The sequence below is a fragment of the Phodopus roborovskii genome, unplaced genomic scaffold (assembly GCF_943737965.1).
Source record: "Phodopus roborovskii unplaced genomic scaffold, PHOROB, whole genome shotgun sequence".
NCBI lineage: Eukaryota > Metazoa > Chordata > Mammalia > Rodentia > Cricetidae > Phodopus > Phodopus roborovskii.
The window spans coordinates 57,004,815-57,137,928 of record NW_026126480.1 but is presented as its reverse complement, the minus strand read 5'-3'; the positions used below and the strand labels follow the sequence as shown (position 1 = coordinate 57,137,928).

General features: G+C 47.5%; 4 protein-coding genes and 1 long non-coding RNA gene across 6 annotated transcripts; 2 read left to right on the top strand and 3 right to left on the bottom strand.

The window, feature by feature from the left end:
- The first annotated feature begins 5,099 nt into the window (after positions 1-5,099).
- On the top strand, positions 5,100-8,677 carry Scgb1a1 (secretoglobin family 1A member 1). The gene is made up of 3 exons (XM_051193912.1): positions 5,100-5,229; positions 7,502-7,689; positions 8,513-8,677. Exons 1-3 carry the CDS (start codon positions 5,175-5,177, stop codon positions 8,558-8,560), a joined length of 291 nt encoding a protein of 96 aa, XP_051049869.1. The 5' UTR covers positions 5,100-5,174; the 3' UTR covers positions 8,561-8,677.
- A 60,696-nt stretch (positions 8,678-69,373) lies between these two features.
- Positions 69,374-99,093, bottom strand: Ahnak (AHNAK nucleoprotein). Its single transcript, XM_051192152.1, has 10 exons — positions 98,932-99,093; positions 88,852-88,948; positions 88,364-88,520; positions 87,739-87,926; positions 82,980-86,843; positions 80,970-82,601; positions 79,730-80,786; positions 78,252-79,567; positions 74,778-78,089; positions 69,374-74,615 (listed from the first exon to the last, which is right to left on the bottom strand). The coding sequence occupies exons 3-10, from the start codon at positions 88,518-88,520 to the stop codon at positions 70,212-70,214; spliced, it is 15,930 nt and encodes a 5,309-aa protein (XP_051048109.1). The 5' UTR covers positions 88,852-88,948; positions 98,932-99,093; the 3' UTR covers positions 69,374-70,211.
- Positions 99,094-109,976: 10,883 nt separating this feature from the next.
- Positions 109,977-120,122, bottom strand: Eef1g (eukaryotic translation elongation factor 1 gamma). Its single transcript, XM_051193910.1, has 10 exons — positions 119,962-120,122; positions 118,801-118,959; positions 117,934-117,997; positions 117,661-117,803; positions 117,180-117,323; positions 114,489-114,618; positions 114,026-114,230; positions 110,675-110,847; positions 110,461-110,585; positions 109,977-110,219 (listed from the first exon to the last, which is right to left on the bottom strand). Exons 1-10 carry the CDS (start codon positions 119,971-119,973, stop codon positions 110,061-110,063), a joined length of 1,314 nt encoding a protein of 437 aa, XP_051049867.1. The 5' UTR covers positions 119,974-120,122; the 3' UTR covers positions 109,977-110,060.
- Positions 120,123-120,360: 238 nt separating this feature from the next.
- Positions 120,361-127,391, top strand: LOC127228831 (uncharacterized). Its single transcript, XR_007835057.1, has 4 exons — positions 120,361-120,456; positions 122,550-122,678; positions 124,412-124,545; positions 127,256-127,391. It is a non-coding gene; the product is annotated as an uncharacterized LOC127228831 (long non-coding RNA).
- Tut1 (terminal uridylyl transferase 1, U6 snRNA-specific) lies at positions 120,893-132,585 on the bottom strand. Of its 2 annotated transcripts, none has more exons than XM_051193907.1 (9): positions 132,424-132,585; positions 131,130-131,320; positions 127,694-128,009; positions 127,226-127,326; positions 124,182-124,663; positions 123,043-123,152; positions 122,791-122,901; positions 122,565-122,657; positions 120,893-122,060 (listed from the first exon to the last, which is right to left on the bottom strand). In XM_051193907.1, exons 1-9 carry the CDS (start codon positions 132,503-132,505, stop codon positions 120,940-120,942), a joined length of 2,607 nt encoding a protein of 868 aa, XP_051049864.1. In that variant the 5' UTR covers positions 132,506-132,585; the 3' UTR covers positions 120,893-120,939. The 2 variants fall into 2 exon arrangements, with proteins under 2 accessions (XP_051049864.1, XP_051049865.1); XM_051193908.1 differs by having other exon boundaries at positions 124,182-124,633.
- Positions 132,586-133,114: the final 529 nt, after the last annotated feature.

The following is a 133,114-nucleotide window of genomic DNA, read 5'->3' as shown; positions in this document are numbered from 1 at the left end:
CCTAGCAGATGTTAGGGGCAGAGGGAGAAGTTATAAAAGTGGCCAAGACCTTCTGACGGTCAGAACAGTTGACACCACACACCTTTCTTACCTTCCCAGCCTCCCAGCCTTGACCGTCACCTCCAACACCCATTTTGCTGTTGGAATAGATGGGCTTCCAGGCTTGAGAGAGCGGACACCAACAAGGGCCTGTCTAAACCCAGGCATGTCCTCTACAGGCAGAGTCTATGGGGCAGAAGGTGAACACAGTGTGGCTTGTACTGGCAAATGTAATCATAGCAGAACCACAAAACCTGACATTCTACAGAATGAAAGAAGATCAAATGTGTTTACAAATAGCAAGATTCCAGTGGGTAAAATGCTTGGTGTGCAATCGGTCGCAAAGAATTGAGTTCAGTTCCGAAGCACTAAAGCCAGGCACAGCAGCACCCATCAGGAACCCAAGCATTTGGCAGGAGGAGGCAAGGGAACCCATGGAACTCATGATCCAGCCTGTATAGACAAAATGATGATCTCCAGTGTCAATGAGACACCCTGTCTCAAAACATAAAGTATAGCCTGGTATGGTACTACACACTTTTAATCAGAGCACTAGGTAGGTTGATCTCTCTGAGTTCAAGAACAGCCTGGTCTGCATATTGAGTTCCAGGCCACCCAAAGCTCCACAGAGACCCTGTCTCAAAAACCAAGGTGGAGAGAGACAGTGGAAGGCAGCAGATGTCAATCTCTGACCTCTAAACATGCCCACACAGGCTAGTGCACCTACACACACACACACACACACACACACACACACACACACACATTTCAGAAGACACACATTAAATGGGAAAAGCAACTTCAGAATTTCAAGGCTAGCCTCAGTTATACAGCAAGTTCCAGGCCAACTTGGGCTGCATGAGACCTTGTCTTTAAAAACAGATGAAGAGTGAGGCAAGCAAGGGCTCAGCAGATAAAGGTACTTGCTATACACGCCTGATGGCCCAAGTTCAATCCCTGGAACCATGTAAAGATAGAAGGAGGGAACCAAACTCCTCAAAGCCATCCTCTGGCCTCTGCACGTGAGACCCTGTAGCACATGCACACACAATACAGATAAGTAAAGAGTCAGAAAAATTAAACAAGCAAAAAAGAAATGCTCAGTCCTCACAATACACATAAGGGGATTGGAATCTCTCTGAAGGAGGTTGCATTGGGTTCACTCTGATTGCAGGTAGAGACTGCACTTTCATCTAAACTTTAAATAGCACTGCATCTCCACGCAACTGTGTCATAATTGGACTGAACTATGGCTAACTACTTGAATTCTGTCATCTAGACAAATATTCACCAATGATAACTAAGATCTCCTTTCAGCATTTAGAGTCAGTGAAATGGCCACGTGACCATTATTTTAGGTCCTCTAAAAAACTCAAGGATATAGACATCATCATTACTTGTTTTGCTAAGCAAAACAAGTAAATACGCAGGTGTCGAGCCCTTCCTAGGAGGGTTCTAGATCAATGCAGGAGTTAGCTTTGGGGCAGAAGAAAATGAACCAAACTCATGAGGGAAAATCTGCTCTGTTTGACCACTATTTCCTGAGCAATCACAGAGCTAGCCACTAGGAGAGGAGCCAGAGACTGGTCTCTATAGCTTGCCACCCCTGTCCCAGTTGACCTCATGAGCTGACCCTAGCCTGTTGTCTGACCAGTCTTTCGGTGGCCCAGCCAGATCAGTAGGCTCAGAATGGCCCACCCAGGGCCTCCAACCTGCTTTCTGGGCCATGCTGGGACTTGTTCTGCAGCTTCTGCTTTTGGGGAGGCTAAGCACTGAAGCCAGGGATAAGCATCTGGTCTTAGGCAATATCTCCTGGCAGTACCTGGTTGACTTTACCCCTCCCTCCTGCCATTGCCATTGCCACTAAATTCTTTTTTCTTTTTCTTTTTTCTTATTTTACATATCGATCCCAGTTCCCTCTCTGTCCCTCCCTCCCTCTCATCTACCCTTCCATGCCCCCCCCACCCTCCCATCCCATTCCTCCCCCACTCCACATGTAGGGTGATGCCTTCCTGGAGGGGTCATCGAAATCTGTCAAGTCACTTGGAGTAGGGACTAGGGCCTTCCCCCCACCACCATTCCCCAATGTGCTCCCAAAGTCCTTTCGTGCACCAAGGATACATCCTGGTTCCACTGTCAGAGATCCCTTGGACTGCTCAGGCGTTCTAACTGAGAGCCACTAAATTCTTAAGTGAGAACAAGGAAAGGGCTCACTAGAAGACACTGAACATGACCCAACAACTTGGCACCCACATGCATACTCACACATTATCCACAGGCACACTGCATGGTGACCTAGGTAACCTAGGGTTACGAACCCAAACACTGGATCAAGTGTCCAAGCCCACCAGTCCTCTCAGGCTGTGGATGAGGCTCCTTCTGACCTTTTCTGAAATCAGGCCCAAAGTATTTGTATTGCTCCAGAGGACTCGTAGCCCAGATCTCAATGCTCTCCATCAATCTAGGGACCAGAACTCTCCAAAGCCAGTCACAGCTGACGCAGGAAATAAGGAGGCGAGAGGGACCAGTGGAAGATGTACCAATGCAATAGCACCTTCACGGTGCTAGTAACCAAGTGGCTTCTCTTTCCCTAGGAGTTTACCTGCCCCCAGTGCAGCCACAGGTGGCAGCCCCTAGCCCTCCCCCAGGTGCTAAGCAGGCTTAGGACTCTAGCCTGGAAGTCAAGGGGGCGTGTAGGTCTTTGAGATATGAGAAGCTGGTACTGGAATGTAAGAAGCTCAGCTTTCAGAACCTTGAATGACACACCCCTGTGGAGGCTCAGAGAAGCGGGAGCTTCACAGATCCCAGAGCAGGAGAAAGGCCCACTACCAACAAGCAGGGCTCTCCCTTGGGCCTGTCTGGTACTCTTGGTGGTAGCAATATGGGGACCACAGCCTCAAGGCCAACCTGTAGCCTGAGCCCTCTGAGTCTGAACAAAGCCATCACCCAGTAACAGCCTGTCCTTTCATGACCTGAGCCAGAGACCCAGTCAGAGTGAAGTGGGGTGGGGGGGGCCATAAATGAACTTGGAAGAAGAGAGTTGGAGAAGGGGACAGATGGAAACAAGTGGCAGAAACTAATGCAGGATCCAGACCATCTTGAAGGCTCTATAACTTAAGCCCTGTTGAAGGTTCTGCATGCAGATGTCCACAGTGGGTGTAAACTACAGTCTTGCGTGAATGTGTGTGTGTGAGTGTGCGTGTGTGTGTTATGGATATGACTTGTGTGTGTGTGGTGGAGGCCACAGGTGGCATCTGGTGTCCTCCTCTGTCACTCCCCTCTCATGTTTGAGACTGGGCCTCTCACAGAGTCTGAATCTGGCCCGTTTGGCTAGATGGGCTCATCAGTAAGCTTGTAGGTGCAGCTTGTCTCTGCCTCCCCGGGGCTGGGATTCCAGGCACACCCAGCTTTGCATGGATGCCAAACTCAGTACCTCACACACACACAGAAGACTGTACCCAGTGAGCCATCCACCCAGCTCAGTACGTTCATTTTAGAGACTCTTGTCTTGATGACACCTAAACCGTTCTGTGACAGCCACTGGGCTGATCATTAAGTGACCATGTCGCAGGTCCAGGAAGGCTTCCCAGTTTAACAGCTGGTTTGGGATTTGGAGGTGGAAAATATGTAGAGACAACCTTACCCTAGGACCCAAAGAGCTGGAAATGTTCTTTACAAGGCTACTTTGTGGAGGAACAGTTTAAAAACTCTTTCTACAGTGATGGCTACATCCGTCTCTCTGCCGGAGTCAGACCAGAGACACAGAAGTGAGCCAAGCCTACAGTTAGAACTGAGCTAATAGACAGGACAGTTCAAGAACAACAGAAAAGTGCATCCTAATGGCCCAGAGCCATTGGGAAATAGGCAAACCAAAATGCTCACAACTTTAAATCCCCTTCCTATTGTATCATTAGATGCAAACAGCTCTGGGGAAGGTGGGACAAGGCAGCCTGTAGGAGGGGCAGACCCTGCAGTTACTGGAAGCTGAAGGCTCTCTGCTGTCCATACTCCTTACAGCCACTAGGCAGGAAGATCATGAGGGGACCCTTTAAACTCTTCTCCAAGTCTTCCCCAATTCCCAGTCCCACCACACCATAGTAGGTACTGGGCATCTATTGGGATGTTTGAGACAGGCTGGAAGTCTGAATAGGATTTGTGGAAATGGGAACTGGCTGGGGAGGGCAAGCTGGGAAGCAGAGACAGAAGGGTTGATTTCATCAAGCAAGGTTACATGCTAAGACACAAGGGCACTGGCGAAGTAAAAGGGTAAGCACGGAGCATGGGAAGCAAGGAGGCTAAGGTTAAAGCCTGGGAACTGCTAACACTTGAGAACTGTCAACATAAGAAAGAATAGCCAAGGAAGGAAAACAGGAAAATGCAGAGTGTGGGAGAGCCTGGGAAAGAATGGAGCAAGAGCGAGGAGGGTTAGGGTAAAGGCCAGGAAGAGGTCAAGCCAGATAAAGGCTGGAGGTACCCCCTCAGCTGGCCATCAGCAGGACAGGACTCCAGGACTGCTCTGGGTAGGAGCAGACCAAGCCTGACCTGGGCCTGGGTCTCTGATATATACCGTGGAGAAGTCTTCATTGTCCTCATCTGCTGTATGCAGAATCTAACCTGACCAATGACAGAGTCAAGTGACCTTTGTGGCTTGAAGTCTAGCCACTTTCCTTGGAGGGAGGCAGAGCTCAATGACATTTTAGAGTCCTGGGTCTTCGTTCTACCTTGTGACTCCTGAGAGGCCTCCAGCCTCTGGTTCGCCAAGGTTGGCAAGTCTACAGTTGCTTCCTGGAACCTGGAGAGCCCAGTGCTTGACTTCATAAAGAGGACACAGGTGTCCAGATTCCCACGACCTCTGACTTGGGCTCCCCCTCCCACTGCCTGGACACCCCAAAAGTGGCCTGTTTTGTGAGCTCAGTTTCAATGGGAACAGAAACGGGGCTTAAGAAAAGAGATTATTTACTCACTCCACAGAGAAGATAACCAAGTAAATAATGCAATATCCTAAGTGGCACCCACGCCCTGCCCCCTTCCTCTTGTGGGCTTCCTGGATCATATAAAAAGCCACCTGATGCCCCCATACACACACTACAATACCACCCCGCATCCAGAGACAGCCAAGCCTCCTAGACTCCACCATGAAGATCGCCATCATAATCACTGTTGCCATGCTGTCCATCTGCTGCAGCTCGGGTGAGTGCCCAGGGTCCCTTCCCCAAAGACAGAAGGAAGTGGCCGGTCCCTCTGTGGCTGCCTGGCAGGCCTCCATATGCTGATTCTCAGAGACACTGAGTCTGATGACCAACACTGTTCTGTGATCTTGGGGGAAGCATTGAGCTGTTAGAAAGTTTAGAATCACACCTTACAAATCCTGAACCCCTGCACTCCGGGGACCAGGGAGGCCTGGACAGGAGATGGGGAGGGCCCATCTAAACCAGTACATCTGCCCCAAAATGGAGTAGGGATAAGGAACCTTTTGAAGCCCAGTTGCTCAAGATGCCAAGAGCTCTTAAAACAGCCTCCAGGTTAGGGGGCATCCCCACCCAACTCTGGCAGTCAGTCCGAAGGTGAAGCAGAGACTCTTGCCCTCTAACCCAAGCCCAAGTCTCTTGCTCTGGGAGGAAAGGAATATTCCAGAAAGAGATCTTCCCTTTGGGAAACTGCCAATCCTGGGTGGAGTTTTCTAAACATTCTGTCCTCTGGATAAAGAATCAGAGGCCTCTGGATAGTTGCTGCTATCACTGTGAAGAAAGGAATGAGAAATGAGAGGGAGGAAAGAACAGAAAGGAGGGAGGGAGGGAGAGAGGGAGGGAGGGAGAGAGGGAGGAAAAGAGGGAGGGAGAGAGGGAGGGAGGGAGAGAGGGAGGAAAAGAGGGAGGGAGAGATGGAGGGAGAGAGGGAGGGAGAGAGGGAGGGAGGGAGACAGGGGGAGAGGGAGGGAAGGAGGGAGACAGGGGGAGAGGGAAGGAGGGAGAGAGGGAGGGAGGGAGACAGGGGGAGAGGGAGGGAAGGAGGGAGGGAGGGAGACAGGGGGAGAGGGAGGGAAGGAGGGAGACAGGGGGAGAGGGAGGGAAGGAGGGAGGGAGGGAGACAGGAAGAGAGGGAAGGAGGGAGAGAGGGAGGGAGGGAGGTTAGTTCAATCTCTCTCTCTCCAGGCACTTTGTGCTTCCAGAATAGGGTTAGGAGAACTCCTTCCATCAGTTTTCCCCCCTCCTCTCAGACAATGCTGTACTATTTTTCTAAAAACAAACCCTAAGTAATGTACTTGAAAAGGTTCATGGTGCCCATGCATACAGGTTTTATGACCAAGGAGATTTAGACCAAAGCAAAGCAAAGTGGGAGTGGCTGTTTTTATGGAACACTTTTGTTTTCAGAGGAAATGACATTATTTTTGGATTAAAATGTTTATTAATTAGGTATCAATGCTGTGCACAGAGGTGGGTGGCTCAGCAAGACAGGGCTAAAATTCGTGAAGGGGTGGACTGGCAGGATATATGCATATCAATGTGTTCACATATTAAAACTAGTAAAACTAGTCACTGTCCTCAGCCATTTTACACACTATCCCTTTCATTTTCATAACAACCCAGTGAAGTAGAGAGTTTGTTCCCATTTTTCAGATTAGAAAACTGAGCCCCTGGAAAATGAAATACCCTGCCTGGCGACATTATAGAGAGAGTTTAAGTTGAAGTGACTATTGTTTTGGTTTTGAGACAGAGTCTCATTTTGGTCTGAATTCACAGCCATCCTGCCTTAGTCTCCGCAGTGCTATGAGTTATATAAAATATGTGAGCTATCTTTCCCAGCTGGGGTGGCCATCGCAACAGGAGTAAGGCCCTGAGTCAAAGCAGTGAGGCCAAGTTTGCACACAATGCAGAGAATTCCAGGGCAGGAAATTTGAGGCCAGGCTAGAAGATGGAGGCAAACAGGGTAGGAAACCATGTTCCCAGGAGACAGCCATTGCAGGAAACATGGTGAGATGGCTTGTCTGCAAACTGACTATTGCCATCAGACTAGAACGCATATATGCAGTCAACTTCCAGGCCAGGTTTAGGGACCATGGTGGGCTCGCATAAGGGCTGTGTCACATGCCTCGGTAACATGTGGCACAGACCACCACTAGCTGTGGGTGAGGAGCATTCTGATAGAAAGCAAGGTTCCCAGAAGCCTCCTCCCAGTCCCCACACTGCAGCAAACAGCCAGACTGGCAGTTGTTCCTACCCACTGTGTCTAGAACGATGACAGAAAAAATGGCCAACCCAAGCCAGGAATCCAAAGGCGGCTCAGGAAAGCCAAACGCTGGTTGTAACCTAGAAGGTGCTCACTTGGAGCCTCACCAATCTTACATTCCACTCCATCACCCAAAGGCTGCTATCTCTTGCTGACCAGACTGACTGGCCCAGCAGGGTGCTGGCCAGCTTTTAGAGAAGCTGGGTCCATGTACTTTCTCTTGCCTGAACTCCAGCCTCTTCAGACGCCTGCCCAGGATTTTTTCAAGTCCTTGAGTTCCTCTTCATGGGCTCAGAGTCCAGTTATGAGGCAGCCCTGAAGTTTTACAACCCTGGCTCAGACCTGCAAAATTCAGGGATCCAGCTGAAGAAGTTGGTGGACACCCTCCCCCAGAAGACCAGAATGAACATCATGAAACTCTCGGTATGTAACGTCCGTCACTCACATTGTTTCTAAGTGGTTCCCCAACTACAGTTTCATACCATCTGGGGAGTTACAAGGCTAATGGATAGCCTTGTCATGTCCCTTGTGTGTGTGGGGGGGGTCCATACATGTGTGTGCGTACTTGTTTTTTCTTTTGTTTTTGTTTGTTTTGTTTTGGGGGGGAGTTCTCTCTGAGCTAACCTCACTGTCCTCAAGCTCCTAGGATCATGTGTTCTTCATAGCTCAGCCTCCTGAGTAGCCAGGACTACAAGCTTGTACCAGCTCACCCACCTCTGCTGATTTTTTCCCCCAAGAATTTTATTTATTTATTGTGTCTATGTATGCATCGCACATGTGAAGATCAGAGGACAATCTTTAAGGAATTGGTTCTCTTCCTTCCAGCATGGGGCTCCTGTGGATCAAACTCAGGTGGTCAGCTTTGATGGCAGGAGCATTTATAGCTAAGCCATTTTGCCTGTCTTTTTTTTTTTTTTAATTATCACTAGGCTTTTAAAAAAGTCATCCAAAGCCAGGCATTGGTGGTGCACACCTTTAATCCCAGCACTGGGGAGACAGAGGCAGGCGGATCTCTGTGAGTACGAGGCCAGCCTGGACTACAGAGCTAGTTCCAGGACAGGCTCTAAATCAATACAGAGAAACCCTGTCTGGAAAAAAAAAAAAGAAAGAAAGAAAAGAAAACCATCTAAGGCCTGCCCTGAGCTCCTCTCAGAACTCACTGTTTTGTCTCTGTTAAGTCTGTGTACTTCGTCCACTTCTGAGGGTCACTCACCATTACATTGGGGGGGCTGTTTCTTTATTCTAGGAGATAATCCTAACAAGCCCTCTGTGTAATCAAGACCTAAGCATCTAAAGCTCACCAGACTTCAAAGATACTCCCCTGATAACAGCTCCTGTCCTTGCCCTGGGCCTCTGTGACCTCCCTGCACCAGCCCTGCCTTCCTCTATGCAATAAACTTCAAGCATCTCATTTGCCTGTGTTCACAGATGCTTTTATCCACCTGTTGGAGCCAGAAGGTTGGTCCTGGAATGAGTGGAGTGAACCAGAACTGGGGAGGGAGGGTCCTGCCCTGGGTCCACACAAGGAATCCCAGAAGGCCTCTTCCCTCTAGGCTCCTGCTATGTCCCATCAGGAGAATGTAAAGTAGTCTAGTTAGGTCCCACCATTTGTTCAAGGCTCAGCTTATCCCTCAGACCTGTGATACCACCCCTCCCTTCCCAAGTCTGGTCCAAAATGTTATTGGATTCTAACTCCATCCTCTGGGCTATACTGTTCCAGCCAGGAGCCTGATGGGTGTCCCTTAGCCCTTCTTTGTCCACTCAACTGAGGAGACCTCTGGAGTCATTCACTCTGTCCATATCCACAGGCTACACCATCGTCACTGGCTGCTACAAACCCAGAGGCCCCTTGCCAGGTTCCCAGCTGACTTACTGCTAAGCAGTTCAATGAGTGCAACCTACCACAGGGAGTTTAATCACATGGAAGGACTTAGCAGCACCCACATGCACCCCATCCTTCAAAGCATACAGCACACTGACCGTAAACGTTCAAGGTCAGCACAGGGCCCACGCCAACCCTCGTCTCCCTCTGCTCACCCATACCTTCTCCCCTGCCCTTAGTTTCTAAAAAGCCAAGTCCCGCCTCAAGACCTTTGTACAGGCCACACATGCTATCAGCTGCCCAAAAAGATGTTGCGTGGTTCAGAATCTGCCCTAATATCAGTGAGCCCTCACTGGAGCCAGGCTACACCATCCGAAGAAGTTAAACAAGAGTAGATGGAGGAGGTCTGTGCAGAAGAGCTGCGGAAAGAGGGAGGGCCGAGGCAGAGGGCACCTGAACAAGGAGGCTGTGGCAGAGAGGCCTGCCAAACAGCCCAGCCAGCGCCTAGAAGCTACGTGGGAGGGCGCGGGCCATGCGTGCCTCGAGGATCACAACCACGAGGGGGCAGTGTAGTCCACTCTGGAACTCTGACCGGGCCCCAGCCCCTTGGCTTTTGGGAGGAGCAGATGATAAATCGTTCTCTAGCATCGATCTTGAATCGTTTCGTCTCACTTCTAAAATTTGATTTGGGGGAGGTTTTTAAAATCAGAATTCTGAGAAAAAGCGTGGGGGAAGCACACGAACGGTGTTAGTGGTAAATTCTACTTCTAGAAGACCCTAAAGGCCATCCTGACAGATCTAGACTCTGAGATGGCTCCGAAAACAGAGGACCAAGAATCAGAACTAACCTTCTACCTCCACCTGCATGGTTTTAAAGTTCCATAGCAGAAGCTGCAACCTTAAAACCTGTACCGCTTGCCTATGCTTGGCAGGCATTAACAGTATCTCTTTTATCTCTCCACAACCCAGAGCCCAGGCCCAACTCCTGTCCTACTGATGGTAGAACCTCCCACATAGGAACCCAGAGAGACAGCAAACTAGAGGCAGTGATGAGAAGAGCCTGCCTTAAACACCCCTGTGTGTACACACTGTGAAGGCTACCACGCCCGCTCCTTCATTGTCTGCCACACAGGAGGGGCTGGGATTGTAAAAATTCCAGGGCAGGTCGGGGGACTGGCCAGTCCAAAAGAAATGACTTGTGACAGGCAGGGCCCTGGTGGGAACCTGCCCCATTCCCACCCTCGCAAGGGCCCAGATTCTTCTGCACCCATGTCACCCTGTCTAAGGGGCCCACCTTTGCCTCATTTGAACCATCCACCCAGTGGGTATTATTCAGATGGATAAGATCCAAGGCCATAAAAGTTCTGAATTTTAACTACCTATTCACTGCTAGGGAAACATTTACCTTGCACAAGCACAATGCAGATGACTGGGAATAAAAGAAAGTACAATTATATTGCAGTGGGTGTCTGCCTTAAGAGGACTTTGACAATGCATGAGAATGTGCAAAAGAAATGTACAGTGCCTTAGGTTCTTCAAGCACAGAATTCACAGTAGGGAACCTAGCTCATCTGAGAAAGTGTTTGCTGTGCAAACTCAAGTTCCCAAGTACCATCCCCAACACCAGCACCCATGTAAACAGCTTGCGTGCAGCAAACCCCACACCCCCCAATGAAAAGGGACATCTGGGATTGACCTTTGACAAATGTAAATGTGCGCACGCGCACACACACACACACACACACACACACACACACAGCAGAATGCAAGAATGAACTGACTATAACCACAGAAAGGATGAATTATCTGGGGAGTACATAAGAAATCAGAGGAAAATAAGGAACTGCCATTTTTATTTGTTTGTTTTCTCCTGGATGGCTAAGCAAAGATCTTGGTCCATAAACTACAGCTGGGAGGCAAGATTGTGCCAAGGCCAGTTTGCTTTGATGTTGTTGATGACGATGTTGTCTTAAAGAGCCTCAAACTAAGAATAGTTTTTACATTTCAGAATGAAGAAAGGTTGGGTATATATAGTGAGTGATACCTGCCTTTAATCCAGAGGCAGAGACCATCTGAGTTGTAGGCCAGCCTAAACAGTGAATTCCAGGCCAGCCAGAGCTACAGAATGAGATCTCAGGGAAGAAATAAGGTGGGGAGGAAGAGAAAATCTACACTACTAACGTGTGCGTGTGCGTGTGTGTGTGTTTCTATAATCAGTCATCTTCACTATGAATATGCCAAACTAAACACAAGAGGATGGGCACCTTTAATCCCAGCACTCAGGAGACAGAGGCAGGTGGATCTCTGTGAGTTCGAGGTCAGCCTGGTCTACAAAGGGAGTTCCAGGATAGCTAGGGGCAATATAGAGAAACCCTGTCTCAACAAAAACCACAGAAGAGTGGTGTGCAAATATGTACTTCCTGCATTTGAGAAGTATTAAGCATAAACTACAAATACAAAATTTTAAATGTTTGAGTATACATTGTATAGTGGTGCACATTTGGGAGGCAAAAGCAGACAAGACTAGCCTTGTCTAGAAAAATAAATAAACAGGCACAGTTATTATTCACAGGGTAGGCAGACCTCTGTGAATTCAAGGCCAGCTTGGTCTATGTAGCAAGTTCCAGGCCAGCCCAGAACTACGTGGTGAAACTCTTCTGAAAGAATGAAGGGGGCAGGGAGGAAGAAAGGAAGGCAGAAAGAAAAGGAAGGGAAAGGGGAAAAAGGAAATGTTAGCACTCTATTAATTTTAACATTCATGATTCTGAGAAACTCGGGGAAGAGAAAGACCATAATTCTTGGTGGCTTTGTGAGGAAAACTATGAATCTGGGTGAGGTCGAAATCTTGAAAACCATGCTACCCCCATCATCTGCAACCACAGGAATTTTAGCCTGGAAGGTCTCTACAGACAGACTGCGAGTGCAAACTCGAAAGATCCATTGATTATCAGGAAAGCTGCTGCCTGACACAGGAGACAGTCAGGGTGAGCCTGGCAGAAAAAAAATCTGTAAGTGACTCACAAGGCAGGAAGAGGAAAGCAAAACCAGCCCGTGTCAGCCTTATCAAGATGAAGGGGATAAAATGCAGGCCAGTTTGCAGCTGACACCAGGCATGCTGTTTGCAAATACCAAGGCAGCTGTGGGTAGTAATTCACCAGTACGTGATCAGTTTCTCCAAAGGGCTTCAAATAGATAAAAGAAGCCTTGATTGATGATGATAGGGCCCAGCAAACAATGTACTCTGAAACCTGTAATTAGTAGATGGTCCTCCCAAGCACTTACTGAATATATCAACAGGCATATGAGAATATGAAATGAGTCATCAGTAGCTACTAGTCACCCAGCATACTTTCATGAACTAAAATTATGGTATATGCAAAAAAACCCCAAACAAACAAAAAAAAACCTGAAAATAGATTCAGCTAAGCAAGCTTGATCGCCAGCTTCAGAACTGATAAACTGAGGCTAGGAGCTTGGATTTGCTTCCCTGGCAGTAACCAGGTACCCAGCCCAGCACACAAGCCTTGTTAAGACAGTGACCGTAGCAGGCAACCACCCTGTACACTAAGGCCTCCCACTGCAGAACTGCCTAGGGTTCCCTCCTCCGGCTCCCATCACAGGAGAATGTACTCCGTCTTCCCTAGGACAGGATAGAAATGTTGTCAGAGGCTTTCTGAAAGAAACAGGGGTGATGAGCCGATCTGGGGAGGGGGCAACTGTGGAGAGCTGGGGTTCCTGACCCTCTGCCCTTAGGTGTCCATTCCAGTCTGAGTCCCTCTCTACCGCTGGAATCCAATGCCTTCTCTCTGCTCCACTTGTCTATGCTAGGCCTTCAGCATTGTTGCAAGTGACCTGTGAATCTGTTTCCTGTGGTTGTCTAACAAATTACCACCAAGTTAGCTTAAAACGCACACACCCAGCTCAGGAGGCCAGGTGTCCACAATGGATCTCACTGGGGTTTAGATCAAGGTAAGAACAGGTAGACTTTGTGGCTCACACCTATAACCTCAGCACTTAGGAGGTTGAGGCAGAAGGATTGCTATGACTTTGAGGCCTGACTCAGAAAGGCAAAATCAGCAGGGACTGAGTAGAAGGCTCAGTGGGTAAAGTGCTTGCTTCCCCAGTTTAGGGACTCAAGTTCAGATCCTCAGCACCCACATAAGGAAAAAAAGTCAAAGTGAAGCAGCTAGAACCCAATGCTGAGAGGTGGATTAAGGGGGTCCTTAGGACCCTTCCCTGCTCCCAGTCTCCTGTGGGAGGGAGCACCCCTTCCGATGAGGGGTCTCCTCATCGGAAGAGAAGAGCTCTCCCAAACAACCCTGCTTCCTGCTCTGCTGCTCTCCATGCTTTTTGGTTTGTCCCAGCCCCACGTCCCTACCTTCACCCCACCCCACCCCCTCACTCCCTGCCCCCAGTTAGGCTGGGCAATGAAACTTATACATTAATATCTGAAGCCCGGAACAAAATCCATGCCGATCACACCTCCATCCTGTGCATGAGCAGTTCCTGGTGATGATCTACCTTTCCCAGCATCCCCCAGGTGAACCAACTTTCATCCTTCACGATCCACACACTATTCAAGCCTCACTGACGACTCAGGGCTCACCAAAAATTCTCATTCAATCAGGAATCTAAAGTATGATTTGCTAAATGCGACCAGTTTAAGATTCTTTCAAGTGTCGATAACTATGGTACCCGGATGCAGCTAGTGGTAAAGCACTCTCTTAGCAGGCACCCTGTGATTCCAGCACCTGCTTGTTGGAGGCAGAAGGATCAGAAGCCCAAGGGCGTCTTCTTTTACATAGGAAACACCAGGTCACCCTGAGAAATATGAGTCTGCCTTGAAATTTTAGAAATACAGAGGAGCACAAAAGGAAAGCAACGCCCCCACACGTGAGTCTGCATCCAAGACTTTTGAGCCTCTGATGTGGTGGATCTCCACCTTCCTAATGCTGCAGCCCTTTAGCACAGCTCCTCATGTTGTGCTGACCCCCAGCCATAAAATTATTTCCGTTATTACTTTATAACTAATCTTGTCACTGTTGTGAATAATAACGTAAATAACTGAGATGCAGGATCTCTGATATATGACCCCCAAAGGGGTCAAGATCCATGGGTTGAGAACCACTGCTTTAGTGGATAAGCTGCTAGCAATGTGAAAACTAAGATAGGAAATTCTATTAGAGGGCTCAGGACTCTGTGTTCCATCTCTCTGTTTCTAGACAGAACCAATCAGTCCCAGAGAGAATGCTGGACCCCCCCCCCACCAAAGATGACCCAAAACATAAGACATTACGCTTAGAATCATACACAGCATAGGTAACTGGCTATAAGCAAAATCCCACAGAGCTTGAATCGTATCAAGTCCTGTGGTCCTGCATCCTTGTTCCTAATGAAGATGAAATCACAAAACTAGAGTCCTCCTCAACCACAAATCATTCTGAAATGTAACCATTTCATGCCTGATAATTTTGAAAGCCTGATTATTTTGTACTTTGTGGATAAAGGTTAAGTGTTAACCAGATAATCCTAAAAAGATCTTTGAATGCCTGCCACCAGAGAACAAGAAGAAAGTCCCGGGTCTAGAGCAGTGTAATGATTGACACACTACAGTTCTATTTCTACTGCTTCAGATTGATCAAGGGAAAGAGAAAGGAGTGAGGGAGAGAAGAAAGAGGAAGCAAGAAGAGAGGGATGTGTGGAGATTCGGCCTGGCTCCTCCGTCATGTGGACAGGCTGTCATGTGCTGGCTCTGAAAACTGAAGAATATGTGACAAGAAAGCTGCCTGCCAAGGGTCAACCATCCCTGGAATTTGAACAAGCCATGGAAGGAAACAGAACAGACCACACTCAGCTAGCAGGGCATGGTGGTGCATACCTGTAGTCCCAGCACGCTCTAGGCTAAGGCAGGATGATTGTAAGTTTGAAATCAACTTGGGTTACATTTTGAGACCATCTCAAAATACCAACAAATAAGCAAAACCCATCAAGGTGGTCACAGAACGGGTGGTGCTTGACAAATATTTATTGGGTGCATAAGTAGACAGTCACCTATACCCATAGCTGCCACAGCCTGCCCTAGTTGCAAAGATGAGCCCACAACCCACCCCTTGCAAGGAAAGAAAGCACCTTCTGCCACAGCCTCCATCCAGAAGTGGCTACAGCTACAATTGTGCATGATTCAAAGGTCCACTTCAGGGAAGGTGTCCCTTTAACTGCAGGTGTTTGTTTCCTTTGGCAAGGCAAGATGTAATTTCCCATTTTTAGAACAATGCTCCAAAGAACAGCCGCAAAAACAACCTCCAGCGGAGGCAGTTTTCTTCCTGGCCACTGCTACAGCCCTGCAAAGCAACAACAGAGGGTTTGTTTGTTTGTTTGTCTTATTCCAAACACTATTTGCATCTGTCCATCCTGTTCATTCTGCACAGACTGGGAAAGCCCTCTCCTCCCACCAGCAGAACCTCAAAACAAACCTGTGCCTAGTAGGAAGCTTTGGAAACTACTATTGTTGTTTATGTTTGGGTCTGGGTGTACCTCTTTGTGTGGTTTCCATGCAGCAAAGACTTAGCGGAAGCTGTGAAAAAGCCGGTATGTATCCTTTGGGTGCCCTGCAAGAGCCCAAGATCAGAAGAGGACAAAGCCTTCTAGAGAACATCCAAATAGCAGACGAAGGTGAGGAGCCAGGAAGAGAGTAGCCACCTCTAGGCTTAGCCCTTAAGAAATCACTTCAGAGCTGGAGAGATGGCTCTGAGCCTTCTAGAGGCTCTGAGCTGGGCACCTAGCACCCAAGTCAGACCATTCACAACTGCTTGCAACTCCATTTTAGGGAGCTCCAACACCTTCTGGCCTCTGCAGGTACCCACACCCACTGGGTACTGGGGATGGAAGCCAGGGCATTGCACATGCTCTCAAGTACTCTACCGTTGAGCTACCTCCTCACCCCTTTTTAGACAGGGTCTCAGGCCTCCTGAATAGCTGGGGTTACAGGTCCATGATACAATTCTTATTTCTGTTCATGACTCTAGGAATAACAACTGAACTGTTATTTTTGTAACAGCAAGAGAAACTGTGACTGCCTTCATGGGACAGCTCATAGGGAAGCCAAGGCCTGAATCACAGGAGTCACAGGACCACCCAGTCTCTTATGGTCAGATTGTCAAGTGGCATCAACAGTCACCCCTGCTGACTCAGGAGGAAGGGTTCCGCACAGGGTGGGGCTCTTCCATAGTAAACCAGGAAGGGGATGGGACGCCATCAATCTCCTTGTGTGGCCAGCTTTCTGTTACTATAATGAAATAACCAGGATAATTTCTTTATTTATAAGAAATACTTATCCAAAACCACATGTTTTGGAGAACACAGTCCAAGATCTGATACACCCCTTGCTTTGGTCCTTTGATGAAACCTGGTGGCTGTTCTAGAACTTAGGGTTCACAGCCTGTGTGCATGAGAGGCCCAGACACCCATCCCCAGTTAACCAATTGAAATAGCCAAACTGAAAGTGGAAAGCAACGAGAGGATTTTATTCAGTGTGACCACACTGGGAAGGACAGAGAGACCCAGCCTACCCCAAGGCCATCTTCAGGGTGCTGAAGTGAGCTCAGAGTTTAGATAGAGGACCAAGGGTGTGCACATCTAAGCAGGCCCTGCCAAGTGTGACCTCCCGCACCAGGGACCCATCTTTATCTGGGTTTTTAGTCTCCTCCTGTAAAGTGGTCTGACAAGCTGTTAGAATTGTGTGAAATCTCTTTCCAGGAGACAAGTTCTGCCTCTGGCTGGTGCCTTTTCCTCCTCCTAGCATGACAATTCCCAGAAAATTCCCCCTTTCTTTGGAGTTCACTGTTTCAGTAGCCTGACAGTCAGCTGGAGAAACACCTTCATTTCTGCCAGGCCAGTTACAGGACAGGAGAGGGAAGTGAACAGCTCACCTTGTGGCAAGGAAGCAGAGAGAAAGAGGTGGTGGCTAAGGTCACACAGTCCCCATTAAAGGCACACCCCTAATGACCTAAATCTCTCCTACCAGGAAGGTGCCACCTTCCAACGGCACCCTGGGGACCAAGCCTTTAACCCATGAACCTTACTTCAGGGAACATTAAATATGCAAACTGTAGGACCTCTCAGCACTGGTTTGCTCTGAGTCCAGTGGCTTAAAACATACTCACCCAAACTGTGAGCATGTTGCTAATGCATCCGCCCCATCCCAGCAACTGCTGTCCTCTCTTTACAAACCTTGACCATGCATCTGTCTTCTTCCTCTGTCATCCTTTTCCGTTCACTGTCATTTGTCTATATCTGTAGAGCATTTACACACTTGCCTTTCAAATATTTCCCCGTCCTGCCTCTGCTTCTCTAAATAGGGTTTTTTCAACCTCAGTACGGTTGATCTGTTGGACTAGCTCATGCTGTGTTGGGAGCTGGAGCTACAAAACACGCATTCTTCATCATCTTCTCACTGTCAATTAAAAGACGGAGGTGGGGGGTGAGTGAGGGGGTGGCTGAGAGGCAGAATCATCACTTTTTCGAACTTAAAGGGGCCTGAGATATGATCTAATACAACCCCCTCATTTTGCAGATGAGGAAACATCCTGAGGGGGGAGGAAGAGGATGTGTCAGGGCCAAAAATGTGGGGGAACAAGTGCCAGGCCAAACAGGAAGTCAAAATTCCAGGCCTTGCAGCAGGATTTCCAGTCCCACTGGAACACAAGGGTTACTTCCCAGAGCATCTTTCTCCCTCCAAAACTTTCTCCCATTCAGGAAACCAGAGCAAGCATGATATGACAGGCCCCCAGCCCAGGAGTGCCAATATCCATGCCTGGGACTCAGTGCCTAAGCTTCTAGTGAACAAAAATGACCACTTATCGCATCTACAATATCTCATGATGACTCGTCTGTGGTCACATCTCAGTGCAGTCCTGTAATCATGACTGAAAGGATGTCATGCCATCTGACCACACCTGTCCCCACTGAAGACAATAAAGAACAAGAGAGATCTGCAGAGCATGGGAGGGAGCTTGGGGACAACATCTGCCCTGGCCCTTTCTAGGCAAGCACTCTACCAACTGAGTTACATGTCCAGCTGAAAGCATTTCTGATTAAACTAAAGGTTTTGAAAATTAATCAGGAAAGCTAGGAATTAGAGGTGCACACCTGAAACCACAGCAGTTGGGAGACCAAAGCAGGGAGACCACAAGTTCAATGCCAGTCTGGGATAAGTACCTACACCTTGTCTCAAAACCCAAATAAATAGGGGCACTGGCCCAGCAGATAAGGCTACTTGCTACTAAGCTTGACAACCTATGTTTAATATTCAGAACCAACATAAGTGTAGAGGGAGAGAACTGAGTCCTATGAGCTCTCCAAAGTCCACTTGAACACCTACACGTGTGCATACACACACACACACACACACACACACACACACACATGCTAAACAAACAAATGCAAAACCATTTAAATAAATAAATCTTTGATGTAAACACTAGAAAAAATATTAAGCAGATAACACAGAAACGGTGAGGATATCACACTCAGGTGTCATACATGTGAAAATCCTGCTCACCTTCCCACAGTTTTTATTTGTTTTATTTTATTTTTGAGACAAGGTCTCACTCTGTAGCCTAGGATATCCTTGGAATTCACTGTGTAATCCTCACTGACAATGAATTCACCATTGACCCTCCTACCTCAGTGTGTGTGTGTGTGTGTGTGTGTGTGTGTGTGTGTGTGTAGGCCAGATGAGTGTGTTGGTCCCCTGAAGCTAGAGTTAAAAGCAGTTGTGATCCATCTGACATGGGTACTGAGACCTGAACTCAGGGTCCTCTGGAAAAGCAACAAGGGTTAGTAACCACTGAGCAATCTGTCTAGTTCCCTCTTCTGAATATTATCACATCTTATGTTTACTTTTAAATTTATCTTTATTTATTATGTATAGTGTTCTGTCTGATTGTTTGCATATAGGCCAGAAGAAGGCACCAGATCTCATTGTAGATGGTTGTAAACCACCATGTGGTTGTTAGGAATTGAACTCAGGACTTCTGGAAGAGCAGCCAGTGCTCTTAACCTCTGAGCCATCTCTCCAGCCCATATTATCATATCTAAAAGATGACTGTCTTGTGTCCCACCATGGGCTGAGTCACTCCTCACTCTGTCTTCCCGATTACCAACCTTAAATCGCCATCTTTCCAGATAGACTCCTACAGACTACAGGCCACACCCACACACCCTCTAGCTCTTCTTTTCTCTGTATACACATGGATCCATCATTTTTGAGACCATTCTATTATTTGGTAATGAAAAGTAACCCTGAAAAGATTGATAAATGTTCTAAAATCTACAAATAAAAGGCCAGGTGTGAAGACAGCAAGGAAAGAGGAAACCCCACCCCATTCCTTGGACCCAGCCCTGAGCCTTCTGCCCCCAGTTGGCCTTAAAGCCCTGGGCTGTGGAAATGGCAGCTTAGGACCCTCCCATGCTCTGGTCCTTGAGCTGAGCCTACCAGGTAGATGGTCTCAGTACCCACTGCTACTGCCAACTTCCAGGGCCATGGTGGCATGGAATGGCCCCTTAATTCCTGGTCTAAGTCCTGCAGGGCGTCCTGTGACTCTGTGGCCTCCTCCAAGACACCTAAGTCATCATCAGAACGCTAGTGGTTTGGGGAAAGTTTAAAATAGCAATTTTTTCCATGGAATGGGGTGGAGACTTGCTTTATCAGCCCCTCCCCACCCCGCTGTCCCCAGCGAGCTCTCAAAGGATGTCAGAGCCATCTGCTGCCAGGGCTCTCCATTGTATGCTTTTGGGTGCCTGGCCCTCCCCGTGGCTGGGCAGGTGCCAGGAAAGCCAAGCCTCCATGTTCGGGGCATTGTTCTCCCTCAGAAGAGGATCTTGAAAGCAGAAAGAAGTTAGAAACAACCACACAATGAATACCAGATTCTCCTTTCTCCCTGCTTTGGTTGCCAGGAGGCTGAGCATGGATAGCTGTCAGCACACCCCGCCCAGCATTTCTTGCCTTCCAGGATGTCTGCACAGCAAGACGGGCTGGCCCCAATCGCCTTGAGTGATCTCCATTTATCTCCATAGTATCCCTTTCTTTCCTTTCTTTCCTTCCTTCCTTCCTTCCTTCCTTCCTTCCTTCCTTCCTTCCTTCCTTCCTTATTTCCTTTCTCTCTCCAGCTAGATGCTGATTCCTTGAAGGCAGAAACACATCACCGGGCTTCTCCTCCATTCAATATAAAGTTCCAATTACCCCATGTTTGGTGATTGACTAACTGTTTCCATTTGGACAGATGTGATGGTATAAGAGCAATGAATGGCACTGGCACATTCCTAAATATCCAGTTTAGGGCCCCATGTCATTGTACCTGTTACTGTAAACTTAGTGATAGACCGCAGAGGAAACCTACTACTTCTGCCTTGCTAAGTGGGCATGCTGTTAAACTGCCTTCTAACTAAATACTTATGGTTTTACTTATAGATTAGTGCTGTCCTCAAACCTGCCCAGAGAAGCTTCTCTACGCAGTGAGAAGCAGCCAATGCGGACTCATAACCAGTCAAAATGCTGAGAATAAGGTAAGTATGGACTGCTCTGCCCTAAATGAGACATCTCTGCTAACTGCTCCCCACAAGTCTCAGGGAACGTATTGGAAGAGGGGACGAAAGAATGTAGGAACCAGAAGATGGGGAGGAGTGCTATACAATGATGCCTTCTAGATGTGACATGGCGGCTACACCCATGAACTCACTGCAGCTGTTGTTACCGGGACAAGACCTGCATAGGACCAAGCCAACAAGATCGGTCAGCATCCAACCTGCAGCACAACTGGACTCAGTGGGCCACAAAGAAGAGCGAGGACTCCAAGTGGGGAGGGTAATGTTTCCTGATGCTTGGGGGGGAGCAAAAGAGGGAAGCTAGAATGGAAACAAGCAAGATACACATTATTTACACATAGGAAATTGTCCAAGAACACATGAAAGGTATTCATTCTATTGAAATAATAAGAACAACAAATAGACTCCTATGCCAGAGGTAATAAACAGAGCCCATGTGGACCAAGCCAGAGTCAGACACGTTGACTTGAACGGTTTCTCGGGGCCCAAGTGCTCCTCCCTTATTCATTCCCATCCTCAAGCTTTCCTGGCAGCACGACACACATCCACAGAGCCTCCCTCATTCCAAGCCCTCCCCCAGGTGCCGGATGAAGAGGGTGACCTGGGAGAAAATGTCCCTTCTGGACTCACACCTAGACAGCACAGAGGAATCACCGAGAAGACACTTCCCAGAGCAGTGAGGTACTTGCACATTCCTTCCTGCTGAGGACTTTTTCTTTAAAACACATTTTTTTCCCCTGCTGGGGCCATTATTCATTTTAACATAATGTTATGTCTTTAGCCACCTACGTAAGTAGACACCAGTTTTAAATGTTGCAGGATATCAAGCGTGTATATCTAGTCAAACTTCTGTTTGCTTTTTCGACACATCCATAGAAACCATGTGAATAAACAGAGGAGAAAGATTTGGCTCCCGGTCCTACCAGCTGGCCTCATGCCATCATTCCCAAAACAGGAGGACAGATGCCAAAAGGGAAGAGCCCACAGTAATGGTGACAAAAGGCTCTGTCTTCTGCTGGGGCACACTGAACGGTCAGGCTCCCTGCGGGTAGGATGCCCTGTGATCAGCCAGCACACTTTATGACTGTAGCAGGGGAGGAAGGAGGAGAGCTGTCCCTACCCAGACCCGGTCCTTTATAGATGGATGCCCAGCTCTTCAGGACTTAGACTTTTTATACCATTTAAGTGATCCAGACTCTCATGATAGCCACTCCCATGCCTCTCTACATGGCAACTCCATCCATCGGAACAAGAAAACTCAAGGATGGACCTATGCTTGGACTTCCCGTTGTATAGCCACGCTGTGGTAGTTTGATTGTAATTGGCCCCCATAAGCTCATAGGGAGTGGCACTATTAGGAGGTGTGGCTTTGTTGGAGTAGCTGTAATCTTGTTGGAGGAGGTGTATCACTGTGGGGGACTGGGCTTTTTGAGGTCTCCTTTGCTCAAGCTTTGCTACGTGTGTCAGTCAGTTTACTTCCTGTCACCTTCTGATCAAGATGTAGCCAGCACCATGTCTGCCTGCACGAGACCATGCCCCCCTCCATGATGATAATGGACTAAACCTCTGAAACTGTAAGCCGCCACCCAATTACATGTTTTCTTCATAAGCATTGCTGTGGTCATAGTATGTCTTCACAGCAATAGAAACCTAAGACACACACAGGATTTTTTTTTTATTTGTTTGTTTTGGATTGGGTTTCTCTGTGTAACCTCCCTGGTTGCCCTGGAACTTAGTGTGTAGGCCAGGCTGGCCTTGTACTCACAGAGATCTGCCTGTCTGCCTCCTGAGTGCTGGGATTAAAGGCATGTACCACCATTGCCTGGCCAGACAGGATATTTTTTAAAGAGTCTGCTGTGTCAGAATGTTAAAGATAAAGAAAAAGCCAAGGATAAGAATACAATTTCAAAGCAAGTCATTCCATTTTCACACCAAAGAAAAACAAATCTGAAGCCCAGCTGGGCATCTTCCCTGTGTCACCAGCTTCCCAGTCCTGTCTTGCTGCTGTGAAAAGCATCTGCCTTCTCTCAGAAAAGTGTCCCCACTCATCCCAGTGACAGTCACCATGCCTGCATTGATTGCATCCCTGTCTCTTACAAAGCATGGAGATCAACTATCCCATCTTGGTTCAAACCTTTACCCTCAAGCTAAGGAGAAGGCTCAGTAGCGGTGAAATGAAACTGTGAGGACATATAATCCCAGCATTGATTGGCAAGGCAGAAACAAGCACATTCTGGGGCTCACCAACCAGCCAGCCCAACTTAGCCTATGCTCTCCAGGCCAGGGAGAGACCCTGTCTCAAAAAATACAAAGGTGGACACTTCCTGAGGAACATCCCTATGTCCCCACTCAGCTGCAGCAAAAACACAGAGAGGGAAGAAAGGGGTCATCTCAGAGAAACCACTGTCGAACAACAGAAGTACCAGCTGCAGAGAGAACCAGGTGTCCAGAGCTGGTAGCCAAAGCACCCAAAGAGGGTGCGAGCAGATGCAGAAGGCACACCTTCTGCTTCACCCTACACTGACAGGAGTGGCTTTATGAGCCCAGTTTACTGGTTTCAACCCATGGGATTTCACTGGTACCTGGCATAGCAGGGGACACTCTAAAATGGCAAATTGCCACAAAAGTCGCAATGACTGAGCCTTATTGGGTTGTTACAGTGTTCCAGGCACCAGGCCAAGTGTTTTACATGCATTTTTAAGAAAAACCTATAAAGTTAATATCAGAGGTGAAAACACCAAGGTTTAGGGAGACTGAGGAACAGTTACCAGCACTAACTTCCTGTTTGGACAGCTGGCTTGCTCAGCCCTTCTGCTATGTGAATGGGCTTTGTGAACTCTCCCAGTCATCTCTAAGGTAGGATTAAATAAGATGAGTCATGTTGAAGCATTTTAGCTAATGCCTAGCACGAAAACTGTGGTTTCTATTGATCACTATAATTGCTGTTATGATGTTGATCAAAACAAAAGCAAACTCGTGTCTCTTCCTCATGTAAAACCTCCAGTGGTAAATAAAGGAAAGCAAAGCTAATCTCAAGGATAGGTGGCCTCTGACGGATAACTAGCAAATTTTTCCATGAAACATGCTTGGTGTGTCACAAGCCCAATGTCAAGAGAACAGTAAGCTCACAATTTCTGAGTACTTCCTTCATGCAGAACACTTCCCTCTGCAATCTTGGATGTCACCTTTATGTGATATTATGATGCTCATAGCTGTTGCCCTATTTTCCGTAGGGGGAGACTGAGGCAAGACACCTAACAAGCAAGTGAAGCTGCAGCTGGGTAACCTGGACCCTGAAATCCCTCCCACTCCGCTGCACAGCCGGTTCATTCCACGGCTCTGACTGCAGAGGGGGCTCTGTGATGACCAACCTTCAGGAAGGCAGATTTGTGCTACTCTGTGGCATCCTTACTATCTATTATTGGGGAGACAGTCAGAAATCAACTGTTCGGAGCCAGCTCTCTGCTCTCACCTTTCTCTCTACTCCCCAGGGATTGAACCCAGGTCACCAGGCTTGCTCAGCAATTTCACTGTCCCCCATCTTATTAGTCTCTCTGTGTGTGTGTGTGTGTGTTTCTGTGTGTCTGTGACTGATGGCTTTGGTTCAACTTGTCATTAGCTTACCTGAAGACTATTTGACCATGGTGGCACCAGAGTCATTTCTCCCAGTTCACCCTCACTCTAAGGGACAATAGTACTTTCGGAACCACTTGGAATGTGGAGGGGGGCAGTAATGACAAGAAGAATAAAATTAGCCATAGTTGGACATGACAGGGCACACCTGTAATCCCAGCATGAGAGGCGAAGCAGGCCCAAACATTGATTATTAGGCTGACCAAAGCTATATAAGACCCTGAGTCAAATAAAAACAAAACATTTAGCCATAATTACCAAGCACATGAGAACTCAGGCATGAAGAAAAAGAAGCATAAACTCCAGTAGACTCAGAGTCAACAGCAAAGACAGCACTTGAACCCAGAGGGCACCACTGCCTTCCCAGAAGCCTGTTCCTGAGAAGTGAGTTGGCTTCCCAAGGTGTTTCAGTCTCCCGAGGGATGGGTGGAAGGAGGCTGGAGAAGCCAAGAGTAGAGTTCAAATTCTAGGTCTGGACATGGTCTGTGCTCTAGGGACGAATCAACAAGAGGACTAACATCAGTGGTGAGAAACTCCAAGTTAATTCTGAAGCTGCCAAGGAGTCTGAAAAGGGCTGGAAGAGGAGTGCAAGCCCATAATCACCTCCACTCAGGAGGTAGAGGCAGGAGGACCACAAGTTTGAGGCCAATCAGAGAAAGACCTGTCTAAAGAACTGAAAAGAATCCCAACTTCCGCATCAAATCCATCCAGCTCAGAGTAACCATGAACAATATGGTCAATAACTCAGCAATCACCAGGCTGGGTGGCACGTGCATTTAATCCCAGCGCTTGTAGGGCAAGAGCAAGCAGGTCTCTGTGAGTTCCCGGCTAACCAGGGCTACGGAGTAAGACCCTGACTCAAGACGAAGAGGAGTCAATAATCCCAGCAGCTGGGAGGCTGTGGCAGGGGTCTCTGTGAGGTTGAGAATTGAACCTGGGCTACATGGTAAGACCCATAGAGAGACACAAGGGTAGAAGAAGAGGGAAAAGGAGCAGGAGAAGGAGCAACCCATAGCAGCACATGCCTGCAATCTCCAGCACTCGCCGGCGTCAAGAGGATCAAGAGTTCTATCTAATGAAGCTGGGTGGTGGCACACACCTTTAATCCCAGCACTCAGGAGGCAGAGGCAGAGGCAGGCAGATCTCTGTGAGTTTGAGGCCAACCTGGTCTACAGAGTGAGTTCCAGGTCATCCAGGGCTACACAGAGAAACCCTGTCTCAAAAAAACAAAAAACAAAAAACAACAACAACAACAAAAAAAAAAAAACCATACACACACCACACACACACAATAAATAAATAGGTCAGTAGAAGTCTTGGCTACAAGGAAAGTTTTAGGCCAGCATGGGCTACTTGAAACCCTATCTCAAAAAAACTAAAGAGAAGGGGTAAGGCAGAAGGGGAGTAGGGGATGATCAAGGATGTCAAGCACAGAGGAAAGACCAGAGGAGAGGCCTCGCTGCTGTCACTTCATCTTGAACTTCCAGTTTCCACACCATCATGAAAACACATGTCTGCAGAGTTCCCATCCATCTATGGGACTTCACCATGGCAGCCCTAACCCACCAACACCACCTGCATTGCTGGCTCCTGTTGCTTCCTGTCACTGACAATAACAACCCAGCCTACCCTTCACTTGCCTCATTGAGTCTCCCAACCTAGAGAACACTATTATCCCCATTTTAACATCAGGAAAACTGAGGCTCAGAGAGGTCAATTACTTCCACCTGATAAATGGCATAGACATTATCTCAATCCAGGGAAGCAGGCTCCCAAGCCCGTGCTCCTGGCCATCGTGCTACACTGTTTGGGACACTCACAAAAGCAGTCTGTAGGAAATCACACTCTACCCAAGCTCTGAGAATAGGTGGATGAGTCTTTCAAATACTCCCTGGCCAGTGGTGAGGGTTAGCCCAATCATCCCAAGGTGTCCTCCTGGAACTTCAGTGATGGTATATATGTCCCTCCAAGAGTCCATCAACCTGTTGTCTGGCAGCACACTGCCCCTGCCTACAGGTCTGTCACATGTTAGCTCTGGAGCAAGAACAAGGAATGTAAGTATAATAAACCCTAGGAAGGAGGGACAGAGAGGTGGAGAGGGAGAGAGAGAGAGAGAGAGGAGAGATCTGCTACTTATGATTCAGGGAGCCATCAAAGCATCCACCTCTGCTCTTTGTCATGGGGATGCAGGGATGGAACCCTCTGCTATCAACTCACTAGTCATCCAGGAGCCTCTCCTCCTCAGAGTGCCCCTGAGGAAGGTAGTTCAATGGCTCAGTTAGGAAGAGGTGTTGTCACTCAGCAGAGCAACTGAGTGAGAGCTGCCTACAAAGCAGAAGAATGTGGCTGCTGCCTCCTCACATACCAGGGATCAGGGCTACAACAGAGGTGGTCCCTCCTGATCCCCTCACCAAAGGGACTGCAGGGCATGGGAAACAGCCATTGGTTCTGCAACAAGGTGGTCTGGTAGAAGCTGGAGTGGACACTCACTTCTTGGAATTGGCACACCCTCTTATGGGCCTCCAGCCAGAAAACACTGAGTCACCCTCTGTAATGAACAAAGCCAAGCTTTGTCAGCACACAGTTACTCTGGAGGGTGGGAAACTTGACTGGCACTCCTGATGTTCTCTGCCCAGTCCTTCTGCCTAGCTTGCAAATCACTCCAGGCAGGCGCTGCCTCTCTTCCCTCCCTAGCTCCTTGCAGTAGGGTCTCCCGAGGTGTAGTACCCAAACCTGCACAACTCTCCCCAGGTTCTGCTTGACCAAACACACTAGGATACACTTATGAAGTACCCCAGGTGGTCCTGGGGCCTACGCCCTGCGGATCCTTTGCTTACCTGCAGCCTGTGTGAGGAAGCTGGATATACCCTGATGTAGTCTGAGGAAGGAAGACCACCTGTCCTGGACCACTTGACTTGTAATACTAAAACCTGGACAATCCAGGAAAAAAATAAGATGGCTAGTGTGTGCTACTTTTTCTGCTGCTGTGACAAAATACATGGCAACTACAGTTTCAGGAAAGAAAAGCTTATCTTGGGTTTGAGGGTATAAGTCCATCATGGCAGAAGTCATGGCAACATGAGCTTGATGCAGCTGGTCCCCTTACAACCACAGGCAGAGCAAGAAATGCATGCTCGGCTCACCTCCTCATCTGTATGTAGTCAGGGCCTTAACCTATGGAATGATTCCTCACTTTCAGGGTAGGTCTTCCTACTTCATCCCTCACAGATGTGCCCAGAGGCTGGTCAGATCAGTGATTCTAGGCCCTGTCAAGGTGACGGTCCTTATTAGCCACTGCAGCTAGCCACCCAAGCACATCTTAAAACATGGCCCCGCAAAGGCCAGAAGAAGGGGTGCTGGCAGGTGAAGCCTTCTCCATAGCCCTCAGGGTTAGAGTTGGAATGTACCACAAAAATACTCAGAATGTACGTGGGTGTGGCTGAAGTCTGGGATTTCACAACATTTCAGATGAAAAAATGAAAACAGACCACAAAGAACTGACTCAGGACACTGGAAATGTGCCCAGCTTCCGCTGCCTGTCCTCTGCCCAGAACCTAAACTCACCCACCCTTCACAAGAGCAGCAAATGCCTGCCTGGAGCTGACTGCTCCCTGGAGAGGAGGGACTTGTGAGAGTCATCATCCCTTTCCCTCCTCTCCCGAGACATGGCTGCTTTCTGTCCTCTGTCAGCAGGGATGAACCCAGCAAGCTCACATACTCTAAGGTCAAGTCATAGACCACCAGGAGTTCTTCAGCCCACCCCTGTGATCCCCAAAATCTCTCAGAGTACAGCTGTCCTGGGCCTTCATTTGAAACTCAGGACCCAGAAGGTAGCACAGAGAGCCAGCTGAAAGGTGAGCCCTTCTCCTGACCTCCATGTGAGTGAATCCTTCTGCAAAGCAAGGCGCAGAAAAGGAAATCAGAACTAGCCATTGAGGAGGTTAGATGTATAGGCTGGTCAGAAAGCAAGCGTGTGAAGGAGGGCCTGTGAGATGGCTCAGGGGATAAAGGTAAGTTCCACCAAACCTGATGACCTGAGTTTAATCCTCGGAACCTACCTGGCGGCAGAAGAAAACCAACTCCTAACTACACACAGAGAAAACATACACACACGCAAATAAATAAATGTCATTTTAAAAAGATTATGTCAGTGATTAAGAACATGTCCTGCTTTTCTAGAAGACCCAAATTCAGTTCTCAGCACCCACATGTCCGGTGGCTCACAACTGCCTGTATTCCAGCTCCAGATCCAACACCCTCTTCTGGCCTCCAAGAGAACTGAACCCCTCCCCCACCCTTTTCTCACACACAACTAAAAATAAAACTTCTTTTTGAGACAGGGTCTTAGCATGTATCTGTGGTTGGCCTAGAACTCTCTATGTAAACCAAGCTGGCTTTGAACTCAGAGAGATGCAACTGACTCTGCTTGGATTAAAGGAATGTGCCACCACCCCCAGTCAAAATAAATCTTTTTTAAGCACATGTGTGGGTTCATCAGGTCCTAACACCCACATCTTACTGATGGAGAAACAGTCAAATATCCTTCCCAGAGCTAAAGACAAGAACTCCTTTCCTGGTCTACTTAAGGTCTGTCCAATGGCCATGGCCATGGATACTGCAGACAGAGCTGAGGTGTGCTGTGGCCAAAGTGGCAAAGGCCATCCAAAAGGTACAACTAAAGTCCCTGGGGGGCTGGAGTTGTAGCTCAGTGGTAGAGAACATCCCTAGCAAATGTGAGGCCCTGGGCTCCATCCCCTACACCACAAAAAAAAAAAAAAAAAAAAAAAAAAAAAGGTTATCCTAAAAATGAGGACCAGCAAGACAGCTCAGCCAGTAAAGCCACTTAAAACCAAGCCTGACCTCCAGGACCCAGGTGGTGGAACTGACTCCTCTAAGTTAGACCCTGACCACACACACACTGTGGTACTAATGGACACAGACAATGGATGGATGAATAGACAGATAGACTGATAGACAGATAGAAAGACAGATGATACATACATACATACATATAATTTTTAAAAAAGCAAGTTTTTAATTAAGCTAGGGCTCATGAAACATTTTTACTCTTCATATTCAGTAGAAGAAAAATTAACAGCTAAGAGTTTTAAAGCAAATTCTTCAAAAGCATTTTGAGTTCTCCATAACTGAGTACTTTTCACAAGTTCTCTTCATAAATAAAAAGAGGCCATGGATTTGAGTGAGAGCAAGCTGAGAGGAACATGGGAGGGATTGGAAGGAGCAAAGGGAAAGGGGGTGTGATGTAATTGTGTTTTCATTTTAAATATTAAAAAAAAAAGTAAGTCACCCTCAAGTTATAAGCCATGACAAAATGGGAGCAATTGTTCAACAGTTGATGTGTCTGTAGCTGGCTCAATAAAGCTCTGGTTACGCAGAAGGCTCCAGGGAGTAGATGAGTCATTTTATGAGGCAGAGTAACCGAAGGCAAAGCTTTTACACGAAGGACATTTCAGCTTTTAAACAGATGCTTTCTAAAATGGCCTCCTGTCCCTGCCTTCTGAAACAGAACCCAAGTCAACCACGGAGACTGCTTATGCTTATAGTCCTGGTCCTGGGGAGGCTGAGGCAGGAGGATTGACAGGAGTGTCAGACCAGCCTGAGGTACACAGTGAACCCATGTCTCAAACAATAATACCAATAATAATAACTAATAAATTAAGTAAGACAGAGCACATGAGCTTAGTTTGAAGATAGGAGAGACTTGTTCACCCAGATTATGCAAAGCCCTGAATTTGATCCCAGGCCCCACAAAAATGGAAATAAAGCAGTACTTTAGCAGTCTCCTAAGGCCTGGGAACCCCTGCATCTGTCCCATCCATCAGGATCTCATATAGAGAACTCCCTATCTCCACCCCAGGCTCTCATCTCAGCCCTCTAGTCAGCCGCCTAAGCCCTGTAAAAACTGCAGTTACTCAGGGCTCAGCTGCCACACCCCACGGGTCAGCAGTTTCCTCCGTCCATATTTATTAAAGTTACAGGGCTGGAAACTTCTGAGCGCGATCCCAGAACCACACTGCAAACATGCATTTTGGCAGTCAGCACTCTTGACACAGGACGATTAGTGTGCCTGCTTCGAAGTCATTACACCCTGCTCAATGGCCAGCACCGGTCACTGTGACCACGGGGGGGGGGGAGGGGGGGGAAACTAAGCTTTACAGTTAGGTGAGTGTCACAGGCAGCTGGCCAGTAAATGGCAGGTGTATAATATGAACTCTTACAGCTCCAAACCCACAGGCTTTGCAATTCTTGAGACACCCACTCTGCTTAAGGATGCATTATCCAAAGTCCACCAAGAGGGGCTGGGGAGATGATTTCATGGGAAAGGGCTTGCATGCAAGTGTGAGAACTTAAATATGGATCCCCAGAGCCCACATAAAGCCAGACACAGTGTTATGTCTTGGGTTTTTTGTTTGTTTGTTTGTTTGTTTTTTGGGTTTTTTGGGGGGTTTTTGTTCTTGTTTTTGTTTTGTTGTTGTTGTTTCATTTTGTTTTTTCCAGCCATTTTTTTTAACCTGTGTGTTACTTGCGCCATGTTATCTGCACATGTGTGTACACAGTCCTCACAGAGGCCAGAAGATATTAGAGTTACAGTTGGCTATTAGCCATCATGTGGTTACTAGGAACCGAACCTGGATCCCCTGAGAGAGCAGCCGGTGCCCTTAATCACTGGGTCATCCATCTTTACAGCCCAGTACTGTGGCTTTGAAATCCCAGTGCTTTTCCAAAGAAATGAGAGGTGAAGACAGGTGAATCTCAGAGAGTTCTCAGCCTAGCTAGCCTGGTATACATCAGGGTGTGAGGGGTAGAGAGGAAGACTGTCTCAAACAAGGTAAGGACCAACACCAGAAGCTGACCTGTGTAACACACACACACACACACACACACACACACACACACACACAGTGAAGATGAGTTTCCTCCCCAGTTCTACAGACCCAGAATGTGTTGCCAATAATGTATCCGTTTTAATTATATTCTAACAGTTGCTCTTTGCAATGAGTTGATTATAACAGGATGTCAGCTCTTTGGCTCACTGTAGAGAGTATACACCCCACATTCAGGCTGACTGGTATCCCTTTAGATTTCTGTCTACCAGTGTCAAGCTGCCACCCAACACTGCCTGGAAACATCCTTACCTTTGCTAGAAATTCCCTTTCTCTTTTTGCATTATGATGAGCCCTCACCCTGTCTGTTCCCCTCAGCCTGCCTCCTTCCCCCATCTTCATTTTCAGATTACAATCTCACTGGTTAAGTCACCAAGAAAATAGAAGCCAGGATCAAAGGCTACCTCATCTTCCTTCTGTCCGGCCTTCTGCTCGCCTGCCTGCCTGCCTGCCTTCATCCAACTGTGCGCTCACTCGCTCTCACAGCAGGCCTGTCCTTTGATGGAATGAACAACCGCCCTGCTTTGCCTGGGACTGAGGGTGTTCCTGAGATCTGGAACTTTTCATCTGAAACTGGACTTTTAGCTAAACCTGGGCAGATAACTCTAATATTTCTCATCAGGAGCAGTAAAACACAGCAAAGTGGGTATCTTCGGTGGGCCCTGCCAAGGTATGCCCCTAAGAGAACACGCCACATGAAACAGAGTTAGCGCACGGGGGTGGGGGGGGGAGTATTGGGAGAGGGAGGACTGGGGAAGTATGAAAGTGCAAGTGCAAATGGCTGTCTAGGGGCAGGCACATAGGAGAGGCAGGTAGACTGACAGACAAGCAAGGGGAGCAAGAGGGGACTGTGACAGATGGGCGCATTTTTCCCTCTCCCCTATCACCCTCCCCCTTGACACCCCCCCACACACACACACACGATCCCAATTTACTCAGATCTTCAGGTGGACACTGTTAAGAGGTGCATGTGCTGCACAGTGACGGTTGAGGCAGGCTGGCTGCCGTAGCAGTAAGTACCACAGGGTACAAAAGAACCCCCTTCCTTCCCTCTCCTATCCTGCATCTTCCTGCCTGCTGCCTCTTCCATCCCTCTATCTCTACTGAATCATTGCCCCTAACAGGCCACAAGTTTTAATATCTGCCAGCTTAGAGAGTTAAAGAATAGTATTTCCCAGGGGCTGCCAAGATGGCTTAATCGTTAACAGCACTTGCAGCTCTTCCGATGGACACAAGCTTGGTTCCCACATCAAATGGTTCACAACTGCCTGTACCTACAGGTCCAGGAGCCCTGATTCTCCCCCCTATGGCCTCCACAGGTACTCACACATAGACATAGAGATAGGCACATACATATGGATAAAAGTACAAATAACCAGGTAAAAAACATTTCCCTAGCCCCAGCTTTCTCTTTCCCACCAGCCCATTCTCTGGCCTTTTCAGCTGATTTATCTGTCCTTGATGAATCTCAGATGCTCCTCCCGCCTCCATTCTCTTCTCCCCAAGAAAAACTTTGTCATCACTGGATCCAAATACAATGCAACCAAGGAGAGATTTATTTGGGCTACAGGTTTCAGAGAAGTCAGTCCAAGGGTACTTAGCTCCATGTCCTTGGACAGAACATCATGGCACCTGGACCATGTGGTGGAGGACAGAAGAAAGCAGAGTAAGGGAAATATAGGACGAGGTCAGAGAAAGAGACAGACAGACAGGAAGGCCGGCAGGCAGGCTGAGTAAGATGGCTTAATTCTCAACACCTAGTCTCTACCACAGATTCCAAACATATCTTGAGGTGGTTGAGTCTGCCAGCACTGAGAAAATCACACTAGAAGCCATGATTTGCATGGAAAGGAAAGATGAATACTTGCCAGCATCCCCTACTACAACCTTTTGGGCTACCAACCAGCTCCCAAATCAAGACATGGAGACTTTTTCTTTATTATAAATGCTTGGTGTGACTTATGCTTGTCCTACTAGCTTTTTAAACTTAATTTAACCTGATTCTATTCCTCTATGTTTTGCTTCAGGGTTTTTACCTTTCTTTCATTCTGTATGTCCTACTTTCCTGCTTCCTCTCTGTCTAGCCGGCTGGCCTCTGGCTTCTCCTTGGCTCTCCTCAAGCCTAAATTCCTCCTTCTATCTACTCTCTCTTCTTGGAAATTCCAGCTATATTTCCTCCTCACTTTGGCCATTCAGTTTTTTATTAGACCAATCAAGTGCCTTAGGCAAGGTAAAACAGCAATGCATCTTTACATAGTTAAACAAATGCAGCACATTTTTACATAGTTTAACAAATATTCAGAAACACAACTCCAACTCCCTAGCAGTACCTTTCCTCAGAGTGTATTCAGTGACTTGGGTTTGCCATTTTGCTTCTTTGTACTTCAATTTAGTTCAAAAAGCACTTCCTGCAGTCTTATCTCCCATCAGGCTCATTTACTACTTGAAAGGTTTCAGAGCAAGGACTTTAAAGATGAGTCATGAAGACTGGTCCCTGTCCCTTAGAAGCACGGGAGACAATTATGTTAGTTGTAGTGATTATATCAGTATTAATTATATTCATGGAACCATGCTACAGTAAGAGCTATAGTTGAGGGTGTACACACACTGTACTTGAAGGTTCGAAGGTAAAGGAAGGTGACAATTGTTATTGTTCACATGGAAAAGTCGGAGTGAGCAGCAAGCACAGTCTTCCCAAGCCTGTGTGTTCTAACATAAACCAAAGCGCAAGCCAAGCCTGATGGCTCACACCTAAAATACCAGCACTCAGTAGCCCTAGGTGGAGTGAGATCCTTCTCAAAAAACAAGAAAGAGAGAACAATTGAAAAAAAATAAAGAAAAACACCCCAGGGGTCCTTGCTAGCAAAACCACCAGAGGTAGAGCCTCACATCTCATGCTCCTGACGCTTAGCCATGCCACAGAGTGAGGCTTGTTTGCCAGGTCCCAGATGCTCACTCAGTGATGCAGGAGCAGAGTTTGTGAAAGATGCTTTCTTTACCTTAGGTTATTCTTCATCCCTCTCCCCTTGTTTTCTTGCAGAGAAAAAAGAGCAAACACTTCTAAACGGATGAATTGTTCAGTTATTCACAATAACCCAGTGCTTACCCAGCTAGTAAACTCCACGGGAATATTAAGTAGTAGAGATGTGGGGCCTGCTGGAGTTCCTCTCAACACAACCTTCCTTGCAGGACAACCCAGATGTTTTCACCACAGCAGCCAACCCTGCAAACTGAAAGAATGTCAGAGAAGGATCTGGAGAGGGACTCCTGCAGGGGGAGCCTCAGCTTGCTTAGCTACAGGGATGAAAACAGAGTGATAGCACTGGCCCCATGGGAGGCTGGCAGTGCTCAGAGGAACCCTTCTGGCTGAAACAAAATACAGAGGACTCTAAACCCAGTATCTCCCAGGTGTCTTAGCAGAGAGTGAGTGTGCCGCAGTTCATACGTGGGGTCAGTTCTGTCTTCCAACCATGGGGGTTCTGGGCAGTAAACTGATCAGTAGATTTAGCAGCAAGCACCTTTACCCACTGAGCCGGTTTACCACCCCAACCAACAGCAGTTCTAGCACTGTAGATGGGACAGTTCTTTCTTGTCTTGTGTCTGCTTTGCACTGTAGGCTATTAGTAGCAATCCTGCCACCGCATACTAGATGGCAGTAGAAGTCCCCCAAGTTGTGACAAGTGTATTGAGACATTATCAGGATAGCACCCCTGGCCTAGAACCACTGACCGAGGAAAGAAGGCAAAAACAATGGGAAAAAGGAACCCTAGTGTGAGTGAGTGCATGTTGGGGAACACAGAGGCAGGGTACATTGGAGACAAGGGAGAAGGACATCATGTCTGCAGTAACAGAGGAGTCTGAAAGCCTATAGTAGTCCCATCTGGCTACTCCAAGGCTCCCCTTTGGGCAAGGGAAAACATTAAGCAAATCTAGATCTATCTCTATACCCACAAGACCTCATAGAGTTAAGAAAGCATCTTCCATCTAACCTCTTAACAAAGAAACAATCACCATTTTTCACTGACAGGCAATACCATTTTTACTGACAAAAATGTAACTTATATTTGCCTGGACACTCTCAGACTGAGTCTGAGGCCATTTTGACAGTAACTTGGATGTTGCTAGCTCTAACCCGTGACAGCTGCAGTTGGATCCCAGCCTTCTACAGTTCCCTCCCATATGCACACATACATGAATGTGATCTACACACATGTATATGCAAATAAACACACATTTCTAAACCTATGTGTACATGAATGTTAACACGTGTGTGCATGTGTGTGTGTGTGTGTGTGTGTGTGTGTGTGTGTGTGTGTGTGTAAGCACAGGTGCCTGCACAGTTACATATAAACAGACGTGCATTCACACAGACACCATTCGGGGGTTAAGGTACAAGGATCACATATTTGAGAATAGACTGGACTTACACATTGGGACCTTGTCTCAAGAAAAATAAATAAAAATAAAAAACAAGATCTGACTAACCCACTGAAACTGGTCCACATTTTTTGTTATTATTTTATTATTTTGAAACAAGGTCTCGTGTAAACTGGGCTAGCCTAAAGCTCACTATACACACAAAGATGACTTCAAATTCTTGGTTCTCCTACTTCCAACCCCCCAATTCTGATTACAGGCATGTGCTGCCATGCCTGGACTATGTATGTATGTATGTATGTATGTATGTATGTATGTATATAATCTGTCTGTCTGTCTATCTATCTATCTGAGTCTTACCCTATAGCCCTTGGCTGGCCTGGGTCTCATGCTAGCCCCATTTCAACCCCTCAAATGCTGGAATTACAGACATGAGCTCATACTAGCTGATCGATGTGACCGGCTGTTTCAATTTCATGAGTTCTCCGTCATTGTACCCTAGAACTGTGAGTCAAAAACAAACAAAAAAACAAAAACCCCTCTTTCCTCATGTGCTTTTGTCAGGAGCACAGCGGTGAAGAGAGAAGTGCAGCCAGCCCCTTTCAAATACTTCCCCTGTAGGACTTCCCCTGCACATGCTAACCCCGTTCACCTGGGCCAGCATGCACTGTCACTCTATTGCCCCTAGGCCCAGAGTGGAGCCAGCCGCCACTTCTCCAGGCACCTCCATTTTGATTGTTCCAAGTAGCTCTCACCCACTGCCCTCGCTGGGTACCACAAACCCCATTCCACCTCTAGATTCTTCATCACTCAGCTTGTGAGCCACCATTCATGAGATCTCTCCACCTGGAATTCTTAGGCCTCTGTCAACCCCACCACCACTAAGTAATAACTACCAGAAACCAGCCAGCTGCCTTCCCCCGACACCCAACCAGGCCACTGTGGCTGTTGGCCATCCTCCTGACCACTCTGACTCACACCAGCCCTCACCAACCACGCAAATTCAGCCCTCCCTTGATGCCTACACCAGGACCACACTTCCCCTCCCTCTCTTGCCACCCGCTACCATAATTTCTCAAAGAATGATTCAGACCCTGGCATGAGAATGGCCAGAAGCCCTTGTTTAAAATACTCTGACAGTGATATAAACCAGACACAATGGCAAACTGTGAGTGCACCTTCTGAGGTTACTCAAACAGTTAGCTATGTAGGGAGAGAAGGGTGGTTACAGGGGCTCAAGCAGGGAGATGGGGAAGGCAGTGTTCAATGGGGACCAGGTTTTAGCTGGAAAAGGGGAAAAGGTTGCAGAGGTGGATGGTAGTGACAGCTAATGTGAGTATATTTAAACCAAAGCATTGTACACTTAATGGTTAAAACAGGGTGTGTGTGCTCAGGTGGCAGATAGCCCCCGTAGCATGCTGCGTGAGTCCCTGGCTTTGATCCCCAGTGTGAAACAGGCTTGAAGGTACATACACCCAGCACTCAGTGGGAGGTGGAACAGGATATTCTAAAGTTCAAGGTCATCCTTGCATAGCAAGCTGGAGACCAGCCAAGACTATATGAGACCATGTCTCACACACACACACACACACACACACACACACACACACACACACAAACACACAGCACTAAAATTGGCAGATTTTGATGGCTACATTCAACCTCAATTCTTTTTTGTTTGTTTGTTTGGTTGGTTTTTTGTTTGTTTGTCTGTTTGTTTTTGTTTTTGGAGACAGGGTTTCTCTGTGGTTTTGGAGGCTCTCCTGGAATTAGCTCTTATAGACCAGGTTGGTCTCAAACTCACAGAGATCCACCTGCCTCTGCCTCCTGAGTGCTGGGATTAAAGACGTGCACCACCACACCCGGCTTCAACCTCAATTCTTTAAAACTATAAGAAAATCAGAACCTTGGGAGTAGGGTCCCAGCCCTCCATTTTTCACAGGCTCCTTGATGATTCACAGAGCTAGTTCCAGGACAGCCAGGGTTATACAGAGAAACCCTGTATCAAAAAAATAAAAGCAGGCCAGGTGTTGGTGGCGCACACCTTTAATCCCAGCACTGGGGAGGTAGAGTCAGGTGGATCTCTGTGAGCTTGAGGCCAGCCTGGTCTACATAGACAGTTCCAGCACAGAGAGAGACCTTGTCACTTACACACACACACACACACACACACACACACACACACACACACACTAAATAAGTGGGCTTGAGGAACTGAAATAGCTCAGCAAATAAAAAATGCCGATGACCTAAGTTTGATTTCCAGAACCCACGATGGAAGGAATTGACTCCTACAAGTTGTCTTTTGAACTTTAGATGCATGCTGTGGTATGCATGCACCCTTAGTCACACACACTCTTCACACATATACATACATATTCTACACACACACACACACACACACACCAGTATTAATAATAAATAATTTTTCAAAAGATAACTCTTTCAAAGAAAAAGGTGGGTTTGTCACCCAGTCAGCCCGTGACACTTACTGAACACTTGCCAGGGACTTGCAGACTGGAAGTGAGGGTGCTCACAGACAGCATGAGTGTCCTGTCTCCTGTCCTCAAGTGTCTGAAAAGCCAGAAGAAACACCTGGCCACAGGTAAGAGGGTCCTGACCTTAGAGGCTGGGGAGAGTCTGACAAAGTGGGGTGAGGGGGGGGCACTGTCACACATGACAGAGGAGATGCATGGGCTGGCGAAGGGAGTCTGTGAGAGCTTTCACCTAATCAAAGCCAGGGTTTGGTTATCTGCGCTGCCATGGTGATTCTGAGACCTGAGGCATTCCTAGCCAATGATTAACTCAAAAAAAAAAGGCCCAGAGACTTTGATGTATTTGAGGAAGAAAAAAGAAGGCTCCGCTTGGTATGTGATGGGAATGTACACTGGGAAACCTGACTTTTTACTGGGGGTGAGGCTGGGGTGCTCTGAATCCAGGAGGCCTTCAGATATCAGCAGCCCATGTGGGAAGGCCGGTCTCACAGAAGTCCTCCCCAGAGATACTGTCATCTTAAGAGAGGATAGAGGTCTCCTTATTTCTTCATTTCTCCTCCTTTCCCCATGGATTTGGGAGGCTGCCTTCTAGCACCCGATTCTTGTCAGCCAAGCCCGAAGGCCTCCAAGGGTGGGCTGAGCCCCTGAGCTCTGCTCACATAAGACCAGACCCTCCTTTCCCTGGTAGCTAGCTACCTGTGCTTGGGCTATAGTGTAGCCTAGTGTTGAAGTGCTTGCTTAGTACATGCCAGGCCTTAAGTTCCACCTCTATGGGGGGGGGGGGAGGTAGGGGACGGGGGGGGGGGACTAAAGGGGGGAAGGAAGAAGGAATGAATGAGGATGGAGAGAGGGAAAGTAAAACAAGACAAATGGCTTTTTATTTAATGCTTATGTGTTTGTCTGTCAAACGTGTATGAATGGTTTGTTTAGATAAATGAATGTATGTATGCCATAGGCTTGACGTGCCTGTGGAGGCCAGAAGAGGGTGTTGGATCTCAGGAACTAAAGTTGCAAACAGTTTAGGAGCTGTGTGGGTGCTGAAAACTGAATCTCAGTCCTCTATAAGAATAGTGCTCTTAACCACTGGGCTATCTTTGTAGTCCCAAAACTGAGACTTATCAATTAATTTTTGTACTTTTTTTTTTTTTTTTGGAAGTACTGAGTATTGAACCCAAGGCCTCAGGCATGCTAGACAGGAACACCCCCCAGGCCTTCCCTTGCTGTGGGAAAATGCTCTTGCACACTGTAAAAGTATGTCACTCCTATTGGTTTAATAAAATACAACCAGACTAGGAGGATTCTGGGAAGGGGAAAATAGAGACACAGTCACCAGCCAGACACAAAGGATGAGACTGCCTTACTGAGCAAAGGTGCCAGGTATGTGGCTAAGCACAGATAAGAGTTATGGGTTAATTTAAGTTGTAAGAGTTTGTCAGTAATATGCCTGAGCAATAGGCCAAACAGTTTATAATAAATGCAAGCCTCTGTGTGTTTATTTGAGGTTAAATGGCTGCAGGACTGAACAGGACAGAAAGCTCCATCTACATTCCCCACTTTTAAATTTAATTTTAGTTTTCTTTTTCTTTCTTTTTTGTCTTTTTCTTCTTCTTCTTTTTTTTTTTTTTTTTTTTTTTCCCCCCAGTCACACTATACAAGTCCTGGCTGGCAGGCCTGGAACTTTCTACAGAGACCAGACTGGTCAGAGCTCTCAGAGATTAATCTGCCTCCACCTCCTGAATGCTAGGATTAAAGGTATACAGCACGCTCAACTTAGAAAATGGCTTTTGCTGGGACTGAATAGTGCAGCATTTGTCTAATATGCACAAAACACCAGTACAACAAGGGCGAGGAGGCTTGGGATGAGGCTAGGGAGATGGCACAATGGGTAAAGTGCTGGCTGGGTGTGGTGGTTTGAGAATGGCCCCACAGGCTCATAGATTTGAATGCTGAGCTGTCGGGAGTGGCACTACTTGAGAAGGATTAGAAGGTGTGGCCTTGATGGATTAGGCGTGGCCTTGTTGGAGGAAGTGTCAGAAGGGGTGGGCTTTGAGGTTTCAAAAACCCAAGCCAGGCTCAGCATCTCTCTTCATGCTGCCTGCAAGTCTGGATATTGAATTCTCAGCTGCTGTTCTAGCAGTGTATCTGCCTGAGTGCTGCCATGATCCCTGCCATGAGGATAATGGACTAAGCTTCTGTAACCGTAAGCAAGCCCCAATTAGATGTTTTCTCTTATAGAAGTGGCCTTGGTCATGGTGTTTCTTCACGACAATACAGTGACCAAGACACTGAAGACCTTAATGTGTGATGTCCTACATTCATAATCCCAGAGCTGGGAAGGCAGAGATAGCTTAATCACAAACTCCAGGCCAATTAGAGACTATCTCTAAGATTGAAAAAGTGGATGGCCCCTAAGGAACAACACCCAAGGTTGACTGTCACCTCCAGCTACACGCATGTGCACACACACACAAAAAAAAATAGATAATTTTAATGCCACACACACACACAAAATAACTTTTTAAACTTGTTTTCCTCCTTTTAATTTTAGACTGGGCTTCTTGGCTCATTCCTGTAATCCTAGCACTCAGGAGACTGAAGCAGGAGGATCTGGAGTTCAAAGACAGCCTTGATTATGTAATGGGACTTTGATATACAAAATAATAAAAGGAAAAGAAAAAATGCACATTAAAATGATCCCTCCTGGGACTCTCGGCCCACAAACAATACTCTCATGTTGACACAGAAAGATCACAGAGTGCCTACTCCAGCCCTCACTTCAGCACTCACTGGAATAAGTTCATTGCACAACTTTCTAAGGGCTTTATTTTTTTTTTTTTTCTCAAGAGTTCCACAGCTTGTGTAGCTTGAGGTCTACACGTGCTGAATGTACTGGGAGATTACCTAAACATTTTTGTCAGGCCAACATTTTTGTCTCTGGTACAAGAAAGGTTGGAAGGTTGCCAGGCTGCTTAGAACACTTTTATAAGATGTTTCTCTAAGAGCCTGTCACCATGCACAGGGGAACCGCCTGGATAAGGAGCAGGCCTCTACTCAGAGGCCTAGTGCCTTCGCTCCCTTCTTCTACTGTGTGGGAGCCAAGTAAGGCACGAAACCAAAATCGTCTTTCCAGAACCAGCTGGGAAACGGTGATGGAGTTTGGGTACAGCCCTGCCCCTTGCCTGCTAGAAGCAGTCCAATACGGTTTCGGGGAATATGGGTGTCTCGCCCTCTTTGGGCTTAAGTGAAAAGGTTGGCTGGTCCCAAGGAGCTAGAATGCAGGATATAGGCGGATAAGGTGCCCCGTGTTCCTGCTGGCTTGATTCTGCGCGTTTGTAGGAGGCTCTCCCAGCCTCCCTCAACCACCAGCTCCTAGCAGGAGTTGAGGCTCAGAAGCCTCAGGAGTTCCTGTTCCCTGATAGGGAGGGCAGTCTCTGAAGCCCGAAGGGCTTGCTGGGAAAAGCAAGACCCAGAGCCAGCAGTCCTGCGGGGTGAGGGTATCTGTCAATCTTACCTCTCCTGTCAAGGCCCCTCTGTGCCTGATAGTTACAAGGTGTGAGAAAACAGACCTTCGGGATTAGATTAAATCACTGGTCAGGACAGAGTTTACTCCACATACATCAACTCTGAGGCTTGTCAGGCAAACCTGGGATTAGCACCGGAGAGCCTGGCTCTTTCCACATGGGCCCTGAACCCTGAAGCCCTGACCTTTGTCCTCAAATCAGGCAGTCTTTCCTCAGCTCTCTGCTATGCAAGGAATTCTGTTGCAATGTAAAAACCAAAAACTCTCCTCGGATCTGCTGCTTTCGGATCTGACCAAGTCAGAGTACACACGTGGAAGAAGGCTCCTTGCCTGACCCAGCACACTGGTCCACTGAAAAGAGACCCCAGAAACGGAAAGTCCTCCCTTCCCCCGCCCAAAGCCCCGTGGGTGCCTTGGTGCGTAAGGAGGTGTGACCCACTCAGGAAACTAGCAGCTGGGATAGCCGCCAGGCTGACCTTCCACCAGGAGCTAAGTGGAATGGGAAGAAAGGTGACGCGGGCTTCCTTTCATTCCTTCTGCACCATCCTATAACAATCCCCCCGTGCTACCTTCCTACCCCACGTTTCCAGCCCTCTGCCCTACACTGCACCTCCAAACGTTCAGGGATTCACTTCAAGACCCTTCAAAGACTGTGTGCTTACTCGTCAAATCGAACCCTCTGCCTACATGTTAAAGCTTTTCCCTTTTGTCTATTTTTTTAATTTAGAGAGAGAGAGAGAGTGACCACTCCTGTGGAGGCCAGATGACATCTTTGTAGTTGGTTCCCTCCTTCCTACCTGTACCTATATTCAGGGCTCCGACTCAGGTTGCCAGGCCTATGTGGCAAGTGCTTTCACCTGCAGAGCCATCTTGTTAAACATGGTTTGGTTTTTCATTATGAGACAGGGTTTCACAGTGTAGTCCAGGATGGCCTGGCACTCACTGCATAGCTGCTACATTTATGTCAACTTGACACAAGCTAGCTCACCAGTGAGAGGCAGCCTCGAGTGAGAAAATGCCTTGATGACATTGGGTTATAGGCAAGTTTGTAAAGCATTTTCTTAGTGATCAATGGGGGCAGACTCAGCCCATTATGGGTAGTGCCATCCCTGGGCCGCTGGTCCTGGGTTCTATGAGGAAGGCAGAGCAGGCCATGGGGAGCAGGCCAGTAAGCAGCACTCCATGGCCTCTGCATCCAGGTTCTTGTCCTGTCAGGTCCTGTCCTGACCTCCTTCCATGATGAACAGTGATGTGGAAATGTAAGCTAAATAAACCCTTTCCTCCCTGAGTTGTTTTTGGTCATGCTGTTTCATCACAGCAATGTAAGTCCCAAATAAGTCAAATAGCCCAAACTGACCTCATACTTACCGCAATCCTCCTGCCTTAACCCCTCAAGTGCTTGGATTACAGATGTGAGCTACCACATTGGGTATGATTTTTTTTCCCCAGACAGGGTCTCTCTACACAGCCCTCACTGACCTGGAACTCACTATGTAGACCAGGCCAGCCTTGAATCCATAGCAATCAGCCTTTCAAGCCTGGGAATACAGAAGTGCTTCACCATGCCCAGTAGACAAGATCTACTTCCTTTTCCCCAATGCCACTTGCCCACCACTCGCCACACACCCTTTTCCCAGTGAGCTCACTTTCCCATTCCTTACTGCGTCTGCCTGTGTCAGGTTGTCCCTGTGATGCGAAACCTGGAACCCTCTTTAAGGCCCAGCTCCAGTCTTGCCTTCTTTATGAACGTTTATCAAGGCCACACAGCATAATAAATAAGACTTTGGGGCTGTCCAGTCTGGATTCTAATCCTGGCTCCCTGTGACTTCATGGAGTTATTAGGTTTTTGAGACAATACTTTATTAAGCCATAGCTTCTTTGTGACAGAAAGTATTCCTCTACATATGTGGGCTATGCAGAATGCTCCCTCCTGATTGCATTTCATCCCTAAGAGACTGTAGCAAAGGAGGGACAACCTGTTCAGAATATGAAGACGCTGGGTTGGTTCTATGTCCTAAACTCATCCTTCTATGCAGGTGAATACCTCAACGACATTTACACCAAGAAATACTATCTGGAGAGTAGCTCTACTGGAGCTGGTGACCTTAGCTAGTATGTGCCCCTCCTAAAAGTGATCTGCATCCAAATTACAGGAGACCCCAAAGTCCCAGAGTCATGGGGTCACTAGCTGACAAGAGCAACCATTCAGATTGCTCTTGAAAAAGGCTATCAGAACTTCTGGCTTGCCAAAAGAATGCTGCAGGCTCATGAATCAATCCATTCACAGCTCAGGACCACCTAGGAGTCAGGGGTGGCTCAACCTCACCAGGCCTCTGTTACTGCAGCTTCAAATCAAGAGGGACCGGTAACCAACAGACAGCTATGGAATCAGCCAGCTCTGAAAGTCTGCTCTCTGTCAAAGGGATCTGAGTGGTACATTCTCTATAGCACCAGGTCAAGAAAACACAGCTCAGAAAAATGGGACCTAAAAACAGCTGCCAGGCTTCACAACCTTCTATAACTCCAGCCTTAGGCAGATCCAACTCCCTCTTCAGATCTCTACAGGATATTAGGCACACACATGTCACCCAGACTTGCATGCAGGCAAAACATTCATACACATAAAATTTAAAAATAAAAAAAATAAGAGCAGTTGTTGGGTGGGGTACACAAAGTGTTCTTCCCTAGCTTGTGTGAAGCCCTGGGCCCCACCCTCAGCACCAAGGGGCCAGAGGAGGCGGGGGGGGGGAATCAGGGGCAGGAGGGGGGAGCTGCAATAGCTATCTACAGCATGATGAATACTTTACGTAGACCCCATCTGGCTGGAAAGAGTGAGCTCAGTTCATTTGTGTTCAGGTCCCAACTCTGATCTGACACTTAGGGGCAAGTTGAACAGTTCTGTGAGGCCATGGTTTGCTCATCCTTTACCTAGCTAAGGCTGATAATACCTCCTGCATTCATTTTTGATGAAAGCGTTTTCCACGGCGCCTGAAGCAGGGGAAGCACTCAGATCATTTCTCCACCCTGCAAATGTTGACTGGATGCCCAGTAAATGACAGGGACCGTTCTCAGAGGGCCGGGAGCACACTTTTCAACAACAAACTCTCTATGGAGCTTGTTCTCAAAGGAGACATAGGGAAATGTATGATCAAAATGAAATACGTTAAAAGGAAAATGTGAAGGGGGAAAAACTCAAGTGAGTAATTGTCCTCCTTAGAAAAGACCACTGAGGAAAGCCTGGGGTACAGACATCAGGGTATGTATGCAGTGTGGTCGTTCTTTTTATGTTTGGTTTCGTGTTTTTCCAAGACAGGGCTTCTCTGTGTAGCCTTGGCTGTCCTGGAACTCACTTTGTAGACCCAGCTGGCCTCAAACTTACATCGATCCACCTGCCTCTGCCTCCCCAGTGCTAGGATTAAAGGCGTGCACCACCCCACCCCCACCACCCCCAAGGTCATTCTTGATACTCAAAGTCAGTACTCCGGGTTTGGCAGTAACAAAATATTTTCTCAGTGTTTGAATGGGCTATTAAAAAGGTTATGACATTTATTAATTTGTGTAGGGGAATGGTACAAAGGTGTCACGGCATGGAGGTAGAAGTTGGAGGATACCTGACAGGTCCATTTTCTCTTTCCAGGTCATCAAACGTGGCAACAAGCACCTTTGCCCTCTGAACCATCTCACTAGCCACCTCCACCCCTTTTTTGAGGCAAGATCTTACGATGTAGCCCTGGCTTCCCTGAACTCAATATTTAAACCAGGCTAGCCTGTTACTCTAGAGACCCACCCGCCTCTGCCTCCTAAGTGCTAGAATTAAAGGCTTGGGCCACCACTGACAACCCCTTTTATAAACAGTGTCTCCCACTGTTGTTTAGGCTGGTGTGGAATTTACTAAGCCGCCTTCACTGGCCTCAAACTTGCAATGAACCATCTGCTTCAGCATCCATGGGCATTTATATCCAATACAGATCACCAAATGGAATAACAGAGGTAGAAGTCTCTATCTGTGTTATTTACAGATTAAGAAAGGAGATCAAGAAAGCTACAATAGGAAATTAAAAAATAAAACACCATGAAGGTCACATTCTAGTGAAGGGGAAGGAAGTCAACAAATTCAGGTATTAATATGTGTCTGAGAACACTGAGTAAATGAGACTATGAAAGCAGAAAAAGAAAAAAAAAACCTGCTGGTAGCCATTGTGGTGGCTCATGCCTGTATTCCCAGCACTCAGGAGGCTGAAGTGAGTTCAAGGCCAGGTTGGGTTACATAGTAAGACACATAGTAAAAAAGGAAGAAAGAAGGGAGGGAGGGAGGAAAGCAGGAGGAAGGGAAGGAGGGAGGGAGAAAGGGAAGGAGGAAGGGAGGAAGGGAAGGAGGATATGTTATACTTGAAGGCAGGGGAGGTGGAGCTAGGCTACATAAGGTATGTTAGAGATCTCTCTAGTGAGGTTTACCAAGAAAAGAACTTACCAAACAGAAGGACATTCCAGGCATAGTTCATAGCAAGGAGTCTGATGGCCAGATCAAAGGCAAAGGATCATGGGATGGAGAGGAGGAGCCAGATGCTGTGCAACCCTAGATCATAGTTAGCTAGCCCTTGAGCTATGTGTGCTTCACAGTGAGATGGAGAGCTACAGAGTTATAAGTGGTAAATGACATGGGCTTTGTTTTGTTTCGTTTTTGAGATATGTAGCCTAGGCTGGCTTGATTTATCTGATGTTTTGAAAGAATCAATCTTGTTGCTGTGATATAAAAAGACCAGAGGGTCTAGACACAGAGAGGGAGATGTTAGGAAACAGCCACCACAATGCAGGTGAGATCTGTGACTCAAATCAGGGACATTGTGATAGCCACAGAAAAGTGACTGACTACAGATGTGGGAGATGGGACGGCGGGAATTGCTGATGGCAGGCCAAATGCAAAGATGAACTCAGGACCTGTTTATCTGATATTTATGAAGGTAAAGTGTGAGCCCCAGCAGTAGAGAGAGTGGGGGCGGTAAAAAGAACTTGCCCAGAAAGTGTTCAAATGTCTCCTGACTTAACAGTGTTCATTCATAAAGTACAAGCTAGGGACCACATCGGTAAGTTCAAGTTCTATACTGGCTATATACCAGAGAGGAGTGGGAACAGGGCTGACTAGATGGCTTAGCCCTAAAGGAGGTTGCTGCTGGGCGGAATTCAGTCCTCCGGACCCCCGTGGTAGAAGGCGAGAGCCAACTCACTAAAGTTGTCCTTCATTCTCCACTGACACATTTCCACACATTCAAAAACATTATTTTGAGACAGGAACTCACTATGTAGTCCTGGATAGCCTGGGACTCACAGAGATCCACCTGCCTCTGTCTTCTGAGCACTGGGATTAGAGGTGTGTGCCATCATACCCAGTAGTAAATGTAATTTTTGACTGGAAAAGATAAGTGTTCATGGAAGAACTATTCATAGCTTGGCATTAGTGGCACGTGCCTTTAATCCCAGCACTCAGGAGGCAGAGGCAGGCAGATCTCTGTGAGTTCAAGACCAGCCTGATCTACAGAGCTGGTTCCAGGACAGGCTCCAAAGCCACACAGAGAAACCCTGTCTCAAAAGAAAAAAAAAACAAAAAAACAAATACAAACCAAAAAAAAAAAAACAAAATAAAAACCAAAAAACTATTCATTAAAGGTAAATAACATCCCAAATGTCCATCAACAGAGAAACAGATAAACACATGTAGTATATACATGAAATAAACTACTATTAATATTAAACAGCGATTAGATTCTGATACATGCTGTAACACTGAGGACATTACTGCAAGTGACCAAGCCAGACCCCAAAGAACATATGTTTCAGAGTCCCCTTATATGAGGTGCTTGGAGTCATGAGATTCACTTGAGAGTCACACCAAGGAAGGTGATTCCCAGGAATTAGGTAAAGGGAGTGGGCAGTTGGTGTTTAATGTCTATAGAATCTGAACCGTGGAAGGTGAGAAAATTCTGGAGTTCACACAAGCACGGGAAGGCACTTAATGCCACTGAAGTGAACATCACAAAAATCATAAAACCAGGGGCTCAAAGGGTGGCTCAGAGGTTAAGATCACTGACTCCTCTTCTCGAAGACCCAGGTTCAATTCCCAGCATCTCACTACTGTCTGTAACTCTTCTGGCCTCCAAGGGCACCAGGCACACAGATTGTATACATAGAAGCAGGCACACATGGGATCTCTCTCTCTCTCTCTCTCTCTCTCGCTCTCTCTCTCTCTCTCTCTCTCTTTCTCTCTCTCAAACACACCACACAGAGAGAGAGAGAGATAAAATTTAAAAGTCTTTTAAAAAGAATACGAAATGGTTAAGCCAGCCCTAGTGTCACAGGCCTTCAACCCAAGCTACTTGAGATGCTAAAACAGAAGGATTCATAGTCTGTCTGGGCTACAAACTAGTTTGAACACAGCTCAAACTAGTGAACTGTGTCTCAAAATAAAAAGTTAAAGACAGGACTTGAGAGCTGGTCATCCTTGCCAATACAGCAAATTTGAGACCAGCCTCAGGTCATCACCAACTACAAATTGAGATAAAGGCCAACCTGAATTCCAAGAGAGAAGAAGAAAGAAAAGAGAGGCTAGGTATGTAGCTCAATGGTAGAGTGCTTGCCTAACTGCAAGGCCCAAGGTTCAGTCACTTGCAGTGAAAACAATTGGGTTAAAATGATTTTGTTGCTTTAAAACTTTACCAAGATCACAGTGTATGACTCAGTAAATATAAAGTGAACTGGGTGTGGTAGAGGCAGGAGGATAACAACTTCCAAGACAACCTGAGCTACACAGGAAACCCCCCACCCCTGTTTAAAAATAAATAAATAGAAAGAAAAAGCAAACAAACTATAGCATGCCCGGGGTTACAGCAACTGAAACAGGCCTGGAGCCCAGGCAGCTTCCGGGCTGCCCCCCTGCACTGCAGACAGGGCAGTCAGGTCTGCAGCGACACAGACAGGGCTGCATTTGGAGCTTCCACACTCCAGCATCTCACCCTCAAAATGTCTGTTAGCCTTGAAGCCACAGACTGACCAGCAGAGGATTGGAAGCAGCTACTGACTTGCTACTCTTTCACCAAATAACTGACCACAGCTGTCCAACAAACAAACTCTGTTGTGTGCAAACTGGTTTTTAGATCTCAGAGAAATGCCCAAATCTGCTTATTATCTAGAGGTGAATGGCAGGGCAGGTAAGGCTGATTTCTGGAATCCAAAGGAAGCCATGTTTACACAGAAATCTCTAGCTTCCAAGACCAAAAGAAAGGGGATCCATAAGCTATTTTCTTCTTTTGTTTGAGGGTCGTGTGCGTGCGTGTGTGTGTGTGTGTGTGTGTGTGTGTGTGTGTGTGTGTGTGTTTCAGATAGTCCAGATAGATAGATAGATAGATAGATAGATAGATAGATAGATAGATAGATAGATAAATCTCCAAGACTTGCCTTTGAACTTGTTTTGTAACCCACATTGGCCTTTTGCCTAATGAGTATCACCAAGCCCAAACCCAGCTCCTGGAAACTATTTTCTTTATTTGGTTGTTCTTTATCTGAACTTTGTTTTTGAGATAGGCTCTTGATAGAAAGGCTAGGCTGTCACATAGGGACTTGCTATATAAACTAGGATAACTTAGAACCTGCAGCAATCCTCCTGCCTCTGCCTTCCCAGGCCTAGGATTCTAATAAACCGCCAGGCCCAGTGCAAGTTAGTGTCTAAGGAAGCATCCATGATCGAGAGAGGCATCCCTGTGAAGGTAAGTGCAGCCCTCTTCCTGAAGTTTACCAAGGCACATGGAACTGACAGACCAGAGGATAGAGCTGATAGTCTCTGACTTTGATCTCTGAGTGCCACATGGTGGGAGGAAAGAACTGGGTCATGCTTGTCCAGTATTCGGGCCCTTTGAGGAAAGGGATCCAATCCTAGTCCCCTTTAAATTCCAAGACAAGCGCTTAATCAGTGATGAAATAAATTGGAGAAGAGACCAGCGCTTTGTTAGGAAGGCAAATACCACAAGAAGAGCCAATCAGTAGCTCTTGCCATCCTTTGCCATTTTGTTTACCAGGCATTCTTTGCTGACACTCACTGAAGCAGTATGGGAGCTGGTTCAACCTTGGGAAACACAGTCTTGGAGACTCAGATGGGCCAGGATTGTGGGAGGGATCATAAAAAACTCCATCAGAGCATAGGTTGGTGGGAAAGCCTGAATTCCTAACTACTAAGGAGGCTGAGGCAGGAGGATTAAAAGTTCCAGGCCAGCCATGACAACTCAATGAGATCCTGTCTCAAAAGAAGGAGGAGGAGAGTTCTGAGGATTGTGTTTCGGGGCTTCTTTCATGTGCAGGAGACCCTACCAGTACCAATAAAAATCAAGAATAAACAAAATAACAATAAGGCAAAGTATTAGGAGGATGACATAAAGACCAGATGTGTGGCCCCAGCATCATGACTTGGGGACCTGTGAGCACTCCAGCATGACTGGAACGAAGGATGTTCTGTGGAAATAAAGGGACAGAAACTGGATCACAAGCCACCTTGTGAAAGTCATGGGGGGGGGCACTTGAGAACTTCAAGAAAGAGAACAACATGATCTGAGTGTGTATGTGTGTATGTGTTTGTTTTAGACAGACGCTTTGAGCTCTCACACTGTCACAGAAGAATAATATCTAAGACAGGAAGACAGGCGGTGACTGCAGCCGGCAGCAAAAACCTCAGCCATCAGAGATGTCAAGGATGTGGGCAACCTGTGTGGTGCCCAGAAGTCAGCACACAAATCAGGATGGTGGGGTGGGAGCAGGAAGAGACGGCGTTCAGTGCTGGGCAGCCCAGAGGTGCAAGCTTGGAGCTTGGAGCAGTAGGATGGCTTGGGATTCAGCAAGCCCCCAATGACATCCAGAGAGTCGGGAGAGGGGGAGAGGACCTCAAGATAAATCCACAAATCCATGGGGTAGTTCTGCCACTTGTGAGCTTATAGGGAAAGAGTGGCCATCATGGAACCTGTCCTCTATACATCTATACATGATATGGCCATTTTGGTTGTTTTTGTTTTGTTTTTGAGACAGGGTCTCTCTATCCCTGGCTGGCCCAGCACTTCATATGTAGACCAGGCTGACCTTGAGCCACAGAGATCTGTTTGCCTCTGCCTCTAAGTGCTGGAACTAAAGGTGTGTGTCACCTTGCTTGGGCCCCAGTGTGGTCTTGAAAACAAAGCAGCTTTAATTATTCACAGGAGATAGGGCCTATCAACAACATTCCCTTGAAATAGGAGCAGCTGAGAACCGCTCTCCCCATGCAGCCCCAACCCAAGCTGAACCAGGTCTTGAGAGGTGCTAGAACATGTAAGAAGTGGAAGGGTAACTAAAGACACTCCAGGTACGGAATGGTGGTCCATGCCTGTGGACCCAGTGCTTGGGAAGATGAGACAGAAGGATCTCAAGTTTGAGACCAGCCTGGGTTACATTATGAGTTTGGGGACAGTTTGAACTACAGAGTAAGACCTTGTATCAAAAATAACAAAAACAAAACCATGGGACCTAGAGAGATGGCTCAGTTAAAAGAACTTGCTGCTCTTGCTGAGGACCTGGGTTCAGTTCCCAGCACCCTCAGTGGGTCACTTACAGCCATCTATAACTCCAGCTACCTAATGCCTCTGTCCACCTGCACCTGCACTCAAATACACAATACACACACACACACACACACACACACACACACACACACACACACAACACATGCACAACATAATTAAAAACAATGAATATTTTTAGAGGAGGAAGGAGACAAGGTTGTGAATTTCTAGGCCCTGGAGTGGCAGGGGCAGGAGCGGGCTCTGGCATCCTGAGCCAGGTCCTCCCAGGCTGGACATCGCAGGGCATGGAAGTCAGGGCATTTTCTGGTGGGGTCCCGAGCCTCACTGCTGCAGACACTGTGCCACTTCTATAACGAAGGCTGTCCGTCTCAGTCCCCACCACTTCTCTCACGGGCGTCTGGGATGGAGACTGAAGCTGCCCCAGCTGTGTTGACGGCTTCCCTGGGTTCATTCTGGTCACTGCAATCCAGGGCTGCAGACTGGGCTGGGCTCTAATGATAAGGATAAAGATGATTATAGAGTCACTCAACAGTCATCCCATAGATTAACATTTCTCAAATACAGACTGTAGATATGTACAAACCATGAGAGAAGCCACCTTCCCCAAACTACTCCCAACATCTCCCAGGCCAGCCATACCCTTGCCTGGAAGCTTTGGCTACAGAAAGGACAGCAGAGGACTCTGGGTTCAGAGTCATCCTTCTGTGAAAGTCACAAAATTTTCATACAAAGGGGAAACTGTCTCTGGTTCATCAATCACCAGATCTAGTCTGTGTGCTCAAGGACTTCGCAGGGGCAGAAGGAGAGAAACAAGACACATGTTCACCACTGTGAACGATGAGTAAGGAAGAAGGAGTTTTGTTGGGCTAGCAATGGTCAGTTACTGTCCATGGAACCTTTTCTCTCTGTCATGGGACAGGACATACAACCAATAAGCTGTTCTCCACAAAGAGTTCCTGAAGATTTATGACGTCTATCTTCAATTCAGGAGTCATCTCCATCTTGGACAGAGGCATCCCGTCACAAAGGAGAGCCCACAATGCCTTGGGAGTTCCTGGCCACAGCCAGAGTCCATCTGACAGCAACATGGAAATCAGCTCATGAAGAACTTAGTTGCCAGCAGTAGCCTTGATAGGCTACTCTTTCCCTGTCGTACTAGGAAATGATCTTTGAGATTTATTCATTTATTTATTTGTGTCTGGTCTGTGTAAGTACATGCACACAGGTAGGAATGCAAGCCTGTGCACGCTCAAGGAGGCCTGGAGGGGGTGTTGGGCGTCCTTTTCTATCGTCCTCTGCCTTCTACTCTTGAGGCTGGAAGCCACATGAAGTGTGGTTTGGTTATTCTGCTGCCCTTCAGTTGCTTTTGCTTTTACTAATTAGAGGGAGAAAAAAAGAAACCAGTGCTGGGTTACATGAGTGCTGAGATTAGAACTCTGGTCCTCACGATTGGGGAGCAAGTACTTTTAACTCCCAAGGCATCCCCACAGTCCTGCATCTCATGAAATTTCTCTTGCCAGGCACACTGGTCATCTCAGCACACAGGTTGCAGAGGCAGGAGGATCAGGAGTTCAAGGCCATCTTTGTCTACATATCCAGTTTGAGGACAGCCTAGGTCATACGTCTCTTAACTGCTAAGCCATCCCTCCAGTCCATAAAAACATGTATTAGAAAAAAGAGGGCTTGGAGACAGCTCAGTGGTTGAGAACCCTTGCTTTCTCTGAGGTGCCAGGCTGTGTTTAGCACCCGCATGTGACTTCACAACATCTGTGACTTTGGTCTCAGAGGATCCAACCACTCTCTGGCTTCCTTGGGCCTGGCTCATGCATGCAGTGCACACGCACACATTCCGGCAAACACTTGAACACACAAGATTAAGTAAACACATCTTTAAAAATTTTAAAAACGGGCTGGAGAGATGGCTCAGCAGTTAAGAACACTGATGATGGGAGATGTCATTCTGTATATGTTTCTCATACTGGTTAATAAATAAAGCACTGTTGGCCAATAGGAAAGGAAGATAGGAGGGACTAGGAGACAAGGAGGAAAGAGGAAGGAGGGAGTAAGAGTCAACATGGAGAGTCTGGAGAGAATAGAACCGCCAGCCGCCTCTCGCTGGTAAGACCACGTGGAAATACATAGAAATGGGTTAATACTTAAGACAGAGCTAGCCGATAAAAAGTAGTATCTGGCCAACAGTATAATATCAAATACAGAGTCTCTGTGTGTTACTTGGGGCTGGCGCGGCAGCGGGCCAAGACCGGGCGTCAGGCGGAAAAAACCCATACTCGCTACACACTGACTTCTCTTCTAGAGGACCTGGGTTCAATTTCCAGCGCCCACATGGCAGCTCACAACTATCTGAAACCCCACTTCCAGGGCATCTGATACTTTCACCCAATGCACATAAAATACAATTAAATAATTAATTTTTTAATTTTAAACACAAAAGTTAAAAAGAGAAAGAAAAAAAAGCAAAAGAAAAAATAAATTGCTCTCCCTCCAAAGAAAACTAAAAGGCTAATGGATGGAATGAGTTGAGGCCTTTCCATTTCAAATTTGTGGGTTATCTGACTCACAATTCCTCCTTACAGGGGGGCTTTCTTCCCAGTCCCAGTTGGTAATGTCATAACCATAAATAATGAGAAAATTCTTCACTACACTTTCTCTCTGACCTAGAGCAATGCTGCTTGTTTCTGCATCCCAGAGCCTAACACAGGGTCCTAGGCATTGTGGAAATATTTGTGACCTATATGAATGATGAATGAATGAATGAATGAATGAATGAATGAATGAATGAATGAATGGTCTTTCCACTAGATGTTTACATCTCTCTTTCACAGCTTAGGTCATCAGAGTTTGAGAGATGGCTTAATGGGCTGGAGATGGTTAGGAGAACTTGTCGTTCTTGCAGAGGACCGGGGTTTGGTCCCTAGCACCCACAGCTGGCAGCTCATAGATAGCCATTTGTATCTCCAGTTTCAGATATCCGACACCCTCTTCTGGGCTCCATGAGCACATACAGACATGCAGGCTCTTATGCATATACAGAAAATAGAAATAAATAAATATTGTTTTTAAATGGCATGAAACTTGTTAAGGCTCTTAAAAACTGTACATAGATTAGTCCCATCTCACTGACTCTCTTATCTCACATTTCCAAAATTCCTGATAGATTACTCAGACATGAAATCATTTTCAAAAAACAATCATGGCTTTCCCAGAAAGAGTTTGGTTGAATATTTGATAACTGTTTCTTTTCTTTCAATTTGCTCAGTTTTCAGCATTAAATGCATCTCAGAGTAAGTCCAAATAACCACAGAAGAGAGGAATGTTTTTCCCTTTCAGCAACAAGAATGAAATGATAAGGGCAAACACATCAGCACTGACCATGTGCCAAACAAGGTCACATAGTTTTCATTCACATTGTAACTCCTTGCGGCTCTGGGGGCAAGCTACGCAATCATGAAATTCCAGGTCAAGGGTCCAACAGCCTCTTCTGACCTCGCCAGACTCTTGCATACATACGTACACAGACATACACTCAGGCACATACACACACATAAAATAAATAATGTTTTAAATGTATGAAGTGGTAGAGAGATGGTTCAGTGGTTAGAACTCTTGCTGTATAAGAGCAAGAACCTGAGTTCAGATCCCTAGAAACCAACCAACATAAATGCTGGATAGACATGACAGCCTGCCTGTGATTCTAGTCTCAGAAAGCAACAACAAGGAAACTCCAAGCAAGCTGGCTAACAAGACTAACCATGTTGTCAAGCTCTGGACTTGCTTTAGAGACCCTGACTTAATAAGGTTGAAGGACAATCAAAAACAATCAGGCCTACACACACCACACACATGCATGCACACCCACATACACATGTTCCCACACATACAAAAGCATGCATTCATGCAATTCACATCACACACACACACAGAAAAATGAAAAAAAAAAATTGCATGGAGTTCCCAGCCAGTCAGGGGTGTTTTAGTACACACTTGTGATCTCAGTACTCAGGAGGTGGGAGAAGATCAGAAGTTTAAACAAACCAGCTCATAAGATCTCATGTCAAGAAGAAAAATAACAGAACTTATGGTGTCATAACCTTGGAGTAAGGGAGATGTCTAGAAGAGCTACCTCGGGAGAGGAAGCATGCCTGAAGGCAAGCTAATGCAAAAGTGGGCTCTGGGCATCTCTTGGTGGCCAATGAAAGAGGCAGAGATGGGAGGGGTTTAAGGCTTTAGTGCAGATGTGTAGCATCTGGCTGGCCTCTCATTAAATGGTCTCCAGGTCTGCTCCAAGCAGTTGTACAAGCTAAGGAATCTTCAGCTCCACTACTCAGGAGGGTCTGAGAACGGGTGGCCAAGCTCTGGTCTGGTTTAGGAATAACTTATAAGAATGTCCTGCTTTCATGAGACCACTAGAATGAGGATGGCCAAGGGAGTAGAGAGGAAAGAGAGAAGTAGTCCATGCAGTTGCCAACTGTGTCACTTTAGCCAAGCAACGGTCCCAAACCAAGGTCCACCCAAGTCCTCACAGTGCTGAATATCCATGTAGCAAAGCCTGCAGGTACCCAGGCCTTTGCTCCCACTAGGCCACCTAGCTTCAAGCCTTACTTCCTACCTAGACAAACAGAGCAGGGAGGGGTAGGCAAAATGAACTGCACAGGGCCTGATATGAAAAAAGTGGAACCGAGTTTGTGGCTTACCCAAAACAATCAAACATGGTTTAACTGAACCCATATTATTTAAAAGGAGAAGATTAGGGGCATCATGTATCCCAGACCAACTGCCCTCTGAGAAGGATGGCAAAGGGACAGTCATGGAAACAAAAGATGAAAGACTCCGTGATGGTGAAATTGCAGACATCCTTGACAAGCCGGTAGAGGAGATATTTCTGGCTAGGGCAGCCTGTCCTGAGGCTCTCAAATCACACACTTCACAGGATTTAGTTGCCCCACCTAAGCCTGGCCTAGCCAGCTTCCTTGAGTGTGGGTTCACACGGGTACTACAAGGCTGGCATAATCTGATTGGCCTGGAGATCCATGGTTGCTAGGGAAGACAGTTTCATTAATGTCCTGAATCAGGTTTGAACCTGTTCCTTTCATTCCTACGTGCAGGTCCTTGTATAGCCCTGGGGTGAGACACAGGGTCTGATCAGCCGGTCTGATTGCTCCAGTAATTTGCAAAATCCAGGGGGTTTTAAATTGCTAAGCCTGGCTGGCCATACTGGGTATCAAATTAAAGAATTACCTTAAAGTCATTTTGTTTCCCCTTGAAGATAAAAGAACCAATGGTAAGATCCCTGACTTCCCTTTACCCTAGTGGATAATCTTTATATTTCATTTTAGCCAGAAGAAAGCTTGATCTCTGTGAAAGAGGAACCCACAGGAGAAATCTGATGAGGCCAAACTAGTTGGCAAGGAACTGGAAATGCTAGCCCAGCACAAACCCACGAACCAGGCATTTCTTAAAGAGAAGGTTTCTTGTTTCACAGGTTGGTGTTGAACTCTCTATGCAGCTGAGAATGGCTTGAAGTGTTGAGTCTCTTGCTTCTATCTCTCAAATGCTAAGATTACAGGCATGCATGTGCCACCATGCCCAGTTTATATAGTATAGTGCTATGGAGCTACATCCCTAGCTCCTACAATTCCTTTTAGAAGGACTTTGTCCCAACCTGAGAAACATAAACATATGTTCAGGAGAACACAAATATTTTTCTGCACTCACATACCAGTATGTCATAGCCAAATGCCTCCTAGCAAAAGGCACAGGGCGTTGTCTCATTCTGCACTGGCAACCTGGACACTTTCATGTATCTGACAGATTCAAAGAGAACTGGAGGGCAGGCAGTGGGGACAATCAGTTGTAATAAAGACATGGCCAGCCATCATGTCCTCAGAGGAAAGCATGAGTCTCCACATTCTGGCTGAGTTCCTCTTGGGAGTCAAAAAACTCAGGAGGGAGGGAGGAGTAGAGGAAGAAAGGGAGGGAATGAAGGGGAGGGGAAACAAACGAAAGTGTTTTATTTTAATGTCTTAATAAAACAAAATCTGAGGCTGGGGAGATGGCTCAGTGGGCAACAGAGCCTGCAGCATGAGCATGGGGAGTTACGCTGAAATCCTGCAGCACTTGTATACAAATCTGGGTGTTGACATTCGCCTGTAACCCCAGGAGCAGAGACAGGATTGTTGAGGCTTTACTGGCTGCAGTGGAGCTCCAGGTTCAGGGAGAAACTCTGTCTCAAGGGCATACAACAAGGAGTAATAGAGCAAGGCATTGGATGTTCACATCTGGCCTCCACACATATATGTTGCATACATGACACACTCATATCCTACACACACTCACACATGCATACATGCATGCATACATACATGTATACACACAGTGGGAAAAAATAAAATAAAAAATATAAACATTTGGAGTACCACTCAGAATTTCATCTCATTGAAAGATGTGTGTGCTTCTGGGCGGTGGTGGCTCACACCTTTGATTTCAGCACTTTGGAGGCAGAGGCAGGAGGATCTCTGAGTTCGAGGCCACAGAGTAGTCTACAGAGTGAGTTCCAGGACAGCCAGAGCTGTTACCCAGAGTAACCCTATCTCAGAAGAAGAAGAGGAAGAAGGAGAAATGTGTTTTTGTGTGCATTTGTAATAAGGTCTTGCTATGTGGAACAGAATGGGCTTGAATTCATGATCCTCCTACCTCAATCTCCCAAGTAGTGGGTTTACAAGCCTTTGGCACCATACCCAGCTATTATTTATGTAGGGAATGAGAGACACTCAATAGTTAGAAACACTTATGGCACTTTCAGGCAGCTCACAACTACCTGTAATTCCTGCTCCTCCTACAAAGGAATTCCAGTGCAAGTAAGCACCCACCATACACACACACACACACACACACACACACACACACACACACACACACACACGCTTTAATTATTTTGGAGGGATTGCTTTGCTTTAAATATTTATTTATTTTAATGTATATGGGTATTTTACCTGCATGTATGTCTGCTTACCATGTGTATAACTAATGCCCTCAGAAGCCAAAAGAGGACATCAGATTCCCTGGCATTACAAATGGCTATGAGTCATGATGTGGGTTCTGGGAACTGAACTTGGATCCTTCCAATATCTCCAGCTCCTATTGGATTTGGAGACAGGGTCTTGCTTTGTTGCCCAGGCTAGTCTCAAACTCCTGGGCTCAACTAATCCTCCTGCTTCAACCTTCAGGTAGCTGGAGCTACCAGTGCATAACACCATTATAGTTTGCTTTGTGTGTGTGTGTGTGTTTGTTTGTGTGTGTGTGTGTGTGTGTGTGTGTGTGTGTGTATGTTTTGAGGGGGTGGCATTGTCAGGGTCTCAGTATGTAGCTCTAGATGTCCTGGAGCTTTTGATGTATACAAGGATGACCTCGAACTCACTGAGATCTGCCTGCCTCTAACTCAACAGAGCTAGGATTAAAGGTATGTGCCACCATTCCTGGCTCTATTTGTTTTCTTTTAATAAATTCCTGCCTCTATTTTTGTTTGATAATTGATCAAACAAATAAATAAAACTGAAGGGCAACATAAAAACCAAACCACACTTCATTGACTGAAGCCATGAGTGCCGTGTCAGATGCCTACCTGTAATTTGGGACCAGTGATAACTGCCTTCCACTCACACCTCTCCCGTGGCAGCTGCCACCAGCCCACCATTCTCAGACCTCAGGTCCTCACTTTCTGTGTCTCAGAGCATCTAGCTGGCCTCCTTTCTACCTGTACACCATTCCGGAAGCTAGAATGGTGCAGATCTGAGGAGTGACACCAAGCAGACTGCAGACCTTGAATTCCTCACCACAGCTGAATTCACACTCTAACAGCTTGAGGAAGGCAGCTGGCCTACAAAAACCTCAATAACTCCTAGAAGAAGAATATAAAAACAGTGCTGGTGTTTGGGTTTTTTTTTTTTTTTTTTTTTTTTTTTGGCTTATGTTTATTTGTATTTGTCCTCATCCTGAATCTAGGAAAATACATCCAAGACTACACTGCAAGAGACAGAAGGAAAACAGGTGTACATACTGCTGAGGGGAAGTGTATGTAGTGATAAGATAGTGACCAGGTGGCTTTTAGAGTTTCTGCTCTGTGCTGGGAGCCACAAGTCATGTATCTGGCACTATGCCAAAGATTTAAAAAAAAAAAAAAAAAGTAAAATAAACAAGAATACAACATCACCCCAATGGTGGTGGTGCATGCCTTTAATCACAGCACTCTGGAGGCAGAAGCAGGTGATCTCTGAGTTCAAGGCCAGCCTGGTCTACAGAGCAAGTTTCAGAACAGCCAAGATTACACTGAGAAACTCTGTCTCAAAAAACAAAACAACAAAAAATAACTCAGCATCCCTCCCTCACAAAACTGACAGTCTGATGGAGGAGGCAGACTGACGAACATCCAGTCACTAATAACTGAATGTAAGTAGCACTGAGCAGGAAACCAGACTAACAAGAGCACACAGAATAGTTGGGAAAGTTAGAGGAGTTAGGACTGGCTTTGCATGGCATCAGGAGGGTGCCCCTTAAGCTGAAACCCAAAGGATAAGAGGAAAAGCCTGCATCAAAGCCAGGGGCTGGAGAGTACAGGTTAAGAATGGAACAGCCAGGCGGTGATGGCACACACCCATCCCAGCACTCAGAAGGCAGAGGCGGGGAGATCTCTGTGAGTTTGAGGCCAGCCTGGTCTACAAAGCTATACCAAGAAACCCTGACTAGAAAAAACAAAACAAAAACAAAAACAAAAAAAAAGAATGCCAGAACAAGCTGAGTGTGGCTGGCAAGGCTATCAGGAGGTTGCAGAAATTAGAAATTGACAAACATCACAGTAAAAGCAGAGGGTTCCCTGGGGTCAAGGGTCTTGATTAGGTATGGATAGGCTGAGACACTTCTCTAACACTTGCTTCTCTGTCAAGCTGTCCCACTACAGCGTACTCATCCAACTCTATTGTTTTTGTTTTTCGAGACAGAGTCTCACTATATAGCTGTGGCTGTCCTGGAACTTGCTGTGTAGATCAGGCTGGCCTCAAACTCTCAGAGCACACCTCCCTCTGCCTTCAGAGTACTATGATTAAAAGTGCATGCTACTGTATCCCCAGTTTTTTTAATGGGTATGTATGAATTTGTGTGAGTATTTGCCACATGAGTTCAGGTACTCAAGGAGGCCAGAAGAAGGGGATAAGGTCCCATGGAGCTGGAGTTGCAAATAAATGTTAGCCATCCAATACTGGTGCTGGGAACCAAACTTTGGTCCTCTGAAAGAGCAGCAGTCACTCTTAACCACTGAGCCATCTCTCCAGCCACCCGACTTATAACTTATAAATCTTCCTAGTGAGTATTAAGCAAATGCTAGGAAATGCACCACAGCCTACAAGTTCAACCCACTGTCAGTGCACAGAGAATAGGAGACAAACTGCAACTCCCATGTTTTTTCCTGTACTCGCTCCTGTGACCAAGAAAGCCTATCAAAGGTTCTCCGTGGTTATGTAACAAGAACATGGCAAGTGACACACAGGATCCAACCATTTCCCCTCTGGAAACAAGGAAAGGGAGTGTTTGCAGAACATGCAGTACAGGCTTTGTACCTGGGCGATTGGCAAGGTCTGGAACGGCCATCCAGGGGCCAGAGTCTGGCTAATCCAAAGTACTTACTTCCTTCTGATAGTCAGTAATTTGTAATTTCCCACTTTTAGAAGTAGTAATTACTCCAAACAAAGAGCAGTAACCAAAAACAGTACTTAAAAGGGGTGGTTTCTTTTTCCTCCAGAAGAGCTCTGCAGCTCAGTTAAGCAAAACTAGATAAGTAAATTAAAAACTTAGTTTAAAGCTTTAATTTGTCTATTAGATATGATTCAATCTGCAAAATAATTGGAGGGAGAATGGTATGCAAACAGAAGAAAAGTAAAAGCTTCGCCATGGCCAGGCCCCCACCCCCTGTAGCAAATTTGCCTGAAGCTTCATCTGCCTGAGCCACCCTCCTCCAACTGCCAAAATCCCTAGAATTTATTTTCTAGGAATTCAAACAATTCAAATCGGCTGCCCCCGCTCTCTCACCTGACTTCCCTATCTGCCTGAAGGGCCCACTTGAAATTCAAGTGGTGAGCCAAACTCACGGGCTTACAAATAGAAAATGCCCCGTCATTCTTCTCCCCTGGCTTTTCACATTCCAGCCCTCCCCGCTGCCTGGCTGCCTGAGCGAGGGCATCGAGCACCAGCTGCCTGGCAGCGACGTACCCTGGAAGAGACCACACACCCGGGGAAAACATACAGAGCACCTTACTCTGCACTGGCTGAGCAAGCTCAAAGCTTTCCGTTTTGGGTCTAAGGTCCTTCCCTGGTAGAGGACCAAGGGCCCATGCTGCAACCCAGTGTGACTGCAGCTCAGTGAGGAGGGTTGTCAGACTTCAGGAGATGGGCCTTAAATAGTCACCAAGGGTGCCCCACCCCTTCTTGTGCAGCCCATGCTGACCTGGAACAAAGCTACCAGTAGGAGGATGACCTTGACGTTAAGATTCCCCTGCCTCCATTTCCTGAGTGCTGGGTTTCCAGATGTGTGTCACCACACCAGGCTTTTGATATGGTGAGCCAGGACTTCCTGCATGCTACATCCCCAGCCCACACACAAGCCCTTTTTTATTATTGTTTGTCTGTATTTGCATGTGTGTACATGTTTATTCAGGTATGTATGTGCGTGTGGGCACAAGTCTATGCACGTGCAGGTGTGTGTCAAAGTCATGTGTCTTTCTCTTATCTGACCCTGCTCACCGTCTGGTTACTGTCAGGCCAGAGAGCTCTGGGGAGTCCTGGTCTCCAACCCCGCCCTCACTGGGTTGCAGACTGGAAGGCCATGCCTATCTTTTACCAGTATTCTGGACAACCGAACTCCATGCCTGGCAGCAGGCACTTAGGTTTCCCTGTGTAGCTTTGGAGGCTGTCCTGGAACTAGCTCTTGTAAATCAGGCTGGCCTTGAACTCACAGAGATCCACCTGCCTCTGCCTCCCAAGTGCTGGGATTAAAGGCATGTGCCACCACTGCCCAGTCACAAGCCCTCTTTTTATAAACAGCAACCTTCAAAAGTGTAAGCCTAAGAGGCTACCATATGCAGTCACCTTTTGGGCAAAGTCTAGATAGAGGAAAAGGACTGGGTTGGTGTTCCATTTTAGAGTTTAAGATGCCACCAGGTAAGGGGTGAATCCCAGAGGCAACGCCTGACCTGTAAACCATCTTCAGCAGCTTTGACTGGTCTCTGCTAGTCTTTTTCTGATTGCTCAGTGCCCTATGTCCAGTCTTGTTTGGCCCTCAGCCTGGCCCATTGCTCCACTGTGGGTCTAAATAGACTTAAAAAAAGATCTGCCTAGGAAGGGTGACAAAACTCAGATGAATTCGAGAACTGGATTGGCCGTCAGGCTGGAAGTAGCTGCAATTACTCCCAGACTACTGGCCTCCCTTATTCCCTGGACACTAGCAGCCAGGATTGCAGAATTGGGGTGGGGTATCAGATAATTTGGTTTGGGGTTAGAGCAAAAAATTTGCATCGATGTCACAAGTGCTCTGAATTACTTACAGCACATTTATTTAGGGCTCCCGGAAAGGCGGGGCTCAAACCCTCTGAAGACACCCCTTGGGGCTGTCCCCTTGGTTTGGTAAGGAATAAAACCAACGTTTTGCACGTACTAGACCGCTGAGTCACACCTCTAGCCCCTCTTCTTCCTTTTTCTTGTCCTCCTTCTCCACACCCTTTATTTTTCTCAGGTTCATCCCAATCCTCCTGGCTCTGACTAATCCACTCTTGTCCTGGTTTCCCCTTGGATTTTTGACTTGTTTCCTTGTGTCCTGAGTCTTTGCCCTTGGGGTGTGGAACCCATGGTGGGTGGGACTGCCCCATCCCACTGGGGAAGCATGAAAGCCCTGCTCATACTATAGTCTGTTGGCTAGAGTCCATCAGGCACAGCAGGTGCAGACAAACAGGGGAAATGCCATGCTTGGAGGCAACTCTCTCCTACTCCCAATCCTGGTGTGGAAGCCCCTCCCCTCCCCAGACCCTCCCCCAGACCTGGAGCTCAGCATCCCAGGACCCCAGATAGGCCAAAGGATCTGTCCACTCTCAAGGGTAGGTGCAGGGGTCCCAGGGACCAGAGGGCGGAGCTGGCTAACACTTGCAGTCTCTCTCTTATTTATTAGTAGCAATGAAGAGTGGCAACTGGGTAGGACGAAAGACTAGGGATAGCACTGGGTAGAAGGCCAAGGAGGAGACTGACAGCTATGCCAAAGGCCAAGAGCTCATTGCCTCAATCTTTGCCTTCCAGGGCTGATCCTGAAACCCCCGGGCTGAGGCCTGGGGTTTCTGAGTTTCCACCCTTCCTGTTGCTCCTCCTAGCCCCTCCCAGCTGAGCCTCCCTCCTTTACTTCTCTTCAGCCTATACTTCCTGCTGCCTCCCTGCTTGGAAAACCTCCCCCAGCTCCTGTACAAGCCTTGAAACACCTTTTACTAACACAACCTTCCTGGTAGTAGAAGGAACAAGACGCTGATAAAAGCATGAGGCTTCTCGAATATCCTCCAGTGAGAATGTGGACCCTGTACACAGTGCTCACCCTGTCTGAACTTATCTATTAAATGCAAAATTAGTGGCCACCTCATGGAGTTGTGTGCAACATACAGAATGCTTAACACAGAGTTAGCAAGCAGTTCATAAGAATAGCTCATGAAATATTTACTATACACCGAGCACACTGAATGTTACTTTTTCATGAAACAGAAGCTGGAGTTTTAGGAAGAAAATATATATGTTAATTTAGGTCATTCTCACAATACTGTAAGAGAAATACCACACCAGCCCCGTCTTTTCAACTTACATATAAGAAAATTGAGACACAACCATCTCCTAACCTGGGTTCTGAGGAATAACCCCAAGGCCCGAGTATGCCAGGCAAGAACTCTACCAAGTTATATCCCCAGCCTCATGACATAGAATTTCAATGATTTATCCCAGGTCCCAGAGACAGGGTTTCTCTATGTAGCCCTGGCTGTCCTTAAACTTGCTTTATAGACCAGACTGGCCTGGAATTCAGAGATCCATCTGCCTCTACCTTCCAAATGTTAGAATTATAAGTGTGTGTCACCACTGCCTGCCATTTGATAGCTATTTAAAAAAAAAATGTATTCATTTATTATATACACAGTTTTCTGCCTGCATGTATGCATCTCATTATTGTGAGCCACCATGTGGTTGCTGGGAATTGAACTTGGGCCCTTGGAAGAGCAACCAATGCTCTTAACCTCTGAACCATCTCTCTAGCCCTTGATAACTATTTTGTAATTATTTTTAAATTTTTCTTTAATGTGCATGTGTTGGTTGAATATATGTATGTATACCACATGTGTGTCCAGTGCTCCAAGAGGTCAGAAACTGTTTCAGCTCCTCTGGAACTAGAATTTTGGATCTTGTGAGCTGGTTTGTGTGATCCCAGATCCTCCAGAAGAGTAGCAAGTGCTCTTAACCCCTGAGCCATCTCTCTAGCCCCAGGATTTAGCTTTTTGATCTTTGTGTATGTGTGTGAACCTTCATGAGTGTAAGCGTATCGTGTGCATACGTGAGTCCCTGGAGGTCTGAAGATGGTGTCAGATCCCCAGGAACTGGAATTACAGATGGTCATAGATGGTTGTGTGGGTGCCTCTACAAGAGCCATCTTTCCTGTCCCAGTTACTCGGTTTTTGTTATTCTGTTATTTATTTTGTTTTGAGACAAGGTCTCATCATGTAGCCTTGGCTTGCCTGGAGCTCACCATGTAGACCAAACTGGCCTTGAACTCACAGAGCTCAACCTGTTTCTGCCTTCCTGGTGCTGGGATTAAAGGCATGCATTACCATTCTTGGCTCTAGTTTTTATTATTATCCCCTTAATACTTTCAGAGATAAGAAAATGGTTAAGATCCCACAGACTTCAAGAGACATTTCCTGTTTCTTCATGACCCCCTCCCCACAAATAAATCTCCCCTTCCTTTAGGGAACTATCATAGGAAAGGAAAACAATTTTGCTTCTAAAATCTAAAAGCTTTGATTTCCCTAGGCAGGATCACTCCTTCCAGTCTCTTAGTTGAGACCACTCTGCTGTGTTACAATTGAAAGCCTCACCTCTCTAGACAGTGAGATGGAGTGGGCAGTGCCTGCTCTCCTGGGCAGAGGCGAGACCACAGGGTGAGACATCCTGAGATGCACATTGTGCACTAGAAGGATCTGTCTGTCCAGAGACAGAGAGAGAGAGAAAGGAGGGCTCTTCAGCTCTTCATCTGTAACCCTTTCCAACAACCAGCGGTCCTACTGGGAAGTCTTTCTGTGCCCGCCAGACCTCAAACTTGTTGTGGAAAAAAACAGAGGCACTTATGGGGAAGTGAAACCACCCTCCTCAGCAGAACATTCCCCCACACATTTGCTGTGGCACAAGGCTGCTACTCTGCAGGGAGCATTCAGCCCTAGGAGGCCCTTGAAGCCCGCTGACGCCACAGGGCCATTCAGAGGCTGGTAAACAGCACATGGTATTCCAGCTCTGTGGCAAGCATTCATGCACAGAATTCTTTGTCCTCATGAGGAAAGACAGAAAGCTGCTGTGTGCTGCAAAGCCCTAGGCCAGAGCCCCATTTTCAAAATCCCCAACCAGAGACCATGCCAAGGGCAAGCACGCCACCAGCCTTTAAAGCACACTTGTGAAAAAAGCTTGCCCAAACTTGGACTTCTGGCTTGAAAACTCAGATTTACTTGTTAATTCTGGAGGGAAGTATGGCACAATTACAAGGGAGAAGTCTGGCAAGCGCCTACATAAGTGGAGGTAGCACACTTAGGTGCCTTCTGAAGGATGAGCTACCATGCACCCGGCATTACTTCTGTGAGTGTTCTCTTCCCAAATGCATCCATCACCTGATGTGAGCATGAGGGACATCATCAGACACACCAGACTGAGGGACATGGCTACAAAACAACTTGCTCCATACCCTTCAAAAGGATAGATGCCCGTGCCAGCCTGAGAACCTGAGATATACCCCTAAGAATACTTTGTCCCTTTGTCCCAAGGCATGTCCTCTGACTTCCACACCTGACACACACGCACTTAATTTTTTAAAATGAAAAAGATTACAGCTGCTGCGTGTGATTGTATATACTTTGGGAGGCAAAGGCAGAAGAATTGTGAGTTTGAGGCCAGCCTGAACTGGGACTTTCCAGGCCAACCTGAGTTATGTAGTGAGCCTGAGATTGAATCAATAGGAGCTCACAACTGTAATCACAGAATCTGAGAGGCTGAGACAGTAGGATCACTATTAGTTGAGAGGCCAGTCTTACATAGATAGTTTCAGGGCAGCCTAGGCAACAAGGGTAAGACTGTGTCAAACAGCATTAAAAACAAAACAAAATAGATTGCATTAATAGAGAAGAAGCCAAATTCCCAGGGGAAAAGATGGTTGAAGCCTAACTGGAAGAAAAGTTCAGCTCTGTTAAGGAAACTATAGGGGTAATCAAGAAACTTATGAATGGATGATAAATTGAGAAATAGATCCATGTGAGGCTTACTGAGTGTAACTTTATGTGAGGGTTACACAAGGGAATGTCCACACATACTGAAACACCTGGGGGCTAACGTGCTATGACATCTGCAGTCAGCTATAGAACAATTCAGCAGAAAATAAGGATTGTTACAATGTCTACACAGAGAGATAGTAAAGTAAATAAGGAAACCATTTAAGAATTGGAGAACAAGTTCTGGGCATGGTGGTGCATGCCTTTAATCCCAGCACTCAGGAAGCAGTCAGATGGAGCTCTGCGAGTTTGAGGCCAGCCTAGTCTACAAACTGAATTCCAGGACAGTTGGGACTGTTATCCAGAGAAACCCTGGCTCAAAAGCCAAAGTGTAAAACAAAACCAAAAAAATTAGAGAACACACCCAGAGGTGGTACACGACTTTGATACCAGCACTTGGAATGCAGAGGCAGTCAGATTTCTGAGTTTGAGGCCAGCCTGAGCTACATAATGAGTTCCAGGCCAGTCAGGGCTTCATAGTGAGACCTTGGGGAGTGGCGGGGAGTGATGATGAAAGGAAGGATGGAGGAGGAACCAACACCTTCAGATGCATGCTTAGCTGAGTCACTGGGGTTGCATTTCCTAACTTCACAGCTCAGATGGCACTCTGAGATAGGCTATGTGCATTAGCCTCATGCAACCCTGGTGGGGGCTGCCCGTTTTGGTCTAGGAGGCTGGAGACTTAGCTGTACTTCAGCACTGACATTACTGCTCAAAACATTTTGAATAATTCCCTCCACACAGGAAAATAACTACTCAGTGTTGCAATCAAACCTTGCTTTCCTTCCACCCAAAAACGACCCATCCACCTAACTCTCCAGCATGCTTCCAAAGAGATCATGGGCTGTGGAAAGTGGCTCGGACTCCTCCAATGCCTTATCCACATTGCCAGGAAGTAACAAGGGGCTCACAAGGGACCCTGATGTGCCCAACATGGGAGATTAATCCCAGTGACTCCAAGACCAGTGCTCTTTTAAGGGCCTAGGAACTCTGCAACATCTTCCAGTCCCTTTGACACTTTGCAAAAATGAGAAAATTCTGCTTCCCCAAGGAAAGTGTCTTTTCCCCCTTTTAAAATTTAACCCCCTCTTATATTTTGTGTGTGTTTGCCTGGAGGTCAAAGGACAACCTGAAGCAGTCAGTTCTCTTTTTCTACCTTGTGGGTCCCAGGGATCAAACTCAGGTCATCGAGTTTTTGCAGCAATCGCTTACCCATTGCGCCATTCATTAGTCCAAATTATTTTTTTTTAATGCATAGTTAACTCTGAATGCAGAGAAAGAACAAAATATTATTTCTGGGGATGTAGCACATTGAGTAGTGCCAGCCTAGCATACTAGAGGTTCATTGGGGGTTCAATCCCCAGCACTGCCTAAACCAGAGTGATAGCATACAGGACCATGATACCAGCAGTCCAGAGGAAAATGCAGGGTCAAAGTTACCCTCCAGCCCTTTATGCCTCCCTCCATGCTGCTCCTTCTGTGGTGATGCCCCTGTAAGATGAAGACCTCCTGTTCTGTAGTCACTGCATCCAGCCTGATGTGAGAACACCTGAGAGGCTCCTTAAAGGGGTTTAATGCCCAGGCATTCTACCCAGGACTCCCAACCGTCCCAGCCAGTGAGTTATCACCTGGTGGACTTGGAAGCCTCATCATCTCCACTCCATGTGTTATTTCCCTCCAACACCACCCCTTTTTCAGAGTTCAAAACATTCTGGATTTTTACATGCATTATATCATTTGGTCACCAGAAGAGAGTTTTGAAAACACTGGAGCTTGGACAGCATCTAGCCACGGTGCTCAAAAAGTATTTACTGAATGAGTGGACATTCCAGGCCATACAAGTCTATACCTCCCCTTCTTCAAGCTAAAAATAAATGAATTGATGTACAATTGGACAGTTTGGGTAGTTCTTACCAGGGCATCTTTCCCATATTCCAGTGGTTATCTTCCCAACACCACACATGGGTAGACCCCATCACTAAATGGGATGGCTCACACTTGTAACCCCAACACTCAAGATGCTGAGACAAGAAGATTGTCTCAAATTCAAGGCCAGCTGAGACTATGAGTTCCAGGATAGCCTAAGATACTTGGCTACAGTGTGTCTCAAAATACAAAATGCATGTCTCAAAAATACAAAGGAAGGAAGGAAGGAAGGAAGGAAGGAAGGAAGGAAGGAAGGAAGGAAGGAAGAATCCTACCTCCACCCCATGTGCTGGGATTGTAGCTGGAACCCAGCTCCCATGCATACCAGAATTACATCCTCAGCCCTGCACCCACCCCTTTTAATGCCTTGCTCATGCTAAGGTAGGCATTCTATAGTGAGTTATGGCCTCTAGCCACTCTTGATTGCTCAGCTGTGATGCAGCTAGTCTCCCGTAAGAATCAAGAAGCAAAGACTTACTCCTAGTACCTATGCAGAGGTCATGCCTTAAAGTCAGTAGCGAAACTAACAATGCCACTGGGTGGATCAAGTCCGAATAGTGAGGGCTGTGTGTGCAGCCTCCCTTAGCTTCATCCCCTCCACACAGAATGCAAGAGCAGAATACATCATCAGGGTTAATAAATGGCTTTATTTGCCTTGTACAGCATCAACTTTCTTACATTCTGAATTAATTTGCCATTAAAGTGCCAGACATTTCCTTAATCACGATGACATTTGTTAAAAAGGAATCAGAACTTTTCTCAGAACATGGCAGTCATGAATGAATACTTTTCTTACCAAACCCAGAAGGGAAGCCCCTCACCTTGACCTGATGGGCTGGACAATTTGCAAACAGATTCAAATCCCCGTCTCACCTTGAGCACCAACCTAGGCTAGGACTAACACACCTGGGGATAAAACAAATCATGCTACAGGGAATTGTGAAACATCCACTGCTAGCTGCCACCTCCTCTGAGCCATGCCAGGGTGTTTGTACATTTCCAACCTTCAGAGCAACTAAGCCTGGCCCCCTCTGCTACTTTTTATACCACCCTCCCTTACTCAAAGTCCCCAAAGTCATTACAATGAAAAAAAAAAGTGGGTTTCCATTACCCAGGTACTAACAATATTCAGTAAAAATAAGGATGATAAACACAAAGCTTGCTTAGTAAACACGAGCTCTCAGCGTTCAATGCAAAAAAAGAAGAAGAAAGAAAGAAACCAAAAAACTGAAATATTAAGGCAAATACTGATGACTTTGCACATGGGCTGGATGAACTTAGAACCCTTTACCTAGCTGCAGAGTCCCAGGGGCCTAGAGGCACTTGGTTTGTCAACGCTTGCCACTGGTAGAGGCAAGATCTTTGTATTATTGCTGAGGCTGTTGGGGTGTTTCTCTTTGGAGTTTATATACAAACACACCCAAGGCTGATGTATTTATATATATGTACACACATTCAAGGGCCACTACTCTTTCTTTGTGGAAATTGATAGTTCTACTTCAGGAAGCTGGATGCCAACCTTAGGCCCACTGTCATTGCTAGAGGAGGAAGACAGTCGGGACTTCTTTGAGGCCAAAGACACTCCACTCCCCTGTAACTTGGCTCCCTCATCATCACTCCCTGTCACCTCATAATGACCTTTGCTCTTTGAACCCAGCCCACCAAAGGTACCAAATTTCAGCTTTCCGTGTTTGCCTTTAACTTCTCCACCTGCAAACTCCAAAGTCCCAGTTGGGGTGGAAGGAGCAGAGAACTCCCTCTCGTCGCTGAAGGAGTTGGAGCGGTGTCTTGGTTTCTTGCTTTTAAACAGGGAAAATTTGCCTTTTGGTGAAGATGCTTCAGCCTCTGCTTCTCCTTCCAGAGAGCCCAAGCTGGCCTTTGAGCTCTTCAGGTCCCCTTTGGACCCCGAAATCGATGCTTCTGGTGAGCCAGTGACACCACCTTTCCCTTTAGGCTTGGAAAAATTAAATTTTGGCATTTTGATTTTGGATTTTTTAAGTTTTACTTCAGACTCTTCCCAGTCACCTTCTGCACCTGCCTGCACATTGGCCTCTACTTTAGGGAAGTTGACATCCACCCCCACCTCTCTGCCAATGAGCTCACGGCCAGAGAAGGTAAATTTGGGGATCTTCATCTTGGGGAATGTTACTGTTCCAGATCCACTTTCCAAGTGACCCTGAGGCCCAGACACACTCAGCCCGGGACCGTGGAGTCCAATCTGGCCTCCTTTCACACCTCCTTCTATCTTTGGTCCTGAGAAATGAAAGTTCCCAGCAAGTTTAGATGTATCCAAGTTTAGAGAGGAGGAGACCTGGGGTTCCTTCCACTCAACCCCAGAGCCTTTGACACTCAGATGCCCTTCACCCAAGCTGATGTCTGGGACACTGACACCCCCTGAAACATCTACACCTCCTTTGACTTTAGGGCCCTTCAAGCTGACACCAAAATCTGACTCGGGAGACGCTGTGTTAAAGGAAGGCCCCTTGACATTGATATCATGGAGACCTATTCCTGCACCTTTCAGATCTCCTTTAATTTCAGGACCAGAAAGCTGCCCCGTTGGGAGTTTCACATCACACCCAGAAGCCTTAATTCCAGGCATTTGGAGATTTCCTTCTAGGCCATGAACACTGATACCCGGAAGACTTCCCCCAACTGCTGGGCCTTTCAATTCACCAGTGGCCCCAAGGCCCCCCTTCACTTTTGGTCCTTCCAAGTTAAAGCCCATGCTTGGTGCTGAGATCTGGGGCCCTTTCAGATTCACATCCATCCCTGGCCCCTTTAGTTCTCCACAAACTTGTGGCCCCTTGATGTTAATGTCCAAGTCGGACCCTGGAGTAGAGATGCCAAACTGAGGCAGCTTCATGTGGGGAAGTTTGACACCACCTTCTGAGGCCTCCAAGCTGAGATCAGGAGCACCCACAGATATTTCAGGACACTTGATGTCCCCAGACATAGCCAGATCTCCCTGTAGACTTGGTCCCTTCAGTGTCACATCTGGTGCCCCCACATTAAGTGCTGTTGTGGCATCAATCCCTGACACTTTCATGCCATCGCCTCCTATCTTTACTTTTCCACCAATACCTTTGAGGTCAAGACCTGGAGCCTGCAGCTTCATGCTGGGACTGGATGCATCCAGGTCTCCCTTCAGACTTGGTCCTTTCAAGTTCAGGTCAAGATCAGGCCCAGAAACTTTTGGCATAGAGAGGTCCACTGAAGGCAAGTCCACTCCTGAGCCCTTTAGAGACATATCAGGCCCTTCAAACTTAACATCTGATGTGCTCAAGCCTCCTTCAAAGGAGGGCATCTTGGCACAGATCTCAGTGCCCCCACCTTCCATTTTCACACCAGGGGCACTGATCTTGGGCAGTGAAAACTTAGGGAACTTGATTTTTCCTTCTGGACCTTGCAAATCTATGTCAGGTCCTTCGAGTCCCACACTGGAGATATCACCCTTTATCTTTGGTCCTTTCAACTTAACGTTCACATCAGGTATGGAGACTTGAGGAGCAGAAACACTAAATGAGGGTGCTTTGATCTTGGTATCAGAGCCTTCGATGTTGATGTCAGGTGTGCCCAAGTTTGCCTGCACCTTAGGACCTTTCAGGTTGCCCTCTATCTTTGGCCCTGAGACGTCCACACCTGGGACCTTGAACTTGGGAGCTTTCACATGAATGTCAGGAGCTTCCACATTAACCCCTGGTGAAGACATATCCAGATCAGGTACCTTGATTTCACCCTCCATCTTGGGGCTAGGTAGGGAAGCCTCTGCTTTAAATTTAGGTGACTTAATGTCAAATTCTACATCTGGGAAATACATTTTCCCAAACATGGTTTTCTTGACTTTGGGAGACTTTACATCAACTTTGAGTGCAGCATCAGGTCCTGCCACACCAACATCCACTTCAGGGGCCTTGAGACTGGCATCAATCTCACCTCCAGGAACATTCAAGTCAAATCCCTGCTTTTTGGCCTTAACTTTAGGGCCACTCATGTGAATTTTAGGCATTTTAAACTTGCTTTTCTTGCCCTTTCCACCAATGTTTACTTCAGGAGTCTCAACACTCAGCTCTGCTTCAGGCATAGTCACATCAACTGAAGGTGTTTTGATGTCAACTTTTGGGCTTTTTGCACCAAATCCAAACTTGGGCTTTTTAAACTTCGGAACTTTAACATCTGGCCCCTCAATATTAATATCTGGGCTCTCCATGTGGACATCTAAGCTTGGAGTTTCTAAATCGACTTTGGGCCCCTTAAGATCGACTTCACCTCCTAACTTAGGCCCAGAAACTCCAATTTTTGGTGTCTTGAGGTGCAAATTAACATCAGGCCCAGTTACTTTAGGAGCAGATACATCAAGTGATGGCATCTTCAAGGTAGGGCCACTAAATTTAGCATCAGGGCCTTCGAAATCCAAGCCTGGACCTTTCAGGCCCACTTCAGGTCCTTTGAGAGTACCTTCAATCTTAGGAACAGACACATCAAAGTCTCCCTTTACTTTGGGTCCTTTTAACTCAAGATCCACATCAGGCATAGAGATATTGGGAGCCTTGATGTTCACCTCAGGCATCTTGAACTTGGGGCCCTTCAATTTTGCATCAGGACCTTCAATATTCACATCTGGAACATCAATGTCCACCTTAGGTCCTGACACATCAATGTCAGCCTTTGGTAGATTCACATCCACTTCAGGGCCCTCTGCTTTGAAGCCAGGCATGCTGAACTTGGGCATCTTCATCTTGGGCATCTTCAGGTGCCAGTCTGGACTGTGAACATCCACATCTGGGACATCAATGTCCACTTTGGGTCCTTTGATGTCAACTTCTGGGCCTTTGAGGTCTCCTTCCACTTTTGGCAGAGACACGTCCACATCACCCTTCACTTTTGGACCTTTCAGGTTCAGGTCAACTTCTGGCATTGAGATCTTGGGTGCCTTGAGGTGGAGATCAGGCATTTTAAACTTAGGACCCTTCAGCTTTCCTTCTGGGCCATGAATGTCAATGTCAGGAGTGTCGATGTCCAGTTTGGGGCCTTTGACATCCACTTTGGGACCTTTCAAATCCCCTTCTACTTTAGGAATAGAAATGTCCAAATCTCCCTTTATCTTAGGTCCTTTCATGTTCAAATCAATGTCACTCATTGAAATTTGTGGGGTTTTGAAATGAACATCTGGCATCTTAAACTTTGGACCTTTGAGTTTTCCTTCAGGGCCCTCAATGTCTATCTCTGGCCCTTTGAGGTCACCTTCCACCTTAGGTACGGCAAGGTCCACATCTCCTTTTACCTTGGGCCCTTTAAGATTTAAGTCAAATTCAGGCAAGGATATCTTTGGAGTTTTGATATGCATGTCTGGCATTTTGAATTTGGGCCCTTTTAATTTTCCTTCTGGACCTTCAATATTGACATCAGGAGTGTCAATATCCACACTTGGGCCCTTGATATCGATACCAGGGCCCTTTAGTTCACCTTCCATTTTAGGCAAGGAAGTATCCATATCTCCTTTCACTTTAGGACCTTTCAGATGCAAATCAAAGTCAGGCATGGAGATCTTGGGGGCTTTGATGTTCACGTCAGGCATCTTGAACTTGGGGCCCTTCAGTTTGCCCTCTGGACCTTCAATGTTAACATCAGGAATATCAATGTCCACTTTAGGGCCTGTAATATCCACATCTGGGCCCTTGAAGTCACCTTCTACTTTGGGCAAGGACACATCCATATCTCCCTTCACTTTAGGACCTTTCAGATGCAAATCAATGTCAGGCATGGAGATCTTAGGAGCCTTGATGTTTACCTCAGGCATCTTGAACTTGGGGCCCTTCAATTTTGCATCAGGACCTTCAATATTCACATCTGGAACATCAATGTCCACCTTGGGTCCTGAAACATCAATGTTAGCCTTTGGCAGGTTCACATCTACTTCAGGGCCCTCTGCTTTGAAGCCAGGCATGCTGAACTTGGGCATTTTCACCTTGGGCATCTTCAGGTGCCAATCTGGACCATGAATATCTACATCTGGGACATCAATGTCCACTTTGGGTCCTTTGATGTCAACCTCTGGGCCTTTGAGGTCTCCTTCCACTTTGGGCAGAGAAACATCTACATCACCCTTCACTTTTGGACCTTTCAGGTTCAGGTCAACTTCTGGCATTGAGATCTTGGGTGCCTTGAGGTGGAGATCAGGCATTTTAAACCTGGGGCCCTTCAGTTTCCCCTCTGGACCATGAATGTCAATGTCAGGAGAGTCAATATCCATCTTGGGTCCTGACATATCAATGTCAGCCTTTGGTAGATTCACATCCACTTCAGGGCCATCTCCTTTGAAGCCAGGCATGCTGAACTTGGGCATTTTCACCTTGGGCATCTTCAGGTGCCAATCTGGACCATGAACATCTACATCTGGGACATCAATGTCCACTTTGGGTCCCTTGATGTCAACCTCTGGGCCTTTGAGGTCTCCTTCCACTTTGGGCAGGGAAACATCCACATCTCCCTTTACCTTGGGACCCTTAAGATGCAAATCTGGCATGGAGATCTTAGGAGCCTTGATGTTCATCTCAGGCATCTTGAACTTGGGGCCCTTCAGTTTTGCATCAGGACCTTCAATGTTTACATCAGGGGCTTCAATGTCCACTTTGGGTCCTGACACATCAATGTCAGCCTTTGGTAGATTCACATCCACTTCAGGGCCATCTCCTTTGAAGCCAGGCATGCTGAACTTGGGCATTTTCACCTTGGGCATCTTCAGGTGCCAATCTGGACCATGAACATCTACATCTGGGACATCAATGTCCACTTTGGGTCCCTTGATGTCAACCTCTGGGCCTTTGAGGTCTCCTTCCACTTTGGGCAGGGAAACATCCACATCTCCCTTTACCTTGGGACCCTTAAGATGCAAATCTGGCATGGAGATCTTAGGAGCCTTGATGTTCATCTCAGGCATCTTGAACTTGGGGCCCTTCAGTTTTGCATCAGGACCTTCAATGTTTACATCAGGGCCTTCAATGTCCACTTTGGGTCCTGACACATCAATGTCAGCCTTTGGTAGATTCACATCCACTTCAGGGCCATCTCCTTTGAAACCAGGCATGCTGAACTTGGGCATCTTCACCTTGGGCATCTTCAGGTGCCAATCTGGACCATGAACATCTACATCAGGGACATCAATGTCCACTTTGGGTCCCTTGATGTCAACTTCAGGAACATTAATCTCACCTTCCACTTTTGGCAGAGACACGTCTACATCACCCTTCACTTTGGGGCCTTTCAGGTTTAAATCTATGTCAGGCATGGAGATCTTGGGGGCTTTGATGTTCATCTCTGGCATCTTGAACTTAGGACCTTTCAACTTTCCTTCTGGTCCTTCAATGTTTACATCAGGGCCTTCAATGTCCACTTTGGGTCCTGACACATCAATGTCAGCCTTAGGTAGATTCACATCCACTTCAGGGCCATCTCCTTTGAAGCCAGGCATGCTGAACTTGGGCATTTTCATCTTGGGCATCTTCAGGTGCCAATCTGGACCATGAACATCAACATCTGGGGCATTGATGTCCACTTTGGGTCCTTTGATGTCAACTTCAGGGACTTTGACGTCACCTTCCACTTTGGGCAGGGAAACATCCACATCTCCCTTTACCTTGGGACCCTTAAGATGCAAATCAGGCATGGAGATTTTGGGGGCTTTGATGTTCATCTCAGGCATCTTGAACTTGGGGCCCTTCAGTTTGCCCTCTGGACCTTCAATGCTAACATCAGGAATATCAATGTCCACTTTAGGGCCTGTAATATCCACATCTGGGCCCTTGAAGTCACCTTCTACTTTGGGCAAAGACACATCCATATCTCCCTTCACTTTAGGACCTTTCAGATGCAAATCAATGTCAGGCATGGAGATCTTAGGAGCCTTGATGTTTACCTCAGGCATCTTGAACTTGGGGCCCTTCAGTTTTGCATCAGGACCTTCAATATTCACATCTGGAACATCAATGTCCACCTTGGGTCCTGAAACATCAATGTTAGCCTTTGGCAGGTTCACATCTACTTCAGGGCCCTCTGCTTTGAAGCCAGGCATGCTGAACTTGGGCATTTTCACCTTGGGCATCTTCAGGTGCCAATCTGGACCATGAACATCCACATCTGGAGCATCCATTTTGGGGCTTTTGATGTCAACTTTAGGCCCTTTAACATCCCCTTCAAGTTTGGGAAGAGAAACATCTACATCACCTTTTACCTTTGAGCCTTTCAGGTTTAAGTCAATGTCAGGCATAGAGATCTTGGGGGCTTTGATGTTCATCTCAGGCATCTGAATTTTGGGGCCTTTTAAGGTTCCCTCTGGACATTCCACATTGAGTTCTGGTCCTTCTATATTCATCCTTGGACCTTCTATATTGATGTCTCCTTTTGGTAAATCCATAGCCACATCAGGCCCTTCTGCTTTGAAGCCAGACACACCAAACTTGGGCATTTTCATCTTGGGCATCTTCAGATTCCATTCTGGACCATGAACATCCACATCAGGTGCACTAAGATGAACTTCTGGTGCTTTAATATCCACTTTGGGGCTTTTAAAGTCACCCTCTAAATTTGGACCTGCTAAATCTAAGTCTCCTTTGACTTTAGGGCCTTTCAAATTTAGCTCCACATCAGGCATAGAAACTTTGGGAGATGAAATACTCAGGAAAGGCATTTTAAACTTGGATCCTTTCGCTTTGCCTTGGACTTCAACTTCTGGAGCATTAATATCAACTTTTGGAGCTGTTACATCAACATCTGGCTTTTTAACTTTAACATCCATGTCAGGTGTCTGAACTTTGGACCCAGAGAAATTAAATTTGGGGAGCTTAAAACGAGATTTCTTTGCTTTCCCTTCAATATTGACCTTGGGAGCAGAAATGTCCACTTCTGGGCCCTTCACATCCAACTTGGGAGTTTTAATGTCACCCTCTAATTTGGGTCCAGATATATCAACATCTCCCTTGAGTTTTGAGCCCTTTAAATTCAGGTCAATTTCTGGCATGGAGATCTTAGGCATGTTTACATGCATGTCAGGCATTTTCAGTTTGGGACCTTTTAATTTGCCCTCAGGACCATGAATGTCAACATCTGGAGCATTAATGTCTAATTTGGGACCCTTTATATCAAGAGAAGGCCCTTTCAAATCACCCTCTACATTTGGAAGTGAAACATCCATATCTGTTTTCAATTTGGGGCCTTTAAGATTGAGGTCCAAATCTGGCATGGAGATCTTGGGAGCTTTGATGTTCATTTCAGGCATCTTGAACTTGGGGCCCTTCAGTTTTGCATCAGGACCTTCAATATTCACATCTGGAACATCAATGTCCACCTTGGGTCCTGACACATCAATGTCAGCCTTTGGCAGGTTCACATCTACTTCAGGGCCCTCTGCTTTGAAGCCAGGCATGCTGAACTTGGGCATTTTCATCTTGGGCATCTTCAGGTGCCAATCTGGACCATGAACATCTACATCTGGGACATCAATGTCCACTTTGGGTCCCTTGATGTCAACCTCTGGGCCTTTGAGGTCTCCTTCCACTTTGGGCAGGGAAACATCCACATCTCCCTTTACCTTGGGACCCTTAAGATGCAAATCTGGCATGGAGATCTTAGGAGCCTTGATGTTCATCTCAGGCATCTTGAACTTGGGGCCCTTCAGTTTTGCATCAGGACCTTCAATGTTTACAGCAGGGGCTTCAATGTCCACTTTGGGTCCTGACACATCAATGTCAGCCTTTGGTAGATTCACATCCACTTCAGGGCCCTCTCCTTTGAAGCCAGGCATGCTGAACTTGGGCATTTTCACCTTGGGCATCTTCAGGTGCCAATCTGGACCATGAACATCTACATCTGGGACATCAATGTCCACTTTGGGTCCCTTGATGTCAACCTCTGGGCCTTTGAGGTCTCCTTCCACTTTGGGCAGGGAAACATCCACATCTCCCTTTACCTTGGGACCCTTAAGATGCAAATCTGGCATGGAGATCTTAGGAGCCTTGATGTTCATCTCAGGCATTTTGAACTTGGGGCCCTTCAGTTTTGCATCAGGACCTTCAATGTTTACATCAGGGCCTTCAATGTCCACTTTGGGTCCTGACACATCAATGTCAGCCTTTGGTAGATTCACATCCACTTCAGGGCCCTCTCCTTTGAAGCCAGGCATGCTGAACTTGGGCATTTTCACCTTGGGCATCTTCAGGTGCCAATCTGGACCATGAACATCTACATCTGGGACATCAATGTCCACTTTGGGTCCCTTGATGTCAACCTCTGGGCCTTTGAGGTCTCCTTCCACTTTGGGCAGTGAAACATCCACATCTCCCTTTACCTTGGGACCCTTAAGATGCAAATCTGGCATGGAGATCTTAGGAGCCTTGATGTTCATCTCAGGCATCTTGAACTTGGGGCCCTTCAGTTTTGCATCAGGACCTTCAATGTTTACATCAGGGCCTTCAATGTCCACTTTGGGTCCTGACACATCAATGTCAGCCTTTGGTAGATTCACATCCACTTCAGGGCCCTCTCCTTTGAAGCCAGGCATGCTGAACTTGGGCATTTTCACCTTGGGCATCTTCAGGTGCCAATCTGGACCATGAACATCTACATCAGGGACATCAATGTCCACTTTGGGTCCCTTGATGTCAACCTCTGGGCCTTTGAGGTCTCCTTCCACTTTGGGCAGGGAAACATCCACATCTCCCTTTACCTTGGGACCCTTAAGATGCAAATCTGGCATGGAGATCTTAGGAGCCTTGATGTTCATCTCAGGCATCTTGAACTTGGGGCCCTTCAGTTTTGCATCAGGACCTTCAATGTTTACATCAGGGCCTTCAATGTCCACTTTGGGTCCTGACACATCAATGTCAGCCTTTGGTAGATTCACATCCACTTCAGGGCCATCTCCTTTGAAACCAGGCATGCTGAACTTGGGCATCTTCACCTTGGGCATCTTCAGGTGCCAATCTGGACCATGAACATCTACATCAGGGACATCAATGTCCACTTTGGGTCCCTTGATGTCAACTTCAGGAACATTAATCTCACCTTCCACTTTTGGCAGAGACACGTCTACATCACCCTTCACTTTGGGGCCTTTCAGGTTTAAATCTATGTCAGGCATGGAGATCTTGGGGGCTTTGATGTTCATCTCTGGCATCTTGAACTTAGGACCTTTCAACTTTCCTTCTGGTCCTTCAATGTTTACATCAGGGCCTTCAATGTCCACTTTGGGTCCTGACACATCAATGTCAGCCTTAGGTAGATTCACATCCACTTCAGGGCCATCTCCTTTGCAGCCAGGCATGCTGAACTTGGGCATTTTCAACTTGGGCATCTTCAGGTGCCAATCTGGACCATGAACATCAACATCTGGAGTATCAATGTCCACTTTGGGTCCCTTGATGTCAACCTCTGGGCCTTTGAGGTCTCCTTCCACTTTGGGTAGGGAAACATCCACATCACCCTTTATCTTTGGACCCTTAAGATGCAAATCAGGCATGGAGATTTTGGGGGCTTTGATGTTCATTTCAGGCATTTTAAACTTAGGGCCTTTCAATTTGCCTTCTGGTCCTTCGATCTCAATATCTGGCCCACTCATGTCCACATTTGGCCCTTTGAAGTCTCCTTCCAATTTGGGAACCTCTACATCAACCTCCCCCTTTATCTTTGGACTCTTTAAGTGAAGATCAATGTCTGGCATGGAGATTTTTGGAGCTTTAAAGTGCATGTCTGGCATCTTGAATTTAGGACTTTTCCATTTACCATCTGGGCCTTCCACAGCTACTTCTGGCATGTCAGCATCCAATTTCGGGCCCTTGACATCCAGTTCTGGAGCCTTTAATTCTCCCTCAAGTTTTGGGACTGAAACATCAATATCTCCTTTGGTTTTAGGACCCTTTAAGTTGAAATCAACATCAGGCATGGAGATCTTGGGGGCCTTGAAATGCATGTCAGGCATCTTAAACTTGGGGCCCTTCAGCTTCCCTTCTGGCCCTTCAATGCTTACATCAGGAACTTCAACGTCCACCTTGGGACATGAAACATCAATGTCAGCCTTGGGTAAGTTCACATCAACTTCAGGGCCTTCTGCTTTGAAGCCAGGCATGCTGAACTTGGGCATTTTCATCTTGGGCATCTTCAGGTGCCAGTCTGGTCCATGAACATCCACATCTGGGGCATTGATGTCCACTTTGGGACCTTTGATGTCCACATCTGGCACTTTCATTTCACCTTCAATCTTGGGCACTGTCACATCCATTTCCCCCTTGACTTTGGGGCCTTTCAAGTGTAAGTCCACATCAGGCATGGAGATCTTGGGAGCCTTGAAGTGCATGTCAGGCATCTTAAACTTGGGGCCTTTCAACTTTGCATCAGGACATTCCAGGTCAACATCAGGTACTTCCACATCCATACTGGGGCCTTTTAATTCTCCCTCTAGTTTGGGCACTGTCACATCCATTTCCCCCTTGACTTTGGGGCCTTTCAAGTGTAAGTCCACATCAGGCATGGAGATCTTGGGAGCCTTGAAGTGCATGTCAGGCATCTTAAACTTGGGGCCTTTCAACTTTGCATCAGGACATTCCAGGTCAACATCAGGTACTTCCACATCCATACTGGGGCCTTTTAATTCTCCCTCTAGTTTGGGCACTGTCACATCCATTTCCCCCTTGACTTTGGGGCCTTTCAAGTGTAAGTCCACATCAGGCATGGAGATCTTGGGAGCCTTGAAGTGCATGTCAGGCATCTTAAACTTGGGGCCTTTCAACTTTGCATCAGGACATTCCAGGTCAACATCAGGTACTTCCACATCCATACTGGGGCCTTTTAATTCTCCCTCTAGTTTGGGTACTGCCACATCCATTTCCCCCTTGACTTTGGGGCCTTTCAAATGTAAGTCCACATCAGGCATGGAGATCTTGGGAGCCTTGAAGTGCATGTCAGGCATCTTAAACTTGGGGCCTTTCAACTTTGCATCAGGACATTCCAGGTCAGCATCAGGTACTTTCACATCCAGACTGGGGCCTTTAATATCAACTTGAGGACCTCCGAGATCAGTTTCCATTTCTGGAACAGAAACATCAATCTCTCCTTTTAGCTTAGTCCCCTTCAAATTCAAGTCCACATCTGGCATGGAGATCTTAGGAGCCTTGATATTCAGCTTGGGCATCTTGAACTTGGGGCCCTTCAGTTTTGCATCAGGACCTTCAATATTCACATCTGGAACATCAATGTCCACCTTGGGTCCTGAAACATCAATGTCAGCCTTTGGCAGGTTCACATCTACTTCAGGGCCCTCTGCTTTGAAGCCAGGCATGCTGAACTTGGGCATTTTCACCTTGGGCATCTTCAGGTGCCAGTCTGGACCGTGAACATCCACATCTGGGGCATTGATGTCCACTTTGGGGCCTTTAATGTCTATATCTGTAACTTTCATTTCACCTTCTACCTTAGGTACAGTCACATCCATATCCCCTTTGACTTTGGGGCCTTTCAAGTGTAAGTCCACATCAGGCATGGAGATCTTAGGGGCCTTGAAGTGCATGTCAGGCATCTTAAACTTGGGGCCCTTCAGCTTCCCTTCTGGACATTCGATATCAATATCACCAACATCCACATCCATCTTAGGAACTTTAACATCAACTTCAGGACCTCTCAAATCTCCTTCCACTTTTGGAAGAGAAACATCTACATCACTTTTCAGTTTGGGTCCTTTCAGATGAAGCCCAACATCAGGCATAGAGATTTTGTGTGTCTGTATATTCATGCTCGGCATCTTGAACTTGGGGCCCTTCAGTTTCCCTTCTGGAGCTTCAATATTCACATCTGGAACATCAATGTCCACCTTGGGTCCTGAAACATCAATGTTAGCCTTTGGCAGGTTCACATCTACTTCAGGGCCCTCTGCTTTGAAGCCAGGCATGCTGAACTTGGGCATTTTCACCTTGGGCATCTTCAGGTGCCAATCTGGGCCGTGAACATCCACATCTGGTGCATCTACTTTAGGGCCCTTGATGTCAATGGTGGGAGCTTTTACTTCTACTCCCACTTTTGGAACCGAGACATTATGTTCTCCTTTCACTTTAGGACCTTTCAAATTCAAGCTAACATCTGGCATGGATATCTTCTGAGGCTTTATATTCATTTCTGGCATCTTAAATTTTGGCCCTTTTAGTTTTGCATCAGGACCTTCAATATTCACATCTGGAACATCAATGTCCACCTTGGGTCCTGACACATCAATGTCAGCCTTTGGCAGATTCACATCTACTTCGGGGCCCTCTCCTTTGAAGCCAGGCATGCTGAATTTGGGCATTTTTATTTTAGGCATCTTCAGGTGCCAGTCTGGGCCATGACTTTCAACATCTGGAACATCAATGCCAACTTTGGGCCCTTTAATGTCCACATCTGGCACTTTTATTTCACCTTCTACCTCAGGCAATGATACATCCACATCTGCTTTTCCTTTGGGCCCCTTAATATTTAAGTCCACATCAGGCATGGAGATCTTGGGAGCCTTGAAATGCATATCAGGCATCTTAAACTTGGGGCCTTTCAACTTCCCTTCTGGGCCCTCGATGCTCACCTCTGGAGCCTCAATGTCCACGTTGGGTCCTGACACATCAATGTCAGCCTTTGGCAGGTTCACATCCACTTCAGGGCCTTCTGCTTTGAAGCCGGGCATGCTGAACTTCGGCATTTTCATCTTGGGCATCTTCAGGTGCCAGTCTGGTCCATGAACATCAACATCTGGGGCATTGATGTCCACTTTGGGACCTTTGATGTCCACATCCGGCACTTTCACTTCACCTTCAATTTTGGGCACTGTCACATCCATTTCCCCCTTGACTTTGGGGCCTTTCAAGTCCACATCGGGCATGGAGATCTTGGGAGCCTTAAAGTGCATGTCAGGCATCTTAAACTTGGGGCCCTTCAGCTTCCCTTCTGGGCCCTCAAGGCTCACATCTGGAGTTTCAATGTCCACTTTTGGTCCTGAGACATCAATGTCAGCCTTAGGGAGGTTCACGTCCACATCTGGACCGTCTCCTTTGAGAGTAGGCATACTGAACTTAGGCATTTTCATCTTTGGCATTTTCAGGCTCCAGTCTGGGCCTTGACCTTCCACATCTGGAACTTTAATATCTACCTTCGGACCTTTAATGTCCACGTCTGGAACTTTCATCTCTCCCTCTATTTTTGGTGTAGACACGTCTAGATTTCCTTTCATTTTGGGTCCTTTGAGATCCAGGTCCACATCTGGTAGAGATGCCTTTGGAGCCTTGAAATGCATCTCAGGCATCTTAAACTTGGGGCCTTTCAACTTCCCTTCTGGTCCCTCAAGGTTCAAATCTGGAGCACTAATATCTAGCTTTGGTACAGAAATGTCCATGTCAGCCTTGGGCATGCTCACATCCAACTCTGGGCCTTCTCCTTTGAGACTAGGCATGCTAAATTTGGGCATTTTAATCTTAGGCATTTTCAAGTTCCAATCAGGACCATGAATATCAACATTTGGAGCGCTGACATCTACTTTTGGACCTTTCAAGTCTCCTTCAATCTTTGGTACTGTGACATCATACTCTCCTTTTACCTTTGGGCCTTTCATATGCAAATCCACATCAGGCATGGAGATCTTTGGGGCCTTGATGTTCATCTCAGGCGCCTCCAGCTTAGGACCCTTCAGCTTTCCTTCAGGTCCTTCAATGTTCACCTCTGGAGCTTTGACGCCCACCTTGGGTCCTGAGACATCAATGTTGGCCTTAGGGAGATTGACCTCCACTTCTGGACCCTCTGCCTTGAAGCCTGGCATGCCAAACTTGGGCATTTTCACCTTGGGCATCTTCATGTGCCATTCCGGACCTTGAACATCCACATTTGGTACATCAATGTCCAACTTGGCACTTTTAAGTTCAACATCAGGAACTTTCATCTCACCTTCAGCCCTCGGCACTGTGACATCATATTCTCCTTTTACGCTAGGGCCTTTTAAGTGTAAGTCCACATCTGGCATGGAGATCTTTGGGGCTCTGATATTCATTTCAGGCATTTTAAACTTAGGTCCTTTCAGTTTCCCTTCTGGTCCTTCAATGCTCACCTCTGGAGCACTCACCTCCACCTTAGGCCCAGCAATGTCCACACCAGCCTTGGGCAGGTTCATATCCACTTCTGGGCCTTCTGCTTTGAACCCTGGCACACTGAATTTGGGCATCTTCATCTTGGGCATCTTCAGGCCTGGGCCATGAACATCCACTTCTGGGGTATCAGTGTCCACTTTGAGGCCTTTCAGTTCTCCCTCAAGCTTTGGTGTTGTTAAATCATACTCTCCCTTCACCTTTGCACCTTTGACGTCAGGCATAGACATCTTTGGAGTCTTGACACTCACTTCAGGTAGGTTAACGTCAGGACCTTTAAGTTTTCCCCCCAGACTCTCCATGTTGGCATTTGGGGTTTCTATGTTGACCTTGGGCCCTGAAATACTGATGTCTCCTTTGGGCAGAGTCACGTCTACATCTGGACCTTCTCCTTTGACCTCTGGGACACTGAACTTGGGCATCTTCATCTTGGGCATCTTCAAGTTCCATTCTGGGCCATGAACGTCCACATCTGGGACACTAACATCCATTTTGGGGCCTTGGACATCAAATTCAGGGGCTTTGATTTTTCCTTCTACTTTGGGTAGCATGATATCTACACCCCCTTTACCTTTAGGTGCAGCTACATTTAAGTCTACATCTGCCATAGAGATCCTACAGGATCCCATTTTTCCAGAAGGGCTGCTGAGCTTGGGGCCTGTCAAGGTCCCCTCTAAGTTTGGTGTCTCTGTATCCACTCTGGAGCCTTTAACTGCCACCTGAGGGCCTTTAACATCACCTTTCACCTCAGGAACAGACACCTTCATATCTCCTTTCAGTTTACAGGACCCAACACTCAGATCCACATCCTGCATGGAGATTTTAGGTTTCTGGATAACCATTTCAGGAACCTTGCCTTTAGTACCCTTCATCTTCCCTCCTAGCCCACCAGTAGCAATCTCAGGCAGATTGACATCTCCAGAGACCCCAGGAAGTGTCACTTCACCTGTGGGCAATGTCATTTCAACGCCAACTCCCTCTCCCTTTGAACCTGATGCAGAGAATTTAGGGACTTTCATCTTGGGCACATTTAGTTTGCCCCCTAGCCCATGAACATCAATGTCAGGGGTTCCAACTTCCGTAGTGGGACCAGTGATGCTGCCCTCAATTTTGGAAGCACAAGTATCCATTCCTATGTTCCCCTGCAGCTTGGTACCTTTCAGACCTAAGTCACTCTCAAGTGATGGCCCAGTGAATTGGGGACCCTTCAGCTTCCCCCCAAGGCCCTCAATATTGGCAGAGGAGGCACCGACTTCCAGATGAGGAGCCTGAATATCACTACCAATGGTCAAACCTGGCTTGTCACCAGGTGCAGAAACATTAAGCCCCACCTCCGGGCCTGCTGAGACACCAAATTTTGGCATCTTCATGGTAGGAATTTTAATTTTCCCAATATCACCACTCTGGAGGGATGGACCCTGTACCTCTACTGAGCCAGACCCAAGAGAAGGTGAAATGTCCACTCCAGGAACTTGGGTCCCTCCCTTGCCACCCAAGTCCAAGCCTTTTGCACTGACATTGATGCCTGGACTTCCCACCTTTATTCCAGGCACAGTGACCTGGAATTTTGATTGGCCAGCACCTTCAAGCTCTGGTCCTGAAGCAGAAATGGCACCTGCCCGGATATCCATGGCAGAGCCTGTGGTTGGAGAAGTTGCCCCCGACCCTGAGTGCAGTCTGATCACCGTCTTCCCAGACTGGGTTTCCACATCTGTGCTGGAGATCTCGGTCACTTCATGCCTTGGTATCTTGATCATGAACTCAGGGCTGCTGATGTCAATGTCCTTCACTCCTTCCCGACCAGTCACATCCACAGTGTAGGCTGTGACCCTTCTAGTCACTGTGATGGTACGGCTCTGGGTCTCCCCAAGGTCCCCTTCTACTCCATCCTCTGACCTCAGATGTGGTTTGATCTTTGTGGTGTAGATGCGTTGGTAGTCCTCATCATCCCCACTCTGCAGAAAGACACACCCGGCAGAGGTTGCAGCAAAGCCCATCTGAGTTGGCAGCCTAGCTGACAAAAGGGTTGCCTGTTTCCCAAAGATGCTCAGAACATAGCAGAGGTCCAGACAGCCTCCTGGGACAGAACACAGGGGACTGAAGAAAGGGGCTGACTTCACATCACAAGAGAAAAATAGAAATTATTTGGAAGAAAATTCTGGTAAGCAAAGGTCATTCCAGGGTTAGGAAATATGTAGATTCCTGGATTGTGTTGCCCAGCAAGAGGCTGTACCACCTAGTGATACTTCAAAACAACCTGTTCCAGGGACCCATCCTAACCAGGCTCTCCATCCTTCAACTCTCAACTCACTGATTTTTTGTTTAAGAGTCTCCCAGGAGGCTTTGCACACTGGAAAGCATTTGTAAAGCCTGATGGCCTGGCTGTGTTTGGGTAATACTGTCACTTTGAGGAGACATGGTTTATTCAATAAGCAAGCCATTAGGAGTAAAGAAGAATTTCCCATGAGCACTGTGCTGCTCATCTTTTCACTCATGGAATGTAGAGAGGCAGGCTAAACACCCGTGCAGTCACTGCAAGGGCTCTGGTGAAGCAGCTGACCCTCCTCTTGGCACCAAAGCCCCGTTGCTTGAGTGGGTTCCCACACCACAGCACAGTCTCAGGAGACTGAAGGAACGCTACACTTGCAAGAGCAGAGTCAGCCATATGCCTCAACGTAAACAGGAAGAAAGCAGCAGAGAAAAGTCATAAGAGAATGCAGAAAGATGAAACAACGAGAAGGAATTAATTAGCAGGGGTCCAGAACACAAATAGAAGGCTCAGGAAGTGAGGCCAGGAGGCCATCAGGATCATGGGGAGCTCAGAGCAAAGGTGGGTCACCAGGAACTCACCAGAACCACCTCAGAGCTACGGGAGCTGAAGACTTCATGGGTCCAGGTCTGTCCAGGCTCAGGGGAACGGTCCCCCTTACGGTGCAACTTCAAACCAACAGTGTGATGCCCCATGGTGTTCAGCAGCTGGGTCACCTCACCGGACTGCAGGTTGTCAAAGTAGATGGTGGCACCCACAATCTGGTCCCCTGAGTGAGGAAGAGCAACAGTCAGTGGAGACCCACAGGTCTCAAGAAGGCGCCACATAACAGACACTGAAACCGACTTTCCTCGAGTGTCATGGATATCATGCAGACACAGTATTGCCCATTCAGTGTGCAGATGAGCAGACTGTGGCCTCAGAGGCCAGCTCTTTTATACAAAGCTGCAGAGCAGGTGAGGGGAACAGATCAGATCTGAAGACAAGGTCTCCAAGATTCCACATAAGTACCTTCCCTCACATTCACAAGCAAGACATAGAGTAGGCAAAGGAGCAGGCTTGGGTACTGACCATCCTTATGCTGTGGGACCCAAGTCTTCCACCGCCATCTGGTCATTTCTGCTTGCCCCGCTGCCTCCCATCCTTCCCTTTAGTAACCTCTCTCACCCCCCCCCAGTGCCCAGTCACTATCCTGGGGAGACTCACCCTCCTTGACCACCCCAGTGCGGGCCGCAGGGGAATTCTGCATCACTTCCTGTACGAAGACTCCATCGTCCCTCTGGGCAATGGTCAGCCCATGGGAGCCACTGCCCTGCCAGTTAGGCAGCAGCAGCTCCCGGGTTGTCTCCTCCTCCTTCTCCATCTGGGATGAGGTGAAGAAACAAGCTCTGGTTACAGGGACATGGAGGGCAGAAAGGCATGAGAACACCAGAAATCTTTGGCGTTGTGCACACCCAGGGAACGGAACCCGAGTGTCACACACCTATTCCCTCAGCCCTGGCTCACCTGCCAAGTGAGGGGTTCCTCGGGGAGGAGAGTGATCTGTATTGGAAGTCCTCCCAATGTACATTAAAGAATATAGAGGGGGGTAACTGGCCCTTTGACCCACCCAAGGCCCAATTCCAAATGCCACATCAAATGCCCAGCATCCGCCAACCTAACTTCCATCCCTCTGCATCATCCCACCTACCAACCTTTGCAGGACTCTGTTCAGGAGCAAATGCCTTGCCAGGTGCCCGCCCCTCCTTCTCTTCTATCAGTCACTCACTTGAGGAATCTTGGTCACACAGCCTAGGAAAAAAATTTCATCGTGATGCTCACATTTGACTTTTCAAAACCTCAATGAGATGCCACCCAAGTGATAGAGTGATGCTGTTCCCCAGGCCAAGTCAATACTACAGTCAGCAACAGAAAATGAAGTTAAAGGAAACTAGACCAGGTCTCTACTGCTGGCCACGTCCTCCTAGCCAAGGACACTTGACCTCTCTGAACCTGTTTCCTTGGCTGTGAACATGGAAATGGTAAGAGTTCCATACAGATTGAAAGAAGACAGCAGCTGGCCCATGGAGGTTCTAAACACAGTCATTTTCACCATTCTCTAAACGAGCTGGTCCCACCTTACAAGCAAAGCGACTGAGACTCTGAAAGACCAGTTTGTTGGGAATGTACACAAAGAGAGTGGTGATGCTGACACCAGGCCCTGCCTGCTTCTGTGGATCTATTCACTCATGTGAGACTTCTGTAGAGACAGATGGTTCTGTCCCCTACCCCACTGACAGTGACTTGGTTTACCATCTAGCCTAACCTCAGGACCAAAAGGACAAAGACACTCCCATCCCCACAGGCTCCCCAAGCCAAAAGGCTGAAGGAAAGCTGAGCCCCGCTGAGGCCTGTGGTGAGTCAAGGTCCACGTGGCTGCCCACACTGGGCCCTGAGCCAGACCCCATAGGTAAAGGCTTTCTTCCTTGCCACTGGATGGTTATCAGCTCAGGTTATCAGCACCTGGGAAGGCGCCCTAAAGAATGGTAGATATAGTGACTACTGTAACCCCACACACACACAAAATGGCTCTGGCAGCCATCTAAAGCAAACCTGAGAAATTGTATGAGGGACTCTGTAAATTATGGTGAGCCTCACCCAAAGCCCCACCCTGAAACTGTTTGTATCCAGAAATTAGCCAACCAATCAATAAAAACATGCATACGGGTCACCTCCTAGATGTCCAAGTCTGTGCTATATATTGTAACGCATACCAGGAAGGTCCAACACAGCCCAGCCCAGCACTTAATTGCATACTGCATCAGATCGTTACCTCCCATCACTCATGCATCCTTTAGACATTTACTGAATGCACTCCCTGAGCCAGATATGCAAATTTAAAAGACATGGACTCCTCTCCCTGCACAAGTGATAAGCAAAGGACTCTGGGTAACCAATTGGGCCCCACAATGTACCAGAAGTCTTAAGAGTCGTCTCAGGGCGATGAAATATAAATGGAGCTCCAAGGTGCTGGAATTGGCCTCTAGGATGGGACTGTGGCTCTTAGAAATCCATGGCACTTAGCAGATCCAGATACCAACATGGGCAAAATATAAACACAAAGATAAACCTCAGATCGCCACACCTGTTCTCAAACTCCACAACTCATAAATGCAGTATTTATCATGAGCCTACTCAACAACACAGGTGCTGGCTAGAGTGTGAGCAAAGACAGGAGAGAGGCCTCCTGGCACAGGCTTGAGCTAGGGAAACACCTCCTCCCTTCTCAGCAGGCAGAAGAGGCCACTTTAAGAGGAAAGCCATACTGACTTCCCAAATTGAAACTGGCACCCTCTGCCCCTGACCAACACTGAGAAGCCAGCCTGCCAGTCAGAAGCCAGGCAGAAGCAGGGAAGGTTAAAAAAAAAAAAAGTCTCTAGCTCAGACCTCTAAGAACTGAAGCCACCCCTTCAGGTTTCCCCAGTACCCCTGTCTTCCACCTTGTGCAGGGCCCCTTGTTCAGCTAAACATCCTGGTGCTGAGCCAGCAGAGGAGAACAAGAGCCAGCTCACTCACCCACATGCTGGCCCCACCCTCCCCTTCCACGGTGAGTCAGTGCAGTCTGAAGCAACAGTTCCAGACATGCATAGGGTCACACCTAAAACCTAGTCAATACAATGCCACCTCGACCAGGCCCCCAGAGGTACCAGAGGAGCTAGGACTTCCATAGTTTCCCTTCTCTAGACTGAGCCCTAGGACAAGGGTCTTTAGATGCAAAAAGTACTGAGGACCAACAGGAACTTGCCATATGCTTCACTCAGTAGGCTACTGAGAGAAGTAATTCTGAAAAGCTCTCAACCACGGAGAACAGGAACCATTGGATTCACGCTACAGAGCTGGCCCTGCTCAGCCCTGCTACCCTGACACAGCTAGGAAGGGCTCCCTTCTCAAGTCTGGGCCTGCTGGGATGAGAGATGTGGGGCCATAATGGCAACGGCCTTATTTCTGCATCTGGACTCAAGCTCTTGATCCATCTTCCACCAGCGGAGCCTGTAGCCAGCCAGCCCAGAGGGTTCTCCCTTTCCTCCCACATGGTTAGGTTACATAGGCCTCCAGAGAAATCCAAAGAAGGTCTTCGGAGGTTGGGGGGGACTCTTCACAATTCAGTCACTCATCACAAGTCTTTGGGGTTTGAAGAGATTCAAATGTGTGCTACGCACATGGTAGCCACATGTGGCTATTTAAATTTACACGGACTAGACGGCCATGGTGGTTGGTATACACTATAATCCCAGCACTCAAGTGGGCAAGCAGGAAGATCTAGAGTTTAAGGATGGCCTGAGCTACATGAGAACCTGTCTCCAAAAGCCAGAAATAAAATAATCGTAGGCAGATAATTAAACCAATGTGGTATTTCCCCCTTAGGGAAAAAAGATGAGAGATGACTCAGGGTGAGTTCAGAATGCTTGCTGCTCTTCCAAAGAACCGAGTTCAGTCCCCTGAACCTGACTGAGTTCATGTCGGGTGGCTCACCACCACCTGTAACTCCAGCTCCAGGGTCTCTATGCCCTCCAGCCTCCACACACACCTTCACATATGTGGCATACACAGGCCCACATGTGTATACATAAATAAAATTAAATTTCTTTTTGCTGCTGTTCTTGTTGTCATTTTCGAGACAGGGTTTCCCTGGAGCCCTGATTTTCCTGGAACTCACTATGTAGCCCAGGCTGGCCTCAAACTCAGATATCTGCCTGCCTCTGCCCCCAGAGTGCTGGAATGCTGAGATTAAAGGCCTGCACCACTATGCCAGGCTGCTCCCAATTTTAAAATATTTTTAAATGTATGTGCATGTATATGTACTTGACTGCAAGTGATCATGAGGCCAGAGGTGTCAAATTCCCCTGGAACTGGAATTACAGGTGGTTGTGCGTGGCCCAGCATAGGTGCTAGGGGCCAAACTTGGGTCCTCTGAAATAGTACTCACTCTTAACCACCAATCCATTGTTCCAGCCCCATGGGTCCTTTTTGTTTGTTTGTTAGTTTTTTTGTGTTTTTAGCTTTTTGAGATACGGTCTCATATTGTCCAGGCCGACCTCAAACTTGCTGTATAGCTGAGAATGACCTCAAACCTCCTGATCCTCCTGCCTCCACCTTCTGAGTTCTGAGATTATAAAGGTGCACTGCCTTTATACAGCTTGAAGTTAAAAATGTAGTTCCACTTGACACATTGCAGGTGCCTAGCAGGTGCCTAGTGTGCGGCCACCACTGCCATATTTAGACAGCAAGGAGGAAGCACTGGCTGCCACTCACATATGGGGAAAGGAAGGTACATGGAAGCTAAAACAGGGAAGTGGTAAAGCCCTAGAATTCAGGTCTGCTAACTCCATTTCTGCAGCCCAATAGATGGGCTTGGTACCCTTTGTGATGATAAGCAGCAGGGCTGGAATGGAGAACCCCTAATGTAGAAGGCTGCTTGGATGACAGAAAAGGAGTGAGGCCGGAAGGATGCTCCAGGTAAAAAAAAAAAAAAAAAAAAAGGGCCCCATCCTGCAACCCAACACCACAAAAATCCGTGCAGCAGCAAGGCTCTGCCTGTGCCTGCTCTCAGAGGGGCCATACTGAGCTTATCTAGAAGATGTCCAAAAGCAGAATGTTCCTGGCAAGGGTGACCTCCAGAAGAGCATCCTCTCCCCTCTGTCATCGGCGACTAGGACTTTTCTTTCCTCTCCACAGATGAGAGCTCAGGACAATTGCTGCTGCAACTACAGATAGCCACTGTCTGTGTCAAGGTGACAGGAACTAACACACACACACAAAGTGACAAGCCCTAGGGCCTCAAAGGCTGAATGAGCCAAACCTGAAGACAAGACCTACGCCAGAAGGGCACATGGCGGCGGGCCTCCCTCGCACAATCTGCGCACAGAAGGGCACACTCATGGAAGAAAAACTCCATCTGCATCAGGGAGGACCTCCGTGACCGAACCTTGCAGCACTACAACACCCATGAGCCCTAAGTAACCCGCTATACACACAAGGCCAGGGACAAGCAGTTTCCATCCCAAGAACATAATGACTCACAGCTAGGATTAGAGACCTCCACCAGAGTGAAAACCCTGACACTCAAAACCAAGCAAGGGGTTGGAGAGTCATAGAAGGGAGACACACCCAGAAGGATGATAATGTGACATAAACACTCCCAAAGAGGAAGAGAAAGCTGCATGCTGAAGGAAACCCCACCATCGCTAGTTAAGAGAAAGAATTCTGCAGAGCACTGCACGCAAGATGCTGTGTGGCAGACATCCCGTGCTTAGAGCCTCATCTCATGTACAAACAATGCTAGGGGGAAAGAATTTAACAGCCTTAGAGATATGGAGACAGGCCCCACTCCAACAGTCTTCATCCACACAGAGACAGCAAGGCACCCACCAGCAAATGGAAAAAAGACTCCCTCTTGTGCTCCACCAGCCTCATTCATGATGGCAGGCAGAGTTGCAGGCACCCAGGTCCCAGCATTTAAGAGACCTTTGATTCTGGTCTCTTTGAGGCTGTGTCCCCAAGGGTCAGGAATCCCAGAAGCTAGAACTTCCCAGAACCTAGTTCTGGACTTCCCTTGCGCTAATATGTGGAAGACAAGGGGATATTTTCTTTCGGACAGTCAACCTGAGCTTGATTGACAGAATCCACATGATAAAAGGAGAGGATTGACTCCTGCAAGTTGTCCACAGGCATTTACACATGTGCCACAGCATGAGGGCACACACACAAGTACACAAAAACACGTTTATAACAAAACAAGAAAAACAAATGTTTAGCAGAGACAGGCATAATGGTGCACACTTGTAATCTCAGCACCAAAGAGGCTCAGGCAGGAGGATCACTGCAAGTTCCAACCCATTCTGTTGAGTTCAAGGATAGCCTTGCATACATAATGAGATCCTGTCAAAACAGGCACAAAAAACTTTACATGGATGGACCATGTGTCTCATGCCACCTATAATCGTCAGGAGACTAAGACAGAAATATCTCAAGTTTAAGCAAATGAGGCTACTTAGGTAGACACATCATGGGCACCTTCAGCTTTCGGGAGGGAACAATCAAAGAGGATTAGATCAACAAGATCCAGATGGCTGGATATTGGAGGGATATTCAGAGAAACGCCTAAGAGGAGACGCACACACGCACCCATGCACGCACGCACCCTTGTCAGCCTCATCTCCCACCCTTCCCAGCTAAGGCAGCCCTTGGCCGTGAGCTTTATTGGCTCTCGGTAGACACCTTTCACCTGCTCTGGTACCCGGGTCCCTCAGTGCCCACTTTCCTTTCTGGGTGTGCTGTGTGCCTGCTAGGGTTAGGCCATGCCACATGCCACAGAAGAAAGAAAATGGTGCCGACCCAGCCTGCAGCTCCTATCAGAAGGAAGTTTTACTAGCCTACTCACCCCCGCCTCCTCCTCATCATGCTGGGGTTTTGCTCATGGACTTCTAAAGCAGCCTTAACCAGCCCCATAATGGCTGCTAGTTTCCCATTTGTTTGTTTGTTTTTCCACACGGGGTTTCTCTGTGTAGACCTTGAACTCACAGAGAACAGCTTGCTTCGGCCTCCCTAGTGCTGAGAGTAAAGGCGTGTGCACCCCCACGCCCCGCCCCATGATGGCTTCTTGATCTCCAACTCCACTTCTCTGCACTCTGGTCACATAATTCGCCCCACCAACTCTTAGAACAAGCCACAGGGCTAAAGCCTGAAGCTCTAAATTCTCATTTCCTGCAGGGAGAGTCCCTCTCCTTCCCCTATCCAGGAGACCAGGAGGGACTCTCCACCTCTCCTAGTGACACCCTGAGGACAGCATTATATTATCCAGTGGGAAGTTCCTTATCTGGCTACAACATCAAAGAAGGTTTGGCTTCAGACAGGACAGCTGGGATTAAGACACTAATGGGGCAGTGTCCTATCCTATGGTTGAAGAGCCAAGGGGAGAAGTATCTGAGTTGCCTGGGGGTGGGGGGGTAGGTTACAGTTTAGAATATGCCCTGGGCCCCACCCAGTTCCCTGGTAGGTGCTGCATGCTCGCCCCCCAGTGGCCAGGCCATGTAGTGAAAAGACTCAGGGCCAGGTCTTCAAAAGGCCGTGGTCACACACACACACACACACACACACACACACACACACACACACAGACCCTAGCCAGGACACGTAGCCAGGATCAGCTCCAGGCATTTCCCCTTCCCCCAGAACCTCCGCTCCAGCCCCCAGGGACCAGGCAGGATGCCGCTCCCGGACAGGCTGTGTGCAATGCTTTGCTGCTCAACCTCCATCTGTGGAGACTATACACCCAAGGCAGCCCTATCCTTCTTGAAGGCCTCTGGACACAAACTTCAAGCCCTGGACCCATATGGGACAAAGGAGCTTATTTCATTGCTTAAATGCAGTCTCTGTACACTGACATGGAGCTTCCACCCTAGAGCAGTCAGTAATTGCCTCTGCCCTCCAAGTCCCAGGAGGCCAACAGAGGTGACACAATCTAGCCCTAGCACAGTATGAGTGCCCCTGGAACAGCCAACAGGACATCCTCTCACAGGTAATAACACAATCTTTACTCAAAGACACAGAGGATCAGGACCACAGTGGAACAGCCCCGGTTGTAATGCAAACAGTGGCAAACACAAGACCAATTATTTGAGCCTTAGCCCCAGTGGGAACTGGGGCTCAGAGAAAGGGGAGCTTCATCAAAGCACACAGACATTTCTGCAGAAACAGTCTGTGTCACACACACACACCATGCTGACACTTCTTGGACAAACTCAGGTATGGGTGATGCTGTCTATCATTGCTATCATCAAGAAGACCTTGGAAAGCAGCCCATGGTCAAATTCAGGGAATTGCAAGCTCCTAAAAGCCTGGTTGAAATCTGAAGGGGCAAAAAGAGCAGAAAGCCCTAGACACTCACCACTGCTGCAGCCCAAATGTAACACACATTCTAAATTGATAGACACCTCCCTTCCTTTAACCTATATGAATCTCAGCACGTGGTCAGCCCAGCCCCAACTTAGGGACGTCCAGGCAAAGATCCCTCCAGAAGTCAGACTAGATTTCCCAGTCTGCCTCTTGTCTGTCTCCAGGCAGTTCCCAAGTTCTGAAAAGGGTAGTGACCACACCCCAGTGCCCCACACACTCCTCCACCCCCACAGCTTTGCCCCAACCTCTCAAACCAGCTCCCCAGGCTCAGAGTGGTGTGCTGTGCCAGAACCCGATAGGCAGTTCCAAGTGGAGCAGAAGGGCCAGGCGTGGCTCTGAACCTCTAAGCAGTGCCCCGGGACCCCATAGCTCATTCCCTGCCCTTGACTAACACTACTCTTCTTCCACAGAACTTCTTGGTTCACTCTCTCTCATGTCCTTTCCTGGACCTGGATCCTCACCCTTGAACTATGTCTGTGGGGAGCTGGGCTAAGACCCTCTGCATTGCTACTGACCTCCATATTATCAGCAGGAAGCTTTGAAAGACTCACGAGTCTCCCTGAATGTCCTGGTTCTCTTAGCAAGGTCCTTTTGCATAACCTCTTAGGGACAAGAGCTTTAGAAAGAGGTTCAGACATCTTCCAGATGCCATCCCTATCAGCACCCAGGGCCAAGTCCTTTCCAGCTCAGCCCTATGCTCCCAGTTCTTTCCCTTACCCCTTATCTCAGCTCAGAGCAAGAATATGCCCTAAAACCAGGGGTTCCCTTTTACCTTGCAATCAGCACACTCTCTAGCCCAGATGCAGACCTAGCCCTGTAGTTTTTCAAGGTGAGAGAAGGAAGCTAATGGTTCATTCAGCTTGGGAAAGGGAAAAGAGGCACACCCTACCTACCCAAGGGATTTCCCTCATGGAACACAACAACCAAAGCAGTTGTATTCACCTAGACTACTCTCAATATGGTTAGAGACCCTCTCTCTCTAGAGAGAGAGATTCAGCACCCAGCTGAATCACTGGATCCTTTGAACTCAACACCTATCACAGGTTAGGCAGCTACTGGAAAAGGGGTGCCGCAGAGGTGGTTCCTGCCACTGAGGTTAAATTTTAATGGGACACTGTTTCAAAACCATTTATCCAGAGTCCAGACTGGGGACAGAAGTAGACCTCCTGGGAATTCCAGGTCACTCTCCAAGTACCCCAGGAAGCCTTTCTACAAACCCCCTTCCCAGAACAGGAAGGGATACTGAGAATACAAGCACCCAGCCAACACCTCGTGGCCTCAGAAACAGCATAGGACCACACCCTGCCAAACCAGGGTGCCAAGGCAGGCACAATTCACACAATCTTCTGTGCTCACATTGCCCAGGAGTGACAGAGTGCTCAGGCAAGCAAGCATGCACTCAATACACACACACACACACACACACACACACACACACACACACACACACACACGGTATAACACTCTAAGTCAGGGCTCAGTTTGAGTTGTGGGATATCCCCGAGTCCCCCTAAGAGCCTTCCAATGCTCACTGCGAAGACAGCTAGCCCTGCTGTCAACCCAGCACCACCAAGGCTCTGCATCTCCCCAAACCCTCCCTGACACTGCAAGGGGCTCCCGGCCAGAGGAGGCCGGGCCCTTGAACGCTGCACATCCCCTCCCTACATGGGAAAGCCTTACATAACACAGCTCTCTGCACACACCCTAAGCAAGCTGCCTTTCCAACTCCACAGCAGGATCTCGCCCCCCTCTTACCCCCCTCCCCCGCCGCTGGCTCACACAGCAAAAGTGGAGGGTTCCAGAGAGAGCAGTGAAGTCCGTCACCTACGCCCAGTGATCAGGCCCCCACCATTTACTCACTGCCCCTTTCCCCCTCCCCTTTGCCCCTCACCACTCCCCTCCACCCCGAATTCTGGTTTGAATTAGTCACCGACTCCAACCACTACATTCCTCAGGCTGCTGGCGTCCAGCCAGGCGCTGGGGCGGGGGCCATCCCGCCCGGACGAGTTTGGGAGTGGGGTGGGGTAGGGAGAAAGTACCGCCTCCAGAAGGAGCTAGGGAGGTTCTGGGGACACAGTCGCTTGCACAGCCCCCCTCCCCGCCCACCCCAGCGCAGGAATCTCCCTAATTATGTCCCCCACCCCCACTCCCACCCATCCCGCAGGGAGGCGCGCTGCGAACTTCCAGGCTCAGACGCCCGGGAGGAAGAAGGGAGTCTTCTGGATCTGGGAACACGGAGGGAATAGACTAGGGCGGGGCAGCTGAAGGGGAGCTGCTGAAGGCGCCGCTAGGAGCCAGAAACGGAGAGGCTAGTGGTACAGAGCAGGGTGGGGCTGAGGGGACTCCGGACGCGAAGTTCGGGGCAGAGGTGTGGAGAGTCGCAAAGGACAGCAGAGGGGGCATGCGTTATAGGGGCGCCGGAGGGGCGGGAGAACTACGACGGGGATCTCGGAAAACTTCTACAGTAAACATGGAATAGGAACCCACCAGCTCTCTGAGCCACCGCCCCAAAGTGAAGGGGTGGGACAGGAGCCACCAGGCCAGGAACGCAGCGCCCTGCAATGCAGTTGGGACGAGAGTCCGCCAGCGGAGAAACATAAAGTGCAGCAAAACTCATATCCAAGCGATTTTCTTACTTAGCCCAACTTGTGTCCCAATCCGGAGAGAAAGCTCCACTCCCAAAGCACGACGTGTCGCCTGTCTCGGCAGCCACAGACCGCCGGGTTTGCGCTGAACTTTTGGAACCTCGCAGTGACAGTACAGCAAACGCACCTCGCCCGAGTCCCTCCCTCCCCTGGCCCTAGCCCCAGACCGCACCACCCGGCGCTTCGCTTCCCTACCTGCGGGCTCAGTCCCAGGACGCAGCCATAGCCAGCGAAGGGCCCGAGGTCGCAGTGCAAAGACTGCTGGCGACGGCGAGCCCTAGTCGGGGCGGGTCTGGCAGGGCGGACAGTGCAGTCCCCGCGGCAGAGCTGCTCCAAGTGGCCGGGCCCCCGTGCGCGGAGGCGGCTCTTGTAACTCGGGCGGGTCTGCCCGGAGCAGTGGGGAGAGGGCGGGGCCGGGCGGGGCCCGAGCAGGGCTGGGACCCGAGAGCGAGACCAACGCTGAAGCCGCCCGAGAGTGGGCCGGTGAGGGGATACTGGCGAGGGGCTCAGGGACAAGGAGACGTCGCCCTTTCCCTCCTCCTATCCCGTCTATTACTCCTGTCCTGTGTATGGATTTTCCCACCCCAGTTTTCAACAGCGTGTGTCTCCCCACCGGCAAGAAATTCCTGGAAGCACCAAGGAGCAGGAGCTCACCCTCTTAGTTGGAGCCCAGTGTCAACCCATTCTGCAGGAAGAGCCAAGCAGATGATTCAGCCTCGACCTCCAGCCTCAACACAGACCTTTGAGCTTTCTCCCAAGCTTAGACACTTTAGTCCCAGGCCCCAGCCTCCTGCCTTAGTTCCCAAGCTTTTTGCAGCCTCGCCCATTTCTCGCCTTCAGACTTTGTCGAGGCTCTCAGCTCCTTCTACAACACAAGCTGACTCTAAGACTCAGACCCCAACCCTAGGAATGGGATCACCTCTGCACCACACCACGGTGTGGTTCAGCAACTGCAGTGACACTAGAGTCAGGCCTGCAGTCCTTGGACAAGCCAAGAGGGTGCTCACCCTCTTCTGTAGACACTGTCCCCATGCCGTTTGGGGTTTTTGTTGTGCTGTTTGGAGGGCAGCAGTCTCTGTAGCCCTCCCTGGCTGTCGTGGAACTGGCTAGACCCGGGTAGCCTCACAGATTCGCCTGCCTCTGTCTCTCTGGGATGAGCCACCATGCCCCACTAACCTTGAGGAACCCAAGGTCTAGCTTTGTCTTTGCTTCCCCAATCTTTCTCCTGCCCCTGTGCCCCTCCCCCATATTCCCCGTTTGCAAGTTCTTCAGCTCCCCAATTTACAGCCATTTCCCACAGCAACTTCTAACTAGATGTGGATTTTATTAAATGCTTAATGATGGGGTTGCGGAGACCTTCTGGCTACATCCTCCCCACACACCTCCCTTTTCTTCTTCCCCATGAGTTCTACCCTCCCTGGCAAGTGGCTACCCAACTGCCCACTCCAGTTTCCCTTCCTTTCCAAATGCCCCAAAAGACCTCAGGCTGGAGAACTGAGTCCTTGGCCTGAGGTAGGAGCGCCTTCGCTCCGAGATCATGAGTGGGCTGGTGCTGAGACCAGCCCTGCCCTGTCCTCTGAAATGGCAAACATGTTTACAGGCTAAAAATATCAGCCAAGTCTCCTGCCAGCCCTGGGGGCTGTGTCCAGGTCCAGTTACCACACAGGGTACAGGCAGTGGGGGGAGGGAAACAGAGGGCGTGATAGACAACAGACACATATATAATGGACACGCCAAGGTGGAGAAATGTAGTTAGAAATTCAGACAGGCATAGACATGCAAAGACAGAGGCAAAGCAGAGAATTGGCCACTCACCTCTCTCTCTCTCCCTCTCTCTCTCTCCCTCTCTCTCTCTCTCTCTCTCTCCCTCCTTCCCTCCCTCCCTCTCTCTCTCTCTCCCTCCTTCCCTCCCTCCCTCCCTCTCTCTCTCTCTCTCATATAGTGACTCAATCCCACCAATCATCACTAGCATACTCTGTCATAAGCTCTACCTTTCCAAAAAAAAAAAAAAAAAAAAAAAAAACCAACCTCCTTACTAAGCACTCATTAGGAGCTACAACGCGAGTTCCAAGCCATGAAGAGATACACAGTCCACAGTAACGATCAGGTCAAACACAACTCAAAAAACAAAACTCAAGAGCCAGTCATTCTTTACTTTATTTATTTAGTGTGTATTAACATGTGGAGGTCAGAGGGCAACTTGTGGGAGTTCTCTCCTTCAACCACTTGGGTCCTGGAATCAAACAGGTTATCAGGCTTGGTGGCAAATGACTTAACAGGTTGAGTCATCTCCTAGGCTAGCCCTCAATTGTGATTTATTGACACAGGGTCTTATAATCTAGGCTGGCCTGGGATTCACAATATAGGTTTGGTTGTCCTCGTGTGTACAGCAATTCTGCCTCAGCCTCTCAAATGTTCACCACATCAAGTCATTTTATTTCATTCATTTTAAACTCATATTCATAGTTAGTAAGTCACGTATGGTGGTGCACACCTCTAATCCCAGCACTCAAGAGGCAATGATTGGCAATCTCTGTGAGTTTGAGGCCAACCTGGGCTAAATAGTGAGGCCCTATCTATATATATAAATAGCATTTATTTCATCTCTTAAACATAGACCAAGAATAAGATACTCTGCAAAGTACTCCTAAATCAGGTAATCCATGTTGACATTTTTTAAAAAGCAATGCCACCAGACAGTGGTGGCTCACATCTTTAATCCCAGCACTCGGGAGGCAGAGGCAGGAGGATCTCTGTAAGTACAAGGCCAGCCTGGTCTACAGAGTGAGTTCCAGGACAGCCAAGGCTGTTACACAGCTGTCACAGAAAAACAATAAATAAATCAATGCCTTCATGATAATGAGAGCTATTAATTACATCTTTATTGGCTTGGTGTGTGTGTGTGTGTGTGCATGCATACACACTCATGTGCAAGCTAGGACTCAAACCCAAGGCCTCTTACATGATAAAATGAACACTACAACTGAGTTGCATCCCAGTCCTTGAAATGTAAGCAATATAGACAGACAGAACAATGAACTTCTGCCTTGTGTGGTGGTACACTCCAAGACTGGGAGTTCAGGTCCTATGTGACCTTGGCTACATACAGGGTTCAAAGTCAGCCTGGGCTGCATAATACATTGTCTCAAAAAAAACTAAAAGAAATTTCTCCCTTTTTCTCTATCCAGACACTTTCTCCAAAAGTAAACAGTTAATCATTTATCATTTAGCAACAGATTTTTAACTTGGACATAAATTTTCATTTGATTCCCTGAAAGGGTTGTTTTTTTTTTTTTTTTTTTGATGCATGTTCAAAAGGGAATTGACTTCTTTATCCCGGGGCTTTCAGAAAGTGGCTATGATGTGATATAAGCCCTAAAACACGGGGTATCTGCAGTAGTACTCCAGATAGGGTGACTCTGGGGCAGGGGTTTGGAGGAAGGAGGCTGACACAGGAGAGATGGAAGAGAAGGGATGTGAGCATCTCCGACTCCGTTGCACACTGCATGAGCCTCTCAGGAGGGAGCGCTTCCTGGGCTCTGAGCCAATTATACTGCCCCACTGTTTGTTCTGGCCACCCTTTTGGTCAACAGGGAAGAAGGCAGGAGGGCAAGGCTGGCTTTTGGAGCAGTGAGCAGAGCAGGGATCACTGTCCAGACACTTCATTCAGGGTTAAACATGCCAAGATTACTTGGTTAGGGCTGAGTTCTGTGAACTGGCTTCTGTCCCATTCCAGGCTAAAAGAACCAAAATAGTATAATGTCAACCCAGCTCCTTAAAGATCAGGATTGTGCAACTGGAACCAGACCTGGGATTTCTAGTTAACCAGAGGAGGGGGCTTTCGAGTTTTCCGACAGGTGTAATGCAGTTCCATTGCTGTAATCTGAACGCTCAGGAAGCTGAGGCAGGACAACCAAAGTGCTCCAGGCCAGTGTGGACTATGTACCAAGCCAGCCTGGGTTACAGAGTGGGGCACTGTCTCCAAGAGTCACACACACAAGTTTTCAGTGGAAGTCCTGTCCCCCCCCAGCCCACCATAACAGCCATTGTACATGACTCTTTTTCACATCAGTCACTTCATCCTCTCATGCCCTGAGAGGCAGGTACTTGATAAGGAAATGGTCTCAGAGAGGTTACTAATTTACTTTAAGTCTCACAGCTGGCAAAGGACAAATTAAAGTTCCCACTCACATTTTCTCAAAAGACAGGGATTTTCCCTCTTCCTGTGCTCTGTATGGGGTGTGGGGGGGAAACTGGCAGACATACAGTAATCATTCAGAAACAGTTAGTTACTGTGATACTAGTGATCAAACCCAGGGTCTCATCAATGCTAGGCCAACACTAAGGTATATCCCCAGCCCTCAGTGCACATTAATGAGTGCTCTCCAGATACTTAGCTCCGAAATCCTTATTCTTTGCACAAGTGTCTTGCCTATCACATCTTTTCCAGACTGTCAGCCCCCACAGAACAATTCCCCTACTTGTAGATCTTTGCAGCAGCTGCACAAACATTTTTGTCCACCCAACACTGGGCCGAGGATTTGTGTCAGTGAAGTAGGCAACAGGGAACTCAGCAGGATGGAATCCCTACCCTCCAGCCACATAGTCCAGGAGTGGCTCACAACCCCTTACCTTTGTCTTCAACTCCTTGCCAGTTGTGTTTTCAGAAAACTGAAAGCTGAATTTTCTATCATTTGTTCTCCTATCCCAAAACCCAACACCAGGTGTTCTTGTCCTTTCTCTTTCCCTCCCTCCTTCCCTCCCTTCCTCCCCACCTCTCTCTCTCTCTCTCTCCCTCTCTCTCTCTCTCTCTCTCACACACACACACACACACTCACTCACTCACTTTAAGACTTCCCCTGTTCTAACACTGTAAAGGAAACCCGTGTTTTCATTAGGTTTCAGACCAGCCTGGGTTCAGATCAGCTGTTAAGGCTGGCACGGCATCACCCTTCAGAGGTGCCACACACCTCAGTCCTCAGACTCGTCAGGCAAAGCCACATTAGCTCTAGGACTCGTCATTGGGATAACCCAGCTTCCAGCAATGACGCTCCTACCCTGGGGGGGTTCCCTGAAATGAAGGAGTTATGAGTATGTGTGTGTGATGAACCTTAGGCTCCTAGGTTGCCAAGCAACATGCTTATGTTTTGTTCCTATTATGCCTGTTTCCATAGTAACCACAAAGGGGAGCTCTGTGGATGGGCCCTCTGCCAGGGGATTCCCCTTCCTTTTGCCAGTCCCTTTTTCTGAAATCAGTACATTAAAGAAAAAAAAAAAAAAAAAAAAGCCAACAGCTTTTCAAGTGTGGTCCCAGCAAGGAAGCAGAAGTTTGCTGTCTGTTTGTAGTCTCTTTAGAAACATACCCGCCCCTCTTCATTGAAAGTCCTTTTGGTTGGCACACTTAGAAACAAAAAAAAAAAAAAAAAAAAAGAATGACTGCCAACTCTTCTGAGGGCCATGGGGTTCTCCACCCCATGGTGGAGCCCACCGCCACCCATCAAGCCACCAAGCCCCAGGACTAGTGAACCCTGTTAAATAGGCCCTTCTCCATTCACTCCTAGTTTTTGTTACTCTATCATCTTTCCCAGCCAACCAAATGGGTAGTTCTGGAATCTAAACATTTTCTAAGCAGTTCTCAAACTCTGAACTCTTCCCTCTTAACCAAATTAAGACCGATCTTCCCATGTTCAGTGCAAATCCCACCCTGGAACTAACCTCAAACTTCAAATTGCTCAACTTCTGAATTGCTCAAATATAGGGAAACCCTCCCTGGCACTGGGTCCTAATGAACTCTTTAGGGCCGAGTGGAGTCCAAGTTAGGAACAAGAATGGTGGGGCTGACTTGAGACAGAAGCCTGGAAGGAAGTCTTAGAAAGACTATTCCAGAGCAAAGGAAAGAGCTGAGCAGAGGGAAGGGGGTACCCACACTAGAAATGGGCAGATTTCAGGCACAGGGATGTTGTGGGAGATTAGGAAAAAGAAAATCTAGACAAAGTATGGTTGCTTAAGAGGGTTAGGAAGGCAGGAGACAAAAGCGATCCTGATGGGCAGGCAGTGTTGTAAAAAGAGCAAGAGGGATGGGCTGGAGAGATGGCTCGGCCGTTAAAGGCTAGGCTCACAACCAAAAATATATAAGCCGGAGGGAGCTGGGATGAATAGAACAGTCCCAGTCCCTCCCCAGACGGACAAAGAGACTGGGGAACACCAGTCTCTTCCACGACTCAGCTTTCCAACTTCCTCTGCTTTCCTAGGAAAAGGAATGCCAGCCTGGGTTTCCCTCCCTCTTGTGCTCACACTTCCCCAAGATCAGGCTGAGAAAGCAGGGCCTGGGCTACTCAGAGCCTGAGTCACCACATAGTTGAGGCTCCTGTCACTCACAGTCTTGCATTTGCTACACCCTATGCCCTCTGCCCACTCCAGGACTTAGATTGCTGTACTGACCCTGCCCTGGGACTTGATTCACTTCCAGGCTCCTTAGTACAGAGTTTGGAGCTGCTGAAACCTTTGGAAGCCCCTACTCTCTGCCCTCCAAAAGTTACATTGTGTCCACTGAAATTACCATCAGCTTCTGAGGGAAGTATTCTACTTAGGAGCAAAGGTGACTCAGTCTGTGGCTGTAAGAATTGAGACTTGGAAGTATGTGTGATAAGTCACTTCCCCTCTCTGGGCTCCAAATCATTCACATGTGAAATAAAGGATGACTTGAGATGGTCTTTCTGACAGTCCCTGAGGGAGATACATTCTGTAAGGCTGAGTCAAAGAAATGGATAGTTACTATTTGAAGAGAGTGGAATAAAGGGGTGTGTTTACTAACCCCTGTCCTAACAGTAGAAATGAATGGGAATGGGTGGGACAGGGCAGGGCCAGGCAGAGGCATTGCCACCATAAGGCAGCCAACACCCTAGGCAGCTGGGTGACTCAAGCCCCACATGGTGAAGGCTGACTGTAAAGTGTACTATAGCTCTGCAGCATGTGAGTCAGGGGAAATGAGGATCTCCCTGATGACTGACTGGCCAACGTCCCGCTATAACAAACACTCTCCCTTCCATCTACAAAGTTTTCATCCTATCTCGGGTTCCACTTCCTATGAGGGAAGCCTTTCCCTCCCTTTCCTGTTCAGCTGCTTTCTATTGCTCCCACTTGACCTACACAACCCTTCCTCAGCCCTCAAAGCCAGTCCTTAGTTCCACCAGTCCCTCATGCCCTGCCACGTTCCCAACTACCTACCATCAGTTCTGCCCATCCTCACCATCCACCCCCAACCCTGGCAGAACCAGCCAGATAATTGCAAAAGGGCTGAGCCAGCTCCAGGCCTTCACATGACAGCTGCTGCTGCTGCAAGGGAATGGGACAGCTGGAAATAGGGGCACATTCCATGGGAGATCCTATCAGAAAACAGTGCCAGTCTGGCCACCCAGCTCATCTGTGCAGTCACGGATGGGGATGTAGCTCAATTGGTAGAGAGCTTTCTGAACACACACAAAGCCCTGGGTCCCCCCAGAAATATAAGCCAATCACAGTATCACACACCTGCGATGCTTAGCAGTAAGGTGAAGGAAGAATAGAACTCCTGCTGTACAAGGAGTTCAAGGCTAGTCTGGGATACCAAAGACCCTTTCCAAAAAAAGTATCAACAGGCTCCCTGTGGGACTTGGAAGAGGGAAGGGAACCCAGAAACTGAAATATCCAAATGAATCACTACTACATCCCCAAGAAATCCTTCCTTTTATGATTATAGTGAACAGTACCATCCCCTGGAGAAGGATCTATACCCAAGCCCTTGGCACTGGAGCACAGGGCATCCCAGAACACTGGAATAGAGACAGCCCACTGTAGAAGACGTGCTAGCCTGCAGAGCACACAGACAGGAGCAAGTAGCAGCATCTCTAACATTCAGGGGCATCAATATTTCAGCTACACAGCATTATGGAAGCAAACACAGTGGGGACCCTTAACCATATCAAACACAGTGGGCCACTGGTCTCCCACTATGAGAGTCTGAGCAAGCTATAGCCACCGACCACAACCCATCTGACATGTATGGAGGGACGTGCTAAGTTGTAAGGAGTGCCGGTTGCCATGGAAACTTAGTAATTTCGGAAATGCCTGGGTGGGGCACTCAAGGCACCCCCTCATCTTTCAAAGGGGGAAGTGGCACATCTGGGGCATGTGGGCAGCTGGCAGGATGGGTCTAACCCAGAGGAGCAGCTATGCAGATCTGGCTCAAAGCAGGGTATGAATTTAAAGAGTCTATCTTGGGAGAACATTAATAAGTGATTTATGCAGAACAGCCAACAAAGCTAAAAGAGCTATTATGACCAGTATCTACTGGCTTATCTACAAACAAAACCAAGGCTCTCTGCCTTCCCATTCACACTCCAGGCTCTGTAAAGACTGAGCCATCTGCAACTCTAGGCCCTGAACCTTTTTAACCTCCCTCTGAGCAGAGTGGCTACTTTTCCTCATTCTACTAGTTTTCCAAGATCCTGCTATGTTCTCAGCCTGATCCATTCCCAACAACCCCCTCTTCTTCTGCCTACTCTTGACCCCTACTCTAGACACTGGCAGATGGCAGAGCCTCTCTGGCACACAGAAAAAACTGCCTGGCACCCAAAGACATTCACAGGCTCATGCTTGTATTGGTGGCTGATGGCAGAGGCGGACTAGGCTCTAACAGGAGATTCCTCCAGCCCAAACTGAGATGGGGGTGGGGAGGTTGGAGGGGGAAAGGCCAGGCTGGCAGTGTAGTGACTCAGGCCTCCCCAGGGCAGGGCGGGGCAGAACCCCAGATGTGCTTCCCCAGTGCACCCCACCCCCAACTAGAAACTCTTAACTCTTCCCTAGGGGCCCATCCTAGCAGCAGCCTTCGGTACCCTGGCCTCAGCTCTCTATGATCTGTGTACTGGAACCCCTGGTGCAGGTTTTACCTAACAACCTGGCCACCCTTCACCCTGCACCAAAGCACCAGGGTCGGAAGCATGAAGCAGGATGTGTGGATGAGTCACCCTTCCTGCAGAGGAGACTTAAGACAGGGAGAGGGGCTGAAGGCAAGGGTCCCTGCCACATCTCCAGTCCAGACTAATAAGACTGCAGGGCTGGCTGTTTGCTGCCCAAACACTGGCCAACCCCAAGAACCCTACCCTTTTAGTCAAGCTTCCTCCTAGGCCAAGGCCTGCCCCTAAAGAGGCTATGTGCCTTTTTGCCTCTATCTTCAGCTATTGGGAAGATGAGGAGACAGTGAAGATTGCACAAGCAGAGGGGGTGGGGTGGGAAACGGAATTCAGGAGTCGGACAGGTTCAGTGAGGCCCCAGCAACAGATATGGACACACCCCACACCAGCATCTAGTACTGTGAGAATATCTGAGGCCAAACTGCACAGGAGACAAGTTTGGCTCCAACTCAAGATGAGCTGCCTGGGAGCAGCTTTGGAGCAAGAACCAACCCATCCTCAGCCACGTAGATTCCAAACTAGAGCTCTCACTAACCACCCACTCTTTTACAAAACCCCAGCTGCAGGTTCAAGCACCCAGATCCGGAACAGCCAAGATCCTTCCCTCCCTCCAAGATCCTTCCTCTATGCCTGGACTAAAGATGGGATTAAAAACACAAACACAAAATCCTGTACCAGAGATGAAAGAAGGCAACTTTCTGCACCCACTAGTCCCTAATGCCCTTGCTCTTGACATAAGTCCTCAGGCAGCCCAGGCTGGCCTCTACTTCCAGAAGGGTGGGTGGGATAACACCAAACCTGCACCTCTGAACTCTAATTAGAACAGTTTTGCTATGTAACACTGAGTGATCTAGCCACACTCAGGATGGCCTCAAACTTGCAGTCTTGCCTCTTCTTTCTAGTTGCTGAGACTACAGGCATATGCCAACACATCCGATTTATGCAGTATAGAACTGACCACAGGGCAAGCACTCATACCACACTGAGGTACGAATCCTGCCTAGTTTCTAAGGTAAGCTAGTAAAACTTAAGAGAATCACACTGCCTGTCCTGTAACTCCAGTACTTGGGAAGCTTAAACAGAAAGGATCACTGCTAGCCTAAGCTACAGTGAGACCCTGTCTTAAAAACAAACAACAGCCAGGTGGTGGTGGCATACGCCTTTAATCCCAGCACTCGGGGAGGCAGAGGCAGGCAGATCTCTGTGAGTTCAAGGCCAGCCTGGTCTACAGAGCGAGTTCCAGGACAGCCAGGACTGTTTCACAGAGAAACCCAGTATTGAAGGAGGAAATAAAAAGCCAAAATTCTGAAAATGTAATAAAATCAAGTTCAAAGTAGGGGTTAAGCATAACTGTTGGCCTCAGCAAAACATTAGATAACAATCACAATGATGTGGTGGCATTATTCTAGGCTTCAGGGTGACACCTGCTGGATTCAGCAGCCAGCCTCCACCTCTGATGTGTTTACTTGGAAATTACTGTGAACCCTTCCCAAACTTCCCTGTTAGAAAGCAAGGATATCAAGACCAGGGTGGTAGCACCCACACCTCTAATTCTAAAACCTGGGTGGCTGAGGCAGGGTCTTAAATTTGAAGACTACATGGCAAGAACTGTTGCAGAAACAAACTGGAGGCTAAAAGATGGCTCAGCAATTAAAAGCACTTACTCTTCCAGATGACCTGAATTTAGTTCTCAGAACCTACATTGAGTATGAAATGTGCACACACAAACACATACCTTTAAAACAAAGGATACAACCAGAGCTGATCTGTAGCCAAGTAAAGACCAAGAGACCAGTCAATGTCTATCCCAAGTAGCTAGTCTTCTAGCATACTTGTAGCATTTAAGCTGCAGGCCTGAACAGTACCACCTACCCACCCTATAAGGCACCTGTGGGGAAATAAGCCTTCCCAACACTTGGGAACAATGCATGTGCACGTACACACATCCAACAAAACAAAACCACCTGCACCACACTGAGCAGATGTTTTCTCACCATTATTTCTTCAACTAGAGAGTAACAATTTTTTGTAGAGCACATAACTGCATTGGACATATGTAGTTCATATGAAGACAACTACACCATTTACATAAGGTATCTGAGCATGAGGACTATGGGACATGAAGTGACTCCAGGAACCCACTCCCTACAGATACAGAGGACAACAGCTATGACAAAAATACCTCTGCATCCTGTGAGCTACTCATGGCTCGGCAGACACTCTTCAGTGGTAAAGGTCTGGGAAGGCAACAACTGTGAAGCTACCATTCACAAAGGAGGCAGGACAGGAAAGGGTTCAATGTTCAGTTTCCTTTAATAACCCCCATCTCCCTTGAAGGGTAGGTGCAGGCAGCTAGGCGATGGCAAGACATGTTCACTTGAAGATCTTGCCTTGATTAACAGCTTTGCCCACATGCTGGAAGGCCCCCTCCCAGGAAAAGTACTCTCGAACCAGCGTCTGGGTCTCCTCGCTACCAGGATCCAGTTTCCGCCATGTATATGATTCATAGTCCACCTGCCAGTCTGGACTCAGCTGGGGATAAAAAAAAAATAATCAGTACAGAGGCATGTAGCATGTAGACACTGGACACTGATCCATATCTGCAACCTCTAGCTCAGACACCAGATGCCAGGACTCACTCACAATGATGCAAAAACACACTTTCTATGTATATTCTAGAACTCTTCCTTCACATACACTGGCCCAGGCTTAAGATCTCCAGTTTCCTACACTCTTGCCCACTTGAAGAGACCACCCCCAGCACCTTCCTCACCGGAAAGGCAAGCTCTTGGCCTCGGAAGACCCAAACGCCAGATATGGAGCTGCTGTTGTTGGTTCCAAAGAGGATGACACTAGCAAAGGCATTCTTCCTCAGTTTGTCCAATCGCTGAAACATTCCTAAGGGGAAAAATGGGAGACTATTCAGCCTCTGCAATCATTGCCCCCCACCACCTTCCTCCCTTCCCCCAGACCCACTGTCTTCTCACCAGTGATAAGGTTGCAACTCATGAAGGTCTGGGTGAGCTCTTCAGGGAAACGGTACTCAGCATACCACAGAGACCAGCCATCCTTATCAAAGTGCTCCCAAAAATATGGCAGCGCCACAGAGAGTGTGTCCTCATTGGAGTACTTTCGCTTAAACTCATCCAACACAAAGGTACTAAAGGGAAAACACAAGGAGGCCAATAAGGAGGAAGTCATGCTACCACTTCAAAGTATCTGCAGGCCAATGGCATTTTCACTTAAAATATACTGGGTTTGAAGGAAGTGGCCCCTGTAATGCAATGACAGACACTAATAGCATTAGGAGCAAAGAGAGCTAGAGGGGCATGAACCAGAGCTAAGACATTCCTGGGCCTAAGAGTGTTGGACATGCATGAGAAAGCCAGCAAGGACGACACAGCTGGCTGCTGCCCCCAGGTGGTTGCTAAAAGCAAGTTAGTCTGTTTTTCCCTCTCTAGCCCCTCCTGGACATTCCCCAGGATCCACAAGTCAAACTCACCCAACACACAGGTTTTCTTAGGTTACAGGCTGGAACCAGAATGCAAGTTTCCAACACTTGTCTTCTCACAAGATAATTACCTTAAATCTTTACGCCCAAGTCTACTAGTTCCTTTTTGCCCAATAACAAGTTTACAAACTGAAAAGCTTATCAAAGAAAAGGTTACCAAAGTAACCTGACACTCAGGGTCAGATACCCAGGTGCCAAGAAGAAAGCTAGCTGAGGTTCAGGAGGAATTACTTCCCCCATGGCTCAGGTTCTATTTTTTTTTTTTTTTCCAATTATATTTCTCAACCAACTTCAGTCCCATGGACTATGACACCCTCTCTGACCTCCTCCAGCATACATATGGTACACATACAAACATGCAGGCAAAACACTCCTGCATATGTAATAAAAATAAATCTATAGAGACTTTAAAATAATAAAATGGCTAGGCAGTGATGGCATATCCTTTAATTCCAGCAGAGACAGTCGATCTATGAGCTTGAGGCTAGCCTGGCCTACACATCGAGTTCCAGGACAGCCAGGGCTACAAAGAGAAACCCTGTCTCACACTCCCTGCCAAAGGCGTAAATATTGCTTCAAGTTAGGAATGAGGGTTGCGCCACTCTCTGAGAGTATGGGAGGTAGAAGCAGGGGATCAGGAATCCAAGGTCATCCTCAGAAGCAGCAAACTCCAAGGCCCTAACTCAAAAGCTTAACAGTCTTAAGTTTCTCCCATTATACCGACAAGGTTAAATGTTAAGAGTCTGGTCCAAGATTACACTGTATGTAGCAAAGCCATTTAACCACAGGTCCCAGACTGGTCTTCAAATGTCCACCAGACAAATCTTTTGAAGGGCCTGAAAACCTCAAAACCTCCCCCTTCCAGCTAAAAGGTAGGACTGAAGTCTTTTTTATACTCCATCTGTTTTTTCCCCAAATAACACAGATCAAGTATGGTCTGTGTCAGTAATCTGAGCATAGGCATATAACAAGATCCTGCCTCAAAAAGCTAGGTTAGTGTTATAGCTAGACGACACAGCAAATGCCTAAGCATGGGTGAAGCCCCAAGCTCAATACCCAGCACTCAAAAAGAAAATAAATAAATATATGGAACACACACACACACTCACAAAACAATAAGCATAAGCTCCTAAAACTCATCTAGCTGGATGGAGATCTTAAAGGGACAATGAAATCTTGAATTTTCAATTCATAATTCAATTTTATAAGATTAAAAAGCCTAAGGGTAAGGGGTTCAGCAGTGGTGACATGTGACTTTAAAAAAATTTATTTATTATATATGCAGGATAGCTGTCCACATGTATGCCTGTAGGCCAGAAGAAGACACATCTCATTATGGATAGCTGTGAGCCATGATGTGGTTGCTGAGAATTGAACTCAAGACCTCTGGAAGAGGTCTTAGCTGCTGAGCGATCTCTCCAGCCTCCATGGCACACACCTTTAATCCAAGCACTCAGACACAGAGGCAGGTGGATCTCTGAGTTTGATGACAGCCAGAGCTGTCCTAAGGAAAGTGAGGTGTGATGAGATGACAGCAATCCAGCACTTGGGACTGAGACAAACAAGGAGGACCAGGAGGAGTCAGAGCTACACAGTCTGAGACCAGTCCACAATACATTAAGAATCTTTCTAAAAACCAGAACCACCCACCAACCAACAGCAAATAAAACAATACCGAGGAAAAACGCTGTTGGCATCCCAGAAGGACATCATGGTAATACAACAAATAGGCATTAAATTACAAATGTATGTAAGGGCCAGCAGGTAAAGATGCTTGCCTGGTGACCTAACTTGACTCCCAAGACCCACATGGTAGATTGAGAACTGACCCCATTCAAATTGTCCTGACTTCCATACACATCAATGCATCACTCTGTGGCTGGCAAGAGCAGGCCCACACTTATACACCAAATAAACTATAAAAAAATACTTTTCAAGGAGAAGAGGCAGAAGGAGCAAAGCTTTCCATGCATTGTTTGTTACTTACTTTCTGTCCATAATAAGGACCTACCATGTAAGTGTCTATATTACAACAATATATAATAGGTTTTTAACACAACAAAATTTTGCTCATTTTACCTATGATGGTACAAGGCTTAGGTTATCACTTTGATTCAGAACTCACTGCATTCTGAGAGCAGGGTTGCAGATATATTCACAGGCAAAGCAGTTGTCTTAAATGAACCTGAGTTCCAGTCCCTTCCAACCCTCAACATACACCCTAACTACCTACCTACCTACCTAAAGAAGCAGCTATTAGAGCTGAAGTTTTCTTGGTCTCATACCAAAAAACAACAAATCCTAGAAATTAAGGCTCTCAGCTGGAAATCCCTGCCCTTTAGTGTCCATGCCTCCAGTTTACAACTCTCCAGCCATCAAAGCCATCCCAGGAGTGTTTCTACAGGTGAATCACATTAAGTTAAAACATCACAAAATGCAGGTAAATCAAAACTGAACCAGGATGGCTATTCTTCAGTCAACTTTAATCCCAGCACTGGGGAAGCAGAGGCAGGTGGAACTCTTGAGTTCAAAGACAGCCTGGCCTGCAGAAAAAGTTCCAGGACAGCCAGAGCTGCAGAGAAACTCTGTCTCAAAAAATCAAGAACAAAAATCAAACAACAAAAACACCAGAACTTCCATATTGTTACATTCCAGGTGGAGGCAGCAAGATCAGTCAGAAATTCAAGGGCATCCTCTGCCACAGCCTCACAAGCCAGCCTGGACTATAGTGAGACCTGGACAACACACATCAGTGTACACAAACCACCTCAAACTGCAGACCTAGATGTATGCTAGAGGAACAAAGAACACCTCCCAACATGCTTACCTCTTGGGCAGGTGAGCGAAGGGGTCCTTGGCCTTGGGCTCAGCAGCTAGAGCCTGCTCACACTCGTCCATCTCCTCCTCAGGAGCTGGGGCAGCTGCCTTTTTTTCTTCTTTCCGCTCAGCCTGGGGCTTCTGTTTCTCTTCTCGTGAACCCTTTTCTTTCCTTGGAGTATCTTTTTTAGGCTGGCTCTCTGCAAACTTCTTAGCTGGTAAAGGAGGGACTCAAGTAAATATACTGCCTCTTTCCATTTTCCTCCAAACCAGGCAGAAAACTGAAAGTGATGGTGAGGACAACCTTTGGTTGTCAAGGAGCAAGCACATATTATCACACACTGCATTCCAATGTGTCAGTTTCTATCTGATAGCCTATGGTCTGGGGGTCACCAAAAGTCAAAGGCTATACAAATCAAGGGCTTGACAGAAACAAACTGAACCCTGATCACATGCTGTCTCTTCAGACTTACCATCAAATTGAGCCATCTTCTCACACAGCTTCACCTCCCCCAAGACTGCCCTGAACTGGGGCTGGTTAATGCAGGTAAGGAACCATCGGTTGGTATTGGGGAAGCCCTGGCGAAAAGAAGGCTCTAAGACCTGCCAGGATGGAAGGACAGAAACAAAGTCAACACTGGAAAAGCTGTGAACAGACCTCCAACAAGAGCACAAGACCATTATCTCTGGCTCTACTTTCCTCTTCATCCTTAAATTATCACATCTCCTTGAGGACTATTTTTAAAGAGACTTTCTCCGCCCGCCCTCCCCCCACAACTCAATCTGTAGATCAGGCTGGCCTGTAACTCAGAGATCCTCCTGCCTTTACCTCCTGAGTGCTGAGAGCTGAGCATCACCACCAGGTGGGTGCATTTTTTAATGCACATGGATATTTTGCTGGCATGTATCTATGCACCACATATGTGCACTGTTCCTTGAGCCTGAAGACAGCATCAGAACCCCTGGACCTGGTGTTAGTTGATTGTCAGCCGTTAACCCTAGTCTTCTGGAAGAGCAGCCAGTGCCCTTACTCAGTCTCCTTTTTTGTTTTAAAGTCTATTTTACTGCACATCCTGAGTGAGTTTCCACAACATGATACTCCTGCCTCAGAGCTGGAGTGCTGGGATTACAGGGGTTTCTTCTCCTTCTGCCTTTACAGTTCAATCTAAAAAGACAGTTGTTGCTGTTCCTTCATATACTATTATTCTATATTTGTTGTCTTGCTATTTTGCACAAGCATTTCACGTCTATTGTTCTTAATCTTTTAAATTTCATGTCAACAAAATTTTCTTAAAGTTAGATTCAACTAAAGTCTACAACAGAGCCTATGTGACTACAAGGGCTAGGGACTTAGCTCAGTGGCAGATTGTAACCCAGTATGCACAAGGCACTGGGCTCCAACCTAGCATCCAAAGGGAGTGGAGTGGGGGTGGCTACTAAACTTATTTTGCTAAATAACTTGACCCCAAAAAGACATTTTGTGTGTAAAGCTGGGAATGGAACCTAGAGCATAACAGATAAACTATGTCACTGGGCCTCATTCTAGCTCTACACTGCAACTACAGCCTACACACTGACGACACAACCAAACCCAAGAGACTAAGTAAGTGTAGCTCAGCAACACAGCATAAACCCAGCACGACAGTCCTTCTAACTCCTTCACAGAAATTCACTATCCTCTTTTTAAAAATCTTAACATTTATTTCATTTTTTCCCCGCTGTGTACATGCCTGGTATCCACTGAGACCAAAAGGTATTAATTAGACAGTTATAAGCTGCCATGTGTGCACTGGGAATTAAACCTGAATCCTTTACCAAGAGTGCTCTTAAGTGCTGAGCCATCTCTTCAACCACATACTACTATCTTAAGCAATTCTTAATTTACCTTTTATTTGTATGTATATGGGTGTTTTGCCTGCACATGTATCTGTGCACCACATAGTGCTCACAGAAGCCAGAAGAAGGCATCACATCTCCTAGAAAGGGAGTTACAGTTGTAAGGGCACCATGTGGGTGCTGGAAGTACTCTGCAAGTGCAGCAAGTATTAACTGTTGACCTATTATTTCTCCAGCCCCTGTCATTTTCAAGTCTGTCAAAACAGGAAGGGGTGAGAGCTAACTCCTGTCATGGAGACAGACCACAGAAATCAGGAGGTTGGGAACTTCAAGTTCTGAATACTTGGGTTCACTTGAGCACTTACTAGCTGTGTGCTATGGGCATGGGAGCATTGCAATGAACCTGTGAGGCACACAGTAGGAGCTTTTTCTTTATTCCTACTGTACTACCATTCTGGACCAGAATGGGTCTAGAGCTGTTGCTTGGAAATCAACACAATATTCTTCAAAAAACAAACAAAACCAATATGAGGGGCTGCAGAGATGGCTCAGCAGCTAAGAGCATTGGCTGCTCTTCCGGAGGACCCAGGTTCACAGCAGCTCACAACTGTGACTTATCTACAGTTCCAGGGGATCTGACACCCTCACACAGGCATACATGTAGGCAAACCACTAATGCACATACACACACAGAAATATGGCTGCTCTTCTACATGGCCCTGGTTCAATCCCCACCACTCACTTGGTAGTCCACAATTCCTTGGGATCTGCACACATATATACATACATGCTATTACACATACATGGAAAAAATGTTGAATGTTTAAAAAAAACATAGTAACCCACATAGTGATTACTACCACCTTGGATTTACCCCAGATAAAGTAAAATAATATAAAGAACTGTGAGAATTCTTACACCCCTCTATCTGCACCAGCAAATAATGAAGCCAGGATACGGACTTGGATCTGCCTCCAAAAGCTCGATCCTGCAGTGACCATCCTTGCCTTAACGTAGCTTTAATTTTTGCTTTGTATTTTTGATCTCACTATATAGCTCAGGTTGGCCTCTTAATGGAGTGATCCTCCTGCCTCAGTACTTCAAGTGATGAGATTACAAGTATAAGCCACCAGACCCAGCCTTACCCATCTTTAAATTAAACCCAGATTCCCAAGAAACTAAGCAGCATCACCTAAAATGAAAACAGCCACAGTACTCAACCCCAGGATTGCTACAGCCATTAACTGATCTGAGTACTAAGCTGAACCCAGGGTACCCCACCCAATATGGGTCAACCTCCTGTCTAATGGGTTCTTCACAAACCTTACCTGTTTGTAGAGCCACAGAAGGGTGCAGACAACTGTGATATCAGCCAGTGTCACTCGCTCACCCACCAAAAAAGTCCTTGTCTTCAAATGAGCGTCCAGCAGCCCCAGGATTCGCCTCACCTCCTCTTTTGCATTTTCAGTGGCCTGTTGTTTTGAATTCTCCAAGTTTAGTGGGTACCAAGTCCCTTTCCTTGTGCCCCTCCCCACTAACAGAACTAAAGAACCATTTAATCAGCATTGGCTCAAACCCCACCCCGGCTCTATCATTAGAATCTAGGATCATTTAAAATGTATTAGGATTAAAACACTCAGGTTAAATTTCTTTATGGTCAACACACTTTATTTCCCACTATACTGATGGTAATCACTCACTGCCATACATCCCTGGCATCTTTTCCTCCATCTATTTATTTCTTATTCTCAAAATACAGGAGCTGACCCCATCTCTGCCCCTGGCTCCTCCCCAAGTTCCAAAGCATACCTGTTTGTTGTGGTGCATGATGCCCAAAGTGGGGAATACCCAGGTGCTGGCTGGAGGAACGATGTCACTGTCAGCAAAGCTCACCCACTGTACCACCTGAGCTGCTGCCTCTGGAGTACTTCCACGAAGATCCTCGTTGCTTACTGCAAAGGCAGACCAGAAAGCTTAGAACCTAAGGACCATGCCCAACCCAACCCAGGTCCACTGCAGTCACTCCCAGCCACTTCTACAGCCTCATCCCCAGACCCTCAATCCCGTGTCCCCACAAATTACCGTAATAGGCGATGGCATTGCTCTCAAACACACAGAATCCATCATCACCCTCAAATGCTGGGACCTGGGAACAAAGTAGTGAAGAGACAAGACATGGGAATTTCTCACTAGCCAATTCTTGGGGTCGAACTGTTGAGTAAAAATATTAAGAGACAACTCTTGCTATGCAAGCTCGAGACACTATCTGAGACTCAAATGAAAAACACTGACTAATCCTTGTAATCTGCATCTAGTGCCTGGACTAAGATTTCAAACACGGCTGAAATGTAAATTATGGCCTCATACCCTTATTCCTAGCATTCTCTGAATCTGAAACCAGACAGGACAAGTGAGATCCTATCTCAAAATAAGTAATATATTCAGATATGGATGTCCTACATCTACAGCCCTACTACCCAAAGCATTAGGTACAACCTACAGACAGCATCCACCCTCCTCCATAGTCAGCTTTGGATATTTAGCTCTACTCAACCCCTTTGGGATAAGAATCCAACTCACAAGAAACCTTGTATGTATGTACTGGCCAAAATACATTTCATCCCACATACATGAAGCAGGTCTGTAACTCAGAGTCAACCAACAAGGCTGAAATTTCCTTTGTAGACAGGCTCTTTCTTAGATTAAGTAAGCTGATATCTCACACAATCCTCCTGCCTCAGTCTCCAGAACGCTGGGATTACCAGAAGGCTTCAAAATGATTTTATTTTTCCTTCTAGGTGTTTGAACAGTCAAACTCAGGGCCTTGCATCCCGGACCCCATGAAATCTTTAAAAAAAAGTCACTTCAATGTTAAAGAATGTAACGTGGAGGCCATGTCCAGAATAATAGAATTCTAGGGCTTTCTGGGGTCCCTGCTTCCCTACTCACCTTGCCAGCAGGAAATTTTCTGAGAAACTCAGGGGTGCGGTTGGTTTGGCCAAAGTGGAAGTGGGGTGGTGCGGAGAGCACGCGGACCTGAGCCCCACTGTACTGAGCAGCGATGAGGGCCTTGAAGGCTCTCCAGTTTTCAGGATATGTGTACAGGGTCTGTGAGAGGAAGCGTGGGAAACGGGCATGAGTAAAGAACCCTGAAAGCGACTCCCCACACTTCCACACAATTCCAGCGTGTTCGATTCATTCCACTCCTTCTGGTAAGCCAAATTAACTGAGTATGCCCTATGTAACCAGAGTCCTCTGAAATACCGAGAACAGAACTACGTACCAGCTGCTAAATAAAGCTTGCCGACAGATGTGACCTCCCATAAGGACATCTCTAGCAGCTTTCTTCCCTTCAAAACTTCGTGGCCCCACCAGTCTGCCATCTGCCCAAATACACAACACACCCATGCCTCCCAGAACCCTTGTTTCATTCATTCGTGGTGACCCAGTGTGTGACCACAGCCGAGCTGGTAGCGCTTCAAAAGTACACACATCGACCAATAGATTTCAAAGTTCCCCTCAAAATAGCCACGTTGACTTCTAATGGCATGCTCTGCTCACCAACTCCTGCCTTCCTCGGCGCGCACTAACATCCCTCTGGTCCTGTCCTTCGGTGTGTTCCCAGTAGTCTCCCTATGGACACCTGGCCAGTGGGATCCGAATGGTCTGCCTTCGCTGTCCCTTGTTTCCCTGGCTCCCAAACCTCCCCGAAAAACAACTCTAACTGTGCCAGTCCCTACTGCCCACAAAGACCCTCTCCTTTTTCACTGTCCCCGTCGGTGACCCACAAAACGGTCGCAAAAGTTCCACCAACCTAGCCAGACACCACATCTTAAAATGGCAGTGCGGCTGAACCACTCTTTAAGTGTCCGGACAGTGAAGACCCAGCATCTCTTTTCTCCTCAACCCCAGAACATTCCACCCTGGCCTCCGAGCCCCAGCCTCAGTTCCCTCCGGGCCCTAGGAACCCTGCTCTCCGGCGGTACGGGCTGTGAACCCCAGATCGGCTCTCCGTTTGGGTCTGGACCTCTCCTGGCGCCGACTGACCCGACTCAATCAAAGGATGGCGGTGGATGGGGTGACCTGGATCACCAGAGCCGGCAGACTTACCCCAGCCGCCATGGTGATTCCGCAGAGAAAGGGGGTGGGGCTGTCGGGGCTGCCGCAAAGTAAGCCGCCAGGGAGACAAGGGAGGGGGTAAGGGGACAGCCGTGCGGAAACAGCGGCCGGAAAGCGAGGACGGCATAAAAGGCACACGCACGACAGTTCCGTCTCTAGCCGCGCTGAGTTGGAAAAAGCAAGGGGTGGGGCTCAGCGCCTGGAGCGCAAAGAGCTGGCGCCTGCGTAATGTGGCTCTAGGCAGCCTGTCCCGCCCGTGTGGCCGGCCAATCGGAAGCTTGATAGGAGACGGAGCTCAGCGAGGGCGGGGAGAGTGTGAGAACCCGGCGGAAACACCGCCCCTCAACCGCTTGTAGCTCTAGCCTATTAGCAACTAACTACATGGGATGCAAGAGTGGCAATTTACTAAATTGCTTTGTTCCTGTTCGAGATTTTCTATTAAGGGATTGTCTGTCCAGCCGGGCTCACGGCCGAAAACATCTCAAAGTAAGTCTGCAATGATTAAACAACCTTGATGTTAACTTCTACAGCAAAAGGGACCAAACCAACTTGCATGCCTGTCACCTGCACCTCAGGCAGGGCTGTCCTCCAGAGCCAGAGGGTCGGGTAAGGTCGGCCAGTTCTGATACAATAATTTACACATACCCAAATTTCAAACTCTCGTATCCAACTTAAGGGAAACTTGAACTCACTCCAGTGTCAAAGGGCAGAAAGGACAAACCCTAAACCCGAATTAGTGGTGGTTCCCATGAACGGGGCGGCAGACATCAGTGCCTTTGCCTTGTGCTGTGGCACTCCCTATGAATGTGGTACGAGGTGGGAAGGAGACCTCTGTTTGAGGGTAGTCAGGCCAAGCAGGCTAGTGGCTACAGTAAGGCAGAGAGAAAGGTGTCACCAGGTAGAAATCACAGCTGTCCATCGCTTGTATTAAATAAACTAGCAGCTTTATTGTCTTTGAGGTCTGGCTCCTCACTGAAGGAGATTTTTAAGTGCTTGAGGGAGAAAAATCTGTAGAAAATGATGAAGACCGGGGAACAGGCCTTGGGAATCTTGAACTGGCACCACAGTGAGTGCCTGGTCAGCCTGGGAGACAGACGCCACAAAGGTGAGGAGAGGTTCCCCCTGCAGCCTCTGTTGCTCACTGCCGGGTCCTTTCAGCTCCTGGGTCACTCGAGCCTCCATTGCCAGCCACTCTGCTGCAGGGGCGGGGCCTCTGCCTTCCTCTTTGGTCTGTTGCTGTAGGCGTCTCCGGGCACGCCGCCTCCCTTGCCACACTTGGTGCCACAAAGCACATCGCCAGCTCACTGACGACAGGTGTGACGTTTCATTCCCTGTCTCACCCTGACACCCTTCTCTAGCCACTTCAGGTTCCATGGGCTTCTGCTCAGCCAGCTTGTCTAGAGACTTGGAAGTCATCAGGGGCAACTCGCCTGGTGGTCCAGAGCTCAGCAAGGCGCCGTCCTGAGGTGTCTCTTGGGACTCTACTGCCATTGCTTCCGCCCCACTTTCACTGTGGTCCCCTGCACATTCCTGCGACCCCTCATTCCCCTCCTCACAGCTCTTTTCTTGCCCATCTAGTCTCTGTCTTTTGTTTGTCCCTCCCAGGGAAGGGTCTTTGGTTCTAGCACCTTCTGACCGTGGTCTCTTGGTTCCCTGTTCTATATGGCATCCAAGTGCTTCCTTTAACACACGCACCAGAGCCATAATGATCTGAGGAAAGGGGGCCGGTGGTAAGGGGATGAGCTTGGCAGACAGCAGGGAGCTAGGGGAGCTGGGCTGCAAAAGTGGGAGTAGTCCCCAGTCCCGGCCCCGGGAGGAACGCTGCTGGTACTGGAGACTTCGACAGTAACTAGCTGCTGCTCCACAACAGTTCTGCAGACGTCTAGCAACCCGACTGGTTACATTAGCTGCAACATTGTGACTCAGGTCAAAGGGGTCCTGGAGATTCATAGGGCCAAGGCGCAGCCCCTCCCAAAGATCAGAAGGCAGCCCCCCTGCCACGAGTAGTGCCCGACCTTCCCGCAGGGACAGCAGGGAGCCAGAAAGATCCCAGCAAGAAACACAGGAGAAGAACTGGGCCAACAGAGAACCTGAAAGAGGCAGATTAGGAAGGGTCACTTAGAAGCCATAACTGGACGTCCCTGCAGCTCCTTCAGTAGGACTTTCTTCCCTGAGGACACGCTCCTCGGCCATGCCCTGCCCAGATGCTACTGCTTGCGCTGCAGAGCAGGGTAACTGGGGAATACACCTCTGACTTAGCTGCCCAAGACATGTTTTTGTCATCTTTAAAACAGCAGCCATGAGGGCTGGAGAGGTGTCAGAGGTTAAGAGCACTGACAGCTCTTCCAGAGGTCCAGAGTTCTATTCCTGGCACCACATGGTGGCTCACAGCCATCTGTAATGAGATCTGGTATCCTCTTCTGATGTGCAGGGATACAGAGGCAGAATAATAAATAGATAAATAGATAAATAAATAAACACAAGTAGCCATGGGGCTACTGTAAAGACCGTGCCTTGCACAAGAGTATGGTAACTGTTTCCTATTCCAGAACTTAATATTACTATCGGTTCTCTCCTAGGTTCCCCAGACTCACTGAGAGGCTCTACGTTGGTGCTGGACTCCAGTCGGGAGGCATCCTTGGGGAAACTACAGTCCCAGCCATCAACTTCTACCTGCTCCCCTTCACCTGTGACAGCAAGAAGAGAGGGTCAGGCTGGGAGTAGGAAGACTGGGGAAGAACGGGTAGGAAATGGGGTGGTACTTGAGGTCTCACACTTTAGGTGTGGAGGGGTGAGAAGAGGCTGGCGTCGTGGCAGTACCTGATCTCTGGCTGAGCTGGGCCACAGGAGGAAGCACGGGAGGGTCTCTGGTCTGAAGGAAGTAGACCACCAGCAACGTCAAGGCGTAGTTATTGAGAAGGGGGCCACCCCCTAAATAGTAACCAATAATTTCAGTTAGGAAGAAGTATTTATAAGCCCTGATCCCGGTGCCCACCTTTTTTTTTTTTTAACCTCCCTTATTCCCTTCCTTTGACAGACACCGGCTCAGGCCAAGTCTGTCCTCATTCTCACCTGACAGGCCATTATGCTGAGCCCAGCAGCGTATGGTATACACCAGGGGCCGGACTCGACCATCCATCTCAGAGCAGAGATTCAGGAAACGGGAGTTGTACAAGGCCAGCCTGGGACAATGGGGAAACAAAGTTGTTATGGTGTAGGAACTCTTTGAGAACCAACATCTCACTACCTCTCATTACAGACTTAGGATCAGCTAAAATAAGATCAAAAGAGTTTTTCCCAAAGTTTGGCCAAAACACTGGTCATATGAAGGGGTACACAAAAGAACATTAGATAAATCTAGGGAATGTGTCTAAATGGTGGGAACATTTGCCCCAAGCCTGGGAGGTAGTGGTGGGGGGAGTATGTATCAACGGAACCTTAGGCAACACTACATTCCATGTGCTCATCCTGTACAGCCACCATTCATAAACTGTTCAACAGCTAGGTGTGGTAAGCATATGCCTGTGATCCAGCACTCAAGAGGATGAAAGGAGAATATGAAACCCTTGCTCAGACACAGGACCAGTGAAACGGCTCAGTAGGTAAAAGAGTCTGCCACCAAGACTGACACTTCAGTTCAGTCCCTAAAACTCACGTGCCACAAGGAGAGAACTGACTCCCACGCGTTGTTCTCTGACTACAGAGATATCACAAACAAACATGTAATTTGAAATTTTTTTGAAGCTGGGCAGTGGTGATGCACACCTTTACTCCCAGCACTCAGGAGGCAGAGGCAAACTGTTCTCTGTGAGTTTGAGGCCAGTCTACAGAGCGAGTGCCAGGACAGGCTCCAAAGCTACAAAGCAACCCTATCTTGAAAAAACAAAACCAAACAAAAAGCAACACTACAGAGTCAGGCATAGGGGCACATCCCTGTAATCCCAGGACCCAGGCAGCGAAGGCAGGACAGTCAAGGGCTGGAGGCCAGTACGGATAACAGAGCAAGACCCTGACTCACGAGTACAGAGTATCCCAAAGAAAACAAACCCTGAAATGGAGGCTAGATAGGAGGGGACATAATTGGAAGAAAGGAGGACTGAACCAGAGAAGACAGACTCAATTCAGCAGGCATAACCCCTCCCAGTCAGGACTCCCTCCTCATCCATCCCAGAACTAAGAGCCAGCCTTCCTCAGACCCAACAGCAAAGTACCGGTTACTGAGGGAGATGTCCCCATGAAGACCTGAAGGCCGATGACAGAACTTGACCACAGGGCGCCGGGCAGAAGGCACAGTTTGGACTCTGTACACTCCAGGGACACAGCCCCGGAGAATAGAGCCCACCAGCCCTAGCACTGCCGCCGCCTCCTCCTTCTCGTCCTTTGAAGCGTCTGCTAATTGTAGGGCCTTGCCCAATTTCCCATCCCCCCCATCCTCCTGCAGCGGTGAAACTGGAGGCAGGGACTGCGGAGAGGTGACAGTGTCAGAGCCCAGAGCAGAATCTGGTGTCTGCGGTGCCACAGAAGATGCGGTTTCAAGGTCCAGGGCCTCGGAATCGTGGAGGGAAGTCGGAGAGGGTGAGTCCAGAGGAGAAGCTGGGGTGCAGGCCAGCTGAGGATCTGGGGAGAAAGCGAGTGCTGAGTCCACAGACGGGGCCTCTGGAGCCTGTGGGGCCTCTGGAGTCTGTGGGGCTGCCTGTAGATGGAGATGAAAGAGAGTGAATGCCCCTCCCCCTCTGTCCTCTATGTGCAGACTTCACTCTGCAGCTTTACATAACCCATTCCCAACAGTGCTTTGAAGCCAGGCAATGGTAGTGCACGTCTTTGATCACAGCACTTGAGAGGCAGAGGCAGGTAGATCTCTGAGTTCAAGGCCAGCCTGGTCTACATAGTGAGTTCCAGGACAGTCAGGGAGGGCTACAGAGAAACCTTGTCTCAAAAATCAAATATAAAAAAAGCAAGGTATTTTGCTGTGTTGCTCAGGCTGACCTTAAACTAACTTCTGTTTTTCGAGACAAGGTTTTTCTCTGTATATCTCTGGCTGTCCTGGTACTCACTCTGTAGACCAGGCTGGCCTGGAACTCAGAGATCCACCTGGCTCTGCCTCCCCAGTGCTGGGATTAAAGGTGTGAGCCACCAACACCCGACAAACTTCCTTCTTTTTATTTTGTTTCATGTGATAGGTGTTTACTGTATACATGTCTATACCACATGCATGCAATGCCTGTGAAGGTCAAACAAGGGCATCAGATTCCTGGAACTGGAATTATAGACAGTATGAGCTGCCAAGCCTGTGCTAGAACTCCAATCCTGATCCTATGGAAGAGAAGCTGGTGCTCTTAATCATTGAGGCTTCTTTCCAGCCCCACCCCTTTAACTTTTCACAATCCTCCTGTCTCAGCTTCTCAAGTGCTGGGATTTAGAGTCATGCTTTAAATTAGCCTGACAACCAGAGCTGTCCAAAAGATTCCTAAAGCATACAGACTATTGCCGTTGCCCTTGGTTGCCCTCCCACCCCTGAAGTAGATGGTATGTGCCTACTGCAGAAGACACCATGTGCTTCAGAAACAAGGCCCACTGACCCCTGAGCTGGAAATGAACTGAGCAGGAAGCCCCCTTCCTGAGGACCCTTTCATGGAACCAGAGGGCACCATGCAAGCTTCCAAAGGAGAGGCAGCTAACAGCCCTGCCCAGCTATGACACCTACGAACACTATCAACCAGCATGGCACGATAACCCTAAGGGTACAGTAGTGGCACACATACCTTGGCGGTAACTAGCAGCTTTCTAATGAGCTTAAGGACTGCTCAACAAGAGGATAACCACACTTGGGATTGGAACCCTATGAACTTCTTGGTGCTAGTTAAGTCATGGGTATTGGAGGATAGTCTACAACCACTACAATTCCTAAGAATAATCTAAATATCTGTCCTTATACCCACAGACAAGTGTAGTCTTTACCCCTCATCAAGGAAACTTCTCTTTGCAAGAGACTATTTACAGGAAACCACAGCTAATCATAAGACAGCGTTGTGGAGCCCAGCCCCACTGGATACATCTACAAAACACTCCTGCATCTGAGGCTCAGGGAACACCGTGAACAAAGGATTGGAACCATTATAAAAATAGCCAGATCAGGAGCTTGCATCAGAAGCTACACCCAAGTCTCACCAACATGACTGCCCTATGTGAGCCAAATAAAGACAACACCAATGAACACACCAAAGTGGACAGTGAAAAGCCCATACCCAAAGCTGTTCTCTGGCCTCATCTCACCCTACCCCCAAACACGAAAAATAAACTTTTTGTGTGGTTTGGTTTGGTTTGTAGAGTTTGTGTGTGTGGTTTTTTTTTTTTTTTTTCAAGACAGCCATGGCTGTCCTTGAACTCACTGAGACCTGCCTGCTTCTGCCTCCCAAGTGCTGGGTTTAAAGGCTTGCCCCACTACAATCAGCTATAAACTTTTTAAAAAAAGAGTATGGGGCTATGTCCAATGCAGGCCTAACACAGGCTACAGGTCTTTTGCTCCAGCCCAGGTCTGGTAAGCATAGCTCTCACCCCTCAACAAAGAGGCTTATCTTTGCAGCACACAAGAGACCATTACAGAAAGCCACAACTGGTCAGAATGCAGAGCACAACTAACTGAACAAGGGGTACTTAGCCTCAATGGATAAAAATACAACACAACCCCTACGCCTAAAGTTCAGGGGACAGGGAAAAAGAAAGGGAAGACAGTTAAAGCCACAAGACCAGGAGAGGCTATGAATTTGAGGAAGAAAATAGGGACAGTTGGAGGAAAGTGAAAGCAATGTAAATATAGTACACATACATGAAATTTTTAAAAATTAATTTACAACCAGGCAGTGTCAGTGCATGCCTTTAAGTCCAGTACTTGGGAGACAGAGGAAGGCAGATCTCCATTGAGTTCCAGGCCAGCCTAATTTACATAGCAACTTCCAAGCCAGCCAGAGCTAAAAGTGACAACCTGCCTCAAAAAAAAAAAAAAAAAAAAAAACCCCACACAATAAGCAAAATCTAGTAACAGAATTTTGAATTATCTTCCTATCACAACTGTTATCTATCCTAAGCCAACTCACTTTTATTCTATCTAATGCACATCAATATCCATGTTTTCACAATTACAGCGATGCTTCTAGCTAAGTACTACTATGCCTGTTTTATAATCATGAGATTAAACAACCTGAGAGTAAAGCATTTGCCCAAAGTCACATGATTGCATGCATCCCTGTTCACTCACCTGGGTTTCTTCCATATCATCCAAGTCCAGGAAGAGGTCCAGATCACAGCCATGAACATCAAAGCTGTTTATAGAAGAGCCAAAAGGATGGACCACACAGCCTAGGAACCAAAGGATACAGGTCAAAAGACAGTAGGGGGCCAGCAAGATGGCTCAGAAGGTAAAGGCACTTGCCACCAAGTCTGAACACCTGAGTTCGGTCCCCAGGATCCATGTAGTGGAAGAAAAGAACTAACTTCTGAAGGTTACTTTGACCTCCACAAGCGTGTGTGTCACTTGTGCGCACACATAATAAAGAGGGATAAAAAGCGACGGGAGGAGCAGGAGGATCAAGAACAAACATACTGGGGTACAAAGATGGAAGATCAAGTAAACGAGACACAGCCGAGAGAAGGCTGAGGGTTCAAACACAGGCAGGTAGACTGGCAAGGTGTTAGGCAGAGCTCAGATTTACAGCAGGGAACTCACCAGGGAAGAACTCTGTGAAGACCTCCTGCATCAGGGCCACAACAAGATTCCGAAGCTGCCGCTCAGCCTCAGACAACTCCCTCAGTTCCACAAGCTTTACCATCTGTGCCTCCACATCTGGGGATTCGGCCAGTGCTTGGGCCAGCTGGTGACTATTGGAGTCCACTCCTTTGGGTGTCTTGGTGGCTGGGCTCTGGAACTCCTTCTGCTCCCTCGGCCGGACACGCAGTCCATGCTCCCCCAGCCTGTGCTTGGGCTGTGATAAAACAGCCTCCCGAGCACTTATATCTCCCATTTCCACAATGGCAAACACCCCCTGGAAAGCAAGGATCATGGTTTGGCAATCAACAATTTTAACAGTAGAGGAGAACCTTTGAAATGGGAAACAACCAATATACTGGAAGTATTTACTTGCTGATTTTGTGAAAGGGAATATAATTAGATGAGTAATCTTCACTCTTACCTCATACATTTTTATTCCTGGCTGCCAGTTAAAATCTTATCTACTGTCTCCTATATTTCACAATGACTTAATTTCACAGGTCAAAAATAAGACCCATCTATCCATGGTTGGTGGTACATGCCTGTAATCCCAGACTCAGGAGGAAGATGGGCTTAGGAAAATGGCTCAGGTGATAAAGGCACTTGCCACTTGACCCAATGATCTGCATTTGAGCCCCCTGGCTCCCACATGGCAGAAGAAGAGAAGTGACTATTGAAAGTTGTTCTCTGACTTCCATATCTGTGCCATGCATGTCCCCTGCTCCCCTACCACACAGGCACACTAAATAAACAAAATGTAATTAAGGTGTTGAAACAATGGCTCAGAGGTTCAGAGCACTTATTGTTTTTTCAAAAGAACTAAATTTAGCTCCAAGCTCCTCCACAGTAAGTCACAACCATCAGTTACTCCAGTTCTAGAGGATACAATGCCTTCTTCTGACCTCCAAGGACACCAGGCACCTACAAAGCATGCAAGTAATACTCATACACATAATATCTTTTTAAAAAATTAAAATGCAGGCTGGAGAGATGGCTCAGCAGGTAAGAGCAGTGGCTGCTCTTCCAGAGGACCTGAGTTCAATTCCTGGCAACCACATGAGATCTGGTGCCCTTTGCGGGCCTGCAAGCAGAACACTATATACATAAAAAGTAAATAAATCTTTACAAGTAAATGAAATTTAAAAATTAAAATGCAATTAAAAAATTTTAAGGGGTTAGAAAGATGGTTCAGCAATTAGGAGTTTGGTTCCCAATACTCATACCAGCTGACTCCAGCTCTAGGGGATCTGATGCCCTCTCCTAGAATCAAAGGTAATTGTACATAAGTCCATACATAGACAAACACATATATACATAATTTAAAACAAAAAGTCTTAGCCAGGCACAGTAGCACACACCTTTAATCCCAGCACTTGAGAGGCTACAGTAGGCAGATTTCTTTGAGTCTGAAGCCAGCCTGGTTTACCTATCAAGTTCCAGGCCAGCCAGCCAGGGCTATAAGGGGGAGTTCCTGTCTCAAATAAAAGTAAATAAAATCTTTTTGAAAGGGGAAGAGTGGGCTGGAAGATCAGGAGTTCAAGACCAGCCTCAGCTACATAGCAAGTTTGAGGTCAGCATTCATGACATGAGATTTAGTCTCAAAAAGACAAAACAGAAAAATCCAGAGCAGGTGGTGGTGACATATGTCTTTAATCCCAGCACTTGGGAGGCAGAAGCAGGCAGATCTCTGTGAGTTCGAGGCCAGCCTGATCTATAGATCTAGTTCCAGCTGGCTCTTAACAATAATCCATGGCAGGGGGTCCAATGTGGAATTCTGGAAGGATGGCTCAGTGGTTAAGAGCACTGGCTGCTCTTGCAAAGGACCTGGGATTCAGTTCCCAACACCCACATCAGACAGTTTGATACCAACCATCTATAACTCCAGCCTCATACAATCCAATGCCCTCTGCGGGCTTTAGCGGGCACCTGTACTCATATACACATAACCATACAGACACCCTTAAAAAAATCCATGCTGGAGTAAAATGCTTGCCACCAAACCTGAGCACCTGAATTCAGTCCCCTGAACACATAGGACAGACTCCTACAAGTTGTCCTCTGACCCCCACATTTGCACCATGGGCCATGCATGTGCACACATAATAAAAATTTAAAAGAACCCATGTTGGGCTCAGAATACAGCTCACTGTAGAGAAGTTGTCTAGTATGTATGAAGCCTTGGAGTCAACCTTAGCACCAAACTATAATACATTTTTTAAAAATCCTGCTACTGCTAATGTAAACATATAAACTCTAATAAACCCTGTCTTCAAAGAACTTGCCATCTAGTATTAGCAACAATAGAACAGCTAGACAACTATGATTTGGATGAACTAACCAGAGCTGAATAGTTTTTTTTTCTAGACAGAGTTTCTCTGTGTAGCTTTGTAGACCAGGCCTGCCTCCAGTGCAGAGCTGAATGTTAATGACTGAGATATATATTGTTTTTTAAGGTAAAACAAAAGCAGGAGCAAGGCAAACATGACTGCTTATGGGTAAAAGTGCACGTCCTTTTATATCATCTGTTCCTATAAAGAGGCATTCTCCAGGCTGGAGAGATGGCTCAGAGGTTAAGAGAACTGGCTGCTCTTCCAGAGGTCCTGAGTTGAATTCCCAACAACCACATGGTGGCTCACAACCATCTGTAATGAGATCTGGTGCCCTCTTCTGGCATGCAGGGACACATGCAGACAGAAGAACACTGTGTACATATAGTCAACTATTTTTTTAACCTAAGATCAGTGGGGAAAAGAGTAGCTTATAGATAAATGATGCTAGGACAACCGGAGAGTCATAAGCAAAACAATATTGGACCCTTACATCATGTCATATACACAAAATTGCAGAGGCCTCACCAGTACACAGGTATGAATCACAGGAAGTGATTGATAAATGATATGAAGATGGTTTGGAGACAGACAGAGGCCACTCTCCTAGCATTCAGGAGTCCCAATTCAATCCCTAGAACTGAAGGGAAAAAAAGCAGCAGGGTGGGTGGGGACGGTGGGGGGGAATGAGAGGTAACAGGCAATACTGGAAGAGCCTTGACCAAGCCTTTAACTCCAGCACCAGGTAAGCAGAGGCAGGTGGATCTCTGTGAGTTCAAGGCCAGCCTGGTCTACATAACAAGCTCCCAAGCACCCAGAATTACATGGTAAAACTCAAAATTATATGATGAGATCCTGTCTCAAAAAAAATATGTTTGATAAACAGGACCCCCATAATTAACTCTTGTAAATGGATTAAATCCAATGTGGCCGAAGCTCCCAAAACTAAGCTATTCCAACTTCTGAAACGTCTATCAAGGATGAACCACATTAGGAAGCTGCTCATTTCCCTCTGTCATGTGAGGTAAACTCATCTGACACATTAATCTCAGAGACACTAACTCTACCTTGTCCTTGTCCATGACAACATTGGCCACAGGGCCAAATGTCTGGAAATACTCAGAAAGCTGGGCAGAACCCACATCTCTGGGAAAGCCACTGACAAACACACTTCGAAGTCCCTGGGCCTTTCTGGTAGCTCGTAGTTGAACAAGATCCCGATGCTTCCGGCCTTTCAAGTGTGCATCTAGGCTGGGTCCTGTAGAGGCAAATGTGAAACATAAGCATATAAAGTATCCCTTAGTATACCTGTCCCTTTGTTCTCTACATATAGAAATCCTGTTCCTTCAAAGACAAAGGGTGACACTTGGACAGAGTTGTGGCTCTATTCACATTTGATATCTTTTCCCCTTTCCTACACTGCATTCTCTAAGAGATTTCCAAAGGCTGCAGTGCAGGTATGTGTTAAATAGAGCAACACCTGCCCACTGTAGAGGAATTAACAAGCAACTAATCCAAGGCCATATGTAGAACTAAATAAATTAGGGCCCTGGCTAACCCTCAAAGACAAATAGTAGGTATTTCAAATGTATCCTTTTCCCATATATGATAGAAATGATCCTACCTACCACATAGGTATCATTCACATACAGCTCTGGACATCTGCTAAGTGTGGGAAATTAGTTATTAGTATTATTTTGTCATCAGTCAGCTATTTGGTGACATGAAAGTAGGTGGGCAAGGCAATCTCCTAAGTTCCTGGCTTGCCCTAATGGGCGTGTGTGTGTGTGTGTGTGTGTGTGTGTGTGTGTGTGTGTGTGTGTGTGATGTCATTCACAAAGAAAACACCATTTAGAGATCACTTTCTAGGCATCAAAAGAAGGAGGACCTGAGATGTCACTAGGTCTCTTTTGGTGTCACAAAACTGTCTTTCCAAACCCTTTTCCTCAATGGCACCTTCTGCATTCACTCAGGCCACCCTGTTTCACTGAGCCTCGCCTCTGGAGATACCCTTCCCATTGGGAGTCTCCAACTGAGGCCTTCTCTGTAATGCCTCAGCTCTGTAAACATACCCAGACAGTGAGTTCCCGACTCCAGAGACCAGTACAGTACCAGGTACAGATGAGATGTCCAGTAGGTGATGTTTTAAAAGGAATAATGAAACTTTCACTACGGAGCTTTTGCATAGTGGGAAGATAGGGTGAGACTTTCCCCACTCTCCAATGCCCTGGGGCGTGCTGAGTGAAAATAGAAGTGGGTGATCCTAGTGCCAGCAAAAACTATAACCTAGATAACTCTTTCACTAGCACCTAAAAGGGAAAGCCTGCAGCCTCCCCCCTTCCCTCACTAGCCACCGCTTACGGTTGGCTGTAGTAATGTCGCAGAGACAGCAGCGAAAGCGGCCACGAGGCAGCGATACGACATCCGAATCCTCCGCCTCCATAGCGACTCTCCGGTATGGACCGCCTACAACTTCTTCCGCTACCAGCCACTACCAGAACTCAGTTAAAAATCGCAATGTGCGGGGAAGCCACTTCCGCCAGTGCTGCAGGAAGTGACGCTTGTGTCCGGCGCTAGCATATTCTTCCAGAAACCGTGTTCTTAGGGTTAATGGTTCCTATTAATTCAGTTTTAGGAAAGGCCGCCCATCGACGACACTTACTGGCCTACGGTTAACTAGTTGGCGTGCTCCGTTCCATTCCAGCGTTGATTGGCCCGAAGAATTGCGAATATTCATTAAGCAGCCACAAAGACGGGCTTGCTTCTTGACAGCACAGCCCTTTCCTTGCCGAGTGATGGCCAGCGACCTGCACCTCAATCTTTTATTATGCCCTGCGAATAGAAGCAGAGGGTGGGTGTTTCCAGCCTTTTGCCTTGTGGAGCTCAGGAATTCCCACATCCTCAGGTCAGTTCCTTTCTCTACAGCTAGATTCTTCTGTAAAACAGTAGTTTCCAGCGCTGTCCGTCCCAGTCCCTTTCACTTGAACCAAACAAGGGCAGATGGCTACCTACTATCCTAGTCAGTGTCTTCGGCAGTTGTAGCCTTGATGAA

What these genes read in the sequence shown, in the direction of transcription:
- Scgb1a1 (XM_051193912.1), top strand. Translation starts at nt 5,175, where the DNA reads ATGAAGATCGCCATCATAATCACTGTTGCCATGCTGTCCATCTGCTGC. An exon ending in GTCCATCTGCTGCAGCTCGG is followed by an intron (nt 5,230 to 7,501) that starts GTGAGTGCCCAG and finishes CCTGAACTCCAG; the next exon opens with CCTCTTCAGACGCCTGCCCA. An exon ending in TGAACATCATGAAACTCTCG is followed by an intron (nt 7,690 to 8,512) that starts GTATGTAACGTC and finishes TCTTTATTCTAG; the next exon opens with GAGATAATCCTAACAAGCCC.
- Ahnak (XM_051192152.1), bottom strand. Translation starts at nt 88,520, where the DNA reads ATGGAGAAGGAGGAGGAGACAACCCGGGAGCTGCTGCTGCCTAACTGG. An exon ending in GTGAAATGAAAGTGCCAGAT is followed by an intron (nt 80,787 to 80,969) that starts GTGGACATCAAA and finishes TCATGTCCCAAG; the next exon opens with GTGGACGTTGAAGTTCCTGA. An exon ending in CCCTGATGTAGATGTTCATG is followed by an intron (nt 79,568 to 79,729) that starts GTCCAGATTGGC and finishes TAAACATTGAAG; the next exon opens with GTCCTGATGCAAAACTGAAG.
- Eef1g (XM_051193910.1), bottom strand. An exon ending in GAAGATGGCTCAATTTGATG is followed by an intron (nt 114,231 to 114,488) that starts GTAAGTCTGAAG and finishes CTCCTTTACCAG; the next exon opens with CTAAGAAGTTTGCAGAGAGC. An exon ending in TTCGCTCACCTGCCCAAGAG is followed by an intron (nt 110,848 to 114,025) that starts GTAAGCATGTTG and finishes TTTTCCCTTTAG; the next exon opens with TACCTTTGTGTTGGATGAGT.
- Tut1 (XM_051193907.1), bottom strand. Translation starts at nt 132,505, where the DNA reads ATGGAGGCGGAGGATTCGGATGTCGTATCGCTGCCTCGTGGCCGCTTT. An exon ending in GACATCTCCCTCAGTAACCG is followed by an intron (nt 123,153 to 124,181) that starts GTACTTTGCTGT and finishes CCATTGTCCCAG; the next exon opens with GCTGGCCTTGTACAACTCCC. An exon ending in TCAGCATAATGGCCTGTCAG is followed by an intron (nt 122,902 to 123,042) that starts GTGAGAATGAGG and finishes GTTACTATTTAG; the next exon opens with GGGGTGGCCCCCTTCTCAAT.